Genomic DNA, 144,179 nt, shown 5'->3' on the forward strand with positions numbered 1-144,179 from the left:
AAGGAAAAAAGCAGTAAGGGCTAGGCAATGGGAGTTAAGTGATGTATTTGAGGGGTTAAGGTCTTTCAGGATAGAGAGAGAGGAGGAGAGTAGAGACATCCCCTTCTCAAAGTGGGATTCAGGGCAGAAAGCTGATGTTTAAATTTGGCTTAGAGAAGAGAGGGGATTTAAAGATTCTCCCTCTTTTGCCTTCTCACCTTAGCTAAGACTGCTCTCCCAGATTCTTCTGTCCACGACTTGAGACCAAAGGGTCTCCCCTTGATCTGTTCACTCACACTTGATTCACAGTTTGGGGAAAATATAACTATTTTAATGTCAACTCAATCAGGATAATAAAAGTAGTAACTATCAGGGAAAGCATAGAAGGGGAAAGTGGGGAAAAAGGGGTCCCTGTCCCTCTCTAAACCCTTTCCCTTCCCTCCTTGAGTTTAGGGGGAACTCAGGCCTTGGCAGCCTGAGCCCCCTGAGAGAAAATCAGGTTGACTTACCCTGGGTTTGGCCCCTTGGCCACAGTTCAGACACAGGGCAACAGGAGCTGAAGTAAAGTCAGACAGAGATTTAGAATGTCTTTCTCAGGTTTCCTCTTCAATAGTCTTTTTAGTCACAAACAGGCAAAAGTAGGTAACCGCCAGGAGAAAGTCTTATTCAACCCTCTCTCTTTGGCTTCTCTGGACTGAGATACCAACTTCTTTACCAGCCAATCTCCTCCTCCTCCAGATTCCAAACTCGTAGGGCCCCTCCCCCATTGAGGTGATCACTTCCACATACTCTTCAGCCTGGCACTTTTTCTTTCGTGTCAGCCTCTGTCACAGTGACTTGCCCAGGGTCACATAGCTAGGAAGTGTCTGAGGCCAGATTTGAACCTAGGACCTCCCATCTCTAGGCCTGGCTCTCAATCCACTGAGCTACAGAGCTGCCCCTGATTAAGGCAATTATTAAGAGCTATTTTGTTCAATTATATGACAATAATTATGGCAATCTAGGTGAAATGGATGGCTATTTACAAAAACATAAATTTCGTGGCTTAATATAAGAGAAAATAGAATACTTAAAAAATCCCATATCAGAAAAATAAGTTGACAAAGACTCCAAATAACTCCCTTAGAAAAAAATCACTAGGTCCAGATGGATTCAAAAGTAAATTCTATCAAACATTTAAAGATTAATTAATCCCAATACTCTACAAACTATGTTACAAAATAGGCAAAGAAGGACTCTTACCAAATTCTTTTTATCATACACATATGGTACTGATTCCCAAGCCAGGAAGACCAAAAACAGAGGAAAACTATAGAACAATTTCCCTAATGAACATAGATTCAAAAATAATTAAATAAAACACTAGCTAAAAAGCTATAGCAAGTTATCACAAGGATTATTCACTATAACTAGATGGAATTTATACCAGGAATGCAAAAATGTTTAATATTAGGAAATTAATAGAAATCATATAATTATCTTTGACAAAATACATTATTTCCTATTGAAAACCCTAGAAAATATAGGAATATAAAGGCCTTTCCTCAAAATAATAAACAGTATTTATTTGAAACCATTAGCAAATATCATCCGCAATGAAGATAAGTTAGATGCTTTCCCAATAAGATCAGAAGTGAAGCAGGGATGCCAATTATCACCACTACTATTGAATATTGTACTAGAAATGCTAGCAGTAGCAATTAGAGAAGAAAAATAAATTTAAGGGATCAAAGTAGGCAATAAGAAAACTAAACTATCACTCTTTGAAGATGACATGATGGTATACCTAGAAAATCCCAGAAAAAAAAAAACAACTAAAAAGCTCATAGAAACAATCAATAACTTTAGAAAAATTGCAGAGTATAAAATAAACCCACATCAATCATTAGCATTCCTTCATGTTTCCAACAAAACCCAGCAGAAATAGTTAGAAAGAGAAACTCCATTTAAAAATCACTCAAGACAATATAAAATATCTGGGAATCTACTTGCCAAGACAAATTCAGGAATTATATGAACATAAATACAAAACACTATTCACACAAATAAAACTACATCTAATCAATTGGAAAAACATCAATTGCTCATGGGTAGGATGAGCTAATATAATAAAAATGAAAATCCTACCTTAATTAATTTACTTAATTAGTGCTATACCTCTGAAACCACCAAAAAACTTTTTTATAGAATTAGTAAGGGGTGTATGGGGTGCTCAGGGAGGGGCAGTATCTCTGGTATGGAGGGCTTGTAATGCCCTCCTAGGGCAGCTCTCCAGCCTCTGACCCCCACCTGACACCCAGCTCTCACTTGTGGCTCCCAGTAGCTGCTAGCATATGGCAGTGGCCCCACCCCGGGCAATGGCTTCGACAGGCCAGCCAAACCTTGTGAGGGTAGCCATTGGGTCATCGACCCCTGGTGAACCAGGGCTTTGCTCACCCAGCATATGAAAACTGCTTCGGCTGAACAGACGGAAGAAACCAATAAGAAGGTTCAATGGCTGAGAGGGCGACGCAACAAAGCACTGTGGAGTGCTTAGGGCGTATTGGAGCACAAAGGACAACACGGCCATCCAATGCAGCTGAGGAAGTCTCCAGATGTAACAATTTTTTCGTGCCACTGGACCCAGGCTTCCAACGCTGAGAGAGTGGGACTGTCTCTGTGCATCGACTTTTCCACTTAAATCTCCTTCACGCACAAGTATCTTTGTGCACACTCATCTATCCTAACCCCATCCACCCTCTTCAAGACCTGCAGCAATGGAGGAATGTCGACGCAACAGGTGGAGGTGACCACTGGCAGTTGTAGTCACAATCCTGCACGTAGGTGACCCACGGACCAGTGGTTGCTCAGCCCTGTGGGCAGCAGGGATGTTCGGCAGCATCCTGGGCAGCTGAGCAGCCCTCTCTAGGACAGCACTGCTCACCCTAATCAAGGGAGGGGACTAGAAAAGGTGTCCCAAACATTTCCTGCCCTACAAACACCCGGTCAGCACACCGCGGCTGGCGGGTCATCTCCTTTAAGTGGTAGAAGTCAAAGAAAAAATACAAAGAAGCTCCTACTAGGAGCATGGAACATCAGGACATTACTTGATAGAGAGAATACCCCAAGACCTGAGAGAAGAACAGCTCTAATCGGTAAAGACCTGGCGTGATATAACATCAACATCGCAGCCTTAAGCGAAACACGCTTACCAGAAGAGGGATCACTCAGGGAACCCACCACTGGATACACTTTCTTCTGGAAAGGTAGAGCCACAAATGAAGACAGAATTCACGGTGTTGGCCTGGTCATCAAGACCAGTTTGCTCAAACAGCTGCCAGACTTGCTTGTGGGCATCAGCGAGAGACTCATGAAGATCCGTTTGCCTCTCAGCAAAGACCGGTATGCCACAATCATCAGCGCATATGCCCCAACACTGACCAGCACAGAGGAGACCATCGAGCAGTTCTACTCTGACCTGAGTGCCTTCCTGCACTCAGTGCCCACAAATGACAAGCTGATACTACTGGGAGACTTCAACACCCGCGTTGGCCAGGACCATGAAAGATGGAAGATGGAAAGGAATGCTCAGCAAACACGGCGTGGGCAAAATGAACAACAACGGCCTACTGCTACTCAGCAAATGCTCAGAGTTTGAACTCACCATCACAAACACTGTGTTCAGAATGACGAACAAATATAAAACAACATGGATGCACCCAAGATCAAAACAGTGGCATCTCATTGACTACATCATTGTACGCCGGTGAGACATCCAGGATGTAAAGCTCACCAGAGCCATGAGAGGAGCTGAATGCTGCACAGACCACCAATTGGTTAGAGCAACTCTTCAAATGCACATTGCGCCTCGCCATCCAAAACACGCCCAGACAGTTCGCGCATTTTATAATGCGAGTCATCTTAGAGATCCATCTTATTTGCAAACATTCCAGTCCTGCCTGGACGACAAGCTGTCTGCCAAGGGACCACTCACTGGAAGCTCAACCGAGAAATGGAACCAGTTCAGATATGCAGTGAAGGAAATATCAAAGGCAGTCCTAGGCGCAAAACAATGCAACCACCAGGGCTGGTTTGACTAGAACAACACTGCTATTGAAGACCTATTGAGAAAGAAGAACAAAGCCTTTATGGAGTGGCAAAATAACCCAAACTCTGCTCCTAAAAAGGACAGATTCAAGTCTCTCTTCTAGCCATGGCGCAACGTGAGATCAGGAAGATGCAAGACCGATGGTGGGAAAAAAAAAGGCAGAAGAAATCCAGTGGTTTGCTGATATGAAAAATTACAAACAATTTTTCAGTGCCCTCAAGACGGTCTATGGGCCATTAAAACCCACCACCACTCCCTTGCTATCCTCTGATGGTGACACTCTCATAAAAGATAAAAAAAGGCATCAGCAACAGGTGGAAAGAACACTTCAGTCAGCTTCTCAACCAACCCTCTTCAGTTGACCCAGTCGACCAAAGCACCCTTCATCAGATCCCCCAAAACCGCTCCATTGAACAACTTGACATCCCTCCTTCAATAGAGGAAGTCCAAAAAGCCATTAAACAAATGAGTGTAGGCAAGGCACCCGGTAAAGATGGGATCCCAACCAAGGTGTACAAGGCCTTAAATGGAAAGGCACTCCAGGCATTCCACATAGTGCTGACCAGCATATGGGAAGAGGAAGACATGCCCCCAGAACTCAGAGATGCCTCCATCGTAGCCCTATACAAGAACAAAGGCTCACGAGCAGCCTGTGACAACTACAGAGGCATCTCACTACTCTCCACTGCTGGAAAGATCTTCACCTGTGTTATACTCAACAGACGCCTGTCATCTGTTTCAGAGCAGAACCTGCCTGAATCAGGTTCCGACCAGATCGCAGCACCATTGACATGGTCTTCACAATGAGGCAAATGCAGGAAAAATGCCTTGAGCAGAATCTGAGTCTCTGCATTGTCTTCATAGACCTGACAAAGGCTTTGGACACAGTGAACAGGGACGCATTGTGGGTGATCCTCAGCAAGCACGGTTGCCCAGCAAAATTCATCAAACTGATCCAGCTCTTTCATGTTGACATGACTGGGGAAGTCCTATCTGGTGGAGAGACTTCTGATCGCTTCAACATCTCCAATGGCGTGAAACAAGGCTGTGTCCTCGCTCCGGTACTATTCAACCTATCCTTCACCCAAATATTACGACATGCTGTGATGGATCTAGACCTGGGCGTCTACATCAAATACCGGCTGGATGGCTCACTATTCGACCTTCACCGCCTGACTGCAAAAACAAAGACAACAGAGAGACTCATCCTGGAAGCTCTCTTCACAGATGACTGTGCTCTCATGGCCCACCAAGAAAATCATCTCCAAACCATTGTGGACAGGTTCTCCACCGCAACAAAACTGTTTAGCCTGACTATCAGCCTCAGCAAAACAGAGGTGCTTTTCCAACCTGCACCAGGGAGGCCAACTAACCAGTCATGCATTACAATCAATGGCACGCAGCTTTCTAACATCAACACTTTCAAGTACCTGGGCAGCACCATCGCCAACGACGGGTCCCTAGACTACGAGATTAATGCCAGGATCCAAAAGGCCAGCCAGGCACTTGGGAGGCTGCGCTGCAAAGTCCTCCAACACAGTGGTGTAAGCACTGCGACGAAGCTCAAAGTGTATAACTCAGTGGTCCTCAGCTCGCTCCTGTATGGTTGTGAGACATGGACACTGTACCGGAAGCACATGAAACAAATGGAGCAATTCCACCAACGCTCTCTCCGATCAATCATGAGGATCCGATGGCAGGACCGAATCATCAACCAGAAAGTCCTCGACAGAGCCAACTCCACCAGCATCGAAGTCATGGTCCTCAAAACCCAGCTACGATGGTCTGGACACGTCATCCGCATGGACCCACAGCGAATACCAAGACAGGTATTCTATGGTGAACTGTCAGCTGGACTCAGGAAACAAGTCCGACCAAAGGAAAGATTCAAGGATCAGCTAAAGTCCATCTTGAAGTGGGCTGGCATTACACCAAAGCAAGTAGAACTCGCTGCCTCTGACAGAAGCAGCTGGCGAACCCACATTAACCAGGCCGCCACCACCTTTGAAGATGAACGACATTGACGTCTTGCCGCTGCGCGTGAACGCCGACACCAGGCCACAACTGCACCTCCCGTAACAACTGGAGTCCCAGGCCCCGTGTGCCACAAACTGTGCGCCTCAGCCTTCGGACTCCAAAGCCACATGAGGGTACACCGTAGATGAAACTGCACAAAGACAATAGTCATTCTCGATCACCGAGAGACTGCCACTAAACTAAGAATTAGTAAAAATTATTACAAAGTTAATCTGGAAGAACAAAAGATCAAGAACATCAAGGGAACTAATAAAAAAAATTTGAAGGATTGAAGTCTAGCATTACCAGATCTCAAACTGTACTATAAAGCAGTGGTCATCAAAAGTATATGATACTGGCTAAGAGACAGAAGAGTGGATCAATGAAACATATGTGGGGTAAATGACGGTAGCAAGCTAGTGTTTGATAAATCCAAAGATCCCAGGTTTTGGGACAAGAACTCACTATTTTTTTTAAATAGTGCTAGAAAAATTGGAAAACAGTATGGGAGAAATTAAGTTTATATCTACATCTTACAATGTATACCAAGATTAACTCAGAATGGACAAATGACTTAAATATTAAGAGGGAAATCAAAAACAAATTACATGAACATTGTGAAGATTAAATTAACTCTCCCCTGATTGTGAAAATGAAATTAACTCTCCCCTGATTGTGAAGATTAAGTTAACTCCGCTCCCCATTTTTAGATTTAATCAACAAAAGTGTACATATCCCATTTAATCTTTAAGTAGGGGATATCTGTGACTCATGTGGCAATAGTGATGAATGAGAATCAACTGACTGCCCCATGGGCAGTCCTAAACAAAACTATAGACTATAATCTGTCCATGTAAAAAAGTAGAAGGTACAGCAAGTGATGCAAAGAAACATCTTTAAAAGGAGGTACAGAGAGGAGCAGAACCAGGAAAACATTGTACACAGAAACTGATAAGCTGTGGTACAATGGAATGTAATGGACTTCTCCATTAGTGGCAATGCAATGACCCTGAACAACTTGGAGAAACCTATGAGAAAGAACACTATCCACATCCAGAGGAAACACTGTGGGAGTAAAAACACCAAAGAAAAACAATTGCTTGAATACATGGGTTCAAGGTATGTTGTTGGGGATGTAGCCTCTAAATGAACATTCTACTGTAAACAACATGGAAATTGTTTCTGATCAAGGACACATATAATACCCTGAGGGAAGAGTGGGTGGAAGGGAAGGAGGGAAATAATGTAATTATTGTAACCAAGGAATAATGTTCTAAATTGACTAAATAAACTTATTCAAATGGGAAAAAAAAAGGAGGTACAACTTCCTGTTAAGAGATTTCTCTCATTCTTCAGAGTTCTGAGTTTGAGTTAGAGGCTGATGAAAAATCTGCTTCCTGGACCTGAAATCTTGGACTTGGTGAGACTGTTCTTAAATCTCTCCCTTTGGACTGACACATGTGAAAAAGGCTGACTCCTTTCCTGGATTTCTGAAGAGCCTAGCCTCAGGAGAGACCTACCATCTTTAGAGAGGCTCCCTGCATCCCCAGGTCCTCAGCTCAAAGCTAAGGCCCCTCCAGCTAAAGGCTAATTATCCCTGCCTTGGTTGAGCCAGGGATCAGAGAAAAATACTTAGTGCTTAGACTAGATATCCTCACTCTGATTTTCTTACTTATACTCTTTCTATATTTTATAAATAAATTGTTAAAATAAATCTCTTTGGAATTAATTAAATTCCTGGTGACCCTATTCTTAAATAATCCAGTCCAAACTTTTATAAAAACTTCTCACATTTCTACCCATTACAACCCAGAAGAGTATACCTGTCAGATCTATGGAATATGAAGGAATTTAAGACCAAGTAGGTGATAGAGAACACTACAAATTGTAAAATGAATAATTTTGATTATATTAAATTAAAAAGTTTCTCTACAAACACAATCAATGCAACCAAATTTGAAGGAAAGCAGCACATGGGAAAAAATTTCTATAACAAAAACCTCTGACAAAGGTCTCATTTCTCAAATTTATAAAGAGCTAAAGCAATTGTACAAAAAAAAAATCAAGCCATTCCCCAATTGACAAATGTTCAAGGGACATGAATAGGCAGTTTTCAGATAAAGAAATAAAAAAACTATCAATAAGCAAATAAAAAGTATTCCAAATCTTTCATAATGAGAGGAATGCAAATCAAAACAATTCTGAATTAGGTACCACCTCAGATCTAGCACATTGGCCAATATGACAATAAAGGAAAATAATAAAATGTTGGAGGGCTTGTGACAAAATCAGGACACTAAAACATTGCTGATGGAGTCGTGAATTAATATAGCCATTCTGGAAGGCAATTTGAAATTATGCACAAAAGGCTTTTTAAGAATGTATACCCTCTGAGCCAGCAATACCACCACAAGGTTTGTACCCCCAAAAGATAATAAGGAAAAATACTTGTATAAAAACATTCATTGCTACACTCTTTGTGGTGACAAAAAACTGGAAAATGAGGGGGTGTCCCTCAATTGGGGAATGGCTGAACAAATTGTGGTATATGATTGTGATGGAATACTATTTTGCTGTAAGGGTTGATGATCTGGAAGATTTCTGTATGAACTGGGAGAACCTCAATGAATGGATGTAGAGTGAAATGAACAGAACCAGGAGAACAATGTACACAGAGACTGATACACTGTGGTACAATAGAATGTAATGGACTTTGCTATTAGTAGGTAGGCAATAAGCCAGGAAATGTCTAAAGGACTTATGGGAAAGAATGCTATCTACATTGAGAGAAAGAATAGAATATTGTGTGTGGGACTAGAAATGCAAAAGTAAAGCAAATGACATCACTTATCACATGTATATATGGATATGTGATTTGGGGTTTAGGTTTTTAAAAAAATTGCTCTCTAGAAAAAATGAATAATATGGAAATAGATATCAAGTGATAAAATTTGTTCAACCCAGTGGAATTGCTTGTCTGCTCTGGAAGGGTGGAGGGAAGAGGGAAGGGAAAGAAAATGAATTCCATAAATATGGAAAATTACTTAAAAATAATAATTAACTTGATTAACAGAAAAAAAGAAGAAAATTATTTTCTTATTCCATTTGTATTGTCCTTTCCAGGTAGATAGGTCTGCTTGCTGAGTACTGTGAATTCTCAGCCTGCAATTCAGCTACCATGGGAGACTTCAATTAGTTCTTTTCCTCTGCACTGAGTTCTGAAGGCTGTTTTCAGCAAAGGAGCTGCTTTGTTCTGCAAAAATTAAAATATCCTGAGAGCAGAAGATAGAACAGCAAGCTGGGAAGGTAAACTTCACTCCTGTGACTTACAAAGGCAACTGTTGCTATCATCTGTGAAATTCATTGGAGTCAGCATTGTCTGCTGTGTTCACCAAAATGGGAGACAGTCGACTGTACTTACCTTGCTTTTCTCTTGAAATATTCTGTGATCTTGTGACAAACGTCTTCAAGCTCCCCTAGCCTCTTTCCTTTTGTGGAAGAAAAAGGGATTTATCCAATGAAAATTAATTAGTTTAAAGTATCTTTCTGGAGTACGAACTAGAGAAGTACTAAATTCTCAATAATGGTATCAGAGATACAAGTAAAGCCACTGGGGACTTGATGTAAGAAAAAAAAAAAGTATATCTGTGTGTGTGTGTGTGTGTGTGTGTGTGTGTGTGTGTGTGTGTGGTAGGGTGGGAATGACCAAAGAGAATAGTTTTTTTTTTTATTAATTGTGGCAATGTTAACAATTTTTTTAAATTTTTGACACATTAAATTATTCTTTAATGGTTCTGTTGAGATTTTTTAGTTATTTGTGAATCTATAAAATAAAATAAAAGGAATGTTGAGCTACACACAATACAGGGGAAGATTTCGCATAACTTTGCTTTATTCAAACATTTTCCATCCTGACAACAAATTTTGCTCTTTGCCAGCAGTTCTCTGTAACCTATGAAAAATGCACATGTACCAGGAGCAAGAGCACACAATTTATCTAGGATTTGCACAATTGCTTTAAATTATATAATCCTAGCTCTGACCTTGTTGGAGGAAGTTTTGGATGCAGCTGTGCAGAGCAAGTGACGTGACTCTTGATTGGATGAGAGAGTGTTGAGAACAATGTTACAAAGCTGTTGCAAAGGCCTTACTTCAACTGTGAGATTCTTGGAGAAAAGGAGAAAAGAGCTATTTTGTGAAGTCATAAAGAACAGGCCTGCTATTTGCTGACATGTATGGGAACTGATTCCATCATTTTCCAGGTTCAAAGGGCTGTACACTGCCATTCAAGTCTTTCTTTCTCCAATGCCTCCTTTTTCCATTTCTAATTTCCCCCAAATTTCAGGAACCATTTGAAATAATCTACTTAAGGAAGATGGAGCATCACATTTAGTATTCTCCCTTGGTCAATCAGAAATCACATTTTATTGCAAATTTTGCAGTTTACAAATTTAAAAAGTTGCACAATTGCCCCAGGATTGAAAATGATGATAATTAGGATGAATACTACCACCACTGACACCAGCAGAACAACCAAATCTGAATCCATTTCAGAAAAGGTCTCTATTTGACTACTCAAATATTTAATTTGTTTTCACTGGGACAGGCACTACTTTCTCCTTTTCTGAAATTGTCTTGCTTCTGATTTTATGTAATACTATAATTTTATGTTCACTTTAACATTTTTACTTAAAATTGCTTTCACAATGAAAATATTTTTACTCACAACTTCTTTCACAATGAAACATTTTTAAAAATTAAAATGATTCTTCATCATATATTCTTATTTTCAACTATAATATATACCCACTCAGGCCTCTTCAGATTCAGTAATCTGTCCAATTTTAGATGGGCACATCTATATGCAAAATCTATAACTATCCTACTCAGATTCAAAAATAAGAATGAATACGCACATACACACCATTTGGGATTTTTTTTAAGTTTTAGTAATGTTATTTCTACCTTGAAGGAAAATTAATACATTATCTTACTAAGTAGATATTAGTAGACATTGCTAAGTAGATACTAGATTATTTTCTGGATGTAAATGTTATCTAAGTTGTATCTTAAAAGGTTGAATATTGAAGCACTACTTTCTGTGTGTGTTACATTATGTATACATACCCCCTTTTCAGTCATAATGAGTTGAATGATGCTCATAGTTGTCTTCTATAATGTATCAATTACTCTCAAAACCACACATATTTCTGCACTGCAAAGTGATCTTCAACAATCTCCAGGACCATTTGAAATAATCCATTTGAGGAAGGCAGAGCACCACTCCCAGTATCTTTCCTTGGTCAATCAGGAATCATATCTTCTATTGGAAAATGACCCTAGGATTGGAGATGAGCAGGTACATGGAGAGATTTTCTCCTCTGTGCACAGTGTAGATTGCCAATTTGTGGCTTCAGCCTTTGTCACCAACTCCTCCTCTTTGTTACTGCTTTGCCTCTTGGGATCAAACATTTGTTTAGAATCATCCCATGTCTGATAGCTACATGCCAATGTAGTCTGACTGTTATTCTTTTCCAGGAGTATATATTTCTGTCTAATTGTCTGAAATTGTGCTTTGTCTTGTCTTCACCCATCTGGTGAGCTGTCACTCTAGTTCTTTTCACTGTATGCCAGTCTTTGATGTTGCCCTTTTTTGGGCCATGATCTGCTAAGGTGCAAGCAGAACAATGCCAACATTGCATTAAACTCCAGATGGAACTAAATTGCTTCTGATTTTCTTATTATGATAGACCTTTTTGCAGATTAGGTGTTTTACCTGGAAGCTGAGAAACTTTCATCAATTAATATTCATCATCTCGAAAGTGATGCTTTTGAACTTAAATGCCAAAAAAATTTACAGTTTTATCTAGAACTATGATCCTATGACTTATGTACAAGCTATTATTAGCTTCCACTATCATGACTAGGATTGCCACAAATGGAAACCTAGGATGATGAATTTCTCCATTATGATATCTTAAGTTTTGTATGAGAAAATCAGATAAGAATTTATGTTAAACACTAAGGAAAACACACTTTCATGATTAGTCATTTCACATTGATGGCAAACACATAAACATGTTATTAGGTTTTAATCAATGATCGGTGCCATCAATTCAAGAGTTCTTCATATGAATATTGTGTATTGAGGGATGAACAGTGTGGAGTCTGTTCATCCTACTAAACAACAACATTGATATTTCATCTTGATGTATAATTCAAAGAGTTCAAAGGGAATTTCATCTTCCAATAATGTGTATATTTTTATGAAATATAATTATCCAGTTTCTTCTTTTTCATATAATACTATATTGATCAAGTATTAATTAATAGTATTATTACCACTGAAAAATAGAATCAGACATCTAGAGTTAGGAAGGGACATATAGTTCAACTTCTTCATTTTGCACATGAGCAAACAAAAGAAAAGGGAATTGACTTTTCCTTGGACATATAAGTAATAAGTAATAGACTTGATTATATAACATGAGGTTGACTAATAACCAAACCAAGTATCTACAATTTTCTAATATATTCTGAACTTTCAAGTCATATAACCTTTTCATTGTGTTACTAGAAGAGAGAAAAATATAAATCTTTTCAAGTAAATTACATCACTGTTGTTATTGTCCAGTCATTTCAGCTGTTTTTGACTCTTTTGTGACCTTGTTTGGGTTTTCATGGCACAGATATTAGAGTGGTTTGCCATATCCTTCTCCATCTAATATTACAGATGAGGAAACTGAGGCAAAGAGGGTGAAGTGTCTTATCCAGGGTCACACAATTAGTAAATATCTGAGGCTGTATCTGAACACATGAAGTCTCTCTGATACCAAGCTCACTGCTCTATCTACTGTTTAGCCTCACTGCCCCCAGATCACTTCACTGTCACGGTTTAATTTAGCTCTGTGCCCAATTGAATAACATCAAAAGACATAGTGACTTTTGTGTTTTTATTTCTGTCATTGAATTTAGGAGGATGGTATTTAGAATATTTATCAGACCAATAACTTAATACATGCATGTTTTAAGAGAACTATTCTATGAGCAATGTATAGCAAATTTGGTAACTGTGATCCTTGCCTTCAACATTCCTGTATTCAGCTAAACTATATTAAAATGCAATTAAGAATATTTCAAAATAAATTTAAAATGGAATTAAATATATACATGCTAATATGTTATTTTCTAAATCGATATGCATCTTATAGGGACTCATATAAGGAAGGGTTAGTGTCTCCCCCCCCCCCATTTCTATTTGCTTATGATTGTACTAGTAGATAGAATGATCTGATTCAATTTTGAAAGGATTTCCTAATTCCTAATGCCCAAACTTATACTATTTTGTTGCAATTCTATAGCTGTAGACCACACAGACACAAAAGTTCATATAAAACACCTGAACTTGAACTGTGTGGCTTGCCATAGTAGTTAGTATTTCTTGATAGGAACATGGAACATATTTGCTTAGTAGGTCAGTCAACAATCATTCATTAAGTACCTACTATATGCAAGGCAATGTGATAGAGTTAAAAAGAAAAGAAATAAAGAATCTCTGACCTCAAGAATCTCATAGTCTTATGGAAAAAACAGTGTACAAAAAGTAGCTATGTACAAAAAAGATATGTACATAATAAACTGTGATTAACCTAAAGTTGAAAGGCGCTAAGATTAAAGAAGATTGGGAAAAGCTTTTTGTAGAAAATGGGACTTTAGCTGACTCTTGAAGGAAGCCAGGAAATTCAGGAGGAAACGATTAGGAGGGAAAGTATCACAATTATCATTATAATTTCAAGGGAATTCCTGGGTTATGTATCCAAAGACCTGTGGTTTTGTTTGGGGAAAGGTAAATCTGTTTCAGGAGAAGAGGTCTAAAGTCCTTACAGTCTAGTCCCATAGGTAGTAGTAATTTCTCGGTGACTGAGAATGACTATTGTCTTTGTGCAGTTTCATCTACAGTGTACCCTCATGTGGCTTTGAAGTCCAAAGGCTGAGGCGCAAAGTGTGTGGCACATGGGGCCTGGGACGCCAGTTGTTACGGGAGGTGTGTTTGTGGCCTGGTGTCTGTGTTCACGGACATCGACATCACTCATCTTCAAAGGTGGCTGTGACATGGGCACTGTACCCCCAGACACCCAGGCCAACTATTATCAGGGAAACTCCTTTCCCCTTGCATCCTTGTGACTCTTAATCTAGAAACACCCAATGACCCCACCCAGGGTCCTGAGATGTTTACCCTCTTTTGTCCTCTAGATTTAAGGTGGACAAAGAAATGAATCTTTATGCCTCCAGGCAGACCCCAGTCAGATGACCACCTCACCCCACCAAATGCCTGAGGGACTAACACCCTGGTCACATCCACATCAGGACATTGTAAACCTTAAAATTTCTTAGACTTATGAATGTTGGAAATTTCACCATTGGGAAATTTCATACTTGGAAAAAATTTCCTACTGATAGTAAGAACTCTATTGGAATGTGAAACCCCGTGGCATGGGAGGATCCTTCTCCTCCCTACTTAAGACTACTTTAGGACAGAAACCTTTTGCTAAACAATGGAAAGGGCTTTGACCTATGCTTAAGCATAGAACAGGAAGTTCTTTGAGTCATGATTGATTTTAGAATTGATACAATAGAGATACTTGGAATGACAGAACCAGGTCTTGGAAAATACAATCTCCACCCTACTTAGAGTAACAGGATTTAGGAAGGGCTGCAGCAAAGATCAAGATTTAATTATTTGAGAATATGACCTTCAACAGACATGTGCAAAGCCACAGACCTCTGGGTGGTCCTGGGTTAAACTAGAGGCACCAATGGCACAGGGGAGACATCAACAGTGATTGGTAGATGTGAGAACTGAGGGGAGGGAACTTAGATGGTGTCCTTAAAGATAGTGAGGTCTGAGGACAGAGGGAGGAGAGTTTTTTGCTCTGAGAGGTTTGGCTCTGAGGAGGTTTTGCTCGAGAAGGTTTTGCTGGAGGAGGTTTTGCTCTGAAGGAGTCTGAGAGGAGAGAGGTCCTGGAAGGAGAGCTCCTGGAGAGGTCTTGAAGGAGGCTGTGGAAGGAGAACTCAGGAGGAGTCAGGAGGAGAATTCTCTGGAACATTTCTTGAAAGAAGGCTCTCTTGAAGGTGGAGCCTGAGGTTGGCATGAGAAGCCTTACCTAGAGAGATCTTGGGTGAGTGATAAAACGAACTGACTGATTCATTCATTCTTATTCCTTTCTTCCTTTCTCTCTTTTTCTATTGATTAATCAGTGTATTATAAATTAAATTTCTCTATAAAACCCAGTAGGCTTGGGCATATTCATAAATAGGGAATATATTCCCTGGCAACCATCTTATATTTATATAAAACCAAGACACAGTAGAAAACATATTTCAGAGGTCATAATTGTTATATATTTCCCTTGCCCCAAAACATTTTAATTATCACAACATAGCATCTAAAGAGTATATAATCCCCAGAACTGATGTCCTCTGGGGAACAGCCTCTCCATCCATGCTGTCCCCATGGAGGAACAGCCTTTCCTTTCATGCTGTCCTCCCAGGGAACTGCTCCCCATCTTGCTGTTCTTCTTGTTATCCTCCTGGCCACTCTCAACATTACTTTCTAAATTAATAAATCTCTTTTTGTTTTTAAGCTAAGTTTTGGAATCATTGCGAGCTTGCAAACGGTATCCTTCCCGAACCCCAAAATGGTATCCTTCCATGCCCATAACAGCTGCAGCATGGTTAATGTGGGTTCGCCAGCTGCTTCTGACAGAAGCAGCGAGTTCTAGTTGCTTTGGTGTAATGCCAGCCCACTTCAAGATGGACTTTAGCTGATCCTTGAATCTTCTTTGGTAGGCCTTGTTTCCTGAGTCCAGCTGACAGTTCACCATAGAATACCTGTCTTGGTATTCGCTGTGGGTCCATGCGGATGACGTGTCCAGACCATCGTATCTAGGTTTTGAGGACCATGACTTTGATGCTAGTGGAGTTGGCTCTGTCGAGGACTTTCTGGTTGGTGATTCGGTCCTGCCATCGAATCCTCATGATTGACCAGAGAGAGCATTGGTGGAATTGCTCCAGTTGTTTCATGTGCTTCCGGTAGAGTGTCCATGTCTCACAACCATACAGGAACGAGCTGAGGACCACTGAGTTATACACTTTGAGCTTCGTCGCAGTGCTTACACCGCTGTGTTGGAGGACTTTGCAGCTCAGCCTCCCAAGTGCCTGGATGGCCTTTTGGATCCTGGCATTAATCTCGTGGTCTAGGGACCCGTCGTTGGTGATGGTGCTGCCCAGGTACTTGAAAGTGTTGATGTTAGAAAGCTGCGTGCCATTGATTGTAATGCATGACTGGTTAGTTGGCCTCCCTGGTGCAGGTTGGAACAGCACCTCTGTTTTGCTGAGGCTGATACTCAGGCCAAATGGTTTTGTTGCGGTGGAGAACCTGTCCACAATGGTTTGGAGATGATTTTCTTGGTGGGCCATGAGAGCAATCATCTGCGAAGAGAGCTTCCAGGATGAGTCTCTCTGTTGTCTTTGTTTTTGCAGTCAGGCGGTGAAGGTCGAATAGTGAGCCATCCAGTTGGTATTTGATGTAGACGCCCAGGTCTAGATCTATCACAGCATGTCGTAATATTTGGGTGAAGCATAGGTTGAATAGTACCGGAGCGAGGACACAGCCTTGTTTCACGCCATTGGAGATGTTGAAGTGGTCGGAAGTCTCTCCACCAGATAGGACTTCCCCTGTCATGTCGACATGAAAGAGCTGGATCAGTTTGACGAATTTTGCTGGGCAACCGAGCTTGCTGAGGATCACCCACAATGAGTACCTGTTCACTGTGTCGAATGCCTTTGTCAGGTCTATGAAGACAATGTAGAGACTTGGGTTCTGCTCAAGGCATTTTTCGTGCATTTGCCTCACTGTCAAGACCATGTCGATGGTACTGTGATCTGGTCGGAAGCCACATTGTGATTCAGGCAGGTTCTGCTCTGAAACAGATGACAGGAGTCTGTTGAGTATAACACGGGCGTGCGAGGATCTTTCCAGCAGTGGAGATTAGTGAGATGCCCCTGTAGTTGTCACAGGCTGCTTGTGAGCCTTTGTTCTTGTATAGGGCTACGATGGAGGCATCTCTGAGTTCTGGGAGCATGTCTTCCTCTTCCCATATGCTGGTCAGCACTATGTGGAATGCCTGGAGCGCCTTTCCATTTAAGGCCTTGTACACCTCGGTTGGGATCCCATCTTTACTGGGTGCCTTGCCTGCACTCATTTGTTTAATGGCTTTTTGGACTTCCTCTATTGAAGGAGGGACGTCGAGTTGTTCAATGGTGCGTTTTTGGGGGATCTGGTCAAGGGCGCTTTGGTCGACTGAAGAGGGTTGGTTGAGAAGCTGACTGAAGTGTTCTTTCCACCTGTTGCTGATGCCTTTTTTATCTTTTATGAGAGTGTCACTATCAGAGGATAGCAAGGGAGTAGTGGTGGGTTTTAATGGTCCATAGACAGTCTTGAGGGCACTGAAAAATTGTTTGGTGAATCTGTTTCAGGATAAGAGGTCTAAAGTCCTTTGCAGTCTAGTCCCATACCATTCATTAAACCTCAATACCTTTGGTACAAATCCTCTAATCTATCCAGAATGTCCTTTTATTACCACCCATATCCATTATTCATGCCTTAGTTTATTCTGCTCCCTTCTCTAGCAAGCCAATTCTGGAATATTCTCCTTCCTCCTCTGCTTTTTTTCAGATGTATCTCTTCCTTCAGCTTCTAGTTCCACTTGCCATGCTAAAAGAAGTACCCACTATTCACTGTGCTTCATATTTATTTCACCCTTTTAAAAATGTTTTAGTTCTTAACTTCTATATCACTTATAGAAACATTTTATCAAATTTATATCAAATAGTATGTGTATATGCCTTGTTTTCTTCAAAAAGAAGTTAAGATCCTAAGCGGCAGTGAACATGTCAGACTTTTTTTTAATCTTAAAAGCATCGTAGGCACATCATGTGGGCTAAATATATAGATACTGAATTGAATGCTATTAAATTCCTCTATTCCCACATCCAGAAAGTCATAGTACTGGATTTTTGTAAATCAGATAAATCCCTACTTGCTCTTTGTATAGAAAATAGATTTTTTTTCTTCCTTTAGTATAATATAAGCTTCTCCTTTCTGGAATTTCATATGGTATCACTGCCCATCACAGCATAAAAACCCTCAAAAGGTGACTAGGCTGGGAGTAGATGCAAAATAGCTTATTTTCTTTCTAGCCTAACTCAACCATTTTACCTTGATGCATCTGTGTCCAAGACATCATCGTCATTCCTCAGAATGTTCTTGAGTGAGCAAGCAATTACAACACCTTTGTCTTATATGGTTCCCTAAAGAGATTGAAACTGATTACAGGGATATTCATCCTACCAGACTTCATGAGTGAGCTTTTTCTTTGATGTTCACCATAAGCTTGTTCAGAGTTAATGTATTCTATTTCTTTTGCTGAGTTCAGTACCTTCTTCTAGAATTTAGTTATACATTTTTAATTATTCACATCTACTTTGGTGCCTTTTAACATAATATTTTGTTTCCCAATTAAATGTAATAATACTTTTTTAAACATTTGTTTCATAAAGTTTTAGTTTCCAGTTCTCTCTTTCTCTTTCCCCTGATTCTCAGAGAGACAATAAGTAATTTGACCTGGATTGTACATGTATAATCATACAAGACATTTCCATATTGGTCAGGCTGTGGATAATTCATATGAAAGAAAAAAATAAAGAAAATAAAATGAAAAATAATATGCTTTGATCTGCATTCAGAATCCATCAGTTCTTTCTCTGGAGGTGAATAGCATTCATCATTCTAAGTCCTTTAGGGTGGTCAGCTATATGGCTCAGTGGTTTGAGAACCAGGTCTAGAGATTGAAAGCGTTAAATTCAAATCTGACCTCACACACTTTCTAAGTTGTATGACCCTATGAAAGTCACAACCCTCATTGCCTAACCTTTGCTTCTTTTCTGCCTTAGAACCAATACATAGTACTAATTCCAAGATGGAAAGCAATATTTTTAAAAATAAAAAATAAATCTTTCAGAATTGTCTTATGTCATTGTATTGCTAAAAATTGTTATACCATTCACAGCTGATGGTGATACAATATTGCTGTAACTAGGCACAATTTATTCTCTTGGTTCTGCTTACTTCACTCTGTTTCAGTTCAAATAGATCTTTCCAGTTTTTTCGGAAACCATTTTGCGTGTTAATTCTTATAGCACAATAGTATTCCTTTACAATTACATGTATACTTATTTTTTAGCTATTCCCAATTTGATGGTTATCCCCTTGGCTTCCAATTCTTTACCACTATAAAAAGAGCTGCTATAAATATATATTGTATAAATAGGATCTTTTCCCTTTTTTAACATCTTTTTGGGATACAGATCTACTAGTGGTATTGCAGGATCAAAAAGTATGCATATTTTATTGCATTTTGACCACAGTTCCAAATTGCTATCTAGAATTGTTGAATCACAATTCCATGAAGAGTGTATTAGTGTATAACGTTTTTTGCATTCCCTCCAATATTTGTCATTTTCTCTTTCTGTCATATTACCTGATCTGATAATTATGAGATAGTATGTTGGCTGTTTTAATTTGCATTTCTTTAATAAATAGTGATCTAGAAATTTTATATGACTATAAATACTCATATGATTTCTTCACCTGAAAACTGCCTGTTGATATCCTTTGACCAATTATCAATTGGGGAATTATTGGTATTCCCATAAATTTGGCTCAGCTCTTTATATTTTGAGAAATAATGTCTTCATCAAAGTAGTCTACTGTAAAAATTCCCCAGTTTTCTGATTCCCTACTAATCTTGGTTATATTGCTTTCATTTATTCAAAAACTTAAAAACATTTAACATAATTAAAATTATTCATTTTACATCCTATAATGCTCCCCATGTTTTGTCTTATCATCAGTTCTACCCTTATCCAAATGTCTGGCAGGTAAATTATTCTATGCTTCCCTAGTTTGCTTATGATAGCACCCCTTAAGACTAAGTCATATTCCTTTTATTTATCCTTTTTTGACCTTATCTTGTTATTTAGAGTGAAATTATGGTCTATGCCTACATTTTACTACACAGTTTTCCAGAAGATATTGTGAAATAATGAGATCTTGTACCAAAAGTGGGAATCTTTGGGTTTATTGGACATTGGATTATTATGGTTATTCACTACTGTGAATTGTTCACCTAATCTATTCCACTGATCCATTACATTATTTCTTAACCAGTACAACATTGTTTGGATGATTAGCATTTTATAATACAGTTTGAGATCTGGTATTCCTGGACCACCTTCTTTCACATTGAAAAAAATTAATTCCCTTGATATTCTTGATCTTTTGTTATATCAGATGAATTTCATTGTTATTTTTTTCTACCTGAACCAAATAATGTTTTGGTTGTTTGATTTGCATTGCAATAAGTAAGTAAATTAATTTAGGTAATATTGTCATTTTTATTATATTGTTACAGTCTACCTATGAGCAATTTTTATGCCCTCCAAATTCAGTAAAAAATGGAACCAATACGAGGTTTGTCCTGGATTCTTGAAAGATGTATCCTTTGTTATAAAATTAATGGTTTTAAAAACTCTAGGAGAAGGCATAACTTTTTCGAATGTAAGAAATCATGAAATAGTTGTGCTCTTACTGTTTTATGTTACTTCCTTTCTCTTCAGACCTTCTTCATGGTCTATTGGAGGAACTGGATTTTTTTGCCAAGAGGAAAATGCTGAAATATGCAAATAAATGTTTTCCTATAGCACACTTTGGTAGGGGACATGGAAGTCACCTCTATGTGATTTGGTCTCCCACTTCCAGAATTCATTTTTATATTTAGAGACATGCATAAGGGATGAAATAGCTGCAAGGAAATGGAGGAAAATGTCCCAGTGATTTAATGTACACTCTCCTGTTTCTGAAAAGTAAAACTTCTGTATAATTGAACTGTTCAAGGTAATTCTCAAGAGAACTTTTCTAGAATTACAACTCACTTTAGATTTTCTGCCTTAATGATGAAGAGATAGTCTTTGATCAGATAGGTTTTTTAAGTTCCTGAAGCAAAGCCACCAGTGAGTCTGTCAAGTCTCAAGTGTGAGTTTTATCCCTTTTTGCTTTTACTTTGAAGGAAATTGAAGATGTCCTTAGGACATCAGTAATTATTTTACCAGCATTATAGGCTGGATGCTTATGTTTCAATGAATACATATCACAAGTGCAATGAAAATTCTTTAAGTTCAAAAACTGTACTGGGCAAAATCATATTATTCTCATCAAAGGGATGAAATATCTAAAGGAACATTCTGGTTTTCTCTTAAACCTACTCATCTCAGGGCATGTTATAATTAAGACAGGGCTTGGGAATGTCCATCTCAATTTCTAGAATTTGCTTACCAATGATGTTATAGAGAGGTTCTATAGTGAAGGACTATAATCCAATGTAAAAAGAGTAAGTAGATAATCAAAAAGTAGGTAGTAAAGGGATGCTGAATGGAAATGGGAGGATCCAAATCTAGAACTACTTCCCTCTCCTAAACACATACTCTGAGCCCTATTCAATCAATAAGAATTCATTAAGCACTGTTTATGTAGCAGGTACTATGTTAGGTACACAATGTACACAAAAGAAAATGAAAAGAAAATCTTATGTCAAAGAGCTAATGTTCTTCCATTAGAAGAGCAAATTCATCATCTTTAATAGAATGTGTATTGTGACATAAATGTATAGACTTATACAATCACATTATCCATCCCTGATAACCCCAAATCATCCCCAACCTTCCTATACAATAGACATGCAGCTCATATTCCCAGTAAACTTTACTCTCATCATCTGTTCTTGCTCCAGTGTTTTACTGGAAAAGCTGGAGGTGCTGTGAAAGCAATGATTTGCTTCTGGATACAAAGTAATACCAAACTAGAGATAGAGACAACTCTACATTTATGTAGATACAGAAGACTACATATATTGAGGTGTTGGCACTGAGCACAGTTGCAGAAACTGAGGAGGGAGCAAATCTGTAGAAGGCATAATTATACTTGAGAGATCAGTACAGTTGTAAAATATGTGTGGAAAGACCACAGTGCAGAGACTGCAAGGATGAGAAAAGCCATGGATATAGTCTCTTCTGTTGTTAGGGAGATAGTAACACAAGACTACATATTCACCATATACAAATCACAATGCTTCTTTTCACTGATACTAAGTCATATAATCTGTATATGTCTGAAGAAAGGACCGTTCTTTGATATTCTCCAAAAAAAGAAAGTAGATTTTGATGATAGTTGAAGAATTTAGGCACAAACTGGTTCAATACTTTCTGTGCAGTTAAATAAAACTTACTCCAAATCCAATTCCTTAGTTTTTGAGTTTGCCAGGTTGCTAAGGACAACTTTGTGGGGAAACAAAATGAATCAAATTCTTAGATTCCTTTTCTCTATCTGAAAGGGAGAATGATTTGGAGAAATGTAAGAACTCTACCATCTCATCTCACCCCCCAACAACAAAAAAAAGTGTACCTAACTTTGTAGACACATAGTTTTTGCTTACATTTAAAATATTTTTCTCAGAATCATTTTTGGTAATTTTATTAGGACAAAGTAAAAATGAGATTGCAATATTAAATCAGGAAAATTCTGAGATGTTAAACTTGATGAAGGTAGTAAGACACTCATGTTTGCTTCTCTTTTAAAACCATTTCATTTGAGTTTTTGAAATATTAATAACGCAAGAATTCATGTGGTGAGAGTAGGGGAAAATTGATAAATACTTCACATGCTCCCTTGTTATCCATGTAATGACAGAATATCAAGAACAATGCTTCACTTCCACCCAAACATATTGAACACATCTCCTATGGTATATTTATGAGAGGGCATGGTTAGAAGTTTTATATGTATAAAAGGTGTAGCTTATACTATTGATAAAAAGAACCACCTTGACAATATTAGAATTTATTGGCAGTATTAGAAACACACACATACATATATATGCATTTTTTCTGCTTTAAGTTGATTGTACTCTGTACCAGTCTTGTCTAACAAATATTTCTTTTGTGGAATGTGGGTTAACCTGCACTTCCATTTTCTAGTATTCTAACATGTGTGACCTTGACGAATGAACAAAGGATATTTCTAGCTGCAGTTAAGATGCAGCAAGGAATCAACCCCTTTGGCTTGTATTTATTTTCCTCAGAAAAGTAAATTATGATGAAACACTTCAGTAAAGGTGTCTCTCTCCTGAAGAAATAATGCCATTTCCTTGGATCTTATAAATATCTTGTGGAAAGGAGGACTTATTGCTTGAATATTTTCTTTCTTGAATATTTTGGTCATACACAATTCAAAGTATATATTAAAAATGGGAGAGAGTAGAAACAAAGAGACAAATTAGGAGGCTATTTCAATGGTCAAGAAAAAAATTGATGAATCAGAATTGTGGCTGTGTTGAGTGAAGAAAAGGAAATATAAGAGATGCTGTGGAGGTAGCTTAGAAGGTGAAGGAGATAGAAGAGCCAGGGATGATCCTAAGGATTCAAACTTGAGCAACTGGGAGAATGGTTGTGACCAGAAGAGAAAAACTGATGTTTATTTAAGGAACTATAAAAAGAAGTTTGTTTTTACAGTGCCTTATATACTATAAAGTTATGTACATGTATACAAATATATATCTAAAATACATAAATGAAAATTATTCATATATATAAATAAAGTTAATTGATATATAAATTTATAAGCATTAAAGGATGTGTACCTATCTGTTACCTTTATCATATATATGTAAGTGAATATACAGGCGCATCTGTTCCTGTGTATATATGTGTATACATACATACAAATATACATGGACTACATGTACATGTATGTACATAAAATATTTATACACATAATTTAAGCCTCATAAAATGTAATTGGTTGTATTTTAAGCCTTGAATAAATACATTATGTGATAAAACTATTGCTACTGTTTTGCAAAATATATGAAGAAATTGAGGTGTAGATGGAATAAGCAATTTTTTCTTTATTCATACAACTGCTAAATGTTTGAGATGCCACACTAAATAAAAGAGGAAGATAACTCATATTTAAATGGCTAGTATTTTAAAAAAAGGATTCAGAATCTTTCTGTTTAGTCCCAGAGAGAAACTCAAGGAGCAATAAATGGTAATTACATAAAGGATTTTGAGAAAATGATCTATTCTTTCCCTTCCAATTCAAACGTTAATCTGTCTAAATTCTTGATAATCTGAGATCCCATCATCCCTTAGAGATAAGACAAACTGGGAGTACATGTTGAATTCACTCAAGAAGATTATAAATATGAAGAAATATTTTATTTTGTTGTTAGAGCTAGTATTTCTATAGGTTCATAATATTATAGTCATCTAGTGTGATTTCCTTATTTTACAGATATGGAACCTGAGGTTTAGGAAAGTTAAAGTGTCTCATGAAACTCACACAAGTATTGTGTTTCAAAAATTGAATTCAAAACAAAGTCTATGGACCAAAAATCCAGCAGTTTTTGTTCTCTAACACACTGACTTTCAAGGTTTCCATTTGTTATCCTAATTCAAAGACCAGACTAAAAGGAAAAAAAAAAGCTTTAAAATTGTTAACTCATTTTATCCTCAGAACAACCATATCAAATAGGGATTATTATTAATTATTATTACGCTATTGAATTATTTTGCTTTACACAAGAAAGTCAAGTTACAAAGAGGTTATAACACTTGACTAAGGGCACATAGCTAGAAAGTATCTTAGGTTGAATTCTAATCTTTCTGACTCCAGATTCAACACTGTATGTTGGGCCATCTAGATGCCACTAAAAAAGAAACTTCTTGAGGATAGGGGCTCTTTGTATATTCAGATTAGCATGCTGCTCATTCCATGTTTGGTATTTAATAAATGTTTTTTAAATGATTCAGCAATTAGTAAATTATGGCTCAGGAAACTCTGTTTCAATTGCCTGTTTTTATATTGCTTGAGATCAAAGACTTTATTTTTACATTTTTAACAAATGTATTTTGCTTCTGAATAATAAAAATAATTCTTAGTACCTGATCCACCAAAAAAAGAAAATCAAACAGAAAAAAATCTTCAGGCTACTCTAAATTAGATCTTCTGTCTGTAGTTTAACAACCATGGGTAGATGCTTATTGGATTGGAGCAGGGCTATGTTTCAGCTCTAAATAAGGGAAAATTTTCTAAACATTTAGACATTTCATAATGAAATGATTGTATGTCTTAAAAGACAGTTGCTTTCCATCCAAGGTGATCTTCTAATTCTGTGTTTTAATTCATACTTTAGGGATATGAGTAGAGTATTAAAATCATTTCTAAATTCATAGGAGACATGTGAATTAGTTTTTATATTTCTTCTACTCTTTCCCCAAATTAAATAGAAAATCTTTAATAATATATTTCCTTTAGGTAGCTTCTTTGTATAAGAATTTGCAATTGGCCATGTTACCTTTTAATATTAAAAGGACACATGATATGAAGTGTAAAAATGTGAAATTCTACCTAGGAACAAAATTTAAAATAAATGAATTAAAATAACATGTTTTTCTCTTTCTCTTATGAACAAATTAAACTTTTTTTTAATTAGTAAGTAGGAATGAACAAAGTTTTGAAGGGTTGAAATCCTTAAGACTACATTTTTATCTTTCTAGTTCATAGGCAAATTATGAGGGTGATAAGTTGGAAATTAGCCTATTCAGGTGAATTACTTAAGCAATTCAAAAGCTTTTTTAATGTTTTTATTTATTTTGATATCTATGATGTAGTGTAGTTCATTGCTAAACTAGAAAATCTGTGTTTCAGGGCTTCAGCTCTCTACAGTTTAAAATGGAAGAAAACATACTTATCTCTGTTAGAAAAATTCCCTCACTGAACTCTCCCTACAGCTATGAAACAAAAGTTCTGGTTAAGAAACAAAAAGAAAAAAAACATAGTTTGTGTAAGTCTTTCAAGGTGTTGCAACTAGTAGAGTGTTGAGATATAGAAAAGTCTCTCAGGCTAATAAATCTAGTCAAATGGGAGGGGAAATTGTGTTGTAAAGAAATAGTATCATTAGATAAGACATTCTCTAGTCTTGTTTAATTGTTTCAGTCATGTACAATTTCTCAAAACCCCTTGTGTGTGTGTGTGTGTGTGTGTGTGTGTGTGTGTTTTGCAAAGACAGAAGTAATTTTTTTTTTATTTCCTTCTCCAGTTCTCTTCATTTTACAGTTGAGGATACCAAGAAAACAGAACTAATTGATTTGCCCAAGTTCACTTGAGGGTGGATTTGAACTGAGGTGTTTCTGACTCCAGGTCAGGCACTCTCCACTGTGCCACCTAGCTGCTCCACAATCATGTCTTACCTTGCAAAAATCTATCATTCCTACCCCACCCCCACTAGTTTGTGAATTTGTTTCTCTCAAGTAAGATGCCAGTATCTTAAATACAATTGAAATTTTTCGATTTAGCCTTACATTTCTAGAGTTTTATCCCAAGTTTTTATATTATTATAATTTATACTGGTATGGAGAACTCTCTGCATGGAACTCCCTCTACCAGTACAACTAGACATCAGTTCTATTTTGTTTGTGTGTGTGTTTAGCACATTGCTTGGCACATAGTCTAATTACAATTGCTTTCCAGAATTGTAAACTAATTCATAGCTCCACCTACATCATTGTGTCTATCCTTCACCCAATACAGCTTGCTAAAACAGATTCGGATCAAAGTTGATTAACCAAAACTAATTTTAGTTACAAAACATTGGCCAAAAGTAGGAAAAAAATTTTTTTAAGTTTTTAAAAACAATTTTGGATAAAAAAAATATAAAAAATAAGCTTAACTACCATAAATTTAAATACGAATACACAAATCAATCCAATATAATGAAAGAAAACAATAGAGTGAATAAGAAAATGAAAGCTTACAATCTTTTCTTTACTAGAAATTCATTGCTATTCTGGAGGACAGTTTAGAACTTTGTCCAAAGGGCTATCAAATTGTGCATACATTTTGATCTGATAATACCACTAATGTGTCTATATCCCCAAAAAGATAATAAAAAAGGGGGAAGGACATACCTATACAAAAATATTTATAGCAGCTCTTTTTTGTAGGGACAAAGAATTGGAAATTGAGTCCATTGATTAGGTAGTGGCTGAACAAATTGTAGTACATGTTAGCAATGGAATATTATTGTGCTATAAGCCTGATGATTTTTTAAAAAGCTGGAATTATTTACAGGAACTGATGTTGAGCAACATAAATGGATCTAAGAGAACACTGTATGGAATAACAGCAATATTGGACAACGATTATCTGTGAAAACTTGGCTACCCTCAGCAATGATGTGGGACAATCCTGAAAGATTTATGATAGGGAATACTATCCACCTTCAGAGAAAGAACTGTTGCAGTTGTCTTTCACAACAGTATATTTATGGTTTTATTTTGGGGTTTTGGTTATGTATGACTTTGCTCTTACAACAATGACCAATATGGAAAATATTTTGCATGACAATAAAATAAATAAATCTATCTAAGAAGCAAAGAGCTGTCTAGAATAAAAATGAACATTTTGAATATAATTTCCTATGCATCTGGTCAATTGAAAAAAGCAAGAAATGCCAACATGTCAGAAAAAGCAAAATGAAATTAAGAATACCAGTAGAAATAATTATAATATGCTTAAATGAGATAGACCATAACAAAATATCAATATTTAGCATGTGTACTGAATAGAATGATATATAGATTAATAGATGAATAATTAACAAAATGACAAAAAAGTGATAGTGCATAATAGATAATAATAGGGTATATTAACATTTGTTTCTAAGATCTAGATAAATTTAACAGAAAAATAAACAGAAGGGAAAGCATAGTACTGAATAAATTATTGATAATTTAGACCTAGAGATTTATGATGCCTTCTGAATGGGATATCAAAGAATATGCATATTTGTCAATAAAAATGACACTTTTCTAAAATTAAACTTTTAGTGGACTATAAGCTAAATATGTATCAGTTTTATTATACTACTAATAAAAAGGTAAATGCAATAATTTCCATCAAGAGGATTATAATATCAAGGATTGGGTCATTGATACTATTTTCTGCCATAGTAAGACAATATATTCAGTATTCTATTTAACTTTAGGTTACATACTTTAATAACAAAATTGACAAGTTCAAGTCTGCAAAAATCCTGGAAACTAAGATGTTGAAAAGTATGCACTATTAGACCCAATTGAAAGAAGTAAGGTTATTTAATATGAAGAAGAGTAGACAACAGGGTGTATAAAAGCTGTTTTCAAGTATTTGAAAAGCTATTAAAGGTCAAATGGATTACATTTAATCTATTTGCTCACAAAGGAAAAAAATAGAAGAAATGATTAGGGATTGCAAAGAGTCAAATTTAGACTTCATTTCAAAGAAAAATAAAATGGACTTACAAATTTCATAACAATTAGAATTACCTAAAATTGTAATGGCATCCCTCTCATAAAAACTCTTTCTAAGGGTTTTAAACCTTTCCCAGGGTTTCTTCTGGTAATGACTTAGAGAGCCAACTATATTTGTTACATTACATATGGAAGGTTTCTTTCCTTGTCTCTTATTTCCTTGACATTCAAACTCTTTAGACTTGAAACATTTTTTCTATGACTAGGAAATTTGTATTTTGACTAGGATTCATTCTCGTTTTTAATTTGGTTCTTTCTATGTACACCTTACCTTTTTGTTCTAATAATTCTGGTTAGATTTACATTATGATTTTCTGAAATATGGCATGCAGATTTTTTATTTGGCTTTATTTTTCAGGGAGACAAATGCTTCTTAAATTTTGTGTCATCATTCTGTTGTATGGATCAAATTATTTTTGATAGTAAGGATCTTTCAATTTTTGTCTTTTGACTTTGAATCGATATTCCTTGTCTTCTTATCAAAACATTGTGACCTAAATACTACATTCTCTTTTCTAAGGTTGTTTACTAAACTAATCATATTTTCTACCTTCTTATTATATATGTCAAGACTGCTGTCTCCTTGCATATTCAGTTATTGGGAGTCTGTTTTATTTCTTGGTATGGCTTTGATAGTAGACTAAGATTGTGCTGGTTCCAGCACCTATTTAGTGAATTCATCTGAAAGTCTGCCTATCAGAATATCAGAAATATTATTGTGCATTTGTAGTCTATATGAGGAAGTTACTGGCACTTCCCTTTGCTTAGATTTTTAAAAATTAAATTATTGCTTCCTCTAACACCTTTTTTCTTCTTCTTTGTATAAGGGAGCTGGGTTTGGTTGGAACATTTCATATAGACATTATAACCAGAGCTGATTTATATGAGAATCTCTCATCACTGGTAGAAATCAATGTCTCCTTTCTGCATGAGACCCTGTGCATAGTTGGTCAGAAAGAGAGAGCTCCTGTCCCTTTAGAAGGAGTCTCTTCCAGTCCCTTCCCATCTCTTGTCTCCATGTCTCTGTAGTCACATAAGGTGCTTTTGGCTTTCAGCTTTTTTTTTAAATATATATTTTATTTGATAATTTCCAAGCATTATTCATTAAAGACATAAATCATTTTCTTTTCCTCCCCTCCACCCCCCATAGCCGACGTGTAAATCCACTGGGCATTACATGTTTTCTTGATTTGAACCCATTGCTATGTTGATAATATTTGCATTAGAGTATTCATTTAGAGTCTCTCCTCTGTCATGTCCCCTCAACCACTGTATTCAGGCAGTTGCTTTTCCTTGGTGTTTCTACTCCCATAGTTTATCCTTTGCTTATGAATAGTGTTTTTTTCTCCTAGATCCCTGCAAATTGTTCAGGGACATTACACTGCCATTAATGGAGAAGTCCATTACGTTCGATTATACCACAGTGTATTAGTCTCTGTGTACAATGTTCTCCTGGTTCTGCTCCTCTCGCTCTGCATCACTTCCTGGAGGTTATTCCAGTCTCCATGGAACTCCTCCACTTTATTATTCCTTTTAGCACAATAGTATTCCATCACCAACATATACCACAATTTGCTCAGCCATTCCCCAATTGATGGGCATCCCCTCATTTCCTTGTTTTCCAGTTTTTGGCCACCACAAAGAGCGCAGCTATAAATATTTTTGTACAAGTCTTTTTCTCCATTATCTCTTTGGGGTACAGACCCAGCAGTGCTATGGCTGGATCAAAGGGTAGATATTCTTTTGTCGCCCTTTGGGCATAGTTCCAAATTGCCCTCCAGAATGGTTGGATCAGTTCACAACTCCACCAGCAATGAATCAATGTCCCTACTTTGCCACATCCCCTCCAGCATTCATTACTTTCCTTCGCTGTTATGTTAGCTAATCTGCTAGGTGTGAGGTGATACCTCAGAATTGTTTTTATTTGCATCTCTCTGATTATAAGAGAATTAGAACACTTCTTCATGTGCTTATTAATAGTTTTGATTTCTTTATCTGAGAACTGCCTATCCATGTCCCTTGCCCATTTATCAATTGGAGAATGGCTTGATTTTTTGTACAGTTGATTTAGCTCTTTATAAATTTGAGTAATTAAACCTTTGTCAGAGGTTTCTATGAAGATTTTTTCCCAGTTTGTTGTTTCCCTTCTGATTTTAGTTACATTGGTTTTGTTTGTGCAAAAGCCTGTTAATTTGATGTAGTCAAAATTATTTATTTTACATTTTGTGATTCTTTCTATGTCTTGCTTGGTTTTAAAGTCTTTCCCCTCCCAAAGGTCTGACATGTATACTATTCTGTGTTTACCCAATTTACTTATGGTTTATTTCTTTATGTTTAAGTCACTCACCCATTTTGAATTTATCTTGGTGTAGGGTGTGAGGTGTTGATCTATTCCTAGTCTCTCCCACACTGTCTTCCAATTTTCCCAAAGTTTTTATCGAATAGTGGATTTTTGTCCCAAAAGCTGGGATCTTTGGGTTTATTGTATACTGTCTTGCTGAGGTCGCTTTCCCCCAGTCTATTTCACTGATCTTCCTTTCTGTTTCTTAGCCAGTATCAAATTGTTTTGATGACTGCTGCTTTGTAATATAGTTTAAGGTCTGGGACTGCAAGGCCCCCATCATATGTGTTTTTTTTCATGATTTCCCTGGATATCCTTGATCTTTTGTTCTTCCAAATGAACTTTGTTATGGTTTTTTCTAAATCAGTGAAGAAGTATTTTGGTAGTTCAATGGGTATGGCACTAAATAGATAAATAAGTTTGGGTAGGATGGTCATTTTTATTATATTGGCTCATCCTATCCATGAGCAGTTAATGTTTTTCCAGTTGCTCAAGTCTAGTTTTAGTTGTGTGGAGAGTATTTTGTAGTTGTGTTCATATAGTTCCTGTGTTTTTCTTGGGAGGTAGATTCCTAGGTATTTTATTTTGTCTAAGGTGATTTTGAATGGGATTTCTCTTTCTAGTTCTTGCTGCTGAGCTGTGTTGGAGATATATAGAAAAGCTGATGATTTATGTGGGTTTATTTTGTATCCTGCGACTTTGCTAAAGTTGTTGATTATTTCAATTAGCTTTTTAGTTGAATCTCTAGGATTCTTTAAGTAGACCATCATGTCATCTGCAAAGAGTGATAACTTGGTCTCCTCCTTGCCTATTTTGATGCCTTCAATTCCTTTATCTTCTCTAATTGCTACTGCTAGTGTTTCTAGTACAATGTCAAATAGTAGAGGTGATAATGGGCATCCTTGTTTCACTCCTGATCTTATTGGGAATGCGTCTAGTTTATCCCCATTGCAGATGATATTAGCTGATGGTTTTAGATATATACTGTTTATTATTTTTAGGAATGACCCTTTTATTCCTAAGCTTTGTAGTGTTTTTAATAGGAATGGGTGTTGTATTTTATCAAATGCTTTTGATATTGCATTTTTTTTAAAATGCTTTTATCTATTGAGATAATCATGTGGTTCTTGTTGGTTTGCTTGTTGATGTGGTAAATTATGTGGATAGTTTTCCTAATATTGAACAACATCCCTGGTATAAATCCTACTTGATCATGGTTGATGATCCTTTTGATCACTTGCTGGAGTCTTTTTGCTAGTATCCTATTAAAATTTTTGCATCTATATTCATTAGGGAGATTGGTCTATAGTTTTCTTTCTCTGTTTTTGACCTGCCTGGTTTTGGAATCAGTACCATGTTTATGTCGTAAAAAGAGTTTGGTAGAACTCCCTCTTTGCTTATTATGTCAAATAGTTTGTGTAGTATTGGGATCAACTGTTCTCTGAATGTTTGATAGAATTCACAGGTGAATCCATCAGGTCCTGGGGATTTTTTCTTAGGAAGTTCTTTGATGGCTTGTTGGATTTCATTTTCTGATATGGGGTTATTTAAGAATTCTATTTCCTCTTCTGTTAGTCTAGGCAGTTTGTATTTTTGTATATATTCATCCATATCCCCTAGATTGCTGTATTTATTGCCATATAATTGGGCAAAGTAATTTCTAATGATTGCCTTAATTTCCTCTTCATCGGAGGTGCTGTCCCCCTTTTCATCTTTAATGCTGTTAATTTGCTTTTCTTCCTTCCTTTTTTTAATTAGATTGACCAGTACTTTGTCTATTTTGTTTGTTTTTTCAAAGTACCAGCTTCTTGTCTTATTTATTAAATCAATAGTTCTATCACTTTCGATTTTATTAATTTCTCCCTTAATTTTTAGGATTTCTAGTTTGGTTTTCTGCTGGGGGGTTTTAATTTGATCACTTTGGAGATTTTTCATTTGCATTTCCAATTGATTGATCTCTGCTCTCCCTAGTTTGTTAATATAAGCATTCAGGGATATGAATTTACCTCTGATTACCGCTTTGGCTGCATCCCAAAAGTTTTGAAAGGATGTCTCTTCATTGTCATTTTCCTCAATGAAATTATTAATTGTTTCTATGATTTCTTCTTTAACTAAACGATTTTTGAGTATCATATTGTTTAATTTCCAATTGGTTTTAGATTTGGTTTTCCATGTACCATTACTAATCATTATTTTTATTGCATTGTGATCTGAGAAGGCTGCATTCATTATTTCTGCTTTTCTGCATTTGTGTGCTATGTTTCTGTGACCTAATGTATAGTCAATTTTTGTGAATGTGCCATGTGGTGCTGAGAAGAAGGTATATTCCTTTTTATCCCTATTTATTTTTCTCCATATGTATTAATTCTAATTTTTCTAAGATTTCATTCACTTCTTTTACCTCTTTCTTATTTATTTTTTTATTTGATTTATCTAAATTTGATAATGGTTGGTTTAAGTCTCCCACTAATATGGTTTTACTGTCTATTTCTTCCTTCAATTCTCCTAGTTTCTCCATTAGAAATTTGGGTGATATATTATTTGGTGCATACATGTTGATTAATGATATTTCCTCATTGTCTAAAGTCCCTTTTAACAAAATATAATTACCTTCCCTATCCCTTTTGATCAGGTCAATTTTTGCTTTGGCTTTATCAGATATCATGATTACCACTCCTGCCTTCTTTCTGTCAGTTGAGGCCCAGAAGGTCTTACTCCATCCTTTAATTCTGACCTTGTGGGTGTCAACCCGCCTCATGTGTGTTTCTTGAAGACAACATATGGTAGGGTTTTGGATTCTAATCCATTCTGCTATTCGTCTACTTTTTATGGGTGAGTTCATCCCGTTCACGTTCAAAGTTATGATTGACATTTGTGGACTCCCTTTCATTTTGATATCCTTCTCTAATTCTAAATTTTTCTTCTTCAGCTCTACCTTTTAGTCCAGTGATTTACTTTGAATCAGTCCCCCTTGTCCCCTCCATTGATGTTTCCCTTTTTAGTCCCTCCCTTTTTGTTCCCTCCCCTACCCCCCTCTCTTTCCCTTCCTTTTTGTTTTCCCTCTCCCCCTCCTCCCCTTGGTTTTCCCTTCTCCCTACCCTTGTTCGGTAAGATAGAATTCAAGATCCCAATGGATCTGGATGTTTTTCCCTCTCAGAGCTGATTTCCCTGAGATTAAGGTTTAAGTAAAAAACCCTCTCTTCCTCTCTTTCTTATAGGAGTTTCCTTCCCCTCCCCTTCCCATGTGAATCTTTGTGTGAGAAAGATTATTCTATTTGGTCTTTCTTTACCCCCTATTTATACATTACATTTTCCCCACATGTTAGTATACATAGATTGATAGAAATGTAGTCCTTATAGAAGAGAGTTTGAGTAAAGGAAGAAGATAACATTTTTCTCCTTTCCCATTTCCTTAATATTTACCTTTTCAGGTATTCCATGCTCTTTGTTTTTTGGTATCAAACTTTCCACAGTGCTCTAGTCTTTTCTTTGCAAAAGTTGGCTTCTATTTTGTTGAATGCCCATACTTTCCCTTGGAAGTATATAGTCAGTTTTTCTGGGTAGCTGATTCTTGGTTGAAGACCCAGCTCTCTTGCCTTTCTGAAGATCATGTTCCATGCCTTAAGATCATTCAGAGTAGAACTTGCAAGGTCTTGTGTGACCCTGATTGGCATTCCTTTATATCTAAATTGTCTTTTTCTGGCTTCCTGTAGGATTTTTTCTTTTGTTTGAGAGCTTTGGAATTTGGCAATTACATTCCTGGGAGTTGTCTTTTGGGGGTTTAGTGTAGAAGGTGTTCTGTGAGCTCTGTCAGTGGCTGTATTGCCCCCTTGTTCTAGAATCTCTGGGCAATTTTCTTTGATTTTATCTTTTATTACGATGTCGAGTTTGGTGTTTATTTCTGGCTTTTCTGGAAGTCCAATTATTCTTAAATTATCTCTTCTCCCTCTATTTTCCAAATCTGTCACCTTGTCGGTGAGATATTTTATGTTCTCTTCTAATTTCTTGGTATTTTGGCTTTGCTTTATTAATTCTTGCTCTTTTACATGATTATTGTCTTCCAGTTGCCTGATTCTGGCCTTTAAAGCCTGGTTTTCCTTTTCAGTTTGGTCACACCGGTTTTGTAGATGCGTGAATTTCTTTTGCATTATTTCCAACTTTTCCTCCCAGAAGGCTTCCATCTTTTTGGTCATTTCTGATTCAAATTCTTTATGGGTTTGTGGAGAGTTTCCATTTCCTTTGGAAGGTTTCGGGGCATTTTCTTGTGTATCGTCTTCTATCTCCTCTGTATTTTGTATTTTGGCTCCATAGAATGTGTCCAAAGTCACCCCTTTCTTCTTATTTTTCTTGGGATTTGGGGGCTTCTGTGCTTCTGTGGAGTTTGCCATCTCTGAATGGGGAGGATTAGCTTTTCTTATCTCTGTCTGGTGTTCAGAGGCTTTAGTCCTGGGCAGATTGTTGGTTCTATGAGCTTTCCCTGGGTTAAACTGAGTATGTCTTAAGGCAATGACTTTCATTGGAACTGGAATGGAAGGGTTAGACCAGGGGGGCACACTCTCCCCCAGCTCTCTCTGTTTCCCTGCTACTAAGGTGCCCCCTCGAGTGGACTGGGTTGGGCTGCTTTCTGGAAGTTGCCTTCAGAATAGCTGGCCATGAGGCTGTTTGTCGGCCCTGAGGGTTGCTGTTGTTTCAGAGGACCCTGCTCTCTGAGGGGGGCGGGGCTGAGGCTTCCCGGAGCTCCAAGGGCAGTGACTTTCACTGAGACTCCAATAGAAGGATCCAGCCCGTGAGGCTGTCTTGCCCACCTTGAGGGTTGCTGTTGTTTCAGATGACCCTGCTCTCTGAGGGGGGAGGGGCTGAGGCTTCCCGGAGCCTTGTACTCTGAGATCCTACCCCTTAGGTCCGAGTGATCTCAAGTTCTGGCTTTTGAGGGGGGCCATACCTTTTGATCCAGGTCCAGGTCCAGGAGGAGGATTCCCAGGGTCTATGCTGTTGATCGTTTTGAATTTCGGTGCCTTAGGAGCTTATAGTTTGAGATCGGTCGGGAAGGGTTTTCTGGAGATCTGAACTTTAGCTTTCTCTAAGCCGCCATCTTGACCCCTGGCTTTCAGCTTTAAGGCATAAATTATAAAATATCAATCATTCAAGTTAATGAAGGAAAAAACTTTAGGAAGAAACCAACATGAAAGTAACTAGAAATCCCCATTATGTACTCCTCATCAACTTTGTACACTAGGAATTCATTAAAGAAAAGAACTTCTTAAAAAATAAACCTGGTCAAAATGAAAAGAAGGTACCAGAGCTAATTTGAGAAAATAATTACATAAGAATTAGAATTGGGAAAATGAATGCTAATTACTCCATAAGACTTAAAAAAGATAATCAAACAACATCAAAAGAATGAAAAATAAAAGAAACTATGAATTTTTTAAATGTAAAAACTACTCACCTGGAAAATATATCCAGGAAAGATAATTTTTAAAATATTGGATAACCTACCTGTGTGAATCTTGAAATTTCTCAGACTTGTGAATGTTAAAAATTTCCAAATTGGGGAATTCTCCATTGGAATAATTCCCTACTGGGAACATTCCCCATTTTGACAGTGAGAACTCTACTTGGATCAGAAATGGGAGGACCTCTACTCCACCTGTACTTAGGACTGCTTTAGGGGAGAAAACTCCTTGCTAAACAATGAAAGTACTTAAACCCATTCTTATAATGAGGCAAAAAGTTTTTTAAGCCATGCCTATTTTTAGAATTAATACAATTGGGTGCTAAGTACCTATTAAAGGTCAGGCAACTTGTAAACTTGCCAGGAGCAAAGAGGTGAAAACTTATTCAGAAGTTTTTTTCTGGTTCAAACTTACTAAAGGGATTAGTCGACCCAGCAGTGTTTTTTCTGATTCAAACTTACTAAAGGGATTAGTCGACCCAGCACTGAATTCAGAATGGGCTGTCCTTTGGAAAACGTCTACTGTGATTGGTAGATGGAAGAACTTAGGGGAGGTGACATAGGAGAAAACCCCCTATATAAGAAAAAGCAGAATCTCTTAAAAGACAGTCCTTTTGAGGAAGATCTCTTATGAGGAATCCTTTTGGAGAAGCTCTTGAGGAAAGGCTCTGGAGAAGGGAAGCTCTTGGAGGACAATCTCTAAGGAGGTCTCGCTGGAGCTCCTCTGAGGGAACTCTGTCCCTCTGGTGGCTCTTGAGAGAGGCCCTTTGAAACAGTTTCTGGCTGGAAGGCTTTTTGAGGAGGACTCTGGCTGGTACTCTCTCTGAGGAGACTCTGTCACTAGAATCCTTGCTTAGATAGACCTTGTGTTGAGTGATAAAAGACTGACTGACTGATCTCTCTCTCTTAAGACTCAGGTCTAGGCCATGTTGGCTTAAGGCCCTTCATACTTATTTCCTTTTTCTCTCTTTCTCTCTTTTCTTTAATTCCTCATTGTATTATTAATTAAATTCTCTATAAAACCCAGTTGACTTGGGTATATTCATAATTGGGAATATTTCCCTGGTGACCACCTTATATTTGATTTAAAACCAAGACACTGTAGTGAAACATATTTTCTGAGGTCACAAATTTACTCACCCACTGTAATATCTACTATAATTTATATCTTCCACTATTTTACTCACTACAGTTTACAACCTTCAACTATTTTAACTCTCACAGTTTATGGCATATACTCTTTTAAATGTAACACCTAAAAACCAGGATAAAAAAAAAGAATCTTGCTATCAAATTTCAAAGAAAAAATTCCCAGATATCCCAGAATTGAAGGGTACAATATAAATTCAAAATCAGTCACCTCCAGAAATAGACCTCCAAATGAAAAATCACAGGAATGTTATAGTCGAAATATGCCTACCAAAAATGATTATAATTCTGTAGAGGGAAAATGGACAGTTAATAAAATTGATAACTTTCAAACATTCCTAATGAAATGATCAGAACGTCAAAAAAAATTTGACATTCATATAGAAGATCCAAGAGAAGCATAAGAAGGTAAATAAGAGAAACCATAAGGGATTCAATGCTGAACTAAGGCTGAACTGTTTATATTCTTTTTTTGTCTTTTGTTCATTTTTCTAGTTTTTTCCCCCCCTCCCATTACTTTATCTTTCTATTGAGGCACATCTCCTTTTCCAGGGTAAAAGTTGCATTGCTCTAAACTTGCAGAGTGCTTTTCTCTGGTACTTAGGATGGTCCCACCTACCTCTGTTTCTCACTGGCTCAAGGAAGCAGGCCTGCTGGTTTTCTCTAGAGAGATTTTCACTGTTACATTCAACATGCTATATAAGGTATTCTTTGTTGTTTTTTTTGAGCTGGGCTAGTCCTCTGCTCTAGGTTCTACAGCCTCAGACCCTCTGCTGCCATGTGGAATTGTGGGTTGTTTTTTTTTTTTATTCAGCTGGACACCTTCTCTGCTCCCTTGTGTCATCAGGGTTCTGCTGACAGATGGGAATGTGGGATTTACTGTCTTCTTCTACCTTCTACCTTCTCTACCCAAATAGGGTGGTTTTGTTGGGCTCCTGTTCTTTCTACAGTTTCATTGCCTCGGGTGGTCGCCTTTGGCAGAGTTGTAGTTTGTTGAGTTGCTCCAAGTTCTGTCAGTTCTTTCAGAAGCTGTGCTTCCTGGGCTACTCTCTCTTTTCCATTTGTTTTGAGGTGATTTATTTTCCTTGTCTGTGTATGTGAGAAAGGACTAGGGCATTAGAGCATCCTTTACTCTACTATTGTAGCTCCCAGCGAAGTTAAATGATTCATAGGAATAAACAATAAAAATATACTAGTTGGAGAATCTCCAATTTTCCCTCTCAAAATTAGATAAATCTAACTAAAACATAAAAATACATTAAAGAGGTGAATAAATATTAGAAAAATTAAATATGATAGACCTCTGGAGAAAACTGAATGGGAATAGAAAAGAATATACCTGTTTTTCAGCACTATATGGCACCTACCCCAAAACTGACCATGTATCAGGGCATTAAAAACCTCATAAACAAATGCAGAAAAGAAGGAATATTAAGTACATCTTTTTCAGATCATAATGTAACTAAAATTATATTCAATAAAGGATCATGGAAAGATACATTAATAACTAATTAAAAACTAAATTACCCAATTCTAAAGAATAGGTAGGTCAAAGAAGAAATCATAGAAATAAGAAGTAACTTCATTGATGAGAATAACAGAGACAACATTACAACAATCCAAAATTTATGTGATAAAGCCAAAGCAGTTACTTAGATAAAAATTCATTTCTCTAAAGGTTTATATAAATAAATTAGAGAAAGAATAGATCAATGAATTGGGTAACAAAATAAAAAAGTTGGAAAAAAGAAACTAAAAACCTAAATTGGAAATTTTAAAATCAAAGGTGAGATCAACAAAACTTAAAATAAGAAAGTCATTGGATTAATGAATAAAGCTAAAAACTGGCTTTATGAAAATAACAATAGACAAACCAAAGGTTAATTTGATTTTAAAAAGGACAAAAAGAAAATAAAATTGCCAGCATTGAACATAGAAGGGTAAATTTTCCAACAATGAAGGGTAAATTAAAGCAGTTATTAAGAGTTATTTTGTTTAATTATTTGCCAAGAAATTTAAATGTAAGTAAAATGGAAGAATACTTTTAGAAACATAAACTGCCAGGATTATCAGGAGAAATAAAATATTTAAATAAATCTAGTTTAGAAAAAAAATTGAATAGGTTTTAAATAAACTTCCTAAAATAAAGCCTCAGGATCAGGTGGATTCATAAGTGAATTCTACCAAACACGTAAAGATCAAATTAATTCTAAAATTAAACATAATTTTTAAAATTATACATTAAGAAGGAGTTTTACCAAACTACTTTCATGAAACAAATATGATACTGATATCTAAACTAGTGAGAGAAAACATAAAGAAAAGTTATAGAACAATTTCAGTATTGAATATGGTTGTAAAAATCCTAAATAAAATACTAGCTGAGATTATAACAATACATCACAAATATTGCACATTGTAACCAAATAAGATTTATGCCAGAAATGTAAAAATCTTTTAATATAAGAACTATAAAAATAATTGATTATGTTAATAATGAGAGTAATAAAAATGTATCAATAGATGCAGAAAATTCTTTGCTAAACTATAACTAATTCCTATTAAAAACACTGGAAATCATACAAATAAATGAAGTTTTTCTTTAAATGATAAGAATCATCTACCTAAAATCATAACCAAGTAACATTTGTAATGGGGATAGGCTAGAAGCCTTTCCAATGAGGTCAGGTGTGAAAAATGAGGACCCATTATGACCAATATTATCTAGCATATTATTAGAAATTATAGCAATAAGGAAGAAAGAGAAATTGAAGGAAGCAGAATGGGCAAAGAGGTAATAAAACTATCTTTTTTGCAGACAACTTGATGGCATCTATGAAAAATCCTAGAGATTCAATGAAAAAGTTAATTGAATCTATCAATAATTTTATTAAAATAGCATGTTACAAAATAAACCTACATAAATAATTAGTACTTACATATTACTGATAAAGTGCTATTAGAAGAGATGGAGTTACTTCTTTTAAAATAACCACATATAGAATAAAATACCTAGTAGATTACATAATAAATTATCTTATATAATATTAATTTATATAGTTTATATGATATATTTAATATATAATATATAGAAAAACTATTTTATATAGTAAATTACTTTGTATTGCCTAAACAAATGCAGGAATTACAGAAAAATAATTATAAAACACTTTTTACACAAATAAAGTCAGATCTAAATAAATGGAGAAATATTTCATGAATGGGCAGAGATAATATCATTAAAATGACAACCATACCTACATTCTAATTCAATTCCATCACAATAAAGCTACTCAAAAAAGTATCTTACTGATCTAGAAACAAAACAAAATTTGTTCATAGGAACAAAAGATGAATATCAAAATAACTGATGGAAAAAATGTAAATGAAGGATGTCTTGCAGTATCAGATTTTAAACTGTTATAGAGCTGTAATAATCAAAACTATGGAACTGGCTAAGAAATAAAAAGGTAGATCAGTGGAACAGAACAGAAATACAATAAATAGCAATAAAAGATTATAGTAATCTTGTATTTGACTATATGTGTGTGTGTGAGAATATTAAAGAGAGAGAGAGAGAGAGAGAGAGAGAGAGTCTGTGTATATATACCAATTACATTCCTCCAATAGAATAGAAACTCATTGAAGGAAGGGACTCTCTTATTTATTTTTTATCCATGGTACCTATCCCAGAGCCTTGTATGAAGTAGGACTTTAATCAGTGTTTGTTAATTGAGAATAAAATGACTTACTCTGAGGTTTAGGCAGAGTCTATGGTGGTATGATTTCATTAACATTATAATACACACACACATACCTGAAATTTTAAATCCTACACAAAGATTTCCCTGTTCATTTGAACTCTAAATTTATGGTCTATAGGTAAATACCATAATCTGCCTTATAATGAGGCTGTGCACTAAACTTTAAGATCCTAAAGAATAGAACAAGCATGTCTTCCAAAATGTTGCTTTTTAAAATACCTTTGCATAGATATGTTATACAGATATTAGTTCACAATAAATATCTGTTTAATGAATGTTAGAAATTCAATTGTTCAAGTTTAACACATCATATATTTTAAATATTTAATTTATATAATTATACTCATTATTAAATTATTTTATTATAAATAATACATTTTATATTATGAACTATAATTATTAGGTTATATTATTTAATATTTATTAATATTTACCATACATGCCCAGAGAGTACGCTAAACCATTATCAACCTTTAAAATTTTAAAGCCAATATTTTAAATGCCTCTATATTGCTCCACCAGTATTAAGATTCTATAGGAAAAACCTTTCTAACTGCTCACGTCAGGGGAAAATGGAGTGGATACTGAAATATGAAGCAAGACTTTTGAGAACAGTACTTCACAATTTGTATCAGAGCATTTCTTGGGTCCCCAGTTTTGCAAATAGCTAAGTGAAAAGTCAAGCAAGACAGTAGTGGTAGGAGCAAATCTAACAGCATAGAATCTTATGTAGCACTATCTAGCAGAATGTAATATTTTCTAAAAATCCTGTGAGGCAGGTAGAACTAGGGTCCTTCTCTCTCACTCTCATGGAAACCCCCCTTATTTAGGCCATCATCATCTCACAACTAGACTATCAAAATGACTTTGTTGAATTTGAAATTTAAAGTAAACTGAGAGATAAGGTTCCCTGCATGATCAATTAATTAGAGGTCAGTGGCCTTTCTTAATGACAAAAGACCTTGAGTGAGTAAGACAATGAAGGATCTTTAAACCTAGGTTTATCTTCCTTTTGATTGACTAAGAGGTCTTTTAAAAATAAAATAGCTGGGAAAATTGGAAGACAGTATGGGAGAAATTAGGTTTGGATCAACATCTCACAACCTGCACCAAGATAAACTCAGAATGGATGAATGACCTGAATAGAAAAATGGAAACTATAAGCAAATTAGGTGAACACAGAATAGTATAATTGTCAGATCTTTGGTAAAAGAAAGACTTTAAAACCAATCAAGACCTAGAAAAAGTCACAAAATGTAAAATCAATAATTTTGATTACATCAAATTAAAAAATTTTTGTACAAACAAAACCAATGCATCCAACATTAGAAGGGAAGCAACAAACTGGGAAATAATCTTCATAACAAAAACCTCTGACAAAGGTCTAATTACTCAAATTTATAAAGAACTAAACCAATTGTATGAAAAATCAAGCCATTCTCCAATTGATAAATGGGCAAGGGACAAGAATAAGCAATTCTCAGTTAAAGAAATTGAAAATATTAATAAGCACATGAAAAAGTTCTCTAAGTCTCTCATAATCAGTAAAATACAAATCAAAACAACTATGACGTATCACACCTAGCAGATTGGCTAACATGACAGCAAAGGAAAGCAATGAATGCTGTGGGGGATGTGGCAAAGTTGGGACATTAATGCATTGCTGGAGTTGTGAATTGATCCAACCATTCTGGAGGTCAAAAGACATGTACAAAAATATTAATAACTGTGCTCTTTGTGGTGGCAAAAAATTTGAAAAGGAGGAGATGCCCTTCAATTGGGGAATGGCTGAACAAATTGTGGTATATGTTGTTGATGGAATACTACTGTGCTCAAAGGAATAACAAAGTGCAGGAATTCCATGGCAACTGGAACAACCTCCAGGAATTGATGCAGAGTGAAAGGAGCAGAACCAGGAAAACATTGTACACAGAGACTGATACACTGTGGTACAATTGAATGTAATGGACTTCTCCATTTGTGGCAATGCACTGATCCTGAAGAACTTGGAGAAATCTAAGAGAAAAACCACTATCCACATTCAGAGGAAACACTGTGGGAGTAAAAACACTGAAGAAAAACAGCTGCTTGAATACATGGGTCAAAGGGATATGGTTGGGGATGTAGACTCTAAATGAAAATCCTAGTGCGAACAACTTCATTTTTGAAATAGGTTCTGATCAAGGACACAAGTAATACCCACTGAAATTGCGCGTTGGCTGCAGAAATGGTGGTTGGAGGAGATGGAGGGAAATAAAGTGATTATTGTAACAAAAAAATTAAATAAAATAGAAATAAAAAAAAATAAAAGTATATGCTTTGACTCAGAAAAAAGAAAAGGAATATACAAAAGAGCCACTGTACAGTGCTAAAGAAGCACAAAACTAAACTGCATAGTGCCAGTCAAACACAAGGTCTTTAAAGAGACCAACCAATACTGGTCGGATTAATGGAAATTTTGAGCCAAGACAAGAGGACTTGAACTTGTTTGGGGTTTGAGGTTGAGGCTGTTTAACATGTGTTAAAGGCAGGTTTGCCTTATCCCACATTCTACCAAGTATCTCAAATTTGGCTCCTATCTGGTTCCTATAATCTATCTAGTCCCTTTTCTGTTTTTCATGGTGTGGCAAACTTTCTGTCATCCTGGCTACTGAGTGGGTAAATAAATAATTGCCTAAATCATTTTAATTGTGCCCTGATTCAAGGATCTGTTACAGATTTGCTTTTCCTTTACTTAGATTTTTTAGAGATAAGACTTTTACATTTTGTATTATATCCACAAGTTATTTTTCTCTTTTATTTGAATTTTTTCATGTTTTTTACTTTCTTTTACAAATTGATTCATATACCTTATAACTCAGCCATGCATCCCTGAGTAATCCCCATGTTTCTTATTATTCACCTCAGGGGGCAAGTTATTGTTGTGAACTTTGTTTTAAATTTGAGCAATTTTTGGATATTACTTGCTACCTCCAAAAATCTAGAGAACACTTTGAAGATGCCTGTGGAGTCCACACACTGCACCAGAAGATTCAGAGTGAACTTTGGGATGCGAATTTGGACTTTGGGGGGTTTGGATGCTTTTGTTTTTGAATGTACACTTTTATGTGAAAGGGGACTGTCCCCTAATTGACTTTTTGTCAATGCACCTATCATTGGTTTTATTCCTTTTCCCTTTTATTTTTCTCTTATCCCCAAATTATTGTAATTTCCCTTTAAAAACTATAATAGTTAAAGTTATAAGTTAGTTGTGTTTTCATGATCCATTGGGAAGGATCACAGGGGAAAATGTATTGATTTAGAATCTGTAACCCTAGAGACTACATTTCCCACAATCCCATTTTCCTTTTCCTGAGTCCCCATGTTTTGCTTGATTGTATTTAAGTGGTGGTGATTCTTCCCTCTTCCTCTCTTGGACCTGTGACCAGGCTGACCAGTTCTTTTGTTTTAGTTATTATTAATAAATCTTCATAAAATATAATATTTAGTTATTGATTATTAATTTTAAAACCCAATCCATTACCTTCAGAATCAAAATTAAAAATCTCTTTTTGTATTTAAAATCTTTCACAACCCTATCTTTCTTGCTGGTCTAATTTTCTTGTACTTTCTTCCTATGCGCCTGCTCCATAATCCATCTTTGACCTGCTTGCTCTTCTAAATATGATAATCCAACATGACTCTGAGACATTTCATTAGCCTTTCCCTACTCATGGATTTTTCTTGTTTCCTTTAAGACTCAGCTCAATTCCTACTTTCTGAAAGAGGACTTTCACTGATATTATCTAGCCTCTAAAATTAACTTCCTAACATACATTTAGAAGATATATAGAGATATATATATGTGTGTGTGTGATAAATAGGTTTCTATACATATATACATTTGTAATATAATACCTCTCCATTTTATAAATGGAAACTAATATATAATTATATGTATGTATATTATTGTGGTGTACATAGAATTATAAATAAATTTGTACTTGTACTTATAATTGTATTTATACATAAGCATCATATATAAATAATAAATTCATTGTATAACCATATATAGATAGACATGTGTGTATGTAGTGAGTGTGTGTGTGTGTGTTGCGAACTGTCAGAACTGAGTTCAAATCTACTCCCTTACATTTATTAGCTGTGTGACATTGGAAAGCCCCTTATTCACTGCTTGCCATAGTTTCCTCATCTGTGAAACCCGGGTGATAATAAACCTATCTCTGGGTGTAGTTGTTTGGATTAAATGAGATAACAATTATAAAACACTTAGCATAGTGCCTGGCCCATAGTTTTTTGCTTGATTGGTGACCTTTTTGACTCTCCTATAAATTGGATAGAAGTGAGCCAGAGTTGCACAAAGTTATCAGCTATACTTACTTTGTCGTCAAAGTCTAGTGGCAAAACCAAATCAAAATAATTAGTGATGGCCACTGGATACACTTACTTTTTCATTGTCTAAGCAATTTCTCAGCATTCCATAGCACCTACTTCCTTCACCTTCAAAGCCTAATGTAAGTACTATGTAAAGGTTAAATAATATTTGTTTTTGGTTTATTTCCCCAAGAAATTAGTATTATAACTATAATATTTATTGGGAAAGGAAATAGGATTGGAAAATGAACATAATGTTTTCATATTGTTTCCCCAGTTATGAGTTTCTTGAAGTATAGGAAGTACATATAGGAAACCCTTTGTCTTTCACTTCAGTGCTCAGCAAAGTACCTAGAACATAGTAAACATACTCATGATAGGTATTAGAGAAAAAAAATCAAATTTTTAAGAAAAATTAAAGCTAAGAGAGAAGGAGGATCAGAAACTTTAACACAAACATGACCAAGGAGGTGATCATCAAATGGAAGCTCCTGAATGCTTTGGAAAGGGAGAAGATCAAGGGTACTAGCAAATTGTTGGCTAATGGAGAGAAAAGAACTATTCCTTTGAGTGGAATAAAGGGAGAGACTAGAAAATTTTGTTGATTGCAGGTATAATGTTAAAAAAAAACTAGAAATAGACAGCAGTAGTTTCAGCATAAAATTAAGGGCTCTTTTTAGAGAAAGTATTAGGTAGGTGGCTTAGGAAAATTTTTAGAATAGCCAATGTGGGGGAGTGTTACAAAGAGTTTATAAGACTCAAGGGAAAAGTAAAAGTAATGGTATGAAACAGGAAGTGCCCATGGGAAATTATGTAACACAAGTTGTAGCAGACATTCAGTACAATTAGATTTCCTTTGGCCAGCACTCCAGCAGGAACAGAGAAGGCAGGGTCAAAACTGTGAACAGTGCAAGATGAAGCTAGATTAATAGTGATCACCTGGGAAAGCAGAAAAGAAGGGCCTGGCTAAAGATTATGATGAGGACAGTGATGAGGTTTAGAAATAATAGAGTCAAATATTGAACACAGGACTTTTGACTCTCCCCACAAAAGCCACGTTTCTTCTCTTTTCTAGAATAATCTATAAATACGACCTGCCTCTTTTCTGTAACTAACCCCACCACTGGAGAATTTTTATAAAGTGGACTCAATTTTTTTTTCATATACTGTATTAAGCTCTGCATAATGTATTACTGATGGAATATCTTTGGTTAATGGGCTATAAAAGAGATACACATTTAGATAAGAATAATGCCTCTGGCTAAAATGAAAATGAGGAGCTTCATGAACACTATTTCACAGATTAAATGAATTTGCCATCAGGGGTCAGAAAGAATTTTCCCAACTAGAAAAGTACAGTGGGACTAAGCAGGCTTCATACTTTAAAGCATTCAGAGCAGGTTGCCCTCAAAAAAGACTTTAGTATCCTACAGTATAATGTGATAAATTATCTGAATCATAAAGTCAAGCTCCAAGTGATGACTTTTTTCTCTGCAACCATTTCCCAGTCCATTGATTTAGTGGAAGGCACCCCGGAAGAGCTGGACAAAAGTATGTAACAGATGTACAGGGCCCCACAGTATTTTACACGGTCAATTCCAATCAACCATTACATTTTTCATGCTTCCTCATTCTTTGTTTGTCTCAGTCGGGTAGGCTCTTAAGCTATTAACTCCCACAAAAAGGGACTAGAAGTTAAGGCAAATGGCTGGCCAAGTCTTGGAAGACTACAGAGAAACAATGAACCTTGAACTCTATTACCAAATATCTCAATCATGTTGGTTAAACTTGGTATTTCCTTTTCAGAGGAATCTGATCCCAAAGAAAAAAATATGTCCATTCTGGGAATAGACTACCTGAATTCTAGTTCCAACTCTGCCACCAGTTAACTGTATGACTTAATAGGATGATAGTAATAGAACAACTAATCCTTTCTTGGCCTCAGTTTCCTGCACTGAATTTCTTTCCAACCTAAGTGTGGAAGCACACACACACACACACACACATACACACACACCCTTTTAGGGTATTAGTGTTGCTTATACTATACTAAAATGGAAATGGATTTGATCAAGGGTTTCTGGCACAGGAACAATTTGAAACTAGGTACTCTTCTTTTCCTTTATAGGCACAGATTTATCAAATTCACTTAAACTTAGTTCAAACTCAGACTGTTAAACTATGTTTTATTGAAGCCTCTTGTTTTCACCCAGAGAAGCAGCATGTCATAATGGATAGATTTGGCCTTGAAGTCAGAACGATAAGTGTATAATCTCTCCTTATGTCTTGTACTAGCTATATAACTCTGGGGAAGGCATTTACCCTCTCAAGGCTCTAGGAAACTGAGAACAAAAATTGAAGATAGAATGCTGAACTGAATTGATACAAAGAGTTTCCTTACTCCAAAGTTTCCTATTCTGATGAAATCACAGATTTGGTCCCAATCCCTTTGTACCCAACATAGAATTATTTCTTTCTAAGCCCACCCACGTAGTAATTGAACACTGTTTAAAAAAAAAAAGAAAAACACTTAAGCAAAAATAACAGATGTGATGATCCAGTATGACAATGTATTAAACAGTCTATCCTTGTAGTTCACCTTCACTGCCAAGATGAAGTTTCATTGTAGATGCTCTGGGACCAAGGAATAGTCAATCTCAAACTGAAATAGATTTCAAGGAACATAGCAAGACATATGTCCTAGTGACTAATCTTAGAAGGAAAAATACATCTGAATTTTAGTTACTTCAAGTTAATCTCTTCATTTATATATATATATATATATATATTAGATATATACATATACATACATATATCCACATTTATACGTATGTATATTTGTGTGTATATATGGTGTAAGATTTAAATTAATTTGCAATACTTCAAGTATCATTTTTATAAAATTTATTATCTGACCAAAATAGAACCATGTGATTTAGTTTTTCTACCTGCTAAAAAATCCCTGCTCCACCAAGGCCATGACAGGGAAAAAAAAAAAACAAAACAAAGAGCCAGACCTCCACCCAGTTTATATTCTGTCTACATCAGCATGTAAGGGGGGTTCTGGGAATCATACTTTTGCTGGGGATGGTAGTTTTTAAGGTAACATTCTAATTACATGATGGATATATACATATATATATATGTATACATATATATATATATATTTAAATATTTGTGATTTAATTGATACAGGGCATTCCTGGGTAAAGGTAACTTCCCTCTATCAGTGCAGATCAACACGATTTATGTAATTTATAGTCTTAGAGGGTTACCTGAGTAAGAGAATCACATAGCCAGGATGTAGCAGAAGCAGGACAAAATATTGAACAAAAATATTCCTGATTTGGGGGACAGCTGGGCAACTCAGTGGATCAAGAGTCAGGCCCAGAGAGGGGAAGTCCTGGGTTCCTATCTGGCCTCACATACTTCCTAGTGGTGTTATACTGGACAAGTCACTTAACACTCATCACATAGCCCTTACCATGTTTCTGTCTTGAAACCAATACACAATATTGATTCTAAGACAGAACATAAGGGTTTAAGTATTCCTGATTTCAAGCCTTATTTGCTGTCCACAATATCCCAGTGCCTCTCTTAAATCTCAAATATACCCATGAATCATGAAAAGGGCATTTTAGAGTTTAATTCATTTTAATTCAATTGGATACAAACTTATTGAATTATATCAACAAGCATTAATTAAGTGCCTATTTCCCAAGCACTAAGCTCTGGAGATACCTAAAAGGTAAAATATATTCTGTGCTTTTCAAGGAGCTAAGAGTATAATGAATTTACTATATGTAAAATATATTACTAGGGGTTGGGTACACAAAAATAAAAACTGAATATTCTCTTCAAGGAATTTATATACATCCATGTGATAGAACAGTGGATAAAGTTTGGGGCTTGAAGTCAGGAAGATCTGAATTTAGATCCAACCTCACATGCTTATCAGATGTATGATCCTGGGAAAGTCACTGAGCCTCTGTTGTATCTCTTTCCTCTTTTGTAGAATGGGAATAATAATTGCACCTATTTCCCAGGGTAGTTGTGAGGATCAAATGAGATGATATTTGTAGAGTATTTGGCTTAATGCTTGGCACATAAAAGTTGGTATATAAATATTTATTCCTTTTCTTTTAACTTAAATACTTCTACTTAGTTACAAAACTATAAAGATACAGATATATCTTATAGTTAAATACATGCATATGTGTGTGCATATGCACACATGAAAGATGAATATATTTTCATCAGGAAAGCAACACATGTGTTCACTTCTAGCCCTGACAACAGTACCAGGTTACCTTTCCTCTGACTAGTATGTTTTTTCCTTTTCTCTTTACACATTTCCTTTCTGTGGAACAAATTAATCAACTTCTGACCAGCTAAATCACTATGACCTTTTCTTGCTCTGAAATTCAGCCTATATTTTGTGAACTATGATAGCACATAGGTAGACTCTTAGAATCTTAGAATTTAATAAGGCATTAGAGAGCATCTCACAGAACTCTCATTTTACAAATTAAGTAACTTAAGCTCTAGAGATCAGATAACTGGCCTAAATTCAGTTACTAGGTACTAGCATAAGGATTTGAAATTAGCTATAAATCTAAGACTCTTTCTCCAAAACAATAAAAGTTGATTGAGCATAGGTCTGATTTTTTTTTCATTCTTGCCTTTGTCTCCTTAGAGCCTAAGATAATGCCTTGAATACAATCAATCAACCAATATTTAATAAGCAACTAATATATGCCAAACACTATGTAAGATATTAGAATGTTTAACCATAGTAGATGCTTATTTCTTTGAGATTGAATTTCTACCATACCATGGTGTCTAAGGAGATCATAAAACACTTAATTAATTATACATGTCCTTATGTTGATTTCTTGTTATTTCCTGTAAATCTAGCTGACTTCAAGTTATCACTGATCAAATCCAATTGGACACAAAGAATTCAAGGCATTAAAGAAAGTTATAACTTTAATTCTGAGTCATGGGTTCTGTTACACAAGGGGGACAAGAAGAAGTGAGATTTCATGATTTATCTTATCTCAAATGATCTCTTTTCCTTCTGAGCAGAGCAGTTTTAAAGGTGGAAGGTATAAAAGCATTACAAGAAAATATGGAAGTTTAACAGATACTAATTGTCCTTCCAGATTTTCAGAAATAAGCATTTGAACTTAACAAGGAGAATTAGCAGGTGAACCTCTTTACAATCACATGATAGCCTGATCCAAATGATCTACTTTGGATCATCTTTATATAGGTGATTCCTCATATAAATCTAATCTCCCATGAGTTTCTGTCTCATATCACCAATGACCCTATTAAACCTTTCAAACTGGATATTCCAGAAACATCTTAAACTCGAGATAGCTAAAATTTAATTTATTCTTTCTTCCGAAATCCCATCTTCCTCCAAACTTCCCTATTTCTATTGAAGATACCATCATTCTTCCATTGTCTTGGGTTTATACTGTCAGCATTGCTCTAAAATCTTTATTCTTCTCCAAAATTACATATCTAAATGAGTTGACAAATCTTGCCATTTCTACCTTTATGACATCTCTCACATCCAATTCCTTCTCTCTAATAGGACAGTTACATCTTTGGTCCAGGTGCTCACCTCCTCTCTTCTTAATTATGACAACAACCTCAAAACTCATTTCTATCTCACATCTTTCTGCTCTTCAGTTTCTCCTAAAAACTGATGTCAAAGCCATTTTCAATAAATGCAGATCTGAATATATGGTACCTTTAATATCAATCAATTCCAGTGGCTTCTTATCACTTCTATGATAAAATAAAACATAACTTCTTTTGTTCAGCCTTAAAGCAATAGGCAGGGTCTCTGATTTCTTATGGCCAAAAGAGATACTGCCCGTCAGAAGTCTCACACCCTCTTGATAAAATGCTTTCCTTTCTGCTTTGAACTATGACCCAGAAGTGAGCACAGGCAAGGGAGTGGCCAATGAATATCTGTTCCTATGTCCATTTGGCAGGTCCCCTAGCCATTTCTACTTTAAGAGCTACCAAACTGCAACTGTTTCTGCTGCCACAATCTAATCCCACCATTGGCATTTCATCCAAGTGGGATTGGCGTCAGCCTCTACCATCACTCCCATCACAGATTTCTTTTCACTTCCCAAATTATATGGGATGAAAGTATGTCTCACTTTAAGCTTTTGTTAATTCTAACACTCCAGAAGTGATTTGAGGAATCATTTTAAAGTATTTCAGAGAAGAATGCTGGGAGAGCTTAGTTCAGTGCTTTCTGTACCCCACCATTTTTCTCTGATTCCAGAACTCTATGTTTTATTCCTTAGAGCAGTAACCTTTCACATGTTCAACAATTTCTGACTAAGGGAGGAGAAGGGATGCTGGGGAGAGGAACTATGCTTTTAAGCTTCAAGGGCCAGTGTTAATTAGCTCAATACCTTTCCCAATCATATTCTTTATCAAACCTTCCCCATTCCAATCTATGGTTTTTCCTCCTACCACACCCAAACATATAATCTATTTGATGAATATCAATTCAAGAAATGGTATTATAAGCTTCAGATAAAGTCATAAATGCAAGAATAAAGAAAAATATGAAAATTCATACAAAGTTCAGTGATTAGAATAAATGATGCATCTCTGAGATTGGGGTTAGATAGGACATTTTGGGTCTGATTATGGAAACATCAGGAAAAGGAGATTGGAGTTTAAAAAAACCATAGAATCTCAGAATTGGAAGTCACCTCAGCTACCATCAGTCATTATCTTTATCTGACTGTCTACTACTCCTTCCATTATTGAAAAATTCCAGGTTTTAAGATTGGTTTTTTTCGTATGGCAAGCTGTAATTAATTTCTTGAAAAGATCTACCCTTTGCTCCTAGTTTTGCCCTCTAGAGGAATGCAGGAAAATTCAGTTCTTTCTTTCCCCTGACAGCCTTTTAAGTTGAAACAAGCAGTCATATTACTTCTCTGCATCTTTTCTCTAAGCTAAATATCCATACTTCCTTAATCTGATCCATGATGTCATGGATCTAAGGATCCTCACTGTCACAACTGCTGTTCTTCCTAAAATATGTCACCTAATTAAGCATAAAAATCTAGATTTGATCTGACCAGGGCAATGTACAGTGAAGGTATTAATTTTTTTTGGCACACAAAGTTATTAGTGGTATTTATTTCTTTGCTTCTTTGTTTATTGAGAGGTGAAATGCACAATTTGTGAGAAACTCTGGTTATTTGTAATTTTTTTTAAAAATAGAAGCAATAGGCCTAGCTGTTGAAAATGAAGTGTTTGGGGCTCTTTTTTTTTTTTGTAGCTAAGCAGTAACCTTCATGATCTCGCTTCCTTCATATACATGATCTTGATTAGTTGTTACTGAAAGTTAAAGGCTAACAACTATTAAAAGAATTTTGCTTATCATCTTGAAAATGTAGCTTGATATGCTACCTTTAAAACTTTGATAATTCAATGAATCTGTTTTCAATAATGTGGGTTTTTTTGACCCACTGACATCATTTTGAGAATTCAATATGTTTAAATCCTTTTCCATGTCTTTCTATATTACACAATTTATTGGAGGCTTTCTGTGTCTTAATTTTCTATGTATTTGCATGGACAAGTATATCATCTTTTATTTCTTTTGTGATCTGAGAGGCCTGGTGTTGAATAGAGTGCTAGAGGAAAAGAAAGGGTTACCAAAAATAGAAATGGAGTCTAAAGGATGACTTTAGCTAAATCCACAATTTTGGCTTAAAGATTTCATGATAGTTATCCCCTAGAATGAAGTTGATTTTTTGTCTATGTGAATTATTGACAATTTTTTGAACCATCTACCTTTAACAGCACCTGAAAGTGTAGTATGTATGTGAAGTACATTTGCTAATCTGTTATTGGAATATCACTTTTTATAATATTATCAATACTTACCCACTCCTTCCTTTCTCTAAAATATTTTTATTTGATTATCTGATTCCCTGTCATTAACTTCAGCTATCATTTTTTTCTTCATTCTCTCAGTAGCGTTCAAAGAAACATCAATAAGATGGTGAGCATTTGTCCTCTCTTACCCATATTTTATCACATGATAAAGGACAGATGAATTTCAACCCATCCCTTCCCTAAGCCATTTTGCTAGAAGTAATTGTGACCTGTCTCTTTTTGTGACTAATAGTACAAATAACAAAAGATCAAAGAATGTGATGTAAAAATAGGTAGAAGTAAGAATTCAAGCAGGAGATAAAAATCCCAAATTTAAAAAAATGTTCAGTCATCAATGTCAGTGTAATAAGTTCCAAGTATTCTGTATTCAAACATCTTTATTGAGTTCTCATTTATATATAACTTCAAAGTTTGCAAAGCAATTTAAAAATATCCAATTTAATCCTCACAACAACCATGGGATGGAGGTGTTCTTTTATCACCACTTTATAGATGAGGAAATTGAAGGAGGCAGCACTTAATGACTTGACAAGATTTAGACAGTTAGTAAATGTCTAAGGCCAAATTTGAACTCTGGGTTCAGCATTCTATCTGTTGAGCCACCTAACTGGCTTTGAAATATCATTGCCTCAAGTGAGTCTGTAAAGCTGGAATAACAGGATTTCATAATTTTAGAAAATAAAAAAAGAAATTAAAGGCCTTCTACTTTGACTCCTGCCTGATGCATGAATTCCTCATGTACAACATCTCCAATAAGTTGATATTCTTCTTACTTTGTCTATTCAGTCATCTCTGTTGATATGAAATTTCTTACTTCATGAGGCATCTTATTATATTTGTTAGCAACTGTAATTGTCCCTGTTATGATTATTATCATAAACATAACTTTCACACAGTATATTATTCTACTTATCAAATGATACATGGTCCAACATAAGCAATGAATTATTACTAAAATGTAATTTTTGCAGATATAATTAGGCACATTGGATAAAGAACTGTCTGAAGACTTGGGATTAGGTTCTAAAACTTAATGGCTAAAAGAATTTAGATAAGTCAATATATCTCAATGATCCTCAGTTTTCTCATCTGTAAAACTTAAATTTAAAAATGTGGGCTGACTACCTTGTCATATATTCTAATACTCTTATTTTGAGATGAGGGAACTGAGCCTTGACAAATTAAGGCACCTCCTCAAAGATCACTCAGGTATTATGTAATTGAGACAAGATTTAAAACTTGACTCTAACTCCAAAGCCACTATTCTTTTTCTGCTTATTTCTTATTTATACTTTCTATTTATTTACACTATCTTGCCACCTCCCTATAAAAGAATGCTTTGTTAATAAAAAGTGCTATGTACATTTTATAGTATAATTATCTAAAGTAAATTAAAAGACCAAATGTATCATTTTTGAGGTCTATATTAGTGCTATGTATATATAAAGACAGTTGCCCTCAACCACTTTGAAACTTGAAATGTGCAGGGGAATAATAAGAATAAAAATAGTGTTGGGTGAAACATCAAGTGATTTTTTTTTTCATTTTGATAAGCATGGAAATACATCCATATAGACCCTGCTGTTTAAATGTAGCCTCATTGCATTGTAAAGTGTTTTTTGAAAGTCAAATGTGATCCACTTACCAGAATTTTTTTTTCAGAACAAATTTGCTATTAAAAGAATGGGAAGGGGGGGATGTTGAGGAAAGGCATAGCTTGGGAGCCTCTTTTATTTGTTTCCTTTGTTTTAAGTAAAACATTTAGAATGGCAGCTGTTATTGGATGAGACCAATTTCACTAGTATAAAAAATCCCCTATTTGCCCTACCAATGCTGATTAGTACTTACTCTGCAAATCATAGTCTTAATTTCCTTAGGCACTGAGAATTTATATGATTTGCCTTGGGTCAGTAATGTCAGAGGGAAGACTGAAGCTTAGAAAATTCATATAAAACTGTATTTAAATATGTTTGGGAAAATCTAATGCTAGGTTACCAGGAATGAAAGAAACTTGAGCCTATGGAAGTTTACATGGTTAAGGGAATGGCTTAGGGGTGATTTTAATTTTTACATCCTCCCTATTCATCACTGAGCATCCCTTTGGAAAACATTTTTCTTTTAAATGTTGTTCTATACCAAAATCTTATCGATTTCAAGGTCCTTCAATTTTAATTAGAACTAAGCATTTAATGGGCTCAGGTGGCTCACTAAATCATTATTAACTGAATACATAGAAATGATAAATGCCTCTCAAATTAATTACATCTGTATGACTATATGTCATTATTGAAATAATGCCACATAATGGGAATTTTATGATAAATCAGAATCATTGGGACAGGTATTACTGCCTTTTTTTTAAAGGATGAATTAGGAGCAAACTCTTCTCTATACCTTAGACCAAAGAATTGTTTGCCAGTCTGAAATACTGAAAAACCTGGCAAGATAGTGAATTTTCCTGGGGTTAGAGGACTTGTTGCTGTTGTTCTTTCTCTTCAGTCATGCCTAATTTTGCCATCTCCTTCTCCAGGTCATTTTTTGGATAAGGAAATCGAGGCAGGATTAAGAGGTTTTCCCAGGGTCACAGAATTATTAAGTTTCTGAGAACAGATTTTGACTTGCAGAGATGAGTCTTCAACACTTCAGACCTGGCACTCTATCTATCTACTACACTACCTAGATGCCCAGAACAGAGGACATGTTGGTAGATAAGGAGTTAATACAGAAATCCTATTTTCAATGTCTACGCTTCTACACAAAGAGAGATAGAGTTCAGCCAAGCTGTGAAGGAAAAGAACTTTCGTTTTATTTAGGGGAATAAAACAGAGAACTCTCTTTTTGTTATTTAAGATTGAAAGTTTATCACAGTTCTTGAGGGGGCATTTTTATAAACTGCTCTTATTCCTGATCACTTTATAATTTGAACATTGTTTTACCAATGACTAGGGTCAAATTGAACTCTATATTTAAAATATAAAATATTTTATGGATATATAATAGGATCAAAGATTTTAAGTTGAAAGACCTTCAGAGGCCATCTAGTCTAATCCTTTCATTTGATAGATAAGGAAACAGAGATCCAGTGAAATTGGTAAACTGTGAAGTGTAGGATCTAAACTGTATTCAAATCCCATCTCTGACACATTATTTATATGCCCTTGGCAACATGATGAAAAGACTCTATTGGACCTCCTCATTTGTAAAATGGATTGATGCTCTTTTCACTGTCGATAGCACCTATAAAAGAAATAAAAACTGAGAAAAATATGGAGAATAGAATTTTAAAAATCAAAAGAAATATTGCTGATGAAAATGGGAAATAGAAAAAATGGTCATTGGCACTCTAAAAGTATGTTATACAGAATTTTAATCAAAAATAAATTATCATAACAAGGATGATAAAAGAGCCTAAAACATTCCTTGGTAAGAAAACATTAGGATTATTTGCCAGAAATGGAGAGAGATGCCCACCAAAGCCAAAACTGATTTTGGATTTATTTATTTATTTGTTTGTTTGTTTGTTTATTTATACATAATATTACAGAGAAGTTTCCTGGAAAAATATAATAGTATTGCTTTTATAACAGGATAAAAACATTGTAAGACAGATTAAATAAAGATGCAAGAAAATCCTCCACATAGTATTGGAAGGAATCTTATAGACCTTCTAATCTAACTCACTTATTTTATAATAATAAATATAAATAAATAATATAATAAAGTGAGGTATAGATAAGTTATGTGATTTGTGATTTGTCAGAGGTCACACAGAGTGTATAATGAAAGATTTGAAGAAAATTAAGTCAAATCTAACATTCTCTCCTTGATAACTAGCTGACTCCTAGGAGAATTTAGATATAAAAATGAAAGGAGGATAGCAGACATAAGATAGATGAAAGAGAGAAGCAAAGATTTGTAAAGTAAACATTTTTTACCATGGAGAGCTGTTGAGTCAACAGACTTGAACTCTATTACTTTCCCAGAAGATCAGACAGAAGAAATAGAAATGGTACTAAAGCAAACACAGATGGGAAAGCAGCTGGATTAGATGAAGTGTACATAGAGGAGATCTGTGTTAGAGAAGATACAATTGTAAGAGATTAAGTCACAAGGTAGCAGAAGGAAGAGAAAATACCAGACACAAGAAAAAACTCAAACCTTATTTTAAAAAATTCAAATGAAAGAAATATTGACGTGTATGTTAATAAAAAGTTATGAAAATCATCAATACAGAGTGAGGGAATTTTTAAAGAGGACATTAGTAAGAACTCAGGCTTTTTTGGCTTATTTTTATGTTATATTTTCATTTTTTGTTAAATAATTCCCAACTATTGTAAAATTAATATTCATTTTTAAAATGTATTTCATATTCCATTGTTGTATGAGCACATGCAAACAAAAACAAAATACCCAAATAAAACCACAAATACACTGATGATCCCTGGAAGACATCCAAAAAGTATTGAAAAACAAATCAGAAGACATTTAGAAGAAAAGAAAATGATAAAAAAATCAATAACTTAGAACCAGGTAAGATGAAGTGAGGTTCTATAGTTGTCCACATCCCAATGACCACTTTTTCCTTCACTTTAAACTCTTCCGTGTGTACCTCATTGTGGGAGATACTTTCTTCATTCTTCATCTCCTTTTTCTCTTCTCCAAGGGCCACCCTTTTGCCCATAAATTTTTTCTACATCATCTCGACATAATTGACTAATATGTGAGCCAACTTTTAATATAGAGTCCCTCTGATTGCCCCTAAAATAAGAAAGTTCTTATAAATTACATGTAACATCTTCTGATACATGAATATAAAAAGTTTAACATCATTGAAACATTATTTCTCTTTCATGGTTTCTTTTTATGCTTCTCCTGAGTCTTCTATTTCAAAATCAGTTTTTCTATTCAACTCTGATCTTTTCATCAAGATTTCTTAGAAGTCTCCTATTTTATGTAACATCAGTCTTATCCCTTGGAAGATTATGCTAAGTTTTAATGGGTGGTCTATTTTTGGTTGCATTTCTAATATTTTCCTTCTGTAATATCATATTCCAAGTTCCCTACTCCTTTAATATGGAGGCTATTAAATCTTCTGTGATTTTGACTGTTGTACTATGATTTTTAATGTTTTCCTTCTGGCTGTTTTTATTATTACTTTTTAATTTAACAATGGAAAACTAGAATAAGACAATCTCCCTGGGAGTTTTTACTTTCATTTCCATTTTGAGTGATGATTAGTAGATTCTTTCAATTTTTATTTATTCTCTGATTAGTGGTTATTGGGATAGTGTTCTTTAGTATTTTTTTGACATTATTTTTTTATTTGGTAAATTTCAAACATTATTACTTGGTTACAAAAATCATTTTCTATTCCTCCTTCCCCTCCTGCGCCACCTGTCCCATAGCCGATAATTCCACTGCGTATGTGTCCTTGATCAGAATCCATTTCCATGTAGTTGGTATTTGCACTAGGATGTTCATTTAGAGTCTACATCCCCAATCATAACCCCTTCGACCCATGTCATTAAAAAGTTGTTTTTCTTTGGTGTTTTTACTCCCATAGTTTTTCCTCTGAATGTGGATAGTGTTTTTTTTTTTTTCTCATAAAACTTAGTAAGTTTTTTAGGATCAATGCATTACCACTAATGGAGGAGTCTATTACATTCGATTGTACCATAGTGTATCAGTCTCTGTGTACATTGTTCTCCTGATTCTGCTCCTTTCTCTCTGCATCACTTCCTGGAGGTTGTTCCAGTTCCCATGGAATTCCTCTACTTTATTATTCGTTTGAGCACAATAGTATTCCATCACCAACATATACCACAATTTGTTCAGCCAATCCACAATTAAAGGGCATCCCCTCATTTTCCAATTTTTTGCCACCACAAACAGTGCAGCTATGAATATTTTTCTACATGCATTTTTCCTTATTATCTCTTTGGGGTACAAACCCAGCAGTGCTATGGCTGGATCAAAGGGCAGACAGTATTTTAGTGCCCTTTGGGCATAGTTTCAAATTGCCCTCCAGATTGGTTGGATCAATTCACAACTCCACCAGCAATGCATTCATGTCCCAAATTTGCCACACCACCTCCAGCATTCATTAATTTGCTGTCATGCTAGCCAATCTGCTATGTGTAAGGTGATACCTCAGAGTTCTTTTGATTTGAATTTCTCTGATTATTAGAGATTTAGAGAACTTTTTCATGTGCTTATTAATAGTTTTGATTTCTTTAACTGAAAATTGCCTATTCATGTGCCTTTCCCATTTATCAATTAGAGAATGGTTCAATTTTTTGTACAATTGGTTTAGTTCTTTATAAATTTGAGTAATTAGACCTTTGTCTAAGGTTTTTGTAATGAAGATTGTTTCCCAATTTGCTGTTTCCCTTCTAATTTTGGATGTATTAGTTTAGTTTGTAAAAAAAAATTTTAATTTGGTGTAATCAAAATTATTGATTTTATATTTTGTGATTTTTTTCTAACTCTTGCTTGGTTTATATAGTTTTTCCTTTCCCAAAGGTCCGACAAGTATACTATTCTGTGTAAACCTAATTTACTTATAGCTTCCTTCTTTATGTTCCAGTCATTCACCCATTCTGAGTTTTTGTTGGTGTAGGGTATGAGGTGTTGATCCAAGTCTAATCTATCCCACTCTGTCTTCCAATTTTTCCAGCAGTTTTTATCAAATAGTGGATTTTTATTCCCAAAGCAGGGATCTTTGGGCTTGTCATTGACTGTCTTGCTGAGGTCACTTGACCCAAGTCTATTCTGATCTTCCTTTCTGACTCTTAGCCAGTACCAAATTGTTTTGATGACCACTGCTTTATAATATATTTTGAGATCTGGGACTGCAAGGCCACCTTCCTTTATATATATTTTTTTTCATTATTTCCTTGGGTATCTTTGATCTTTTTTCTTCCAAATAAACTTTGTTATGTTTTTTTTTTTCTATTTCAGTAAAAAAGCATTTTGGAAGTTCGATGGGTATGGCACTAAATAAATAGATAAATTTGGGTAGGATGTTTTTTTTTTTTTTATTATGTTAGCTTGTTCTACCCATGAACAGTTAATGTTTTTCCAATTGCTCAGATGTAGTTTTAGATGTGTGGAAAGTGTTTTGTATTTGTGTTCATATAGTTCCTGTGTTTGTCTTGGCAGATAGATTCCTAAGTATTTTATATTGTCTAAGGTGATTTTGAATTGAATTTCTCTTTCTAATTTCTGCTGTTCAGATGTGTAGGAGTTATATAGAAATGCTGATGACTTATGCGGGTTTATTTTGTATCCTGTAACTTTGTTAAAGTTGTTGATTATTTCCACTAGCTTTTTAGTTGATTCTCTAGGATTCTTTAAGTAGCCCATCATATCATACTCAGAGAGTGATAGTTTAGTCTCTTTATTGCCAATTTTAATACCTTCAATTTCTTTTTCTTCTCCAATTGCTACTGCTAGAGTTTCTAGGACAATGTTAAATAATAGAGGTGATAATGGGTATCCTTGTTTCACTCTTAACCTTAATGGAATGCAACTAGTTTATCCCCATTGCAGATGATGTTGACTGATGGTTTTAGATATATACTGTTTATTATTTTTAGGAAATGCCCTTCCATTCCTATTCTTTCTAGAGTTTTCAATAGGAATGAGTGTTGTATTTTGTCAAAGCCTTTTTCTGCATCTATTGAGATAATCATGCAATTTTTGTTGGTTTGCTTGTTGATATGATGAATTATGTGGATGATTTTCCTGATCTTGAACCATCCTTGCATTCCTGGTATCAATCCTACCTGATTATAGTGAATGACCCTCCTGATCACTTGCTGGAGTCTTTTTGCTAGTATCCTATTTAAGATTTTTGCATCTATATATTTTTTTTAATTTTTATTTGGTCATTTCCAAACATTATTCATTGGAAACAAAGATCATTTTCTTTTCTTCCCTCACCACCTCCGCCCACCCCTCCCACAGCCAACATGCAATTCCACTGGGTATCACATGTGTTCTTGATTCAAACCCATTTCCATGTTGTTGGTATTTGCATTAGAGTGTTCATTTAGAGTCTCTCCTCAGTCATATCCCCTCCACCCCTGTAGTCAAACAGTTGCTTTTCGTCGGTGTTTTTACTCCCACAGTTTATCCTCTGATTGTGGATAGTGTTTTTTAGATCCCTGCAGATTGTTCAGGGACATTGCATTGACATTAATGGAGAAGTCCATTACCTTCGATTGTACCACAGTGTATCAGTCTCTGTGTACACTGTTTTCCTGGTTCTGCTCCTTTTGTTCTGCATCACTTCCTGGAGATTATTCCAGACTCCATGGAATTCCTCCACTTTATTATTCCTTTTAGCACAATAGCATTCCATCACCAACATATACCACAATTTGTTCAGCCATTCTCCAATTGAAGGGCATCCCCTCATTTTCCAATTTTTGGTCACCACAAAGAGTGCTGCTATGAATATTCTTGTACAAGTCTTTTTCCTTATTATCTTTTTGGGGTATAAGCCCAGTAGTGCTATGGCTGGATCAAAGGGCAGACAGTCTTTTATCGCCCATTGGGCATAGTTCCAAATTGCCCTCCAGAATGGTTGGATTAATTCACAACTCCACCAGCAATGAATTAGTGTCCTTGCTTTGCCACATCCCCTCCAGCATTCATTACTTTCCATAGCTGTTATGTTAGCCAATCTGCTAGGTGTGAGGTGATACCTCAGAGTTGTTTTGATTTGCATCTCTCCGATTACAAGAGATTTAGAACACTTTTTCATGTGTTTATTAATAATTTTGATTTCTTTGGCTGAGAACTGCCTGTTCATGTCCCTTGCCCATTTATCAATTGGAGAATGGCTTAATTTTTTGTACAATTGATTTAGTTCTTTATAAATCTGAGTAATTAAACCTTTGTCAGAGGTTTTTATGAAGATTGTTTCCCAATTTGTTGCTACCCTTCTGATTTTAGTTACATTGGTTTTGTTTGTACAAAAACTTTTTAATTTGATGTAGTCAAAATTATTTATTTTACATTTTGTGATTCTTTCTAAGTCTTGCTTGGTTTTAAAACCTTTCCCTTCCCAAAGGTCTAACAGGTATACTATTCTGTATTCACCTAATTTATTTATAATTTCCTTCTTTATGTTCAAGTCATTCACCCATTCTGAATTTATCTTGGTGTAGGGTGTGAGGTGTTGATCCAAACCTAGTCTCTCCCACACTGTCTGCCAATTTTCCCAGCAGTTTTTATCAAATAATGGATTTTTGTCCTTAAAGCTGGGATCTTTGGGTTTGTCATAAAATGTCTTGCTGAGATCATTTATGCCAAGTCTATTCCACTGATCCTCCTTTCTGTCTCTTAGCCAGTACCAAATTGTTTTGATAACAACTGCTTTATGGTATAGTTTGAGATCTGGGACTGCAAGTCCTCCTTCCTTTTCATTTTTTTTTCATGATTTCCCTGGATATCCTTGATCTTTTGTTCTTCCAAATGAACTTAGTTATGGTTTTTTCTAATTCAGTAAAGAAGTTTTTTGGTAGTTCAATTGGTATGGCACTAAATAAGTAAATTAATTTGGGTAGGATTGTCATTTTTATTATGTTAGCTTGTCCTACCCATGAGCAATCAATGTTTTTCCAATTGTTTAGATCTAGTTTTAGCTGTGTGGAAAGTGTTTTATAGTTGTGTTCATATAGTTCCTATGTTTGTTTCGGCAGATAGATTCCTAAGTATTTTATATTGTCTAGGGTGATTTTAAATGGAATTTCTCTCTCTATTTCTTGCTGCTGAGATGTGTTGGAAATATATAGAAATGCTGATGACTTATGTGGGTTTATTTTGTATCCTGCAACTTTGCTAAAGTTGTTGATTATTTCAAGTAACTTTTTGGTTGATTCTCTAGGATTCCTTAAGTAAACCATCATATCATCTGCAAAGAGTGATAGCTTGGTCTCCTCATTGCCAATTTTAATACCTTCAATTTCTTTTTCTTCTCTAATTGCTACTGCTAGTGCTTCTAGTATAATATTAAATAATAGAGGTGATAATGGGCATCCTTGTTTTACTCCTGATCTTATTGGAAAGGCTTCTAGTTTATCCCCATTGCAGATGATGTTGACTGATGGTTTTAGATATATACAGTTTACTATTTTTAGGAAAGGCCCTTCTAGTCCTATACTTTCTAGTGTTTTCAATAGGAATGGTTGTTGTATTTTATCAAAGGCTTTTTCTGCATCTATTGAGATAATCATGTGATTTTTGTCAGTTTGCTTGTTAATATGGTCAATTATGTGGATGGTTTTCCTAATATTGAACCATCCTTGCATTCCTGGTATGAATCCTGTCTGGTCATAGTGGATAACCCTTGTGATGACTTGCTGGAGTCTTTTTGCTAGTATCCTATTTAAGATTTTTGCGTCTATATTTATTAGGGAGATTGGTCTATAGTTTCCTTTCTCTGTTTTTGACCTGCCTGGCTTTGGGATCAGTACCATGTTTGTGTCGTAGAATGAATTTGGTAGAACTCCTTCTTGGCCTATTCTGTCAAATAGTTCCTTTAATATTTGGATTAGTTGTTCTTTGAATGTTTGATAGAATTCATTTGTGAATCCATCTGGACCTGGGGATTTTTTCTTAGGGAGTTCTTTGATGGCTTGTTCAATTTCTTTTTCTGAAATGAGGTTGTTAAGGTAATGTATTTCTTCCTCTTTTAGTCTAGGCAATTTATATTTTTGTAAGTATTCATCCATATCACCTAGATTGCCATATTTGTTGCCATATAATTGGGCATACTAGTTTTTAATGATTGCCTTAATTTCCTCTTCATTAGAGGTGAGGTCTCCTTTTTCATCTTGGATACTGTCAATTTGGTTTATTTCTTTCCTTTTTTTAATTAGACTGACTAGTACTTTGTCTATTTTATTTTATTTATTTTTTCAAAGTACCAGCTTCTAGTCTTATTTATTAAATCAATAGTTCTTTAACTTTTGATTTTATTAATTTCTCCTTTGAGTTTTAGGATCTCTAATTTAGTCTTCACCTGAGGATTTTTAATTTGTTTGCTTTCTAGTTTTTTAATTTGCATGCCGAATTCATTGGCCTCTGCCCTTCTTAATTTGTTTATATATGAACTCAAGGATATAAATTTCCCCCTGAGTACTGCTTTGGCTGCATCCCATAAGTTTTGAAATGATGTCTCATCATTGTCTTTTTCTTCAATGAAGTTATTAATTGTTTCTATGATTTGTTCTTTAACTAACTGGTTTTGGAGAATCAAATTATTTAATTTCCAATTAATTTTCGATTTACCTCTCCATGTTTCCTTACTAATTATTATTTTCATTTCATTGTGATCTGAGAAAGTTGCATTTATTATTTCTGCTCTTTTGCACTTGTTTGCAATGTTTTTATGCCCTAACACATGGTCAATTTTTGTGAATGTACCATGTGCTGCAGAAAATAAGGTATATTCATTTTTGTCCCTATTTATTTTTCTCCACATGTCTACTAACTCTAATTTTTCTAAGATTTCATTCACTTCTCTTACCTCTTTCCTATTTATTTTTTGGTTTGATTTATCTAGTTCGGATAGGGGAAGGTTCAGATCTCCCACTAGTATAGTTTTTCTATCTATTTCATCCTTGAGTTCCTCTAGTTTCTCCTTTAAAAATTTGGATGCTCTGCCATTTGGTGCATATATATTGAGTACAGATATTTCCTCATTGTCTATACTGCCTTTTATCAGGATGTAATTACCTTCCCTATCTCTTTTAACTAGATTTATTTTCACTTTGGCTTTGTCGGATATCATGATTGCGACTACTGCCTTCTTTTTGTCAGTTGATGCCCAAAAGATTTGGCTCCACCCTCTTACTTTCACCATATGTGTGTCTACCTTTCTCATATGTGTTTCTTGTAGACAGCATATGGCAGGGTTTTGGACTCTAATCCACTCTGTTATTCGTTTGTGTTTTATTTGTGAGTTCATTCCATTCACATTCAGAGTTATGATTACTAGCTGTGTGTTTCCCAGCATTTTAATTTCTGCTCCTTTTCCTGCCTTTTCTTCTTTCCCTATTTCCTTCTACACCAATGTTTGCTTTTGAACAGACCCCCTTATTCCCACCCTTATTTTACTTCCCTTTCTACCCCCTCCCTATTTATTCCCCCTCCTTATTTTCCTTATAGTCTTTCTAAAATTAACCCCTCACTCCCTCCCTCTCTTGTACTGCTTCCCTCCCCACCAGACTGTTTGTTACCCTTCTACTCCCCTATAGGGTGCAAATCTGTTCTCTGCCCCCAATGGATTGGATTGTTTTTCCCTCTTTGAGTCACTTTCAAATCACGTAAAAGTTGAGTATTTCCTGTCTCTGACCTCTTTATCCTTCCAGTGTATTGATGTTCTCCTCCCTCCCACCATGAGCTTCTTTATGACATATAAATTTACCCCCATTTGTTTCTTTTCCCATTTCTTTTAATATTCACCTATTTTAAGCTCTAGTTATATATATATATATATATGTATGTATATATATATGCATACTTATGCATATGTATTTTTTGCATGTATATATCTATATACCTATTTATGTCTTGTCCTTTCATCCTATACAGTTTGTTGCTGTTCCCTCTAAGTATACTTCCTTTTGCTGCCCAGGTAATAACAACAGTTTTTAAGAGTTACCAATGACCTCTTTTCTTATAGGGATACATATCATTTTAACTTATTGAGTCTCTTAAAATATTTTTTTGTTTTTCTTTTTTCCCCTCTTTTTTTTAAATTACCTTTTGATGATTCTCTTGTTTGGACATCAAATTTTCTGTTCAGTTCTGGTCTTTTCTTTATGAATTCTTTGAATTCTTCTATTTTGTTGAATGACCATACTTTCCCCAGTAAGAATATAGTCAGTTTTGCTGGGTAGTTGATTGTTGCTTGTAGATCTAGTTCCCTTGCTTTCCGGAATATTGTATCCCATGCCTTTCTTTTTTTTCAGTGTGGATGCAGCCAGATCCTGAGTTATCCTCACTGTGGTTCCTTGGTATCTGAGTGACTTCTTCTTGGCAGCTTGTAATATCTGATAGTCCTTGAATTTGGCTATAACATTCCTGGGTGCTGTCAGTTGGGGATTAAGTACAGGAGGTGATCTGTGGATTCTATCAGTCTCCACTTTTCCCTCTTGTTCAAGGATTTTAGGGCAGTTTTCTTTAATAATTTCCTGTAATATAATGTCCAGGCTTTTTCTTTTGTCATGGTCTTCTGGTAGGCCAATAATTCTTAAATTGTCTCTCCTTGAACGATTTTCTAAATCCTCTATTTTGTGAATGAGATGTTTCATATTTTCCTCAATTTTTTCAATCTTTTGGTTTTGTTTTATAGTTTCCTGCTGCATTGTGAAGTTGCTCGAATCTAATTGTTGTATTCTGGTTCTTAAAGACTGGACTTCATCCTTAGTTATTTGGTCGTCCTTTTCCTTTTGGTCGGATTTTCTTTGGAGGTCATCTTTCATCTCCTTTGCCTCACTTTCCAGCTGGTTGATTTTGGCTTTCAAGACACTATTTTCTGTTTCTAGATGACTTATCTTAGTTTTTAAGTTCTTTTCCCAATTGTCTTCAGCCTCTCTTAGTTGTGTTTTGAATTGCATTTTGAGTTCTTCCAAAGCCTGTATCCAATTCGCTGGGATTTCTGACTTTTCCTTTGCTGTTCCCTCTTCCTCTGTTTCATTTGCTCTTTGCTCATTACCTGTGCAGAAGCTGTCTATTGTAATTTCTTTCTTCTTTTTCTGTTGTTTGCTCGAGTTTACCCCTTCTTTGCTCCCCGTATTTGGCTATGCTCTTGCTCCTCTCATTTTGTTTTGGTTTTGGGGCTCTCAGTCTCCCCTCTTGGAGCTTTGTCAGATCTCTTGGTACAGTCTCTAGGGGAGGAATGTTAGCTTCCCTGTCCTCTGGAGGCTTTTGTTTGGATTGAATTCAAGTGGGTTGGGCTGTATGTGGTATGAAACTGAGGCTCTGAAAACACCTGGAAGGCTAGGCCGCCCAGGCTCTCTCCAGTTCTCTCTAGCTGTTTCTCCACTGTCCACAAGTGCCTTTGCCCTCCTCCCTATACTCTGAGGAGTTCTGATTGAATTGGCTGGATTGATCTGGTTATGCCCCGAGGCAAAAGTGAGGCTGGAGCCCGATGGAGGGACCCAGCCAGGGCCCCCTCTCTCCCTGGCTTCCTCCCTGCTGTCCACGCTGGATTCTCTGAGCCCGGCGCCCCACTGCTTACAAGGTAGACCCTCCAAGCCAGCACCTTTGGCCGCTCAAAGGTTCCCGCTGCTGTTGCTGCAGGCTCAGTGCTCTGGGTTGTGGGGGAGGGGTCCTGTGATCTACCCTCTGCCTTCCCCTTAGCCCTGAGTATTCTCATATTCCGGCTTTTGGGGGGCTTACCTTTTGATTTGAGTCCAGAAGGAGGGTTCCCCACTTCTGTTCTGTTGTTCAGGTTGGGTTTCAGCACCCTAGGAGCATTCAGTCTGTATCAGTAAGGAAGGGTCTTCCACGAGGTCTGAACTTTTGCCGCTTGCTAAGCCTCCATCTTGATTCCGCCTCCTGCATCTATATTCATTAAGGAGATTGGTCTGTAGTTTTCATTCACTGTTTTTGACCTGCCTGTCTTTGGAATCAGTACCATAACTGTCATAAAATGAATTTGGTAGAACTTCTTCTTTGCTTATTCTGTCAAATAGTTTGTATATTATTGGGATTAGCTATTCTTTTAATGTTTGATAGAATTCACTTGTGAATCCATCAGGCCCTGGGGATCTTTTCTTTGGGAGTTCTTTGATTCCTTGTTCAATTTCGTTTTCTGATATGGGGTTGTTTAGGTAGTTTATTTCTTCTGTTAATCTAGGCAATTTATATTTTTGCAAATATTCATTCATATCACTTAGATTGGCATATTTATAGCCACATAATTGGGCAAAATAGTTTTTAATGATTGCCTTAATTTCCTCTTCATTGGAGGTGAGTTCACTCTTTTCGTCTATGATACTGTTAATTTGGTTTTATTCTTTCCTTTTTTTTAATTAGATTGACCAGTACTTTGTCTATTTTGTTTGTTTTTTCAAAATAACAGCTTCTAGTCTTATTTATTAATTCAATAGTTCTATCACTTTTGATTTTTAATTTCTCCCTTAATTTTTAGGATCTCTAATTTGGTTTTCTTCTAGAGATGTTTTAATTTGTTCACTTTCAAGTTTTTTGATTTGCGTGTCCAATTCATTGATCTCTGCCCTCCCTAACTTGTTAACATATGATCTCAAGGCTATACATTTTCCCCTGAGTACTGCTTTGGCTGCATCCCATAAAGTTTGAAACTATGTCTCATCATTGTCATTTTCTTCAATGAAATTATTGTTTCTATGATTTGTTCTCTAACTAACCAATTTTTCAGAATCATATCATTTAATTTTCAATTAATTTTTGATTTGGCTCTCCATGTATCCTTACTGATCATTATTTTTATTGCATTATGATCAGAAAAGTTCGCATTTATTATTTCTGCTTTTCTGCATTTGTCTGCCATGTTTTTATGACCTAGTATATGGTCAATCTTTGTGAATGCACTATGTGCTGCTGAAAAGAAGGTGTATTCCTTTTTATCCCTATTTATTTTTCTCCATAGATATCTAATAACTTTAATTTTTCTAAGATTTCACTCACATCTTTTACCTCTTTCTTATTTATTTTTTTATTTGATTTATCTAAATTTAATAGTGGTATGTTCAGGTCTCCCACTAGTATAATTTTACTATCTATTTCCTCCTAGAATTTTTAATTCTAGTAGTTTCTCCATTAGAAATTTGGGTGCTATACCATTTGGTGCATACATGTTGATTAGTGATATTTCCTCATTGTCTATACTCCCTTTTATCAGGATGTATCTACCTTCCCTATCCCTTTTAATCAGGTCTATTTTTACTTTGGCTTTGTCAGATATCATGATTTCAACTCCTGCCTTTTTTTTTTTTATCAGTTGAGGCCCAATAGGTCTTGATCCAACCTTTAATTCTGATCTTGTGAGTATCTACCTGCCTCAGGTGTGTTTCTTGTAGACAACATATGACAGGATTTTGGATTCTTATCCACTCTCCTATTCATCTAAGTTTTATGGGTGAGTACATCCCATTCACATTCAAAGTTATTATTGTCACTTCTGAATTCCCTAGCATTTTGATATCCTCTTATAATTCTGTCCTTTCTTCTTTTGCTATATACTTTTAAACCAATGGATTACTTTTAATCAATCCCTCTAATCCCCTCCCTTGATATGCTTCCCTTTCTGGTCCCTCCCTTTTTGTTCCCTTCTTGTTTTTTTTTAGGGGTTATTAAGTTCCCTCCCCCCTCTCCTTCCCTCCCTTTTTGTACTCTTCTTGTATTATGATGTCAAGATCTCTGTTTATTTCTGGCTTTTCAGTTAGACCAATGATTTTCAAATTGTCTCTTTCCTCTGTTTTCCTGATATGTCACCTTGTCAGTGAGGTATTTTAGGTTTTCTTCTATTTTGTCAGTCTTTTGACTTTGCTTAATTAATTCTTGCTGTTTTTGCCAGATCATTGTCTTCCAGTTGCCCAATTCTGGTCTTTAAAGACTGGTTTTCCTTTCCAGTTTGCTCTATCCTGCTTTTTGTGACTTCCAGTTGTTTCTCCAATTGGGAGTTCTTGTCCTTTAGACTGTTGTTTTCTCTTTGAGTTATTTCCCACTTTTCTTGCCAGAACACTTCCATCTTTTTGATGAGCTCAAATTTGAATTCTTTCAGAGCTTGTGTACAATTTCCATTTGGGGGGGGGATGTTTTTACTTTGTTTGAATTTCTTTCTCTATTTCCTCTGTAATTTGGGTTTTCCCTCCCTAAAATTTTTTCCAGTGTTTATGCCTTCTTCCTGATTTTCTTGGAGGGTGTTTTTTTTTTTTCCCCTGGGTGCAATTAGCCATCCTTGTGGTTGTTTTTCCTTCCCTTTTTAGTCAGAAATCTGAGTGAGATGGACAGGTTCTCTGTTTATGGAGTTAAGGAGTAAGGTTTTAGCCTGAAGCAAGCTCTCAAATCTCTGCAGCCTTCGCTATTTGCGAGAGCTCCCACGGTCTGCATTCACTCCCCAGTGCACTGGGGCTTCCAGTGTAACTGCTCTCATAGGTTGGTTTCTGGCGGTCCTAGTCAGCTCCCAAGTACCTAGAGGTGCCCCTTTCTCACTCACTGATTCTGGCGCTGGCTCTGACTGACTCCATAGGTGGGGTGGGGGAAGGTAGATTGGCTCACATTTGGATGGGAGCTTTTTTACCCTCTTATAGTGTGGAAATTCCCAAACCCCACCTACCTTTAATGCTGCACCCTACTGTAGAGTTCCTTCATTCTTCTGAAAATTGTTTTTACAGTCTTTTGAAGTAGTCTATTTTGGTGGGTGCTGAGGAGAGGAAGTGTACCATATATAGACTGCTGCCATGCTTATCTGGAAGTCTCCTTAGTATTTTTTGAAATATGATACCTAAGCAATATCTTTGATTATGATTTTCAGGTAGTTCAATAATTAAATACTCTCTCAATGTATTTTCCAGATCAGATTTTTTTAAGGCATAGTTCATGCTTTCTTCTATTTTTTTTCATTCCCTTGACTTTGTTTTATTTAATATTGTCTTCTAAAGTCATTACCTTTCACTGACATTCTATTTTTTCTTTCTTTTTTCTTTTTTAATTTAATTTTTTTAATTACATGTAGAGTTTTTTTGTGATTGTTTTCTGACATTTTGCAATTCTAATTTTCTCCCTTCCTATCTTTCCCACCTTCCCTAAATCAATGCTTTCATGAAATATATATTTTCATATTCCCCATGTCATGATTGAAGCTGCATATCACATATACAATACAAAACTCATTAAGGAAATAAAGTGAAGGATGGCACACTCCATTTGATATCATATTATAATAGTTCTTTCTTTGGCTGTGGATAATGGGGGCTTTTTTTATCATGTTTCCCTTGTGATTATCTTGGAATCTTAAATTGTTGATATTTATTTAGTTTTTCACAGTTGATCATTGTACAATATTTCTGTTCATATATACACTATTCTCCTGTTTTTTTTTCTCACTTCACTTTGTATCATTCATGTTACTTTCCAGGTTTTTCTGACCTCATCCTGTTCATCATTTGTTATGGTACAATAGTTTTCCATTATAACCATATGCCACTGTTTGTTCATCCATTCCCCAATTTATAGACACCTCCCCAGTTTCTACTTTATTGTGTGAGATTTAAAATGGTTGAGGTCTTAAACTATAGTGATTAAAATAGTGGGAGATATAAATTGTGATAGATATAAGAGAGGGTGAGTAAATTTGACAGCAGAAAATATGTTTCACTACAGTGTCTTGGTTTTAAATCAAATATAAGGTGGTCACCAGGGAAATATTCCCAATTATTCAAATACCCAAGTCAACTGGGTTTTATAGAGATTTTAATTAACAATACAATGAGTAATCAAAGAGAGAGAGAGAGAGTAAGAAAGGAATAAGTATGAAGGGCCTCAAGCCAATATGGCCTAGACCTGAGTCTTAATAGAGAAATCAGTCAGTTTTTTTTAACACTCACCACAAGGTCTGACTAAACAAGGATTCTAGTAACACCAGGCCAGCTCCATCTCAGCTAACTTCACCAGAGAGCCTTCCAGCCAGAGACTGTTCCAAAAGGCCTCTCTCAAGAGATTCTTCCCAAGTGGTCCTCATCAGAGATCCTCCAAAAGGCTTTCTCCAAAAGGAATTCTCCAAAAGGATATCTATCTCCAAGAGATTCTGCTTTTTCTTATATAGGGGTTTTTCTCCCATGTCACCTCCCCTAAGTCCCTACATCTACCAATCACTGTAGACACTTTCCAAAGGACTGCCTATCTGAATTCCTGCTAAGTCGACAAATCTCCTCAGTAAGTCTGAATCAGAAAAAAATGCTGCTGTGTCGACCAAGATCCTCAGTAAGTCTGAACGAGAGAAAACACAGCTGAGTCAACTAATCTCATCAAGAGAAAACTTGCCCGACCCTTTTAGGTACCTAGCATCTCATTGTATCAATTCTAAAAACAGGCCTGGCTCAAAGAACTCCTTGCCCCACCATAAGCATGGATCCAAGTACTTTCTTTGTTTAGCAATGAGTTTTCTCCCCTAAAGCAGTCTTAAGTATGGATGGAGTAGAGGTCCTCCCATTTCTGATCCTGGAGAGTTCTCACATCAAAATGGGAAATGTTTCTTAGTAGGGAATTTGTTCCAATTAAGAATTCCCTGATGGGGAAATTTTTAACATTCACAAGTCTGAGAGATTTCAAGATTTACAATTGCCACTACAAAAGATTTGCTGAAAATAGATTTGTACAAGTAGATCCTTTCCCCCCTCTCTGGTCTCTCCATCTTATTCCACACCCCTGCTTGTTTAACCTTTTCTTCTCTCCCTTCAGCCTTTCATTGTTCCCAAATATTCTTGCTTTTTTTTACCCACCTCCTGTGTTCTTCTTCCATTTTCCTTGTTAAATTTCCCTTTCCCCTTTTTACTTCCCTATTGGGTAAAGGACGTTCCTATAACTAACTGATTGTGGATGTTATCCTCACTTTTGTGCCAGGTCCTATGAGAGTAAACTTCAAGCTTTGTCCACTACTCTCTCATCTTCCCTTCTACTATACTGATTCTTTCATGCCTCCTTAGGTAAGAAAATTTAATCCCAAATTTCTCTCCTTTTATCTTTTCACAGTATATTTTTATTTTTTTATACCTTGATCAAAAAAAAAAAAACAACTTACCATTATATTCAACCTACTCCTTCTTATCTGTCTATATATGCTCCTATTCATTACCTGTATAATGATAAAATTCTTAAGTATCTTTAGTACCTTAAATATACTAAGACTTTTAGGCATCTTAGGCACTTCAAGTCTCATAGATATCTTAAGCATCTTAGCTATTACTCTCTTACTAGTAATGTAATCAGTTTAATCCAATTGTTTCTATTGAATTCCTAAAAGTATCTTAAATATTTCTTGGACTTTACATTTCTTGAGTTTTCTAGTTATCACTTTCCCATGCAAGGAATGTAATCAATTTACTTTAATTGTTTTCCTTGTTTGCTTTAAATATAAATATTTTATATATCTCCTGCTATAGAAATCTTAATTATCTTAGTTATCATTTTCCCATTCAGGGATGCAATTTAATACCACTGGTTCCCTTGAACTGTGTTTGTTGTTGTTATTGCTGTTTGTTATTTGTTTGTTTTTTACTATGTGTCTTTTTTATGCTTCTTCAGAGTATTGAATTTGATCACTGAATTATTATTTTTTTTAGCTCTCCTAATTTCCCATGGAATTCTATTTCATTAAATGTCTACTTCTTTCCCTGAAGTATTATGCTCAGTTTTGCTGGATAGGTGATTTTTGATTGTAGTTCTAGATCCTTTGCCTTGCCAAATATCATATCTCATTCTAATCCTTTAATGGATAAGCTGCTAACCCCTGTAATACTGACTGTGGTTCTATAATTTTAATTGCTTTTTTCTGGGTACTTGTGATATTTTCTCCTTGACTTGGGATTTCTGGAATTTAGGTATTTTGGTCCTGAGATTATTAAATTTGAGATTTATTTCAGTAGGTAATCAGTGGTTTCCTTCAATTTCTATTTTCCTCTCTTTTTCAAGAACATTAGGGAGAGTTTTACCATCCAATGATTCTTAGATTAGCTCTCTTTGATCTATTTTCTGGATCATTTGTTTTTCCAGTGACAGATTTCAGATTTTCTCTTATTTTCCATTCTTTTGAATTGGTTTATTGTTTCTTGCTCTCTAAAGAAGTAGTTGGTTTCCATTTGTCCAATTCTAAATTTTAGGAAATCATTTTCTTCTTTGAAGCTTTGTACTTCCTTTTTTATTTTCTTGTTTGAGGTATAGTATTTCCTTTTTTATGATACTTTATTTTAGTAAGTTTTTACTCTGTTATTGATTTTTCTATTATTTTCTTTTCTAATTTTTCTTCTAAGTTTCTTCCAATTTGTTTTTCTATCCTTTTTTGGAACTCTTCCAGGGGTTCATTTTGGGCTTGAAATCATTTCATATTTTCCTTTGAAGATTCATGTTTTCATTTTTGTATTGCTGTTCTCTTCTAAGATTCTATTTTTATCATCTCTCTTTTGATATACTTTACTAATGCCAGGCATTTTCTCTATATTTGCTCAGTTTTGGGGTTATTTTTTTCTATAGACTGAAACTTACTATTCTTAAGTTGGAGGAAGTACTCTCCTGTGCTTGTACTCTGCCTGGGATCAGCTCAGTTGTCTCAGTCTCAAATTGAACACTTTGCAGAGACAGCCTTGTTGTCCTGCTTTGTAGAAGTTTGCAGCTGTTTAGTTCAAGTAATTGGAGTTGAGTTCTACCCAATCCTGCTGAGGTTAAACTTTGTTTGGCTGAGTTCCTTGCACTAATGTCTAAATTGAGTCATGACCAACCTCTGTTCTGGCTGGATTATGTAGGGCCACTTTCCTTTCACTCCAGCTTATTCTGTATTGTATTAGTTTCTACTCATCCTGCTGAGGCTGCAACCAAGCTGGCTATTCTCTTTCTCCTACCACTTGTGTAATATAGTGTCTGAGTCCCACTGAGGCTTATTCAGGACCTCTTCTTTGTACCCCAGAAAGAGTCTTTACTGTTTCTCAACTTTGTTCTGTGTTGAAGCAATACTTTTCTTGGTTCTGTCACCCACATTCTAATATTTAAGTATTAGTTTTTTTCAGTGGGTTTTTGTACCTCCTTTTGCATGTGGTCAGTTCTGCTTTTTAATGAGTTATTTCCATTAACAAAATTTTGCACGTCTTTTTCTATGATGTGCCTCTTTTACCAAGCTATTAATTGTATTTTAATAATTTTCTTACCTTGCTCTCACTTATTTACCTATTTTTCTCTAGTATTCTTATTTTATTTTGAAAATAATTTTAATCCCTTCAGTAATTCCTGTTGAGTTTTTATCCAATTCACCTTATTCTTTGAGGTTTTCTGTGTAGTCATTTTGACATCCTTTAAGTTTTTATATCAATCTTGCTTGTCATTCATATTAGACTTGTTTTATGGTCAGATTTTTGTTGTCATTGCTTGTCCATTTTCTATCCTATTTCTTGACTTTGAATTTATATTAAAATTAGCTTGTTACTGGGATGTGAAGATGAGAGAGAGAGGTACTTTCCCAAGCAACAGACTCTTTTGCACTATTTATTTCTGAATTCGTTCCTGGGAAGCTGGAAGTTATCTCTAATTTCAAAGTGGTGTGATTCAAGAAGTGTGGTCATTGTTGTCCTAGTTCCTTAGCTAGGAAGGGTCCCTCATCTCTCAGGACCTTAAATGATATTATTCTTCAAAGTCCCTGATCCCTTGGGACCTGAATTGATACTTATTCTCTGGGACTCTGCCTACTTCAGGCAGGGACCCCTGATCCTTTTTGACTGAAAGTGTTCCTCTCCCCCTTTGTGCTCTGACATAGAAGTGGATATAAACAATGGATTGCCACATATGGGGCCTAATCTGCATCCAGTGTTAGCACAGGTATACCTTATAATCTCTTTCTAGAGAATTGACAGGTGCCCTCATCATTTCTGATTTCAGATGTCCTTAATTTGCTACTATTTCTGTTGCCATCACTTGGATTCTCTACTGGTGTTGAATGCACTTGGACTTCAGGCCAGCCTCTACAGTGACATTCTTTTTGAAATGATTTGGCATAGTAGACCACATCTTTATCATCACAAAATTAAATAAAAGTTTAGAAAATGCAATATTACACCCTGTTTATTTGTTGATTATTTTTAGATATCCCATAGAAAAGATCATCTCTTTAAAGTACTTTTTGCCTGACAAGATACTTTTGGTTGATATATTATTCATATTTCTTTGAGAGATACAATAGTATAATTTATTTTGTTCAATAACTCACTGATGATAAATATCAAGTAATATATGTTTATAATGGTATTTTTTCATTATAAAATAAGAAGTCCAAATTAGAGTCCAAGGTGAAAAGTGATTTTCCAGGGATAATAATTTCTTCCAGAAACTATAATTTACAGATGTCATAGCAGTGGTGAAAACATCTAAAAGATGCCCGGACTCCTAGAAGAATGAATATAATTACTTGGAATTTGGTCTAAACTTACACATAGTAATACAATTTTTGTATGAATAATGACAATTAACTTTTTCATGTCATGCAGCTAGATGGACAATTTATAGAGTTTGCCCAGCAGTATATGTATGTGATAGAACATCAATGTACTAAAGTAAGGGATCATAACTTAGATTTCTCTCAAATTCAGAAATTCATTTTAATGCTAATATCCTCCTATAATTTTATATGCTATCTCATGTAACAATAAAGTCTTGAAAGAATTAAAATGAGTAACATAAAAAATAGACTCATGGCTTTTTTTGCTGGATATGAGAAAATTTCAATGCAAAGTAAATATGAAACTTCAAAGAGGAATAAGAGTAAAAGATCATTGAATAAATGCATTATTGATGAAGAAGTTGGAGCTGATTATGTGTCTATATCAAGGCATATTTAGTGGGAAACCTATTTGCTGAAATCAGTAAAAAGTAAACAAGCCTCAACAACTGTCCACTTTGTTGCAAATTTATTTGATGGCCTAGATAAAGTATAAATGTTAGGGAATACTTACTTAGAGGTAAGCTTTTATGTGACTCAGAGGAGGAAAAGTAAACTACATTGTACATTTTAAAATACTATATAAATCTAAATTATTACAATATGGTGTGTCTTTGAGGCATAGGATCCCTGCTTTGGTAAGGAATTTTGATCAATTATGATAATTATGATTCCGCACCAATTTTATTTTCTCTAGATTTTATTTAAAAACTGAATCTCAGTATGGATTTCAAGGAATGAAGAAGGAAGGAAGGAAAATTATTGGAACATTTTTGATGAACCCAAAAAAAGAGAAAATAAGGAAAATTGGGAAAATATTTAATCAAATGAGATAGCAATAATCATTATATGTTACATATCTTAAATATTTTAAAAGAAAACTTTACATAAAAGAGATTCTCAATTTCATGTTTAATATTTTGTATTGTATATATGAAAAGGCACATTTTATTTGGTGTTTGTTAAGTTTGTAATTTTAAAAAAGTAAATTTGAAAGCCTGGATCACTGTTGAAATAGAATGTTATAGGCAACATCACAGAACCAGTAGTGCATACTAGTAATAATAGTTTATAAAAGTAATAATTAAGTGATTAAGGATAAAGCCATACCCAGTTCTAGGAAATAACTTAGATTGCCTTTGATGGATCCTTATGAGAATGGTAGCAAGAAAGTCTGAGTAGAAGGCATGAATAAGCTTTAGGGATCAGAAGTAAGTAACCAATGGTGAATTTAGAGTGAGAAGTATGTTCAGTGAGTCAGTTAAACATTTATTAAGCACTTGTTATGTTCTAGGAACCATGCTAAGCTATGAGGATAGGGAAAAAAAAAGCAAATGATAGTCCCTACCTTCAAGAAGTTCTCACTTTAATGAGGAAGGCAATAAAAAAACTAAATATTTACAAACAATTTACATATAAGATAATTTGGAAATGATTTTTAAAAGTTAAGTGACTAGAATTTATAAAAAAGAAAAGTTGGGAAAGGCATTATGTAGGAAATGGAATATTTTAATTGGAATTTTAAAAGACAAGAGAACCCAGTAGGCAGAGATTAGAAGGGAGATCAGTATAAGCATGGGAGACAGCCAGAGAATGTACTCTGAATTTGAGATGTAGTGTCTTATTCATGGGTCAGTAAGGAGTTCAGAGTTTTGGTATCAAAGAGTATGTGGCAAAAAGTTAGATATAAAAAGAAATTGGTGCAAAGGAGTGGGTAGGAAGAAGCACAATTAGGTTATGAAAAGATTTGAATGCCAAACAGAGGATTTTGTATTTGATCCTGGAGGTATCAAGTAGCCAGTAGTGTTCATTGAATGTGTGTGGTAGTGGGGGAATGATATAGTCAGACTTGTGCTTAAGGAAAGAGATAATAGAATATTAAGGAGAAAATGATCAACAGTATCAAGGGCTGCAGAAAGGTCAAAGAGAATATTGATTTAAAAAATGAAATCTGCCAATTAGGAAAACATTGGTAGCTATTGAAAGATGAATTTGGGTGGAACAATGAGGTTGGAATCTATGTTTAAGGTAAGAAAAGGAGAGGAGAGAAAGTGAAAGCACCTATTATAGATGGCCTTCTCAAGGAGTTTAGCCACCAAAGAATGAAGATTTAGGACAAAGGGTTAGTGAAGATGAAAGGATCTAGCAAAGACAGGGAAAAAACGTAAGCATGTTTGTAGACAACAGGAAAGGATTTGCATTATTACCTCTAGGGATTCTGACTGAATAGTGGAGTCATGGACTCCAATTCCTCCATTTAAGGAAGAATCTGAGCTTGGACAAGTGAATATTTCTCACCTAAGTGTAATACATGTTGTGAATGGAGGAGTAGGTCATAAGAAGTAATTTGATAAGGAATATATTGATTAGGATATTTGAGGGAGAATCAAATATGTGTACTGAAGTCACCAATTGAGGTCAAGAATGGAGAGGAGAATAAAAATCATGTTAGATACAGAACTATTTGAGGGAGAAAGAGAAATGACCTGGAGATCTATAGAAAATAGCTTCTAGAGTTTTTGATTGGGTAGATATGAATTTCATAAATATCCCAGGAAGTAAAGGTTCCTGAATAATGGAAAGGGAGGAGATTAACTTAGAAGAGGTAATAGAAAGCAAAAAATGTTCAATTTCCTTTGCTTTTACCAGTAAGTACACGGGAATGAGTAAAGGTATAGCTAGTACTAGATAGAGCAGCTAAAGTGTCTGTGCCATTAAGAGGGAGCCAGGTTTCAATAATAACTAGGAGATGGAAAGAGGAGAGTAAATGATTTAGGATGAAGAGAAGTTTGTTGCCTGTGGTTTTAGCATCCCAGAGGGCACAATGGAAGGGGTAGGAGGCATTTAGTTGGAACTTTGGGGTTAGAGGATTGAGAGCAATGGGAATGAAAAATCAAGTGAAAATATGATGACCTATAGAATATGAATCACTGGAATGTATAAAGAATGGTGCAGAGAATCAGAATATATATGTGTGTGTGTGTGTGTGTGTGTGTGTGTGTGTATAAAGCATGACCATATGTGAAGAATGTTCATTATTGAATGGAATGTTCCACTCCTTAGAGATTGGGCTAGAGACCAAGTAAAGCATAAAATGGAAGACAAATGGTCATATTGGAAGCCCTGCTTCCTCCTCCTCTTCTCTCTGAAGGTTGGATATTAGACAGGAAGCTGCAGAAGACACAATTGTCGCTTCCTACCTACATTCCTCTTCCCTGTCTCTCAAGTGAAAGGTAAAGCAGGAGATGGAAGACAAGGTCAAATAGAAGTTTGCTCCTATTTGTTCTGGAGGTTTTCTTCATGTCAAGTGGGAGGTAAAGTTGGCATCAAAGAGGTGGAAGTTTCCTCATTTTGGCAAAGGGATTCACTTCTTTCAAGTCACATGCATCAGGAGATAGAATGCATATGATTTGGAGCCCTCAATCCTTTTCTCAGTTACAATAAGGGTGAGGTTGAAACTAGAGAGTCATAGTCAGGGTTATAATTCCACAGCTCATCATGGACAATGGTTTATGGAAAGAGAAAGTAGACAGAATGGTTCATAATTAGAGATGTTAGATTTGCAGGCAATCTTTGAACTATATTCAATAAGCAGACGTCAGAAGTGTATGGTAGAACTATTTACCTAATATGAGTCCCACTTGAAATTATGTTTGTGCATATCTGTATCTGACCATGGATTTTCTTGTTAATGACTCAAGTATTTGCTTTATCAACTTGAGTAAAGGAAAATTCTTTGACTGTGTTCTGTATCCTGGGTACTGATTGGCTCAGTGACTATAAATTAATAAGACTGTGGGAAAGGTTTATAGGAGAGTGGAAAGGGTTTATAAAACCTTAAATATGTATAAAAAATAAAATAAATATAATGCCACTACTTTGCTGATTTTCACTTACCACAGGGATCCTCTGGACCATAACTCCCATGATAGGTGAGGGATAACTAAAGAATTCTTTTAGAAAAGATTAATTTGTAGTGAAAAGCAGGAAGAAGGTATAGGAATATGTATTTATAATGATCCTATTATGTATCAAGTAGCATTCTGAGGAGTTTATAATTATATAACACAACAACTTTGTGAGATAAGTGTTATTATTAACCCAAACTTACAGTTGAGCAAAATAAGGCAAACAGAGGTTAACTAATTTGCTCAGTTTCATAAGTGTCTAAGGCTGAATTTGAACTCAGATGTTCCTGACTCCAAGCCAAGTATTCTATCGACCACACTACCAAAGCACTTCTGTTTTGTGTGTAGTTGTGATTTCAACAATCAAAAATATAAAGGATTTTTATTAATTCTCTTAATGTAAATCAACAAATCCTCTTTAACATCACCTTTAAGGTTTGCCATCAGAACTGAATTATTAAATAGATTTCTCCAATACAGAATTATCATAGGCAAAACTTGGAATTCTGATCTTCTTCAATCTAGTGTTGACTTCTGACTACTCAATCACATTGTCTTTAATGCAATATGTCTATTAATAATTAATGTGTTGGATTATTACTCAAAATTGGATAAACATGCTTCATATTCTTTTCTCAACTAATAGCTTACTTAGAATACCTTATACTTACAAATATGATTGCAGTCCAACACAAATAATCCAAAAGTCTAAATAAGTGAACTATAAATTGGTTAAGGTTCAGTTTAACAGTTAAATAAAACTGAATGAATGACCTAAAATATGTAAATTATATTGACAAAATTTTCTTAAAAGCTTGTATTTTTGCATGAAGGGAATTGTTGCAAATACAATATGGTTACTCAAGAAGCAGGTATCATTAGGGAAATGATAGCCATCTGTTTCACATTAGCATAAAGGAAATGGGTTGCAGCAACTGCAAATGGAATTAAATTGGCAAGATTGAACAGCTTTCTGACGAAGTGTTACAATACCAAAACGGTCTACTTAGGGTGGTTACTAAAAATGAAGAGAATGATTTTAATACAACTCATCTAAAAAAAGGGGCATAGACCCATTTGGTTTTCATTAGGTGTACTCATAACTACAAAATGGTTATTAATTAAAGGATCTTGAATGTATTTCTAAGTTTATAGCTTTTTGGGACATAGGGTGAGATAATTTAAAATAGAACCACCAGAGTTTCTTATATTTCAGGAATTATATTGCCTTGAAAAGTCATGTATTAGGGTAATGAAATACAGAATTTTCCTATCACTTTAGAAAACTAGCATGAACAGGGAAAAGCATGAAATGATTGAAAAAAATCTATCTGACTGACAGTTAACCCATTTGTGCAATGAGATTATACTAATATATGTAAATCATTATCAAACACAAACTTTCCCTCTAGCAGACACTGTAAATATAGTACCAGCATTCAATGAAAGAGATATCAAAATATGATGTTAAATGGGTATCACATTACATTTATGAAACAAAATAAAGTTAGTTACACAAATTAAATGTCTACATAAACTTCACAAAGATAGAAAGCAATGCAGTAAAATCACTTTTGAAGCATTATAGTCATTAAAAAAATGACAACCATAAACAATTGAATTTTGAATTTAGGTGGTAATGTAGAAATCAGAGACAATTCTAAAAGGAAAGAACAGTGATGGGTAATCCTAGGAAAATGCAGCACTAAGTAAGGACCTTCATATCAGTTCCCCATTTCAACTTCAGATCAGCAAGAAAGAAGACATGCAATGCTACTACAAAGATGTCAGAAAACAATATCAGGAAAATGAGAATTGTAAAAAGAAAATATTATAAAAAAACTAACTGAAGATCATATTACTACTTCTTGCTCCTATAACTTTTAATCTCTTTATTTATCTTGAGGAGTTGAGCCCATTTTAAGTCATATCCTTGCTTCCATTCCTTCACAGTGGCTTCAGTTTTAGACAACAGCTATTAAAAATAATTTCTCATAAAGGTCTTGGTGGCTACCTTTTAAAGATAAGCTAAGACTCATGAATAAGAATTTCTTCAGAGACTCAGAAATTGGGTAACAAGGTGGCAATAGAATATAATAGAATCCATATGAAATAGAAATCAGTTTGTTGACTTGGATCATAATTGGTTCTCATAAGCTTTCAATGTAGGGCAGAATTCCAGAATGAAAATTGTAATGATTATTCATAGTAAGTAGCGACCCTGGTCTCAATTTCAAGACAGAGGGGAGCACCAACAATTGTGGTTGCAAGAGAGTGGAGGGCCTGGTCATACTCCCAGAATGAGGGGGAGAATTAGTACTAATAGCTAAAGAAGAAGGTATTTTCTGGGTGAAGACCAGAATTTAGGAGAGGAGACAAGTGATAATATATATTTTTAGATCATGCCACCTTATACCATGGAAAACATTCATAGCCCAGGAGTCAGTTTGCAAACACCCTCAAGAAAAGTTTGAATTTGTGGACAGTGCTCCCTCTACCTGTGAGAAGAATCCAACTTTATCATGAAGTTAAAAGTCAAGAAATAGGCTGGAAAGATGAGCAGACAAAAACAAAAAGAACAAGTTACTATGTTGATAGGTAAGATCAAGACACAAACCTAGAAGTAGACAATACTATCAAAATAGCTCTAGTAAAAACTCAAAGAAAAAGGAGAAAAGCTCAAAAAGAATTTTGGGAAGACCTCAAAAAGGATTTTTATAATCAAATAAAGGAGGAAAATGAAGTGCTACAAGACTATTATGAAAGGAATGTCAACAACTTGGTAAAGTGATCCTCAAAAGTGCTGAAGAATATAGTACCTCAAAAAACAGAATTAGTCAAATGGTAAAAAGAGGCACAAAATTTTATTGAAGGGAAGAATGTCTTGAAAGGCAGAATGAGTTAGTTGAGGAAAAAAAGTATAAATATTCATTGAAGAAAATTACTTCTTAAGAAATAGAACTTGGAAAATGGGGGGGGGGGGTACAAAAACTAATTGAAGAAAATAATTACTTAAAATTATAATGAAGCAAATAAGATACAATGATTCCATGAGACACCATGAAACAATTAAAGAAAAACAAAAGAATGAAAAAATAGAAGAAACTATGAAATAACTAACTGGAAAATCAATAGATCAGGAAAATAGGTCAAGAGATATTTTTTAAAGTTATTGAACTACCCCAAAGTCACAATTTTAAAAAGGAGACAAGACCACATATTTGAAAAAATTATCAAGTAAACATCTGTAATACCTTAGAACTAGCATTAAAGATAGAAATTTTAAAAATCCATCAATCAGTCTCCAAAAAGGGTAACAAAATGAAAACTTCCAGTAATATTACAGCTAAATTCCAAAGATTCCAGGCGAAGAAGAAAATACTATAGGCAGCCAAAAAGAAACAATTCAGTCATTGTGGAGCCATAATCATGATCACAAGGCTTAGCAACTTCTGTATTAAAGAATTAGGAGAGCTTGGAATGCCATGTGGCAAAGGAGCTAAGATATCAAAGAAGAATAACCTAGCCAGCAAAATTAAGAAAAATTACTAATAGAGTTGAATAGAAAATTTTGAATTTTCAATACAAGACTCAAAAAAGCATTAAAATGTAAATATTAAAGAGAAATTAAAAAGGAATCATTAAGATTAAAATATTTAGATTTCTATATGTGAAGATGATAATTTTAACATAAAATTTTTCATTATTAGGGCACTTAGAAGAACATAGGTAAAGGGCAGGGATATTATAAGTTAATAATGACATGATTTCAAAAGGCTAGAATGCAAGGGGAAAGAAAGAAGAATGCATTGGAGAAGAGGAAATGGAGAGGAAGAATGGGGAAAATTAACCCAAATGGTAGAGGTATGAAAGGAAGAGCTTTTAAAATAGAGATGAAAATAAGACATGGCAGGCAATGATAGAACCTTATTCTGAAAGGAATTGGCTAAATGAGGGAATAACACAAACATTCAGTTGGGTATAGAAATCTCTCTTAACCTACAGGGAAATTTGAGGATTAGGAAAAAAAAGAAAAGAGGGGGTTAATGGAAGAGAGGACAGATGTAAGGAGGCAGTGGTCATAAACAAAACACTTTTGAGGAGGGACAGAGTGAAAGAAGAGAGAAACTGAGAAAGAGAGCCAAAGAGACAGAGAGAAGGATATATGGGAAAATAGAATGGAGGTAAATAGATGATAATCATGATTACAAAAAAACAAAATTACTACAAATTTCTTTGAATAAGACCTAGTTTGCCAAATATAGAGAATAGAATAGAATCCATAAGAAGTGATTCCCAAATTGATAAATAATTAAAAGATAATAACAGTTAGTTTTCAGAAGAAATAAAAACTATATAGTCATAAAATTGCTCTAAGTCACTATTGATTAGAGAAATTAAAATGAAAATAACTCTGATATACCATCACATGCTAATATTACAAAGAAGGAAAATGACAAATGTTGGAAGAGATGTGGAAAAGTTGGGACTCTAAAAACACTATTAATAGAGCTGTAAATTGTTCCAAGAACTGGACAATAGCAATTCCAGTACAAGTTCTATATTCCACAGATATCCATAAAGAGGTAATGAGACCTATTTAGAAAACATATATATTTATAGTAGTCATTCTTGTTGTGGCAACGAATGGAAATTAAGGATGGCCCTCAGTAGTGGATGGCTGAAGAAATTATGTCATATAATTGTGATGGAATAAGATTATGTCATAAGAAATGACAAGCAGGATGCTTTCAGAGAAACCTGGGAGGATTTACATGTACTGAAAGAAAGCAAAGTGAGTTGAACCAGGGGAACATTGTATACGACTCAGCTATTCCTCTCAATACAATGATCTAAGCAAATTCCTAAGGACTCACGAAAAATGTTATCCATCTACAGAGAAAGAACTGAAAAGGCTAAATTCAGATCAAAGCATACCATTTTCACTTTTTAAATTCTTTTCATTTTCACCTGTTTTCTTTAACAACATGACTAATATGGAAATATGTTTTGTTTCATTTTACTAAAACCTATTATCAATGTGTTTGCCATCTCCGAAAGAGAGGAGATAAAGAAAGGAAAGGGTAAGAAGGACAGAAGAGAATTTGTAATTCAAAAAAAAAAAATTTTTAAACCCTTACCTTCCATCTTGGAGTCAATACTGTGTATTGGCTCCAAGGCAGAAGAGTGGTAAGGGCTAGGCAATGGGGGTCAAGTGACTTGCCCAGGGTCACACAGCTAGGAAGTGGCTGAGGCCAGATTTGAACCTAGGACCTCCCGTCTCTAGGCCTGGTTCTCAATCCACTGAGCTACCCAGCTGCCCCCTCAAAAATTTCTAATGAACCTTTAAAATCATTTTTTACTTGTAACTAGAAAAATAAAATATAATTAAAATAAAAATAATAAAATTAAAAAATAAAAAATAATAATTAGAATTGAGCAAGTAGAAGCTAATGACTCTATATGACATAAAGGAACAATTTTAAAAGGAAAAAAAATGAAAAATTAGAAATATATGTAAAATATCTCCATGAAAAAATAAGTGATCTAGAAAATATATTGAAGTTAAATATAATTTAAGAATAGTTGGACTGGGGGCAGCTAGGTGGTTTAGTGTATAGAAAGTCAGGCTTAGAGATGGGAAGTTTGGTTCAGTTTGGCCTCAGATTTTACCTAGCCATGTGAACCTGGTGAAGTCACTTAACTGCAAATTGCCTTGCCCTTACCACTCTTCTGCCATGTAACCAAAACTTAGTGTTGATTCTAAGACCTAAGGGAAGTTACAAAGCATTATTGGACTACATGGAATCTGTTAAATTTATGGTATGACTAAGTAATATTTCAGTTGGTCACCAGGGATTTAAATTACTAAATCCCAAAAGAGTTACTCAAGTCAGAATGGAATTTATGGTAGTTTATTTACAATAGAGGGAAGATATTAAGGAAGCTAGAAAGAGAGGAAAGGAGAGAGATAGCTACTCCAGCCTCCTCTGAGCCAGGCAGGAATTCAGAGGCCCTAGCCAAGGGAAAGGAGTCTCAAGATGATGGGCCTTTCCATGACATAGAGGACTTCCAAGCATTCCTGATTTTAAAAAAGACCATAGATAAATAGAAATGTTGATGTTCAAACACAAGATTTATAAAAGTATAAAGAAGATATAAAAAGATATAAACATGAATGCATAATCATCAGACATTTAACAAGGTTAAACTTTATAAACATTATGAAACATTCCAACATTGATTATGATACATGTAACTCTTGTAAACTGAGATATAAATTCTACAGAACTTAGGACCCTCCTCTCCTGAGAGAAAGCACATATCCCAGGGTACTGTGACACAGATGCCCTTGTGACCCTAGTTCTTCTGTCCCTTAGAGGAAGATTACCTGAGAGATACTGTGCAAAGCATAAACTCTATGAGACCAAAGCCTTTCTTTCCAGGAGGTTCTGGATATCTGAGAGATATCATGAATTAAAATCAAGGTAATCTTTATTAAATAATGACATATATGCTCATATAGAGAAAATTAGCCTATTGCCAAGGAGTTCAAAGTCTAGCTGGCCAGAGACTGCATATATTATTCTGGCAAAGGGGAAGAGGGAAAAGGGAATTGAAGGGGCTAATCCAGGGAGAAATCTAGGCATGATAAGGGCAGAGAGTTCTCAAGAACAGGGGGTGATAGATTCCTAGGTGCAAGAAGGAACAAAGACACTTTGGTACATATTTTTGAGGTGCAATAACACATTCTTTAGCATGATAGTCAACATTAGGTAATCCAGTTCCCAGGCTTTAGTACACAAAAAAATATACATAATCAATACCATCAGGTGCCTCAACAATGTTAGATAATAACAGTAAATGGTTCCAAAATAACTGAAGCTAACAGGTAATTAATGTGGAACCAGAGATAGTAAGTGTGAGACAAACATGATTTTTTGACAAATAAGGACTTTTGATGATGACTTTTGATGAGCCAAGAGAATATGGGAGTTGGTATAGAATATGACGTTGGCTAGTTCAAGTCCAATCAAGTATCCCAGGACTAAGAAAGCTAGTTTCCATTATTACCTCAGCCAAACTGCTTAGATCACATTTTCAAAGACACTCAGTTTCTCCAAACCATTCTGGATCCCAGGTAAGGAGAGTCAGTCTTACTTACAGTCTTCATCACCCACATAATAGGGAAACTCAAGTGTATCAAGATAATTTACAGGACTTCTGGATAAAGATGGAGGCAGTCTAGATGCAGGACTCTTCCTCTCCTTACCAGCTACTGATACAGACTACCTCAAAAAGACCAAAAAAAAAAAAAACCCAAATTCATACTAATGAAGGGACTCTACAGTATGGAGCAGCACCAAAGGTAGGTGGGATTTGGGCATTTCCACACCATAAGGAGGTGAAAAAGCTTCAACCAAAATGCGAGCTTATCCACCCTCCCCCACCCCACCTCTGGAGCCAGAATCAGTGAGTGAGCAAGGACCACCTCTGGAGAGAGTACAGGACACCTCTGGGTCCTTGGCAGATAACTGAGACCACCAAAGACCTACCCCTGAAAACAGCTAGACCTGAGGCACAAGCAGGCTGAGGAGTGCAGATTGTGGGTGCCTGCTCAGGGAGATAGCACAGAGAGGGGCAGCAAACAGAGGGTGATGCAGAGATTCCAGAGCTGGCCTTAGTCAAAATCCTTGTTCCTTAACTCCATACCCAGAGAGTCTGCCCATCTCACTCAGATTTCTGACTGAAAGGGGAAGGAAAAACCACCATGATGATGGCAAATAGTGCCCAGGAACAACAACTTCCCAACATCAAGAAAAACAAGAAGAAGGGGTTGACCCTGGATAATTTTTACAGAGGAAAAACCCAGGCTACAGATGAAATATAAGAGGAAATCCAAATAAATGCACCAAAACCTTCCAAAAATAATGGAAATTGTCCACAAGCTCTTGAAGAATTTAAATTGGAGCTTATGAAAAAGATAAAAGTCTTCTGGCAAGAAAAGTGGGAAATAGTTAAAAAGAAAGAAAATAACATTTTAAAGGAGAAGAACTCCCAATTGGAGAAACAGCTGGGAGCCACGAAAAGCATGATAGACCAAACCAAAAAGGAAATTCAAAAGACAATAGCAGAAAACCAAAGAATTTTAGCAGAAAAATAAAAGATTATAACAGAAAACCAGGCCTTAAGGAACAGAATTGGGCAATTGGAAACCAATGATCTTGAAAAACAGCAAAAATTAATAAAGCAAAGTCAAAAGACTGACAAAATGAAAAAAAAATATCTTACTGAAAAGGTGATGAATCAGGAAAACAAAGGATGAAGAGACAATTTGAGAATTATTGGTCTACTTGAAAACCCAGAAATAAACAGAAATCTTGACATCATTCTACAAGAAATCATCCAAGAAAACTGCTCTGATGTCCTTAAACAAGGGGGGGAAATAGACATTGAAAGAGTTCATAGAACACCCTCCACACTAAATCCTCAAAAGACAACTCCCAGGAATAAAATTATCAAATTCAAGAGCTTCCAAACTAAGTAGAAAATTTCATAAGAAGCCAAAAAGAGACAATTCAGATATTAAGGAGCACCAATCTGGATTACACAAGATCTGGCAGCTTCCACACTAAAGGACCTCAAGACTAGAATATGATATTCAGAAAGGCAAGAGGATTGAGACTTCAATCAATGATCACCTATCCATCAAAACTGACTATAATTCCAGGGGAAAGTATAGGCATTCAACAAAACAGAAGATTTTCAAGTATTTGTAAAGAAAAGACCAGAACTAAGTGGAAAATTTGATATCCAAACACAAAGATCAAGAGAAACATGAAAAGATAAATAAAAAAGAGAGGGAAAAGGGGGGAAATGCTTTTTATGCAAACTTTCTTCTTTAAGGACTTCAATAAGATCAAATTATTTATATTAGTATATGGGAAAAATGTAATCTGTAACTCTCAAAAATCATATTCGCTATTATAGTAACTGGAGAAATCATTCACAGGAAGAGACTGAGGTAATATATACTATAAGATGATATGCAAAAAAAAAGAAAAAGGGGGCGACATCAAAGATGGCAACAAGAGATTCTTGAAGAAATAAAATAAATAGGATAATCTTTATCAAACAAAGATACACAAGGGAAGGGGGAGGGGAAGAACACTCTTATAAGAAAGAGAGGAAGAGAGTGCTAATAGGTAATACTTAAACCTTACTATAAGTAAAATCAATTCTGAGAGGGAAGAGCATCTAGATCCATTGGGGGTATTTAATTCTATCTTACCCTACAGGGAAAGTAAGAAGGGAAAACTAAGGGGGGTAAGGGAAAGGGAGTACATAAAGAGGGTAAGAAAGGGGGGAGGGAACTTAGCAGACCCTAAAAAAATAAGAAGAGAACAAAAAGGGAGGGGCAGAAAGGGAAGATTATTAAGGGTGGGGATTAGGGGGGACGATTAAAAGTAAACCACTGGTTTAAAAGGATATAGCAAAAGAAAAAAGGACAGAACTAGGATAGGATATCAAAATGCTGGGGAATACACAAGTGGCAATCATAACTTTGAAAGTGAATGGGATGAAGTCATCCATAAAACGAAAACAAATGAGAGAGTGGTTTAGAAATCAAAATTCTATCAAATGTTGTCTGCATGAAACACACTGAGGTTGGGAGACACAAGGTTAGAATTAAAGGTTGGAGCAAAACCTATTGGGCCTCAAATGATAAAAAGAAGGCAGGAGTTGCAATCATGATATCTGACAAAGCCAATGTAAAAATAGACCTGAGTAATGTAAATCTTGAAATTTCTGAGACTTGTGAATGTTAAAAATTTCCCCATCGGGGAATTCTCAGTTGAAACAATTCCCTACTGGGAACATTCCCCATTTTGACTGTGAGAACTCGCCAGGATCAGAAATGGGAGGACCTCTACTCCACCCATACTTAAGACTGCTTTAGGGGAGAAAACTCCTTGCTAAACAATGAAAGTACTTAAAAGCATACTTATAATGAGGCAAGGAGTTCTTTGAGCCATGCCTGTTTTTAGAATTGATACAATGGGATGCTAGGTACCTATAAAGGTCAGGCAACTTGTAAACTTGCCAGGAGCAAAGAGGTGAAAACTTACTCAGAGGTTTTCTCTTGAGGAGATTAGTCGCCTCAGCTGTGTTTTCTCTGGTTCAGACTTAGAGGTTTTCTCCTAAAGGGATTAGTCGACCCAGCAGTGTTTTTAGAATGGGTTGTCCTTTGGAAAACGTCTACTGTGATTGGTAGATGTAAGGACTTAGGGGAGGTGACATAGGAGAAAACCCCCTATATAAGAAAAAGCAGAATTTCTTGAAAGACAATCCTTTTGGAGAAATCTCTTATGAGGATCGCTTGAGGAAGCTCTTGAGGAAGATGTGTTTGGAGGCTTTTGGAGGCTTTTGAAAGGAGATTCTTTTGGAGATTGCTTGAGAGGAGCTCTTGGAGGAATTCTCTAAAGAGGTCTCTCAAGGGAGGCTGACTCTGGCTGGAACTCCCTCTGGGGAGACTCTGTCCCTCTGAATCCCTTACTTGGACAAATCTTATGGTGAGTGATAAAAGACTGACTGATTCTCTCTCTCTTAAGACTCAGGTCTAGGCCATGTTGGCTTAAGACCCTTCATACTTATACTTTCTCTCTTTTCTCTCTCTCTATATATTCCTCTCTCTCTCTTTCTTTGATTACTCATTGTATTATTAATTAAATTCTCTATAAAACCCAGCTGACTTGGGTATATTCATAATTGGGAATATTTCCCTGGCAACCACCATTATATTAGATTTAAAAAAAAGACCCTGTAGTGAAACATATTTTCTGGGGTCACAAATTTACTCACCCACTCTTTATCTACTACAATTTATATCTTCCACTATTTTACTCACTACAGTTTATGACTTCAACTCTTTTAACTGCCACAGTTTAAGGCTCCAACTATTTTAAATATTACAGTAAAAGGGATACATCCTGATAAAAGGAAGTATAGACAATGAGGAAATATCACTAATCAACATGTATGCACCAAATGGTATAGCATCCAAATTTCTAAAGGAAAAACTAGTAGAATTGAAGAAGGAAATAGATAGTAAAACCCTACTAGTGGGAGATCTGAAATTACCACTATCAAATTAACATAAATCAAATAAAAAATAAATAAAAGGTAAGAGATATGGATGAAATCTTAGAATATTTAGAAGTAATGGATATATGGAGAAAAATAAATAGGGACAAAAAAGAATACACCTTCTTTTCAGCAGCACATGGTACATTCAAGAAAATTGACCATGAACTAGGTCATAAACACATGGCATACAAATGCAGAAAAGCAGAAATAATAAATGCAACCTTTTCAGATCATAATGCAATAAAATAACAATCAGCAAGGGAACATAGAGAGGCAAATCAAAAATTAATTAAAAATTCAATAATATGATTCTCCAAAATCAGTTAGACAACAAATCATAGAAAAAATTTATAATTTCACTGAAGAAAATGACAATGATGAGACATCCTTTCAAAATCTATGGGATGCAGCCAAAGTAGTACTTAGGGGGAAATTTATAGCTTTGAGACCATATATTAACAAATTAGGGAGGGCAAAGATCAATGAATTGGACATGCAAATCAAAAAACTTGAAAGCGAACAAATTAAAAATCCCCAGATGAAAACTAAATTAGAGATCCTAAAAATTAAGGGAGAAATTAATAAAAATGAAAGTGAAAGAACTTTTGAACTAATAAATAAGATTAGGAGCTGGTATTTTTTAAAAAACAAACAAAATAGACAAAGTACTGGTCAATCTAATAAAGAAAGGAAAGAAGAAAACCAAATTAACAGTATCATAGATGAAAAGGTCGACCTAACCTCACCTCCAATGAAGAGAAAATTAAGGCAATCATTAAAAACTATTTTGCCCAATTATATGACAACAAATATGGCAATCTAGGTGATATGGATGAATATTTACAAAAATGTAAATTGCCTAGATTAACAGAAGAAATAGAATTCTTAAATAATCCCCTATCATAAAAAGAAAGTGAACAAAGCATCAAAGAACTCCCTAAGAAAAAATCCCCAGGGCCTGATGGATTCACAAGTGAATTCTATCAAACATTCAAAGAACAACTAATCCCAATATTATACAAACTATTTGACATAATAAGCAAAGAGGGAGTTCTACCAAACTCCTTTTATGACACAAACATGGTACTAATTCCAAAGCCAGGCAGGCCAAAAACAGAGAAAGAAAATTATAGACCAATCTCCCTAATGATTATAGATACAAAAATCTTAAATAGGATGCTAGCAAAAAGACTCCAGCAAGTGATCATGAGGGTTATTCATTAGGATCAGGAAGGATTTATACCAGGAATGCAAGAATGGTTCAATATTAGGAAAACCATCCACATAATTGACCATATCAACAAGAAAACCAACAAAAATCACATGATTATGTCAATAAGCACAGAAAAAGCCTTTGATAAAATAGAATATTCATTCCTATTGAAAACACGAGAAAGTATAGTAACAGAAAGTCCTTTCCTAAAAGTAATAAACAATATTTATCTAAAATCATCAGTAAACATCATCTGCAATGGGGATAAACTAGATTCATTCCCAATAAGATCAGGAATGAAATAAGGATGCCAATTATCACCTCTATTATTTGACATTGTACTAGAAACACTAGCAGTAGCAATTAGAGAAGAAAAAGAAATTGAAGGTATTAACATTGGCAATGAGGAGACCAAGCTATCAGCCTTTGTGGATGATATGATGGTCTGCTTAAATAATCCTAGAGAATCAACTAAAAAACTAGTGGAAATAATCAGCAACTTTATCAAAATTACAGGATACAAAATAAACCCACATAAGTCATCAGCAATTCTATATATCTCCAACACATCTCAGCAGCAAGAATTAAAAAGAGAAATTCCATTTAAAATCATTTTAGATTATATAAAATACTTGGGAATTTATCTGCTGAGAGAAACACAGGAATTATATGTACACAACTACAAAACACTTTCCACACAATTAAAACTAGATCTAAGCAATTGGAAAAACATTAACTGTTCATGGGTAGAGTGAGCTAACATAATAAAAATGACCTTCCTACCCAAACTTATTTACTTATTTAGTGCCCTACCCATTAAACTACCAAAAAACTTTTACTGAATTAGAAAAAACAATAACAAAGTTCATTTGGAAGAACCAAAGTTCAAGGAAATCATGAAAAAAAATTTGAAGGAAGGTGTCCTTGTAGTACTAGATATCAAACTATACTATAAAGCAGTGGTCATCAAAACAATATGGTACTGGCTAAGAGATAGAAAGGAGAATCGGTGGAATACATATGGGTTTGGTGACCTCAGCAATACAGTCTATGATAAGACCAAAGATCCCAACTTTGGGGACAAAAATCCACTATTTGATAAAAACTGTTGGGAAAACTGGAAGACAGTGTGTAAGAGATTAGGTTTGGATCAACATCTCACATCCTACACCAAGATAAACTCAGAATGGGTGAATGACTTGAACATAAAGAAGGAAACTATAAGTAAATTAGGTTAACACAGAATAGTATACATGTCAGATCTTTGGGAAAGGAAAGATTTCAAAACCAAGGAAGAGTTAGAAAAAATCACAAACTGTAAAATAAATATTTTGATTACATCAAATTAAAAAGCTTTTGTACAAACAAAACAAATACAACCAAAATTGGAAGGTAAGTAACAAATTGGGAAATAATCTTCATAAAAAAAATCTTTGACAAAGATCTAATTACTCAAATTTATAAAGAGCTAAATCAATTGTTCAAAAAATCAAGCCATTCTCCAATTGATAAATGGGCAAGGGAAATGAATAGGTAATTTTCAGTTAAAGAAATCAAAACTATTAATGAGCACATGAAAAACTGTTCTACTGTTCTAAATCTTTTATAATTTGAGTGATGCAAATAAAACAACTCTGAAGTACCACCTCACACCCAGCAGATTGGCTAACATGACAGCAAAGGAAAGTAATGAATGTTGTAGGGGATGTGGCAAAGTTGGGGCATTAATGCATTCCTGGTGGAGTTGTGAATTGATCCAGCCATTCTGGTGGGCAATTTGGAACTATGCCCAAAGGTGCTAAAAGACTTTTTGCCCTTTGATCCAGCCTGAGCAATAATGGATTTGTAACCCCAAAAAGATAATAAGTAAAAAGACTTGTACAAGAATATTCATAGCTGCGCTCTTTGTGGTGTCAAAAAATTGGAAAATGAGAGGATGCCCTTCAATTGGGGAATGGCTGAACAAATTGTGGTATATGTTGGTGATGGAATACTATTGTGTTCAAAAGAATAATAAACTAGAGGACTTTCATGTGAACTGGAGTGACCTCCAGGAATTGATGCAAAAGAAAGGAGCAGAACCAGGAAAACATTGCACACTGAGTACAATGAGACACTGTGGTACAATTGAATGTAATGGACTTCTCCATTAGTGGCAATGCAGTGATCCTGAACAACTCTGAGGAATTTACAAGAAAGAACACAATCCACATTCAGAGGAAAAACTGTGGGAGTAGAAACACCGAAGTAAAACAACTGCTTGACTACATGGATCGAGGGGGATATGATTGGAATATAGACTCTAAATGAACATCCTAGTGCAAACATCAACAACATGGAAATAGGTACTGATGAAGTATACATGTAATACCCAGTGGAATTGTGCGTGGGCTAAGGGAAGGGTGGGGGTAGTGAAGGGAGGGATAGAATATGATTCTTGTAACCAATGAATAATGATCCAAATTGACTAAATAATATTTTAAAAAAAGATAATTTACATATTCCTAAGAAGCTTATCAATATAAAGGGAGTTGGATGGTGTCTACATAGCCGGAGAGGATGGATGTGGGTCTATTATGTTGAAATGATCTCCATAATAAACAAAATGAAGAGGTTAAAAAGAAGGATGCATTGTGAGAAGGGGAAACAAAGAGGTAGAATCGGGGAAGTTTTCTCACATAAAAGAGTTACTCAAGGAATAGCTTTTATAGTGAAAAGAAAAATGGAGGAGTGATAAGCAATACTTGAACTTCACTCTTTGGAATTAGTTCAGAAAGGTAAGAAAATATTAACACATTTAATTGGGTACAAAATATGTTACTCATTAGGAAATAACAGGTAGATGGTAAGAGATATGGGTAGGGGGATAAATGGAATGTAGATTAAGAGAGGAAGTTGTCAGAAGTAAATGATGTTCAAAGAGACATACTGAAAAGAGAGGATAAACAGAAGCAAATAGGACGAAAGGAAATGCATCATCATAATAACTTCCAGTGTGATTTGTATGATCTCATCCATAAAATGGAGACTGATAACATAATGAATTAGAACCAGAATTTAGCAATAAGTTGCATACAAAAGACACACTTGAAATAGAAAGGCACACACAGAAATAAAATAATAGGCTGGAGCAGAATTAATTATGATACAGCTGAAGAAAAAAAGGCAACTGTAGGAATCATGATCTCAAACAAAGCAAAAGGAAAAATAAACCTAATTAAAAGAGATAATCAGGGAAACTGTATTTTTGTAAAAATACCATAAGCAATAAAGTAATATAAAACATTTTATGGTACGTTTCAAATAGCCAGTTTTCAAAAGAAGTTAAAACTTTCTATTGTCATAAAAATGCTCTAAATCACTATTGATTAGAGAAATGCAATTAAACCAAATCTGAAGCACCACCACACACCTACCAGAAATGGCAATTTCTAGAGTGGATAAGGGAAATAGGTACCCTAGTAAATTGTTGGTAGAGTTATAAACTATTCCAACCATTCTGGTGAAAATTTGGAAATATATCCAAAAGTCTATAAAAGAGTGCAGAGCTTTCGACCCACAAATACCACAACAATGTCCATACCCCAAAGAGATCAAAGATAAATAAAAATATGGAAAATATTTATAGATCTTTGCCCATCAATTGTGAATGCCTGAATAAGTTGTAGAATATGATGTTATTGAGTACTAGTGTGTGAAATAAGCAAAGTAAGGTGAGAAGAATCATAAGATAATTATATAAAATAAGAGCAATGTCTTAATGATGCTCATCTGAGAAAGACTGAGCTATCTAGTAAATACAATGATCCAAGAGAGTTTCAAGGGTCTAATTTTTGTATTTAAACATTTACCAAACCAAAAAGAAATAAACATTTCCATATTAAAAAATATGGACATAATAAACAAATGAAATCACAAATCTATAGATTTAGCTTACTTTTCTTCATATCTATATAAAAATTCCTCTCCACAAGTGTCCCAGGCTTCCCCACCCTTCCAACATCATAAAAGATATCCTCAGGTCAGCCAACACATACATGTAAATTAAATGTTTCAAATTTCATCTTTCAGTCGACTTTCTGGATGTAATCACAGTTTATTCTTCTAGCATTAATTATGTGGCTGTATATAATGTTCTCCTAGTTCTATTATTTCACTGTTCATTACCTCTTAAAGTCCTTTTTTTTTACATTTAAAAAAAGTTTATTTATTTAATTAATGAATTTAGAATATTTTTCCATGGCTACTTGAATCATGTTCTTTCCCTCCCCTCCTCACACCCCCCTCCCATAGCCAATGAGTGATTCCACTGGGTTTTATGTGTGTTATTGATCAAGACCTCATATAGTGCTTGACAATTGTTTTTTAATTCACTCTGTTCATCATTTCTTATTGCTTAGTGTAGTATGAAATTCCCTACCTCCTTATATGAGGGGTTAGAATATTAGGCTGGCAAGTAGTACTAAGATGAACATATTTGTAATTGTAAAATAGTAAAATAATGTTAGCACAAGTGATGATTTTAGTAGTTTTTTCTTCTAATATTTTAGTATAAGTTTAAGTTTGAATTAAGTTTAGCATAATTATTCATTGTTAGCATGGGTCTCAATTCTGGGCCTCAATTTCAGGCCTTAGCCTCAAAATTGCTATATCATGCACCCTCAGCAACAATTATGGTCTTGAACTTGTGATCCAGTATACATCAGTAGTCCTTACCCTGAATTCAAAGCCTGATACCACCCAACACGACCCACTCTTCTCATTTGCATAATTAGTTCAGACTCCCACAATCCCCCCTTGTTTATCAAGTGACTTTTAAGTCATCATCAAATGACTTTTTCTACCAATAAGAAGCATTTCCTAGTTGCCTCAACCGATGAACATTGCTTCCACATGCCTCCATTTTTAAATGAATATAATTACTGTCTTGGACTATTTTTTAAACTGGTATATAAGTTGTCTAAATATTTGGGCATAAAAGAAGTCCTCTCACAGTGCTATGGGTCTTTTGGTGTTGACCAGAAATCCAGCTTTGTTGTGAGACTGGTCCTCTCAATAAATTCATTTCTTTATGGCTTCGAGACTTTGATTCTCTTATCTGCATTCCTGTGCTTAGAAATCACACAACAGTAATATTCCATCACAATCATAGAATTTGTTCAATCATTCCCTAATTGATGGACATTTTCTCAGTTTCTAATTCTTTGCTACCACTAAGAGACTTGCTATAAATATTTTGGAACATGTGTGCTCTTTTCTTCTTTCCCTGTTCTCTTTGGGGAATGGACTTAGGTCTAAGGGAATACATAGTTTTATAACTGTTTGAATGTAAATACAAATTGCTATCCAAGCTTAGCTGTATCAATTTACAGCTCCACCAACAGTGCATTAGTTTCCCTGTTTTTTCACATCCCCTCCAAAATTGTCACTTTGTTCTTTTTTAATTTTAGGCAGTCTGATAGGTGTGAGGTGATATCTTAAAGTTGCTTTGGTTTGTGTTTCTCTAATTAGTAGTGATTTAGAGCATTTTTTTTCATATATCCAGATATGGTTTTGATACCTTCTTCTGAAAATTGTCTTTTTATAGCTTATGCCCATTTATCAATTGGAGGACAACTCTTGTTCTTACAAATTTGATAAAGTTCTCTACATTTTAGTCATGACAGCTTTATCTAAGAGGCTATCTATAAATAATTTTCTCCAATTTTCTGTTCTCTATATAATCTTGGCAGATTAATTTTATTTGCGTAAAACTTTTCAATTTAATGTACTCAAAATTATTGATTTGCAATTCCCAATGCTCTCCATATCTTGGTGAATGAAAAATTCTTCTCCTATCCATTTTTTATCTTTTATAATTATGCTCAGTTTTGCTGGATATGTGATCATTGGTTGTAAATCCAGTTCTTTTACTCTATTGAAATATGTTCTATTTTCTATATTCTCTTAATGTTGAAGTTGTCAAGTCTTCTGTTATTCTAACTGTAGCTCCATATTATTTGTTGTTTTTTTCTTGTTGCTTATAGTCTCCCCCCACCCCCTTAACCTAAGAGTTAAAGAACTAAGCAATGATATCTCTGTACATTTTCAACTTTGGGTCTCTTTAAGGTTGTGATCAGTGGTTTCTTTCAATTTTTATGTTACCCTCTGATTCTAGAATTTCTGAGCAATTTTCCTTGATGGCTTCTTGAATTATAGTTTCTAAACTTTTTTTAAATGATAACTTTCCAGGAATCTAGCTAGTCTTGGTTTGTCTCTTCTTGTTTTATTAGATAGCATCACCATAACCTGAGATAGAGCAGGTGACCAGTCTGTGTTCCTTGGGTCTCCAGAGTCCCTCATCTGTCAGCTTAAGTCTTGAGACCTGAGAGTCTGGGATCTTTAAACTCTGTGGTATCCATTCCCTTAATCCCTAGTTTTGAGCCTTTTGGGGGTCTCTGGAGGCTGCCACTAACTCAGTTACTCCCAGGGCCCTCTGTTTGTGTATTGCAGAGGTATCCTCCTGGGGCACAGCAAAGAAGATGAGTTTCCTGGTCCTACCCTCAAAGGTTGTCTTATTGATTCCACAGAATTTGTTCTGTTCCTGCCTCCAGAGTATGAGACAGTGAGAATGAGGCCAGGGACAGAAACCTTTCTCCCTAGTTGTCCTTTGCTCTTCTGGTTCATTCTGACTCCTCTCTGTTTCTGTCATTTTTAGCATTGATTCCACAGAATCAATCATTTTTGGTTGTTGGTTTAAGGAGGGCAAGGAAATGTCATGCCCTACGCTGTCATCTTTCTCTCAAAGGATTCAGGATTAAAAAAAAACCACCTCCAGAGAGAAACCCAGTGAATTCTGAATTGTATATATTATATATAATTTAATATACAAGAATAAATACAAATATATAATAAATATATATAATACACACACACACACATATATATATATCATTCTTAATATTTAGATATAAGTGTTTTTCTTTTTCTTTTCTTAGGCAATCTGGTCAATATGGAAATATGGGCAGATAAAAAGAAGAGTGGACAGCATGCCAGGCCTGAAGTAAGTGAGATCTGAGTTTAAATTCAACTTTAGAGACTTGCTAACTATATGACTCTGGGCAAATTACTTAACCTTGTGTGCTTTAGTACCTAATCTGTAAAATGTTTAGAGAAGGAAATGGGGAACTACTCCAGGATATTTGCCAAGAAAATGCCAAATAGAATCACAAAGAGTTGACATGATTGAAAACTAGTGAACAAGATGGAAACATTTTTGCATGATTTCACATATATAATTGATATTATTTTGCTTACCTTCTTAGGGAGTATTGGAGGCTTGAAAGGGAAGAAACAGATTTGAACTTCAATTTAAAAAGAAAAGAATATAAAAAATAAATAATAAACTGAGTAAATAAATAAAGGTAGAAAAGACTGTAAAGAGATATTGCTTGGAGTTGTGTAGTGCCAATATAATGAAAATGACAACACTATTTAATCTATATGTTTAGTGTGACTCAAATCAAATTACAAAGACTACACATAAGTAGATAAATATAACTTACAAGAAGAAAACATATAGAATCTCAGGAAAATACATTTAAAATAGGAATTAAGGTGGTAAAATTCTAATATATACTGAAATATAATAATTTTTTGTGGTAGAAAAGAGCTGAAAATATTTTAGATAACTTTTAATAGAGAAATAACTAAACAATCTGTGGTAAAAGAATGCAATTAAAATTTATTATAAAATGAAAATTTACAAAGATTTAGAATTCAGTAAAACGTGGAACTGGTTTATATAAATTGATGTAGAGTAGGTTAAGAAGAATTACAATGAATTAATGAAAGAAAAGATATGTATTAATAGTGAATTGCTTAAGCACTTATTACATGAATCAGGTACTCTTTTAAATGTTATAATTTTAAAAAACAGAATGATAATCATTTTTCTTTTATTTAAGCACCTTCACTAAGGAGCTTGCTATGTGCTAGACATTGTGCTTAATCAATTAGAAGAAAAACCATTTATAACATACGTATACATTATTTTTGCAACAGTTTGAAATAAAAGGTGAACAATAATAGCAAATTAAAACTTTTAATATCTCAATAATACACAGTGAGGCAAACTCTTCTTTCATGAAAGATGGGGAGCTATGGTTTTTAGAAATTTGCACACATTTTTGGATACAGGAACTTTTTATTTTTGCTCAACTCCCTGCTTACTTTAAATTATACTTTTGTGTTGTGGTCAGAATGTATGTTTTTAAAAGTGTTAGTAATATAAAACAAAGCACATTTACAAACTTATCTTTAAAAAGTGTCTGTGTGTATGTGTGTAAGTAGATTCTGAAAACTAAGTATTATTTTAAAAGAAAAAAGAAAATATTACATAATTAGAAAGTAGTGACATCTTATAGTGGTTTAAAACAAAATTGTGGACTGGATATTTGAATATCTTGGGTTTTTTAGTTTTTAGTTTTTTTTTTCTTTTTTTCTGGTCCCTCCTCAAATGGTACTACTGTAGATAGTCATTTATTCCTTGTATATCTCAGCATATTTACCTGGAAAATAATGATATTGACACACATTTAACTTACCAAATTTTGAAGAACAGGATAATGCAAATTGTGATTGCAAAATTCTACAGATAGGCTAGCTATCATTATTAATGTATTAGAATTAAAAATGTCCAGATCTGTGTTTCCCTGTGTCTTTCAGAAAGATGAATTAACCTCAAGTAAAACTTCATGTGAAAAGTTAAAACCAAAATCTTTGGAGTTTGAATCTTTGAATCAGCAGGCTTGGACCTTCAAGTTACTGTGCTACTGGTTGCTTGAGGGGTATGATGAGTTGAAATATTGCTTTGATTGAAATATTGTCTTTGGACAATATCTTTTCAACATTGAAAAGTACAAAATGGGTGATATAAAAACAATTGCTTGTACCAAATGTGTTTAGCCCTCCCCTCAAACTGTCAAAAAAATTAATGGAAATAACAAAACACTAGATTCTTATTTCCTAGTTTTAGTCTTTTTCAGGTTTGTTGTGTGATTCAACAACTCAAATTAATAAACAATTTCTAGCAACCTATGATGTTAAAGGTCCTATTTTTCAAGTTGAGGATTCAAAACTGTATGAGTTGGCTAATCTTTCTCATTTTTCTCATCTAAAAAATAGCAGCTAGGCAAAATGAAGAGGAAGCAGGAGAGAAAGGAAATTTTAAGGAAGTGTTTAAGTCCATTGGTATTATTACACTATAAGCTTATAACTTTTCAGACAAGCCTTCTCAAATTTAATTTCTAGGTGAGCCTACTGCATCAATTGGATATAAATTATTAGCTTTGGCAGAGAACTGCTAATCACTGATTTTTACTATTATTCTGATAAAGAACTATTATTCTGAAGGGCAGAAGAAGATTTTGAACACTAAGCAGGAATTCAGGTTTACTTTGATTCCTGGAGACATAAATGGGTAACTAGTAGTATAAGTAGCACAAATTTATCAGGACTTTGGCACCAATGTCAACATGTGTTCATTCTGTACCTCATCTCTGTTTTCTACTGGTCTCCAATGCAGTGTGACTCACTTGTTCCTTCAGGTCACCATTCATAGTGTGATATGGAAATCACTTTAAAAGACTGATATATATTAATTTAAGGTCACCAAGGAATTCAGCTATGTAATTCCTAAATGAAAACTCAAGTCAGCTGTCAACCTTTTTATGGTGTTTTAATTACAAACAGGAGGAAGAAAAGTATTAGAGGGAAAGAGAGAGAGGGAAAAGGGAGAGAAGAAAATAGGGCTTAAATACCCACTCTGCTTAGGCTAAGCCAAAGACCCAAGGCCCTGGATAGCTGAGACAAAGAAAAGAGATCAGTCCCTATCACTCACGTGACCAAAATGGAGAACAGTCTGTGGGCTCCTTCACTCCAAGCACCAGGCTCCAACCACCTCTCTCCCTCCTCACACGAAGTCATGAGAACTCCTGAGCTGTCCTCTACCTCACTTCCTCTCTCTCACATGTGCCAATGGTGGCTCTGGCTTGACCTAGGACAGGATGGCCCAGAGATCTGTCCTTTTTGCACATGTCTGTTGAAGGCCACATTCTCAAACAATTAAATCTTGTGTTTTGCTGCAGCCCTTCCTAATCTTGTTACCCTGAGTAGGGTGGAGATTGTAGTTTCCAAGACCCGATTCTGTTATTCCAAGTATCTCTGTTGTTATTGATCAGGAAATAGCTAAATCCCATCTTCTAAAGAATGGTCTAAATAGGGTTGAGTAGTTTTGAAATTCACAATAGCTCAGATTAACTGTGAAAGCAGCTAAGGAGAACTATAAATGGCAGAAACCTTAATTTTAGTGGGTGTCAAGAGCCTTGGACTTGTTCTAGTAACCTGCAAAAATGATGCTATGTTACTTACATGTTTGTTTCATCTTACCCGATGTTTTATACAATATTCTCTTCTACACTCTATATTCTAGCTTTAATGTACTATTTTCTTTTCCTCACATACAGGATCCATATTCTATTTGGATCTTTTAACTCTAATCCTGATACACTCTATATTATGGTAGCAAAATATCCATTACCTGAAAAAAATGTGGAGAAGTAGATTGAGAAAAATATGTTTTAGCTACATCTCATAGAACAAAAGTTTTATAAATCTTTGCATTCTTTCCACTGATAATTAAATTCCCAGTATTCAAAATTGTTTAAAACCTCATCTTTAGTAGTTCATCAACTATAAATTAGTGACTTTTTTATTATTACCTTTTAATTTCTAGTCTCTTCCTGTGATCTAGTGTGTGGAGAGAAAATAAAAAAGACCAACTCTGCCTTAAAGGGAAGAATTGCGTCTTGCATAGTGAAATTATCAATAGAAATGATGTTTATAAGCACACCTTCTGTAATGGTTAGAATGATTTTGACAAATATAGAAATTAACCCTTAAGTCACAAGACTGTTAGTAACTTTAGTAGCCATATTATAGCAAGGTAAAGATAGTGAGAGAAGAAAATGTAGGAAGGAGGTAAAGCAAACATCCCATAATCTATCTTAGAATCTCAGTCTCAGAAAAAAAAAATAGCTTCCTGCAAAGTCTCACTTTATAAGCTGTTCCGGTCACCCACTAGCTCTCCTACATCACCCCCCCCCCCGGAAAAAATCACAGTTCCTCAATTAGCCTGGAACCACCCAGGGGGGCAGTGCTTGTGGGCTCAATTCCCTGGTCTCTGATTGACCCAAATTAAGAACAAATCAAAGGGAATTTCAAATCTCTGATTGATCAAATCATAACACAAATTTCCCTCTCACAATCCCCCCTGTGAATCTATAATTGTATATAATTTGAGACTTGTATATTGCAAGATTTGTCATCCTTTCCTTCCTTCCTTCCTTCCTTCCTTCCTTCCTTCCTTCCTTCCTTCCTTCCTTCCTTCCTTCCTTCCTTCCTTCCTTCCTCCCTTCCTCCCTTTCTCCCATCTTCCTTCCTTCCTTCCTCCCTTTCTCCCATCTTCCTTCCTTCCTTCCTCCCTTTCTCCCATCTTCCTTCCTTCCTTCCTTCCTTCCTTCCTTCCTTCCTTCCTTCCTTCCTTCCTTCCTTCCTTCCTTCTTTCTTTCTTTCTTTCTTTCTTTCTTTCTTTCTTTCTTTCTTTCTTTCTTTCTTTCTTTCTTTCTTTCTTTCTTTCTTTCTTTCTTTCTTTCTTTCTTTCTTTCTTTCTTTCTTTCTCCTCTTGGCTCTCCCAATGGATATCAGGGGGATATGTTAAAAGACTTTTCTTAATCTCTCCCTCTGTATCTTTAAGAGGCAAAGGAGCAGAAAGATTTCTCAGTAAGAATCTTTTAACTGACAGGCTTCTGTGTAAGAGTTCTGAAGATTCCTTTACTTAGGAGATAAGGATCTTATATAAAGAGCTCCATTAAGAGTTGAGGAACTCTTTTTCTCTGGCTTCCTAGGAAGCAGAAGTTCTGAGGAGTTCTGTGTCAATCTCTCTCAATCAAGAGGAACTGATAGTTACTTCTGGTTTGGATTGACATACTGATTTAAGGAGGGGGTAGTAGATTAATGTTCATTGATTATCTTAGGTAGGCAAATAGGGAATATATTTACAGATAGAAGCAGTATAGTTGAGATAGGCCTGCTTTGCCAGGAAGGAAGTACCTATCCAAGATGGCAGTTAGATTTAGGGTTTCTTAGAAATTTTAGTTAGGATTTGGATTTTAGGCATAGTTATAAGATATTAGAGTCATAATCTCATTTTCCTCCCTCCTATTTCCTGTCTGAACTTCTCCTCAGAATAAACTGCTTGTGTTTTATCAAACTGATCACTGTACTTTTGATAAACTCCTACCAAAAAGTTTTAACCCTTCACACTTTCTAATGAGAATGAAAACAAATAAACACACTAGTATCTACACAGAATGAATATATAAAGTAGTTAAAACATGAAAATTAGGAGTGTGGGCACAAACAATTGGAATGATCAGAAGAATCTTCATGGGGAAGGTAATAATTGTGTAGTGAACTGAAGAATAAGAGGGATGATTTGAGGTAGGGGTGAGGAGGAAACCTGAGATAATGATAATGAAAACTTTTTTTGTTTTATTTTTGCATAATAGGAAAAGATTACTAATTCTAGATAAGGGATTGAGTCTGCTTGAAATTATGGTAGAGAATGAATCAAGAGTATAGAGAAAAAAGGTTGAGTTTTATAAGGATAAGGACCACATCCTAATTAGAGGCTTAAGGAAATAAAGAGTGAGGAAAGATATTAAGGAGTTTTGAGATGAGGAGGAGAAGAGCAAATTCCTGTAAAATATCTTCCATTTTCTCAAAAAAAGTAAAAGGCACTGCTATTTGAGAATAGTTTTAAGGGATATGTGGAATGCTTTAGCAGGCAAGGATCAGTTTGAAATAACTTCAGGATTATTTTTAGAGGGGATGAGAGAACTAAGCCATTTTGAAAAAATAAAAATCTTCCTTACTGCACTGAGGACCCGGTTAAAATTATATGACATGAATTTATATTGTACATAGTTAGCAAAATTGTTCGATTTCCTTCATATCTATTTAGCCAATTATGAGCAAGAAGAAAGGAAATGGATTATATGTATGATCAAGATGTATATAATCTGACCAAAGTTTTGGTCAGAGATGAGTAGCAAAAAGACAAAGTATTCCAGAGAAGCGGACAGAATTTGATTTAATTTTTAAAAAATATCTTTGATTTTGGAAGGGGAGGAAGGTCAAGTCATAATACTAAATTTTGAATAATTTGCCATAGCAACACACACACACAAATAGTTCCATAAGTGACTCTTCTTAGCTATATTGATTCTAAAATGATTAGCTTGGGAAGAATATTGATAATAAATTCATCTAATGTCATTAGAGATTTACCATTGACACTTCCAATGCAACCATAAAATCAGAGGATGATGGGTAACTAAACTCTCAGAACATCACTCTTTAGTGGAAATGGAAGTGAGGAAAAGTGATCGTCAGAATTTATATGTGTTGTGAATAATATAAGATAATATGAAAACACATTGTGCTTAGTTTTAAAAGAAACAAGGAATTCCAGGAGGCAAACATGGGGAAAGATAACATTTTAAGCATGCATGAGAGCTTGTACAATTTAAGTACTGAGAAGGAATAGTAACTATGTCTTTAACACTTCAGAAGCTAGTGAATTGTAGGACCTAGTTGAGGGTGTGCAGAAGTAGCCTCAGGATTCAGGTTTCTGTTTTGAAGGTAGGAAACTAGTGTCATTACGCTGAAGGATAAAATATGGACAGAGACCTGGCACTTTGACTGAAGAATTTCAGTCACCAAGATGAGAGTTGGGGTTGATTGCTTTGAAAGTCATAAGTGGGATCCTAAAGAGACATTATGTAAGTGAGAGTCAATTTTTGGTAACTTTTCAGCCAGAAAATTTTCCTTTGCCTGTGTACAGGATATAGTTCTGAAAATGTGCTTGATCTAAAAAAGAAAAATGTGTAGGGGTTAGACAAGAATTTGGGTGTTAGGGAGCCAATAAATATATAAGTATAGATAAAACTGGGAATGATAAGAGGTTCTTCATCTGATCAGATACTGCTCTACTTAAGTCAGGCATTTTCTGCATTTCTTCCTCATCTCTTTTAGAGAAGAGAGAGCCCAAAGGCACAAAAAGAAAAGAAATCATGGTGTGCCTAACCATGGATATTAGACATTTCACCACAAGCTAGCTCTTTTAAAAATGTGTAAAATAATACACATATGGTACAGATGGAATTGGAAAGGCAAGTAATAAGGTAACTGAATTTATAACTATACTAATATAATTAGAGAAGAGACCTCACATGCTATACAACCATTTTAGAGATGAAGTAATTAATCAGCTGGTGACAGTATATTGAGCACCATGGCTAATGCCAGGAAGATCTGAATTCAAATCCAAACTAAGACACTTGCTAGTTGTGTGACCCTGGGCAAGTCATTTAACCATGTTTGCCTCAGTTTCCTCATATGTAAAATGAGCTAGGAGAGGAAATGGCAAATAATTTCAATATCATTGTCAAGAAAAACCCAAATTGTGTTACAGAGTCAGATAAGACTAAAATGACTAAACAATAAACTGAAGTCTAAAACAATGAAGGTAATACAGTTAGTTAATGGAAGAACTGGAGCTAGAACAAATGTCTTTTAACTTCAATTTCAATGATCCTTTCATTACATTGAAAGCAGAAGTCACAGATATCACTGAAGGAAAACAAATTCTGTTCCCCTGCTACTATTAACAATTAAATAGATAAATGAAATATTTCTCAATAATTATGATTTAAAACCTTCCTCCAGTAGTAATATGTTACCCCAAAACTCAATTAAAAAGTATTCTGGTGACATACATCACCATTCATTCACTATGACCATATTTTCATTATTTCTCTATTAAAACTAGAGCTACTAATAACTTTTGCATCTAGCATTTGAGAAATATGCCATCTATAACTACTTTTTATCCTATATTATGAATGTTTCAGAATAGGGGCTAAAAACTGAACTTTCCTGAAATATAGAAGAGAGGACTATTAGTGCAGGAAAAGACTTTAATCCTATCTTGCTTGATTCTCACATGAGAAAATAAATTGCGCCATTAGCTTTTCTAAAGCTCCAGTAAAAGTACTTCTAAAATCACAATAGTAATGTACAAACATCACTTTTGATTTACCACAGAATGAAATTTGGAGTCCTGGGGTATAACTACTCTCTCTAGTTCACAGAAGTATTAAATTCTTTACACCATTATCCAATGAGGCATCAGCACTCATGATAAAAGATACCAAAGCCACTCTCAAGGGAATCACATTGCCAGATGGAAATTTGTGGCCCTGAACAGTAACAAATTCTTTGGGCTCAGAAAGGTACTTCAAGGACAATGATCGCTGGAGAGAAAAGATATGAAAAATTTCTCCAAAGTGCCATTCCCATCCAAGATACATCTTGTAGCAAGCCAAGTTAATTGTAAAACAAAGAAAAATATTAATTTACTGACTAGTAATAAGAGAAGTCCTTAACCAATTTATTTAAGCTCCAATATACGCAATTCTATACTATTCTTCACCCAAATATTACGACATGCTGTGATGGATCTAGACCTGGGCATCTACATCAAATACCAACTGGATGGCTCACTATTCGACCTTCGCCACCTGACTGCAAAAACAAAGACAACAGAGAGACTCATCCTGGAAGCTCTCTTCGCAGATGACTGTGCTCTCATGGCCCACCAAGAAAATCATCTCCAAACCATTGTGGACAGGTTCTCCACCGCAACAAAACTGTTTGGCCTGACTATCAGCCTCAACAAAACAGAGGTGCTGTTCAACCTGCACCAGGGAGGCCAACGAACCAGCCGTGCATTACAATTGACAGCACGCAGCTTTCTAACGTCAACACTTTCAAGTACCTGGGCAGCACCATCGCTAATGACGGGTCCCTAGACCACAAGATTAATGCCAGGATCCAAAAGGCCAGCCAGGCACTCGGGCGGCTGCGCTGCAAAGTCCTCCAACACAGAGGTGTAAGCACTGCGACGAAGCTCAAAGTGTACAACGCAGTGGTCCTCAGCTCGCTCCTGTATGGTTGTGAGACATGGACACTGTACCGGAAGCACATGAAACAGCTGGAGCAATTCCACCAACGCTCCCTCCGGTCAATCATGAGGATCTGATGGCAGGACCGAATCACCAACCAGGAAGTCCTCGACAGAGCCAACTCCACCAGCATCGAAGTCATGGTCCTCAGAACCCAGCTACGATGGTCTGGACACGTCATCCGCATGGACCCACAGCGAATACCAAGACAGGTATTCTGTGGTGAACTGTCAGCTGGACTCGGGAAACAAGGCCGACCAAAGAAAAGATTCAAGGATCAGCTAAAGTCCATCTTGAAGTGGGCTGGCATCACACCAAAGCAGCTAGAACTCGCTGCCTCTGTCAGAAGCAGCTGGCGAACCCACATTAACCAGGCCGCCACCACTTTTGAAGATGAGCGACGTCGACGTCTCGCTGCTGCGTGTGAACGCCGACACCAGGCCACAACCGCACCTCCCGTAACAACTGGCCTCCCATGCCTCATGTGCCACAAACTGTGTGCCTCAGTCTTGGGACTTCAAAGCCACATGAGGGTACATCAATAGATGATAATGCACAAAGACAATCGTCATTCTCGGTCACCAAGAGACTACTACTGTATAGGCAATTCTGATTAAGAATGAATCATCTTGAATATTGCCATAAAAATTGATGATATCTTCAATCAATGCTTCCTCCCACTCACCCACTCACACCTCCCTCCAATCTCCTTATAAACTGGTTGGCTGTTGAAAGGCTTTTGTGGAAGGGGATTTGAAATGTTGGTACTTTCTGTTTTGTAGAAGTTGTTTATGGTATGTTTTGTAAGGTAATGGAGGGAAGCCTCATGCCTTACCTAAGATTTCAAATGCTCTTAATAATGGGCATCTGATACTTTTCCTCATAAGGTATTGGATGGCTATAGTTTAGTAAATAGTTCAAAGTCTTCTGAATTCTGGAATTCCTGGTGTCTCTGTCTCAATAGATCTTATTATATTTTCAAAGTATTTATCAAAAAAAATTAACATCAGGAATACTTTGGTTCAGATGGTGTCGAGAAGATTTACAGGATATGTGCTGTTACTTATCTGCATCTCAGTGTATTCATCTATAAAAATCAGATGGCAACACCCACAGAACATATAGCATTGTGGTGAAACTTGTGTGTGATTAATACAGGAATGTCTATATAGATATTTATGAAAATAAATATCCATTTGCTTATATATTATATATACTGTGTGTATATTACATATAAATTTATAGACATATTTATATGTATAATGTAAAATTTGTGAATGATGTGAGTCATTTTTGTTAATCCATAAAGAAATTTTCTTCATAAAGCCACTTCCCATATAAAGAGGTGTAGGAGATGAAGGAGAATCTCTGTCAATACTGAAGGACAAAATACAGCAATTTGATTAACAATAAGCAGAAGAAATTGAAGAAAGAGCATGATAATGATGATGATGATGATATTGTTTATTTTAACCTTCTCAAAGCCTAAAATATGAACTTATGGACTATGATGTTGGGAGGGGGCAGAGGTAACCATTATTAGGTAAAAGGCAGCCTGAGTAAGGTGAAAAAGGACTGTCAAGTACATAAGGACCACAATGATAGTTATGAAGTCTGTAAACGATAAAACAGTAAGGATAATTTTTAGTGTTGTGACTTAAATTCTAAATAAGTAGTCGCCATGGGAAATTCACAAATATGAAAATACCCAAGTCAGCTGGGATTTATGGAGATTTTAATTAATAAAGAAAGAAGGAATTGTGGGAAGGGGAGAAAGAGAGCGAGAGAGAGAGAGAGAGAGAGAGAGAGAGAGAGAGAGAGAGAGAGAGAGAGAGAGAGAATTAATTTAAACTGCTCTGGCTCAGGCTGAGCCAAGCAGTAGAAAAAGGCCTAGGCCAAAATGGCCTAGACCTGAGCCTAAGGGAGAGGGAGTCAGTCTTTATCACTTACCACAAGACCATCTCCAAGCAAGCTCCAGTCCTCCACTAAATATCCTGAACTCTAATTCCCGAATCTCCCTTGACTCCGAACAGAATTGATCTCCAAACTGAATTCCCTCAACTGACTTTTTACCCCTTCCTTTTAAAGAAATTTTCTCTTATGTCACCTCCCCTAAATTTTCATGTCTACCAAAAACAGTAGAAGCTTTTTTCCCAGGCCTGCCCATTCTTAGTTTTCACCTTCTTTGGTTTTCACCTTCTCTGGTTAGAGTAAATCTTGTGAGTACTTCACACCTCTTTGTTAAGCTTGCCTTTTGTAAGTTACTTGACCTTTTTAGGTACTAATAAAGGTTAACCTTTGCATGTACTTAACACCTTTTTGTATTAGATCTAAAAATAGACCTAACTTAAGGTTCTAGCTTTACTATAAGGTATGAGTTGGGGACTTTCATTGTTCAATCAGGAGTTAACAACTTTATTTTCCCTTAAGGCACTGTCTGAGTAGGATGGATTTTAAAAGTTCCCAATACATTCCTGATTAAGTATCTCCATTGTTACAATAAGGGAATAGTTTAAATAAAATCTTCTGAAGTACAGTCTGAGCAGTTTTTAAGATTCACAAGTCTTACCAGGAAATACTGGTGAACTGGACTCTTGATATCCCTGGTTTGACTCTCTCTGCAAGTAGAAGTCTGGAATGCAATTCCTAAGAGTTGAGTAAATAAAAGGAACATTAATAGTTTGTATTTAGTCAGCTTAGCAATTGGCATGCTGATAATCTTGACACAGAGGATCAAAAACTAGTAGTGCTTCTTCAGGTTCTGGTATGACAAGAAGTTAAGATATGTCAGCCCAGGTAATAGCTCACCAGTTAGATATGCCACCATACAAATGTATTGGCCAGTAAAGCAGAGATACCATGAGTAAATATGGTGATGAAGGCATGGATGCTTTCATTATATGCCGACACTAATAAATTTAGAGAGAATTAAAAATCATTTCTTAGAGTAATCATGCTGCTTTTTTGTCAATAGACTCTTAACTCCAATTCATGATACAATGTATTTCAAGTAAACATAAATTAATTGTATGAAATAAATTCACTTAAGTCTCAAGTAAGCTGAAAAAAAAAAGATAAGTTTGAGCAACTACTAAAATCTAAATTATGGAAACAGAGACCTTGAAAAATTTTACCTAATGCAAGCTATCTACCCACCTGGTATGCTTTCTACCTTACAACAAACTAGATGACAGAAATAATACAGAATACTCAAATGTCTTTGAACAGAAGATCTGAAGAGGCACTTTTAGACTGGAGTTAAAAATCCCTATTGAATTTGATGCCTTGAATCCTACTAGCAGATTACCTCAACTAAACAATAATTTTAAAAACTCTAGTTTCTGCCACAACTATTGTGATTGAAAATAATTTCCTCCACAACATATGACAGAAATGGAAAACATTTTAGAACCTAAACAGAATAATATATACATGTAATTGCCACAGCAAGAACTACAGGAGGAGAGGTGAACCTTTCAAAGAATGTTCCTAATTACAATTGCTGAAAAACATCATAATATGAGTGACTTCAGAGTTATAGAGAATCTATAAGGTTGGGAGAGGGTGTCATATCCCCTAAATGTTACATCAATTACTAGCCTGCATAGTAAAAATTTTGAAAACATAATGACCAATTATTAGTAATTCAAAGGAAATGGAATCCAGAAAACAAAATACATGAAAACTTCTGGGGTCCCTTAATCTATAACTACAGCAAAAACTGAAAGCTTAAGGTTATTCAAGGAGTCAAAGAAGTATAAAGGACAAAAGAAACAGTTTAGCATCATTAAAAATCTTTATTGGATAGACTTGAAAATAAAGGAAACACTATAAAGAGAGAATCTCTAAAGAAGAAGAATATGGATAATTCATCACCTATACATTCATGAGATTTCCAGTATCAAATACCAACCAGAAAGCTCACTCCCCATTAATGTAATGAATAGTAGGAGAAATTCCACATAATAGGTGGCAATAAATTCTCAAATATTTTACAGTCGCACAGCCACTGGTAGCAAACCACTTCATCAATTTCCTTGTAGATGCAAATAATTTTTAACCAATGATCCCATCTTTTTTAACAGAAGAAATTACATATCTGACTACCAATGGTCTATCTAAATATAGTTTGACTATATATTTGTATATTTTATGTAAAATATCCATAGCTTGAAATATAAGCATTTCCTTGATTTTGAAAATATTTTTTTATTTTTTGCATTTAAAGGTTAAAAAAATTAGCATTATTTTCCTAAAAGTTTTGAGTTCCAAATTATCTCCCTCTTGTTTTACATTCCATCTTCATTGGGAGTGAAAGTAATTTGATATAGGTTATAAATGTTCATTCATGCAAAATACATTTCTATATTAGTCATACTGTGAAAGAAAAGAGTTCAAGATAAAAGAAAAACCAAAAACCAAAAAAACAAAAAACAAAGAAACAAACCCTAGGCTTCAATTTGAACTCAGACTTTATCAGTTTTTTCTCTAGAGGTGGATAGCATTTTTCATCATGAGTTCTTTGGAACTGTCCTACTGAGAATAGCTAAGTCATTCCATTGGTCATTTTATAATATTTTATTATGTTAGTAATATTCTCTTAGTTCTGCTTAGTTCATTTTTCATCAGAACATGTAAACCTTTCCAGATTTTTCTGAAAGCATCACACTCATCAGATCTCAAAACACAAGATTATTTCATCATAGTAATATAGTACAACTTGTTCAACTATTCTCCAATTGATGGGCCTTTCCTCAGTTTCCAATTCCTTACAACCTCAAAATGAGCTGCTGTAAATATTTTTCTACAGACAGGTCCTTTCTCTTTCTAGTAATGGTATTATTGCTGGGTCAAATAATATACATTATTTTATGACCCTGTGGGCAGAGTTCCAAATATCTCCAGATCCATTCATAATTCCACCATCAGTTCTTTAGTGTCACAATTTTCCCATTTTCACTCCAAAATTTGTCTTTCCTTATCTGTCATATTTACCAAACTGATAGGTATGAAGCAGTAACTCAGAGTTGTTTAAATCTACATTTCTCTAGTCAATAATGATTTAAAGCAATTTTTCATATACTATAGATAGCTTCATTTTATCCCTCTGAAAACTATCTGTTCATTTATTCTTTAACCATGTATAAATTGGAGAATAATTGGAATTCTTATGAATTCCTATAGCTTTGAGAAATGAGAAGTAAGAAAATGAGAGAAAAGAGAAGTAATTTTTTCAGTTATGATTACTGTATATATCCCTCCATCCTATTTTCCCATTAATATTTCTTTCTCACTTTCACTCTATCCCTAGTCAAAAGTGTTTTGCTCATGACCACTACTTCCCTTAACCTCCAATCTCTTCTACCATCTTTCCCCCTTCTCTTATCCCTTTTACCTCCTACTGCCCTGTAGAATAAAATAGATTTCTATTCGCTAATGAGTATGAATGTTATTCCCTTTCAAAGTCAATTTTGATGGACATAATGCTTTAGTATTAGTCCACTACCCTCTCTATTTCTCCTCTACAATAATAAAATTTTCTCAAGACTGTATATTTATTCATAATTATTTATGGGTGAGTGAGAGGCAGATAGACAGACAGACAGACAGAGGTCACCAGGCCACTTTCTAAAAATTTCTTCCACACTTTCATGCTCCTTCAGCTGGAGAACCCAGCCCATGGCTTAAGCAGAGTTTTGAATGCTCCAGAAAAGGGAGAGAGAGTGAACTAGGGTCCAGGGAGAGAGAAAATCCTCACATTTCTCTTCACTTACTTATAAAGACAATATTCATCACCCTTTCTGAGAGTCTCTGATTGGACAAACAAACCTCAGTCTGGGTTCTGAGTCATGACTTTCCAGACATGTCCCCCATTATACAGTGACTTCCAACAGTCCCATAGCTAGATGCCAGGCCACATAGTCACATGTGCACTTGAGCCAACCTCTTCCAGGAAACCACAGTATGCATGCATGGCCAGTCAAAGGATGGTGGCTATCAGATCAAATAAGTGAAGGATGATGTGCATTTCATATTAAATTCACACATCTCTATTAAAAATCACTTTCTCATCTCTTTAATGTGAAATAATTTTCCCCATTCTTCCTCTACCTCCCCCTTCTTCCAGTGCATGCCTCTTTTTCACCCAAATAATATATCCCATTATATTCAACTCACACAGAGGCCCACTTTCTAGATATACTTCTTCTAACTGCCCCATTAATAATAAAATCTTTAGAAGTTATAATGGCCATTTGTCAATGGAGGGATGTAAGCACATTAACATTATTAAATCACTTGTGATTTCTCTTTTCTGTTTATTTTTTTATGCTGCTCTTGAGTCTTGTAATGAGAAGTGAAATTTTCTATTCAGTTCTGTCATTTTCTTCCGTATTGTTTGAAAGTCCTCTATTTCATTAAGTTTCTATTTCCTCCCCCCTCAGTTTTGCTGGGTAAAGTATTTTTTATTGTAATCCTAGCTCTTTTGCTCTCCTGTATATCATATTACATACTCTCCAATCTTTTAACATAGAAGCTGCTTAATCTTGCATTACCCTGGCAGTGGTTATATAATATTAAAATTGTTGCTTTTTGTTTGCTTGCAATATTTTCTCACATACTTGGGAGCTCTGGAATTTGGCTGTAATATTACTGGGAGTTTTCATTCTAGGATATCTTTTAGGTGGTGATAGGTAGATTCTTTCATGTTCTATTTTACCCTCTGGTTCTAAAGTATCAGAACAAGTTCTTGATAATTTCTTGAAACATGAAGTCTAGGCTCTTTTTTAATCATGGCTTTAAGGTTGTCTAATAACTCTTAAAATAAATCTACTTGATCTATTTTCTAAAGTCAACTGCTTTCCAATAAGTCAAATTTCCTTCTATTTTTCATTCTCATGATTTTGCTTTTTTTAAATTCCACTTGCCCAATTCTAATTTTTAAGAAATGTTTTTCTATGGTGAGCTTATGTAGTCCCCCCCCCCCTTCAAATCTATTCAATTTTATTTCTTAAGACGTTCTTTTCTTTGGTTAAATTTTTTTCTACTTAGCCAATTCTGTATTTTAAACATCCTTTTCTTCATTGGATTTTTATGCTTCTCTTACAATTTGGTCTATCCTATTTTTAAGGTATTACTTTATCTGGTATGATTTTTGCCTCCTTTACCAAGCTGTTAACTCTTTTAAAAATTATTTTCTTACATTTCTTTCCCCCCCAAATTTTTCTCTTTCCTTTTTGATTTTTAAAGTCATTTTTAAGCTTTTCCAGGAATTCATTTATTTAATTTTTATTCCCTCCAGTTGACACCTTGACACAATTTTTAATAATAATTTTCTGATATTTTCTGAGCCATGTTCTTTCCCACCCTCCCATCTCTCTCTCTTTCCTGCCACTTATATATACTCCCCAAGAAGGCAAATAATATAGTATCAACTGTATATGTGCTATCATTTAATACATTTTCCTTGCTCACCATGTTGTTAAAGAAGATATATATCACTTAAGCTGTAGAAAAATTCATGGAGAAAATGTAAAGAATGTGATACTTCAATCTGAATTCAGAATCCGTCAGTTTGTTCTATGGTGGTAGATAGCCATTTTCATCATGAATTTCTTGTTACTATCCTGGATCCCTTCATTTTGAAAATTGTTAATGGCACTCAGAGATGATTCTCATACCTTATTGCTGTTTCTAGGCATAATGTTTTACTTTTCTGTCCACTTCACTCTGCATCACTTCATCTAAGTCTTTCCTTTTATTATTTTTTTGTGATCATTTTGTCATTTCATATGACACAGTAGTATTCCATTACAATCATATACCACAGCTTGTTCAACCATTTTTGAATTACTGGATATTCCTTCAGTTTCTAATTCTTTGCCATCATAAAAAGAGCTACTACAATATTCTTTTGTTTTTATAATTATGTCCTTTTCTGCATCTTTTATCTCTTTGGGACATAGATCTCATGGTGGCATGGCTAGGTTATAGGATGTGCGGTTTTGTGACCTTTGGAGCCTGGCTTGATGTTCTCCAGAATGGTTCAATTCAGCTCCATCAATAGAATATAAGTATCCACATTTTCCCATATCCCCCCAATTTTCCAATTTCCTTTTTTTTGCCATATTAGCCAGTCTAATAGATACGAGATACTTTAATTTGTATTTCTCTAATTAATAGTGATTTGGAGTATTTTTTATATGGCCAAAGATAGTTTTAATTTCTTAATCTGAGAACTGTCTGATTATATCCTTTGACCATTTGTCATTTGGGGCATGATTTGTATTTTTATAAATTTGTCTCTATTTTTTACATATTTGAAAAATGAAACCTTTGTCAGAAATACTTGCTATAAATATTTCCCCCCCAATTTGTTGTTTTCCTTCTAATCTTTGTTGCATTGGTTTTACTTGTGAGGAATTCATTTTGACCTAGGACCCAATTCACATTTATTTTTATACTTTGACTGTTTTGTTATTGTCTTCTAAGTTTGTGCTTTGGTCTGCCTTCTCTCCATAGTAATATTGTATAGTCAGGTTCTTTTTATGTAGTTTGCTTATTTTTTCCTAGCCTATTTCTTGACTTTTAATTTTACGCTACAGTTGAGTTTTGCTAGTGTAGTGAATGGGGCAGTGTCCCAAACTTCAGATTTCTCATACTGCTGTTTTCAAAGCTAGTTCTGGTGGGATTTGTAAGTTATTAGTTCTCCGAAGTTGATATGATCCAAGGTGAGAAGTTACTGCTCTCTTAGGCTGTGCTTTTCTGCTCTGGAACTGGGAACAGGCTCCCTGATCTTCTGCAGCCACACAGTCTAGTGTGCTAGTGTTCTTTATCACCCTGGGACTGTAACCTAGATACATGTTTGGCAACACAATAGAATCATGCACCCAGTATCAGCAAAGGGTCCCTGGCAATATCCTTCTCCCCATTATTCTGGTACTCTTACCATCTGTAGTCTGGGAGCTAAAGAAGTTATTGTTACCAATTCAGTTGCCTACTGCTGGCTTGCCATGGCACAGCCTATTCTGAGTTCACTTTACTCTCACCTCAGTGAGACACAACATTTCCTATTTACTTTCTAAGCTATCTTGGGCTGAAAAATTGTTTTGCCTAATACTTTTCTTGGTTCCACTGTTCCAGAATTGATGTTAAGGCATTATTTTTAATTGTTTGGGGGGGAATTTGGAAGAACTCAAGTGAACCTTTGCCTTTTCACCTCTCAAATAATATCTAATTAAATAAAATAAAAAAATTGAAAAATAATTTATCCTCCAAAAAACATATTGGCTAAGGATAACAAAGAAATATGTCAAAAAGAGTTCTCAGGATATAATGAATAGCTTGCAAAATAATCTTATATGTGTCACGATATTTAAATTTTCATTATTAGTTCTTTCAAAGATTTTTGACTCATGTGAAGATGAAATCAACTCTCCCCTGATTGTGAAGATTAAATTAACTCCCCTCTCAATTTTTAAATTTAATCACCAAAAGAGTACACATCCTACTTAAACTTTAAGTGGGGGAGGTCTGTGACCCATGTGTGTGATAGTGGGCGACGAATCAGAATCAACTGACTGCCCCCTGGGAAGTCCTAAGAAAAAGTATAGGCTATAATTTATTTACATAAAAAGTAGAGGAAGACATATGAAGCCTCTTTAAAAGGAGCTGTTACTTCCTGTGAGAACGTTCTCTCATTCTTCTGAGTTCTGAGTTGGAGTTGGAGGCTGATGAAGAATCTGCTTACTGAATCTGAAACCTTGGACGTGGTGATACTATTCTTAAATTTCTCCCTTTGGACTGACACATTGTGAGTGAAAAAGACTGACTCCTTTCCTGGATTTTCTGAAGAGACTAGCCTCAGGAGATACCTATCCCTCTTGAGAGAGGGTCCCCACATCCCCAGGTCCTTGGCTCAAAGTTGAGGCCTCTCCAGCTAAGAACTAATTAGCCCTGACTGGGTTGAGTCAGTGCCAGAGCAAAATACTTAGTACCTAGGCTAGTTATCACTAGATATCTTACCCTATCCTTTCTCTGATTTTTTTACTTCACTCTTTCTATATTTTGTAAATAAATTGTTAAAATAAATCTCTGGGATTTCATAAACTTCCTGGTGACCCTATTCATAAATAATCCAGTCCAACCTTTTATAAAACCTCCTCATTTCTACCCCTTACACTCAGTTTTGCATTTTTTATCAAAAGGCATCTATATTTAGCTTTTTACTTAAAAATGATAGAATACTTGGCAGAAAATATCACAAAGGCCAGTTACTAAATAAAAACAAAACAAGCAAAAAGATAATACATTTTTTTGAAATGTCCTGTCCAAACCTTCCTTTTGTGTTGGAAAATACACACTAGCATAACTCCTTTGAAGACCCTTATTTCTTTAAGAAGTAAATGCAGGAAATTCTGTGTATGATTTCTATAGTTAAGTGGAATTTGTCTATATCACCCTAGTCAAAACAGGATAAATATGTAAATATTGGCCTTGTAAATATGGCTTTTTGAGAAAGAAAACTAACTCTACACCTTTGGCTAGTAATGGTCTTGATCTGATGGGAGAACACAAGACCCACTGCAATTAAATTAAATGCGTCTTATGCAAACCAAGGTTTTATGATCAAATACCTTTAAATTTTCCATTTCAAATCTTCATGGGACCTTTCCCATATAAAGTCTTCTATCACTTGGATGAAGAGAAAATAATGGGATCATCTGGGCAGAAGAACAATCCTTCATTCACTGAGTCAGCATTCATCAGTTTGAAAAGGATCCTCTTTCTTGCAGTATCCCTCATGTAAACTGTAAACCTGTCAGCTGAATTAGCTGCAATTTTGCTTCCAGGTGACCAGAAACACTTCAGGAGATTCTTCTCAAAGTTATGTATCCCTGAAATATCTTCACACAACTCTCTTTGGGGGCAAAAGGCTAGATATCCCAGATCCAAACTGTGTTGTCCATTGCATTGGAAAGCAAGTAAAACACTCAGAACTTAGACTCAATAAACTCATCTTTATCATAGGGCAACTCTATGATTGCCCCACAGTATTCTTTCAGGATGGTGTAGTTATCATACATATTCCACCACAAGATGGGCTGGTCGAATTCTGTAGACACTAAGTTGAATCCATTAGGATAAGATTTGCTAAGGTACACTTCCTTTTCATGTCTTGACAGCAGCATGATAGGAGCCTTAAGGGAGGACAACCTTGGAGGACTCTCTTGCAGCTCCCAATAGCAGCTCAGGAAGGGCTGCTTAAGTGGAACAAGCAGCAGCTTTGGGCCCTTCTGCTTGTGTTGTTGGATCATGGCTGCCTCTAGCCGTCAGCAAGCTATTTTTTAAAGTGGAAAAATAAAAAACACATTTGGAGACAGGAATGATTTCAAAGGGATTGTCTTTTTCATAGGTTAAATGATGTATAAATTTTAAGTGAATAGTGAGACATTGAAAGATAAGAGACTATGACTTAAGCCAATGAAGTAGGTGTAGGAGATGTAGGTGGAAAAATCTAAGGCTGTTCTGATGAATATACTGAAGTACCTGACAGAAGAGGACAGAAATAACAGGTTCCAAAAACAGATTATGGCAGATATTTGAAAAAAAAACTAGTACCATGAGCAGTAAAAGAAGATTTTGTCAGGCATGTTCTTGATTAGATGAATAAAGACTACACTTTTAGCTATTTCTTTTCAACCCCAGGTAGGGCTTTGGAGAGGTAAAGCATCTCAATAGTGCATTAAAAGATCTTTTTCTCTTTTTCCTAGAGCAAAGGGGGAAAACATAAAAAGGGGAAAGTGGGGAACATTGCTGCATTGCTGAATTAGAAGAGCTGGCTAGGTTGTTTTGCAGTGCTCAAGGAATCAAACAGAATGATTTACTGTGAACTCTCTTCCAATTAAATAATTTTCTAGCAAATGAATATCTGATTGCTGATGTTTATAACCCAGTTATAGTTAACCTGATAAGCTTTGTAATGCTTTGCTTTAAAGGTAATTGGAATTCAAATTAAAATATAACAAATTCTAAATGAGTGTGAATGGAGGTTCATATAATTTGTAAATGCTACATTGGAGTATGAGAGAATAGGACTTGCTCCTCTAGAGATTTTTCCACTCCAACAAACAAAGAGTTGCCCCAGAGAATGAGTTTTGTGTTGTCCAAATGTTTCTGAATGGACCAGTTATATCAAAGACCCAAGTCCAAATTTGGTAGTTACCTAAACACATTGATTTTCCTTCTTCATATTTTTCCCTGTCAGGTCCTCATTCTACTTTCTGCATTTACAATTATTTCAGATACTCATTGCATTGGTAGGAAAGTAAGACCCAGTTTTATACACTTGCAATATACTTATGTATCTGTGATAACATCATAAATTTTACTATAATTAATATTATTTAGTTCAATTTATTTTAAAGTAAATAGCTATAGGTTAAGATCTAACAGTGCTATTCATATGACACTGGTTATTTCTATAGCAATTGTTTGGTGAAACCCAGGCCCCAGAGTGATAAGTAAAGGAAACATTTCTCCTCAACAGCATTATTCCAATGCCCTGAAAGAATAAGAGTCTATCCATGTAATAGTGGTCTTCCTTTGGGAATATACACCTGCCAGTGTGAAAGCAGTTTGGAGTGAGCAAGTCTCCCCAAAGAGTTATTAGGTATTTTTAGACCTAGTGGAGAAGTATAAAGTCCCATTTTTTTTTTAACATTCTGAAGGGTTTATTTAAGGATTGTGAATTTGATGGGTGTGTTTAAGTTTGAATGTTTCTCCTAAGAAGAAGTATCTTGTAGACTTAGTCTCAAAATCATATTTTAGTAAACAGAAAAAAAAGCTCCAAACAAAACTCTCTTGCATACTCAAAGACACACATTTGAAAAAGGAGTTATACGTAACAATAAAGACTATAAACAACACACTATAAATCTTATATAGCTTTATGGTAAAAATCAAGATTTTAAAAACATTGATAAAAATTATGACATATTTTGGCAAGAGAAAAAAATTCACACCTTTTATGTTACACTGAAAATGGAATACTGTGAAAACTACCAAACAATATTTCAGACAAAGCTTCTAGATATCAACTGAAGGAGAACAGATCACAGACGCTTCCCAAAAGAGGTTTGTTGAACACTTAATATTGTCAAGCCATGTAACAATGACAGATGAGTGAAGATGAAGAAGTCAGAAATCATATCTGGGTTAATCCTACTGTCTGCAGAATTTATTCATTTTTATCAACAGAACTTTAAGAGTAAGGGAGTAATATAAATGGTTTAAAGGAAGAGGACAAAAGGAAAAGTCACCTACCATAATATCCCAGCTTGGTAACTCAAATTACAATGGAAGAAATTCATTATTTATTGCATAAAGATATTAGACCCAACACCCTTGATGTCCACATGCATTCTCCAAAGTTATCAAACATCCCTGGAGGCAAGAATAGATCAGTGGTAATAGAAAGTGCTGAATGTCTAAACTTAACTCATTACAGACTGAATGAATTCTGAAGTAAGTTCAGAGACAAAGAATCATGATTTAAGCAGTTACAATAAAAATCAATTAAAGGTCAAAATGAATTACTTTTAAATAGGATAAATAATTAAATGACAGAGGGTGAATTTTAAACTTCTTGCTCCTCAAAAATGTGTTTTGGGGGCAGCTGGGTAGTTCAGTGGACTGAGAGCTAGCCCTAGAGACGGGAGGTCCTAGGTTCAAATCTGGCCTCAGACACATCCCAGCTGTGTGACCCTGGGCAAGTCACTTGACCCCCATTGCCTAGCCCTTACCACTCTTCTGCCTTGGAGCCAATATACAGTATTGACTCCAAGACAGAAGGTAAGGGTTTTAAAAAATAAATAAATAAATAAAATGTGTTTTATATGAAGAGGAGGGTCTGACTATATTACTCCTTTACTCTAAAATCTCCAGTGTCCTATTGCTTCTAATTATATGTATCCTTCCTAAAATGTGGTGCCCCAGTCAGAATAAAATACCACAGACTGTGAGGATAAGACATAGTCACATACCTAGTATATAAGGGAAGAAATGAAGTCAACTCTTTTTGACTCCCCATTGACTTCAAGTCAAACTCTATTTTGCCATTTTTGCTTTCATTCACAACACAGCTCTCTCTCTCTCTCTCTCTCTCTCTCTCTCTCTCTCTCTCTCTCTCCCCCATTCTCCCTGTCTGTCTGTCTGTCTGTCTGTCTGTCTCTCTCTCTCTCTCACACACACACACACACACACACACACACACACACACACACACACACACACACAATTCATTCACTTGATTGTCCTTAGAATTCCTTCCCATATTTAGCCAAGTTTTAATGCTCTCAATACAATTCTCATAATCCAACTAAATTTTTTTATTTATTCTCAGGTACCAGTCCTTACTTCCATTTTCTGCATGTATCTCTTATAAAATCTCACTCTTTAAATGAGTTCATTGTACAACCTTATTCATGTCTTTAGCCTGGTTTTCATTTTTTTTTTCATCACAGTTTTTGTTTGTACTTTCTGGATTTCATATTTGAATGCTTCTCTCTTCTCTTGGAGAGAATTTCCCTTTAGAATTCTGGGTCATTTGATATTAACTATCTCTTTTTTTCTCTCAACTTTGTACAATTTGCTATATAAAAATCTAAGGTGAATTCTTATTTATAGTATCAAAAGTGATAATATATCTAGGCAATTTTCCCAAGAATGCCTCAGTTTTACTTAGGAAAGTAATTTCTTCTTATTGATCAGAATAAGTTCAAGAAGAGCTATTCCCCTTGTTAATTCCAATATATTTTGAATAAATATTCATCTACATATGTACTATACTTAGTGAAAGAATCATTAAACAGTTTAGATATGTGATATTTGATTATTTTGTTCATATATACACATATATAACATGTATATACATACGTACATATGTATATGCAAATATCTATATCTGTTAGCTGTTCTAATTTGGGCAGACAATGAAGTTTCATTCCCTAGTCCAAGTCCCTCATTATTCTTACACCATAACTTAACACTAGGCTTGTGATCCATGTCCTAAAGCTATCACTCATTTCCTCCTCTTGTGAAAGATAGTAAATCATGTTTTCCTACTAGACTCCCTAATCTCATTTCAATTTCTTTCTCCATTGTTCTTAATTTAATTAATCTGCACCAATTTGCTCTATGGGTTTCCTTACATCAGAATGTTTTATTGATATTTAAAGCTACTTCAATCAACAGACAAGTGCTAAATGGCTATTATATTTCTAAACTTTTGAATAATTCATATTCTTTCATTGACATATATCAGCCATTATACATACCTTATCAAGTCTCAGTAATATCCATGAAATCAAAGGTATCTCTTGATTTTAACATCTCTAATTCCCTTTATTTATTGCCCATATTCTGTTCATCTCTGTATAGACACCTGGATCCAAGCATTTTATGACTTGCCCCTCAATGGAAGTCCTCTCTGCTATGGGTCTTTCCCAGAGAAAGTGTCTCCTGCCATTAACTTTCCACTCCTTGTTATAGCTAGATTAGCAGATGAATAGGGACAATTTTCCATGTCTCTTTTTTAATTATATCCATTATTCAAGTCCAATAAATTCCTGTGCTCCCATATTATCTCTAGAATCAAATGCAAGCTACATTCTCTGTCATCTAAATTTCTTTCCTCTCTGACACCTTCCTAGTGCTCCATTCTTCTTTCACATTACTCCTCCATATAGACTGTGTGACCTTGCCAAATTGGTATGTTCACCACATACCACAACCCATCTTCTATCTCCAAGACTTGGCACCAAGTGTCACTAATACCTGAAAGGCGTTCTCTCTACTGTTTGATCACTCAAGTCTCAGGTAAACCTCCTACTTAAACATAAAGCCTTTTCGGATTCTTTGAACTGTTAGTCCCCCTCCCCCCCCCCAAAAAAAACTACTCGAAAAACTCTTTTTGTATTTACTTTGAATGAATATACATATACTTTGAATACATATTACAGACCATGCATGCACATATGCACTTCTATATTTATGTGTGTGGGCACATTTGCATTAAATGTGCATTTATATACACACATTTTCTTTTCCATCATAGTATAAGCTCATTGAAAGAAAAGTTTCAATTTTTGTTTATATTTCTAGCAATTAGGACAGTACTCAACAATTGGTAAGTGATTTTTAAAATGATCACTGATTTATTGATTTTTAATGATCCTTACATAACATACACTAATTCTGATAAAGAGCCCCTAATTCTAAATTCCACTTGCAAAAACCTATAACCTTTTCTCTGACCATGTTCGTTGCCAGGCTGGCATTTCCTTTAAATGCCATTTTTTTGGTGAAGTTCCCACCTTCAATTGAAAGCAGTAATGAAAATACCACCTGTTCCCCACATGTCTTTTGTTTCTTGGCCAAAACTTCAAAATCACTTATCATCATTGGGTGGGAAGTGTGTTCTGATTTTGTTAATTTTTCATAGTAAACACTTTCATTCACACAGCATGAGTCCATTTAGGATAAGAGCTACTTGCAATGATTCAAAACCTAAATTTAGGACAGTTTTCTAGAAATTTAATTTATAAAAGAAGAAAAAAATAAAACATTAAAGTGATTTTATTTGCTATTCAAGTAAAGAGCAATTGTAACTATTAAAAAATTACTAATGGGATCAAGGTCATGAGTTTGATCACTAGGACAGGTGATGTGATAAATTTTCATAATGTGCCCCAGTTACATCTAGGCATCACACTGAGCACACTAGAAATGAAGAGGATATACCTGAATTGGCTTGGTAGATATTGATATCAGTGCTGATATATATAGACACAGAAATATAAATATCAATGTACATATATGTTTTATATACAAATGTATGTATGCTTGTATGTTCATAAGTATATATGCATGTATACATGTGTTTATATTCAGTGGAGCAATACAGAGACATCAATAGAAGACATTGATGGCAACTTAAAACATCAATATCATGAGCTGTCCTTTTATGAATGTGTCCTGGCAGTACACATTTATTATGTGTTTTTCTCAACCACCTGTCCCCTTAAAAGCTCTCCAAATATATTCCTTTTGGGTGTCCTCTTGTTGCCCTAAAGGTGTATATATTTTGGGTAGAATATACTCATTTTCAGGGAAAATGTTTTACTATGACTTTTCACAATATCATATTTCCTTAAGTGACTTTGCATTGACCGAAAAAAACAAACACATCAATAGGGGCCACATGAACTAAAGCTTTAAGTGGCTACTGTCTCAAAATTACATTGACCTTGGAGTAACCTTGCCTGGAGGATTCATTATGTGAATTTTTAGGTGCCTCAGAGTACTATAAAGTGAAATGGGAATAAAATATATTGAATTAAATAACTTATTCAGATGCAGTTACCTCTTAGATAAAAAAGATGTTATCTATTTTTCTCATCACTTCCCAATTCCTTCCTATTTTTCTCCCTGAATCACAAAGCCATTCTAATGAAGGATGTTGAGTATAGACCTGGAAGGAAATCAAAACAGAAAAGACCATCTTGTTAATCTTCTAATCTTCCCTGATTTGAGAACTACACAGGATATTTATAAAGTAAACATTTCTTTCAAAAATTCAACTTGTTCTTACTTTTTAAAGAAATATATTTGTATAAAAAATGTCAGAGGGAGGTTCTAATTATAAATATCTTTCCATATATATCTTACCTTTGAAGCATCACCTAATGCAGAATACATAAGCAAACATAGTCTTGTTAGTTTATTTTAAATAGTTTTAATTCACAGAAAAATACAGTTTAGCACAGCAGAGGTTCTGTATAGAGTCAGGGATCTTATATGTGTATTGTTTTTGTTTCTGTTGTTGTGGTTGATAACCACTCATGTGCCAGGAAGCATTAATAATTAATGATATTACTCAATAGGTACAAAAATTAATTTTGGATTCCATGAAGTCCATAATCTTACAGAATTTTACTTTTCTAAGTTTTGAAAAGTCGTGAGAAAAGTGGCATATCAAATAGCACCCCTTATCTGTCCACTTTCTTCACTAATTCTTTATACTTCCAAATTTAAAAAGATTTGTGATTTCATCTGTGTATATGTGTGTGAGAGAAAGGGAAATGAGGGAGATTGGATGGATGAATAGATGAATGTGAATGGATGGATGGATGGATGGATGGATGGATGGATGGATGAAAGGAGAGAGAGAGAGAGAGAGATTCTCCACTGATATAGACCAGGTTATTCTTAGTTTCCCGACTTTTCATGGATCAAACAATTCATCACCTATTAGTCAACTTTTAGTTCTGAGCCACTTTACATTACACTAAGATGATCCCTGGATAATAGGTGTTTAATCCATCCCAAAGTTAAAATTCTTGGAGACATTTAGGTTTAGCCTTCAAGAGCGGAGTCACCTATGGGTTCTGGTGAATTTCTGAGTTACTTGGTGGTTGTCCTTCTTACTCAAGGAGAACCAAAATTACATCATAATGTTGTGGTCAATATACAATGTGTCCAACTATGACTGATCCAACCAATATGAGCTCAGAAGGCTCTACCAAAGGTCAGATACAAATAGTCTGTCTGAATATTTGGAATGGAGGTATCTCTAAATTTGTTCATATATTTCTTTTGAGCGTTTACAATTCTGCTAAGCTAAAAGAGCACAGTGCCTTCTTTGATGATGGAATTCAAAGATGGATGGTCCTGGGCCAGTGCCTCTTATGTCTCTATGCCAAAATTCTTCAGAGAGGCCTTTAGAGTGTCATTGTATCACTTCTGCAGTTCTCAATGTGAGCACTCATCTTGTGTGAGTTCACTGTAAGTCTTTTAGGTAAATGTGTGTTTGGCATTTGAACATATAGCCAGTCCATTGGACTTGCACTCTGCAGTAGTTTGAATATTAGGCAGTTCAAAAAGACCTCAGCATCCTTGATTGATCTTCAGACTTTTCCTAAGATAATTCAAATGAAAGTGATTGATGAATGAGCATTCCCTTTAAAGGCTGGTCATTGAGAGAATAGATAGCATAGCACAACATATACATTAGAGGCCAACAAAATCAATAAAGCAAACTTTGGTATTCACCAGGCACAAGACATCAACAGATGAGAAACTTTGCACAGCTTTCAGCTGTAAAAATTAAAATTAATCTCAAATAATAAAAATATTTTAAGAAATTTATTAATGATCATTAGAAGTAAAGAAATAAAAAGGTAACAAAAAAAAAGTGCCCATGGCTAATCAGCCTGTTCAAAATCCCCGCTTACCACATAGTCACAACAGGAAGCCAAGAGGCCAGGCCAGGAATCCCCACTGAATTTATCCTTCTGTCTACAGGAACTATAAAATAACAGGAAGTCAGTGAGCACCTGGGAAATGCAGTTTTTAGGTAACAGATTTCCAATTATACACAGTCTTCTCACAAAAAGAGATGTAGAAGATTGAAAGAACAAAGAATTGTCAACCAATTAATAAACATTTATTGTCTCTATTATGTCTGAGGCATTTTCCTAAGCAGTGGGGATATAAAAAAGGACAAAATATAGTCTCTTCCTGTGAAGATGGGATTGACTCTCCCCTTGCCTACTTTTAAATTTAATCAACCAAAAGCAGACACCCTTACTTAACACTAAGTAGAGGAGTTTCACAAACCTCTTACAAAAGTGAGATACACCTCCAGAAGTGACTGACTGTCCCCCTGGGCAGTGACAAGCAAATTAAAAGACTGCAATTGGTCCCCAAAAAGTGGAAGAAGGGACAGAAAGATCCATAAAAAGGGCCTAAACTTCCTGTCAGGAGGTCTTTGTTCTTCAGGCTTTGGCTTGAATCTTCAGTGTGAAGGATCTGGGGCTGGTGACTTGAACTGCTTCTGGTAAGACTGTTCTTGGATCTTCTCCCTTTGGACTTCAGATTGGATGAGTGGAAAAAAAACTGACCCTTTCCTGGTTTTTGGAGAAACTAGCACCCTCTTGGAGGATGCCACTTTGGTGAAACCCTTGTTCAATTCAATACCAAGTCCTCTAACTGAGGAATTGAGCCCTGCTGGAGTGGATCTAGGTACCAGAGCAAAATATTTAGTGTGTTATCTTCTCTACCCTCCCTTAAAATTTCTTTATTTTCATTCTTTCCCACCTTTTGTAAATAAAGCTGCTAAAAAGTCATTTTGACTTTAGCTGTATTAATTTTTTTTTTTTTAAAACCCTTACCTTCTGTCTTGGAGTCAATACTGTGTATTGGCTCCAAGGCAGAAGAGTGGTAAGGGTAGGCAATGGGGGTCAAGTGACTTGCCCAGGGTCACACAGCTGGGAAGTGTCTGAGGCCAGATTTGAACCTAGGACCTCCCGTCTCTAGGGCTAGCTCTCAATTCACTGAGCTACCCAGCTGCCCCCCTGTATTAATTTTTTAAATCAACAACCACATTCCCTTAAAATTAGTCCAACCATAAGTTTAACCCCTACATTCCTTCAAGGAGTTTACAATTTAATGGTGAATGTTTTCTTATAGTGTTAACACTAGAAGGACTAGGCATAGCAGTTGATCAAAATTTTATTATGTTTTAACTTTGGAATAATTTTTTTCATTCCATCTCTCTTTTTTTGCATTATGGAGAAAATAAAGGCATTCTATCAATTGTTTAAGAGCTGAATCATTTGAACTATTTTCAAATTCCAGTCCATAGATTGCCAGAATTTTAGTAGCTATCAGGTTACAAGAAATGATGTCAATATTGAATGCTTTTAATAGTTAATATTTATCTAGCACTTTAAGACTTGCAAAGTTCTTTGCATACATTATCTCAATTGATCCTTCCATAATCCTATGAAATAGTTTTTATTATTATCCCTCTTTAATAGATGAGTAAATTGTAGTTAAGAGAGATCAAGTATACTACATAAGGGTACACGTTTAATAAGCATCTAAGGTAAAATTTGAATTCAAGTCTTTTTCATTCCTGAGTTAGTGCTCTATATCAAACTACCTTTTACATCCAGGGTATAAAAAGCCATAGACTTATTAAAATTAAATATCATTATCAATCTAAATAATCAACAGGGATTTATTGCCAGACACAATAATGTTAGGTTCTCAGGATACACATATCAAAGTAAACCTATCATTATACCCTAAGTGTAGAGATCAAAGGGACCATAGAAACTATTAAGTTTGATTCACTCATTTTAGAAACTCAAGCATAGAAGTTAAATGACTTACTTATCTAGTAAATAACTGAGCAGTACTTGAAGGTTGATTTTCCTTGACTTTAAGCCATCTAGCTGCTAAAGGTCCCTGAAGCTATTGATATTATAGGATTACAGAAGCAAAATATCTTCCAATGTATTGCTTTCATTATAAATTTTCATAATTTCATTTTCATCATTTTGTTTTCATAATAAAACCAAGTTCTGTTAAGGAAACTAATTTCTACACTAACACATAGACACATAGTAAGTGATGGAGCCAGTATTTGAACCCCATTCTCAAGGCTTCAGATTCTGTTAATATTTAAGTGAATGTTGGCCTTTTGGAATCCCTAGCCACTGATATATTGACTTGTTATTGTCTACTTGGTTATAAGAGGAGTAAAATATAGTATTTATGGCAATATTAATCCAGAACTCCATATAATACTAAAGTCAAAGAGGTGACCTTTTTACTTCCTTGTTCATTCATTAATTCATCAATTATTCATTTGTTCATTCAATATTTATGAATGAATGGCAGCCTTTTGTTTAATGCTGAATAAGCAACAAGCTCTCTACAACTGTTTTTTTTTTTTCTTCCTTCTATTATATAGGTGTCTCTTTATTGTTAGGGGGAAAAACTTTGCCACATTTTAAGTGCTTCTAATGTGACATTAATCACCCAGTGCTAGTACTTAGCCTAAGCACATAACTTTACTGCCCACTTGCTTGACAAAGCCTAACCTAAGTTAAAGGAATTTTACAACAGAGATTATGTTTCTCTTTTAAAACATAAATAACCTAGTACTGCACAAAGTAAATTACATAGATGATTCATTATGTAATGAGCTTGGTTAGTTTAGATGGTCAATCTAGATTTTTTAAAGCACAAATAAATTTTTCTTAAAGCATTTTTCTTATAATCTACATTATTGCATAACTTTATTTTTACAAACATGCCCTCATTAAAATAGAGAAAAATTTGGGATAATTCAGGTAAGTAGAGTCATATTGAGGATACAACTATAATCTTGGTTTGGTTATTATTTATGTTTAGTATTTTAGATATCTGGACACATAAGGGCTGAAAATTATGATAAGAAGGGGTAAAATATGATTATAAAAAGCATAAGATTCCTAAGATAGCTAATTTATTTTCATCTTCCCTTATACTTCCCTATACTGTCCTATGATCTTACTAGCTCAGTTCTAGATTAATAATTGGAGAGGGAAAGAAAAATGAGAGTTTAGTACAGTAATGCCTTTTATTTTTATTTTTAAACTCCTAGTACAGAGTTCATTTCAATCAGGTTGAAAAGAATTCTTGTGTACTTAGTATTAAAAGTACGTGTCAGGTGACTTTTTTCTCTTGTAAAATAAAATTAATAATTCAAGACTTCTTGAGCTAAGGAAGCCATTTTTTTTGGCTTTCTACACTAGCAACACCAGTTAGAGATTTCAATAACTGTTTTCCTTAGTCTTTGAACTACTAGAGATTATAAACTCAACAAAATAAAAGCTCCTTAAAGCCAAAGACTATTTTGACTTTTGTCTTATGGGAGGCCCAAAGGCAGTACTTTATAAATGCTAGTTGAATTGTACTTATTGTACTAATCTGTATGGCAGATATAACTACTACTATATTGAATCTAACACTTCTTTTTGTCTATAACTGTCTACAACAATCCCACATATTGTCTCAGAATGTTACCAGAAGAGTATACTATATATGTTTTAAGAGCAGTTTATTTAAAGTCAGAAGATCTGAGCTTAAATTCCCATTCTGTTATGTATTTCCTGAGTGATTTTGGCAAATTCTTCAATAACTCTGCCAACTATTAGTTTCCTGATCTGTTAATGACTGGTTTAGAAGAGATAGACTCTGAGGTCTTCTCTACCTTTAGGCAGAACCCATGATTCTATGACTTTGATTCAAATACTGGCACTGCTCTAATGTATAGGATTTAAATTAATGTTGAATATTTAAAATATTCATTTTATAAAGGTTATTATCTAACAAAACAGAACCATGTGACTAAGTTTTTTCTACCTGATCAAAAAGCCCTTTCCACCAAAGCTGGGCAAGGAAGGAAAAAGACAGTTGGACCTCTACCCTATTTATATCCTTCTACTTCAGCACATAATGCCAGGAAGTGAGTAGGGTTCTGGGAATCTTAGTTTTTCTGGGGATTGCAGTTTTTTCTGGGAATTGTAGTTTTGCTGGTGATTGTAGTTTTTAGGGTAACAGATTCTACTTACACAAATGTTGGGCAAGTATTTCAACTTGTACACCCTGTGTTCTTCTTTTGGAAATCAGACAAAATCTAGAATATCTGTAAATCTGGAACATTATTTCCTAAAGAATGTATTTTAATTTATGCATGGACCACACTGTAGAATAATGGATAAAATATTGCCTTCAGAGGCCTGACTTCAAATTCAGTCTAATACATACTAGTATTATGAATATGAATGATATCAAGTCACTTCAAATTTCAGTGTTATCAGGTGATATATATATATATATATATTTATATATATGACACTAATTATCTTTTCTCCATCACATTTTTAATTCTAGACAATCATCCAAAAAATAAATCAGGCATTGATTAATTATGTTTGTCCATTTCTGAGGTGTAAATATTCTCACTGCATATTGAAGTATTGGTTTATAGGAGCTAGTTCTAGTGTACTGGAGCTAGCCTAGACCAACTTGGGAGAGCCAAGGTCATAGAATTACAGGCTGTACCTTTATGTAGATCTAGAGGAAGAAAGATCTCAGAATACAGCTAGTCTAAGCCCTTCAATTTACAGAAGAGGAAACTAAAGTCCAAGGAGATTAAGTGGTTGCAAAGTTCACACAGAAAGCAAGACACAGAACGGGGATAGAAACACATCTTCCGACTCTAATTACTCTGGTTTTATTTGTTTTTTTTTTTCTTACGTGTTGTACTTATATGTATGTATAATATAATGATTACATAAAATGTATGAATTTACATGTTACAGAGATAAAATATATATATGATCACTTGCTCCACATATATGCATATATTATTAATATATTTGTATGTATGTTCATGCTATATATATAAAATCCATGATAATCATATATTCTATAAATTATATATTCTATAAATTATATATTTATTATTACTTATATAACATATTATTTAAATAATTATAATAGATAAATTATATTATGAATTTATCTATTATCTATTATTAAATTAGGTATATACATTTATCTATTATATAATTATATAAATCATATATAATATAAATCCATGATAATCAGGATTATCATGGATTTTATATATATGTATACATCACGGATATATACATATGTATATATGTATATCCTGGAGAAAGACAAAGACAAAGAAACAGATAAGACAGAGAGGTGATACAAACAGACCCACAAATATATACCATATAAAGATCATTTCAAGGTGAACATTTATCTCCATCCTAATATGAAAGCAATTCATTAGGCTAAAGGTAACTGATTGCAACAAAGTGTAAATATAAATTACTCAAGCCGACGAGCATTTTAATTTTTTTTCTTTGTCTCTCTAGAATCTTTATTTCAGGTAAGAGTGTCTTGTACATATTATGTGCTTATTCAGGATTTGTGGATTGACTGATTATCAGCATTTTCTAATCTAAAGTTGGGCAGTTTAATGGCACAAAGCTTACAGTGCCTAGACTGGAGTCATGAAAACTCGTATTCCTGGGTGTTCAAATTTGGTCTCAGACATTTCCTAGCTGTGTGTCTCTGGGCAAGGCACTTAAACCTGTTGGTCTCAGTTTTCTCATCTGTAAAATGAACTAGAGAAGGAAATGGCAAATCATTCCTCTATCTTTGCCAAGAAAAACCCAAATGGGATCTTTAAGAGTTAGATATGGCTGAACCACGACAATCTCAAGTGCCTTTTACATGTCATTATACCTTTGGAAAAAGGTATAGAGAAGTCCAGGCTACTTTTCTATTGAAGTCATTCTAACAGTAGCTATAGTCCTGAGTTTCTGAGTTGCCATAGAAATACAGAGCTAATGGGTTAGGGGAAGAGGGTGAGCTAGAAACAGCAAAAAAGAAAGATTAAATCATGAGAGCTGCAGTATTAGACCTACAGGCTTTATTACAGTTGAGAAGTGATTGCTTATTATTGCACTTTATTAACAGCCAGATTTGTAAGGACAGGAAAAAAGCTTCCACAGAGACCCTGCAGTATGATTTCTCCCACTCTCTCTCTTCTTCTGTTTTCTTTCCCTTAGGTTAAATGAAAAGATATATAATAAGCAGGCTTCCTAAGCAGCAAGACTCCTTGCTGCACACAGAAGTATTCTTTAGGTTTGGAAATTTAATTACCAATCATACAGTCAGCACCTGGAAGTAAAGATAGAAGAATAATCCTTCATGATTCACCTAGTGTTCCTTACTTCAAAGTGGTTTTTAAAAAAATATTTTCCAACTAATCCACACTAATTCTATGCCTTCTTCCCACCCATACCCAGTTTCTAATAGTCATTCTCATATCAGCTAAAACATTAAAAGGGGGAGGAATTTTGTAGAAAATTATGTTGGACAAGCTATGTCCAGTACCACATCTATTTATACCTCTTACTTATAATAACATTTTTTTACATACTCAGAAATAATGGTAATAACTGGCTAAGGCACCATATTCATGGCTTCAAGTCAGGTAGGCTTGAGTTTGAATCTTGTATTTGACAATTTTAGCTATGTGGCCTTGAGCTACCCTCTGAACCTCACTTAGTCTCAATTTCTTCATTTGTAAAATGAGGTAATAACAGCACCTACAACATGTAATTGTGAAGATTAAGTAAGATAATATGTATTTCTAAACAAAATACTTGTTATTGTTATGGGATCTTCAATCATCTTGAGAGTAAATATAAAGTCTAATAAATCAAAGCATAAAATTTATTTGCCTTCAAGTATATTATAAGATGAAATTATAAACACACTTGATTTTCTGGGAAAATTACAATGATTCAATAGGAAGGCAGTCCAAATAAGGAATTCCAAAAGCATTAGAATATTTGCACTAAGTGGGAATAAATATTTGCTAAGAGTCTCCTCTATGAAAAAGAATTAAAAAAAATTTTAAGTCTCCTCTATGAACTTAGGGAGTAGAAATACAGAAGAAAAACAATTCCTTGATCACATGGTTCAATGGGGACATGATTGGGGATATAGATTCTCAGTGATCACCCTAATGCAAATATTAATAATATGGAAATAAGTCTTGATCAATGACACATGTAAAACCCAGTGGAATTGCTCATTGACTATGAGAGGGGGTGGGAGCAAGGGAGGGAAAGAACATTATTCATGTAATAATGGAAAAATATTCTAAATTAATTAATTAAATAAATAAACTTTTTAAAAAAGAGTCTCCTCTATGCTATACACTGTGATAAGAACTTCACAAATATATCATTTGATCCTCAAAACCCTACATGCTTGGCTCTGTTATTATCCCCATTTCCCAAGATGAGTACATTAAAGAGTACAAAGCTTACTTATTTGAAACCATCAATTTTGGTAAATTTTTAAAATATCTGATTTTAATTATTTCATAATCATTCTGTACATGAAAATTGAGCATTAACTAAGAGAAATTTCCATCAAATAGTTCTTGACTAATGATAATTACCAATGACCACCTAATGCTAGGATATTTTCTAATATATTAAGGTTTAATTTAATTTTTTAAATTTTATTTATTTATTTTAATATTTATATTTAATACTAAATAAATAAAAATAAAATAAATAATGTTTATTTTAATTTAATTATTTTTCAGGGTTTTTTGTGTTAATGGATTTATGCAGTGTAATACTCCATCATTGAAATCATAAGCTAATAGATTTAGAGTAGAAAGGGTCCTCAGAGTTCATCTAGTCCATCCCTTACTCAAATCTTGACACCTTCAATCCCATCACTTAACCATTATTTAAAGATCTCTAATGTTGAAGGCAATAGCTTTAATAGTAGAGAGCCAATTATAATAGCACTTTACATAAAGTTAGATTGGCACCTACAGAAAGAGAAAAAAGTAGAAATCAAGTTCTCCACTGTGTAGGAAAACAAATAGTGCTATTAGTAGCAGGGGAAATGAAAGTGGGTCTTACTTGCTTGAGTTGTGAAAAAATGGCATTATCTGGGTACATGTCCTTAGATATACAAATATGTATGTCTATTTTCCTGTATGTACATACACACATTTATTCTAGTAACATAATCCAATGAACTCTAATCCATTTATTCCTTAGCTTGTAAAGTAAATTTCCTAAAGCATAAATTCATGAATGTCAGCTTTCTCCAATAAATTCCAATGACTCCATGTTACCTCTCAGTTCAATTTGTTGTTTTTTAAGGGAAAATTATTTTATTACAATTTAAAATTTTTATTTATTTTACTACAATACTGTTTATAAATATGAAATGTGATCTCCTTTTTTCAGATTCCTGTAAGATTTCAAAGTGACTTTTCATAACTGAGCTTGGTTTCCCTGAACCACCTTGAAACAATGTCAAATAAGAAGTCCTCTGTTTGGCCTTTAAAATTCTTCAGAATCTAACTTTTCTCACTACATACTCTATAGGCTAACTACAATAGCATCCTTGCTGTGACTGTCCATCTTCTATCGCATTAAAACTATCTCCTCTAACTGAAATCCTCTTTCTTTTCATTGGTCTCTTGGATTCCAGACCTTCCTTCAAGATTCAGAACAATTCACACTTCCTGAAGGGATATTTACCTAATTTCCCTCCACACCAACCCCTTGCTCTCTCTCTGGTAATGTCCTGTCTCTCCTTTTAATGGAATATCTACAGCAGGGAATCTAGGTGTTAGAGTACCAGGCCTGGAGTCAGGGAGATTCATATTTCCTGAGTTAAAATCTGGTCAGAAACACATATAAGCTATGTGATCCTGAGCAGGTCACTGATTCTTATTTGGCCCAGTTTCCTCATCTGTAAAATGAACTGAAGGAGGAAATGTCAAGCCATTCCAATATCTCTGCTGAGAAAAATCTAAATGGTGTCACAAAAAGTCAAACATAATTGTAAACAACTGAATAACAAAAACCATAGGTTTTTTGTCTTTTGTTTTTCTTTGTTTTGCTGAGGAATCTTTGTGTTATTTGTGACAATTAGAATTCGTAAATAAAAGTATATAAGAAAAAAAACATTTTAAGGACAAATATAGAATGTAACTTTCTTTTTCAGCTAAGTGGCACAGGATAAATCGCCAGGCCTGGAGTCATAGAGGCTCATATTCCTGAATTCAAACCTGCACTCAGATACTTGGGAGCAATGTGGCCTTGGGAAAGTCCTTTAACCTCTGTTTGCCTCAGTTTCCTCATCTGAAAATGAGGAGAATAATAGAGGAAACCTCTGAGAGCTGTCCTGAGTATCAAATGAGACAATAATTGTTAAGGACTTAACACAATGCCTAACACATAGTAAGAGCTATATAAATGTTAGCTATTATACTTATCATCATCATTTACATGAAAAGAATGAAAAGGAAAAAAAGACAATACCTTCCAGGGTCATAATTTATAGATAAAAGAAATGATGTATCTCCCATTGAATTTCTGTTTTCTTATTTTTTTTTTAACTTCCATTCTAATAATATTCATTGAGCACCTAATATGTGTCTAACAGTGTTGGGCCTCTGAGGCATATTTTCAAAAGTGCAACATGTAAAGAATTATAAATCTTCTTTGGAGATAGATGACCTGAAACTATCTGAGACTATTCACTTTAGCAACAAAACAGCAATGCCATCTGCCCAATTAAGGACGTTGTGATAAAAAAAAAGAAAATATATCTTATTTGTAACTTCTATTACCTAAAGCCCAGAATTTTATATTAAAAAAAAAACCTTGCCAAAAATGTTATGGTAATATTGTTACCTAGTTAATGAACTATGAAAACTCCTTTAACAGAATAAATTGATGAGGTAATGGGATTAAAACAATTTCTAGGGGCCTGTCCAGAGGGCTTAAAGGGATGGTTAATTGCCTGGGTTCTAGAGATGAGTAAAATAAGCATCTCAAATGAATGGAGAAGAAACATGCAGATGGCTCTTTGTCCTCAAGAAGAATGGAGCTATTTATGTAATACATGTATGTGTGTAATGTATATAATGGAGATACAGTAAAGAAAGGGCAAGACTAGATGCCTATCATACCTTGATAGGAAAAGTACAAATCCTATGGGAAATCTATAAAATAAAGTACACATAAAATTGGTGGAGACAAATTTACATTTTTTAATTTAAAAAAATTTTTAAAAAATTTACATTGTTTACATTTTAACAAAAAACCTGGGTCAAGAATACTAAAAAAGAGAAATATTTATATGAAACCAAACATATATTCCCAAATTACCCTCAGGTTAAAATAAATATAAAATTAACATTGTATTCCTTACTTCTCCATCATTGATCATAAAAGTGAGAAATACAAATTTGATGATTATGTGCCATTTCTTTTTAATAAATGTCATTTTACTGAATTCAGAGAACATATACTTTATAGATAACTTACAGACTTCTCCAACTGGTTTATAGCAAGAAATTAGGTAGAATAAGAGATGCTAAAGCACATATACATGTATAGATAGATACAGAGATATATAAACAGATTCATGATAGATATGCATGTATATGTGTGTATAAATGCTTGTATATATGTGATATTAAGCACCCTAGGGACATGAAATGTGGAAAAACTCACTTATAGTGACATAAATTAAAGATTCACTAATGAAACCCAGTCCAATGCCAAGCACAAAAACATTCTATAAGTTGATATACTCCTCCTTTAAATAAGGATATTTATTTTTTTTAAATAAGGATATTTAAAGTCCATAAAAGGGGTATAATAATCCCTGCTCTGGCATGCTTAAAGGACTTCTTTGAGGATGAAATATGATAAAGCATGATAAGTGATAAGTGCATATGTGTGTGTTTAGGACAATGAGGAGAGGGGATTTATGGAGAGGATGAAGAGACAATAAAACCATTTCAAAAGAATGTTTTTTAGAGGCATTGGGTTGACCCTGGAAGAAAGACTTCCCATCTTTGTACTATTTGGTAAATTAAATGTTCTTGAGTAAAAGAATATGAAAATTTAAGAAAAAGGTTGAATTAATTAGGATTTTTACAATCTTCCCATGCAAAAATCACAAACATTGTATGTATATTCTCTTTAAGAATGTTGTAGGCCATTTTCACCATTCCTTCAGCTCACATACTGAAGAAGGTTCTGTAGGGTAGAAATCTACTTCATTGGTTTCTGTCCAATCCTCTATGGTCAAGCAGGAAAGATTGAGTACTTTCATTTAATTAGATATAGCATATTTTGTACATGGAGATAATAATGTTATACTCCTACTTTTTTTGATTTTTGAATTTTGATCTTTTTCATTTTAACAATTTGCATGTTACTTTATAAAAGCGATTTCTCCCTGGCATTTTTCATCTCAATAAAATGTCTTTCCTTTTGGCTATACCTATTTGGCTATATAGTGAAAAGTGAGGGCTCCTCAAAATCAAGTTATATACACAAGACAAAATCACATTGAAATACAGTTATCAAAATGAATTTTAAAAATAGCTTCACAGACCCCCAGATTTAAAAATCCCTATCAAGATCCAAATGCAAATTGTTTGACCCTCAGAGTCTTCATGAAATGAGCTCTATCCCCTTTAGTTCTTTTTACTTTCTCCTCAAAGCATTTAGGAATGCCAAGTCATTAACAATGCAAGATCCAATTGTTCTTCCTTTCCTTTGAGACTTTATATAGTTACTTCCCCTTCTGCTTTTCACTTTTATATTGGATGAAATGTCAATTTCCCATTCACTGTCTTCCTCTTAATTTAAATGAAAAATGAGAAAAAGTTGTGATGTTTTAGAAAACTGTGGGATTCGGGTATCATATTTTTTTATAACAGTCATATTTGACTTTTGATATAACAAAGGGACACCCAAACATAAGAGAGGGTTTGTGTTTCTTATTGCTCTCAGACTCAGATTATTTCTACAACTCTTCCTTTCATGCAACTAAAAATTATCCCATTTCCTCTCAGATCTAGCCATGTCCTGAAGCCATTTAGGGATTATCAAAGGCAAGGCAATTTAATTAATAAATTCATGGCAATATCAGGAGTACCTCTTCAATTTGCATGAACTGCAGCAAATCTCATTCTTTATGCCCTATAAGAAAGGTTTAATTTCGGCCTCATCTCCCTGTAAATTAGTCAATTAAAATTTTGACAGGCACTTTGCAATATCTTGGTAAACAAATAAAGACAGCTGGGCCCTCAAGAAGCTTACAAAGTAAAAAAGAAAGACTATATAGAAAAAGAAAGTGACAATCAGGGACTGAGTAAATGGAACCACTTTGATAGACACTATGACAGAGAGGTCCAAAAGATGGCTAAAAGATAAAGAGATAAATGGCCTGAGAGCCTTCCCAAAATGAAAGTTTTGAGGAAAGTTCTATACTTCACCTTTCAATTAGAGAGACCCTAAGACAGAGGATACTAATGTGTTGTAAGCCTTACTATGGCTCTAAAATGCTTGGGTAGAAATCAAGGAGTTCTTTTGCTAAGAGGATAAGATTATAGCCATTTATTGCAGTTACAAGGACATTTAGGATGATCACATTCATTTGGCAGTAGACTGGTATCATTTGGGTGCTGGACTTTCCTGTCTAGCTCAGGCAGGAACATTAAGGAATGCCATTCTTGCTCCCCATCTTCATTGACTCTCATTCCTCTGTTCAAGAATAGAAATGATCATGACCAGCTATGTGGACTGTATAAGAACTAAAATAAGATTAATAGGATGGGAATAGTTGTTTGTAAATTAACATAGCCATGTAAATGACATTTTGCCCCTTGTTACTATTTCATGCAATCTTTTTACTCCTTTGATCTTTAGCATGGCATATAATGTAACTTAAAATTTCCATTTGTATAAAACCTTTCCTAAAATTCCTTAATAATAAGAGATTTCCTTTGTTGATTATATCCTCTACATGTTTATGTTTATAATTTGTATATTATATTTATATATATATATATATATATTTGGATATAATTAAGAGGAAAGGCCTTATCAAATACAGATAATATATAGCTAAATGGTTTTATATATCATTATATAGGCATATTACATATAGGTATAAACTTACTTATATAACTATATATGAAATATATATTTAATTAATATTCATACATATATATGTTTTTGTATATTTTTTTCACATCATTTCCTCATATTAGATTATCAGATTCTTAAGTGTAGTGGTTATCTTTTGATGTTCTTGTATATTCAATTTGAAGCCCAGTACCTCCCATATAATGCTTATTGATTGACTAAAATCAAACAAAAATGTCTGAGTATTGACAGTCTCTTAGGAAACACCAACCCGACATACCATGTCTATTTTAAAATATATATCCTCAACTCTAAGTAACACCCCTCCACCCAACATGTGTATTCTATAAAAAATGGATAATTTGGAATTGGAATTATCTTTTTTATCTATTAAAGTCAATGTGCATGATGCTGGCAATTTTTAAGTAGAACTCTTTCAGACACATATACTACATAAGTCCAATTATACCACATCAAAAAACTAAAAATAATAAAATGACTAAAAGAAGACCTAATGGCTGACTTATTTATACATTTACCTATATATTTATTTTAAGAGAGATAATCAAATAATATTTTCCTGGAACATAATTCAGTGAAGTAGAAAGATCCTGAATTGTAAGCCAGGAGAATTTATTTGTAAACAAATTTCTGCCATTAATTGACTTATCTTAATTTTATACAATTATTTGTGTAGGAGATATGATGGGACAAGCTAGAATAGAGTTTCATAATCTAGCTTATGTTACTTACTAGCAAAATATCTAAATTATCTCCCTCAGATGGTCCTAAAGGATCAGAGGAAAAGAATAAGACAGAGAAAGGAGAGGAGGAAGAGCTTCTATATAAATAGGGTTTAATGAGCCTACAAAGGAAATAGTACAAGTATTATCCCCATTTTACAGGAGAGAACATTGAAGTGATGACCAATTAGATCACTTTCCCATGGCTATACAGACAGGAAGAAGTAGTACAAGATTTTCTGAGTCTGGGGTTATTTCTAAAATGACATCATACCTATATGAGAGGGGAATTTATTTTTTTCAGACATTGTCAAGGTTTTCTATACTTTCTATAATTTTGTTGTGAATGAGCAGTCAGAAAATATTTAGAAAATATTTTACAGTATTTTATATATATAAATATGTATATTTATATATATATATATTATAGTACAGCTTAATCTGAAATGTAATCTACTCTATAACAATTCAGACTAGTTGTCTGATCTTAATTAAAATATCTACTGATCTAGGTAGTCTCTAAGATTTTATTCAGGTCTAATATTCCATGAATCACTCTATCAAAATTCAAATCCTCTCAAATATTATATGCTATTTACTTTATCTAGCCTGATTATGAGAAAAGCCAGTTCTGTCAAATGCTATCACCAACTGTCCAGTCTCCTGTGTAATGGGGAAATTTAGGTCTCTGGGAGAGGGTTATAATATTGTAATGGCTAAAATGTGGCTACAGGATTTATGTAATATTGAACAATGGCCGCCAAGGAATTTACTTATGAAATTCCTAAAATGAACACTCAAGTCAGAATGGAGTTTATGGAGGTTTAATCACAACGGGAGTAGGGAAAAGGAGAGGGAGAGAAGGAGAGAAGAGAAAAGGGAAAAGGGGCTACTCAACCTCTGACCAAGGCAGAGGGAGTTTAGGCCTAAAGGCCCAGGTGGAAAGAACCAGTCCTTAACTCACGTGACCGATCTGAAGGAAAGCTGTCTGCGGGCGTCCTCTCTCTCCAAGCTCCTAACACCAACTCCCCTCTAGCTCTCTCCACAGGAAGTTCCGCGAATTCCAGAGGCTGTTCCCTACCTCACTTCCTGTGTCTCACAAATCCAATGGTTGGCTCTAGCTTGGCTTAGGACAGCCCAGGTGGGCAGTTAATTATTTCTGATTTGTCATTGACTAGCACATGCCCGTGTAGTGTGGGTGTGCACAATTTTTGGGTGCTAGACCAAGATGGAGACTTTTAAAATTCACAATCCCCCCTGATGATGATTGGGAGACTAGTCTCCCCAATTGATCACTAAACATAAGCATACTGCACCCCAAAAATTTCTAACTATAAGTGTATACAAATTTTTTCCACTAAGAGGACAATTATAATAGTTGTAAATATGGGGAAATAGAGGAGAGAGAAAGACAGCAAAAACCAATGTTTTGCTGGGCGCATTGACAAAAGCCAATTAGGGGGCAGTCCCCTTTGGCATAAGAGTGTACATTCAAAAATGTTCAATCAACCACACCCCAAGGTTCATTCTGGATCTTCCTGTAGTGAAAAGGTTTAGATATCTTTCTGCAAACAGTTCATTCTCTGGATTCAGTTAGTTAGCAAGCTTCTCTGAAGATTTCTCTCTCGAACAAAATTTAAATCTTGGATTTGATGAAATACAATCCCCCCTGAAGAACGTGTTGAAAAAACACTGAGTCCAGCTGAGGATTCAAGTTTTAGTTGTGGGGGTGTGTGAGTTAATTCAAAAGAAAAACAAAACAATATCAAAATAAAATCAAA

Source organism: Monodelphis domestica, chromosome 2, assembly GCF_027887165.1.
Source record: "Monodelphis domestica isolate mMonDom1 chromosome 2, mMonDom1.pri, whole genome shotgun sequence".
In the NCBI taxonomy this organism is placed as follows: domain Eukaryota; kingdom Metazoa; phylum Chordata; class Mammalia; order Didelphimorphia; family Didelphidae; genus Monodelphis; species Monodelphis domestica.